This window comes from Argiope bruennichi, chromosome 6, assembly GCF_947563725.1.
Source record: "Argiope bruennichi chromosome 6, qqArgBrue1.1, whole genome shotgun sequence".
In the NCBI taxonomy this organism is placed as follows: Eukaryota; Metazoa; Arthropoda; class Arachnida; order Araneae; family Araneidae; genus Argiope; species Argiope bruennichi.
Genome location: NC_079156.1, coordinates 43,834,656 through 43,978,834, shown reverse-complemented (window position 1 = coordinate 43,978,834; position 144,179 = coordinate 43,834,656). Strand labels below are relative to the sequence as shown.

The 144,179-nt window shown below is 30.1% G+C and overlaps 1 protein-coding gene and 1 non-coding gene across 2 annotated transcripts; one reads left to right on the top strand and one right to left on the bottom strand.

Annotated features, from left to right (window-relative positions):
• Positions 1-38,764: 38,764 nt before the first annotated feature.
• On the bottom strand, positions 38,765-38,837 carry Trnak-uuu (transfer RNA lysine (anticodon UUU)). The gene has a single exon. It is a non-coding gene; the product is annotated as a tRNA-Lys (tRNA).
• A 31,743-nt stretch (positions 38,838-70,580) lies between these two features.
• LOC129972675 (patanin-like phospholipase domain-containing protein atgl-1) lies at positions 70,581-133,368 on the top strand. Its single transcript, XM_056086895.1, has 9 exons — positions 70,581-70,931; positions 109,579-109,811; positions 112,562-112,627; positions 114,446-114,595; positions 117,382-117,499; positions 122,098-122,196; positions 125,389-125,524; positions 127,119-127,226; positions 131,739-133,368. Exons 1-9 carry the CDS (start codon positions 70,724-70,726, stop codon positions 132,103-132,105), a joined length of 1,485 nt encoding a protein of 494 aa, XP_055942870.1. The 5' UTR covers positions 70,581-70,723; the 3' UTR covers positions 132,106-133,368.
• The last annotated feature ends 10,811 nt before the right edge of the window (positions 133,369-144,179 follow it).

The following is a 144,179-nucleotide window of genomic DNA, read 5'->3' as shown; positions in this document are numbered from 1 at the left end:
TTGATATCTCCAGACATTTTTCCCTGCAAAGATAACTGGTTTCATATTTTTCTCCATTCCCAAGGTCCAATAGATCTTTAGAAATACATTTCAATTTATTTTCTGCCTATCTTAATAGCAAATGACTTATAAATATATAAAAAAAGATTATGCAACTTGGGAAGGTTTACTGCTGAAAATGCTATACCAATACTCCCCCTTGGAAAACTTTCCAAATATATATCTTAATCTTCTTCGTTATACATAATTGATCACCTGTCACAACATTACCCACAAGAAGACTCCATGGGACAAAAAAAAATCCTAGAATTCGCTTTTTATTTGTATATTTTTTTGTTAAAAAATTAGCAAATTTCTGAAAACTGCGCTCTTTCTCTTTTTTTTTAAGAGGTTGGAACGAACACGAACGCATGGTTAACCGTTTTAAGGCATTAATATTACCGCGTTTCCCAATTAGCCAGTTGCTTTGATGAGGAGGCCCAGGATTTGCTGATTACCGCCTACGTCATCGTGCAGGGGCTGTGATGCGAGGGCGTAACGCGCGAATCGTGCGCTTTCCCTCCAAAAATCGATCGCAATTATGGTACCGCTGCTAAATAATTAGCCTTTTTCTTTCGGCCGCTGCATTAACATTTCGCTGTTCCTTTCTTCTTTTCCGCAATTATGTTAATTGCGTATGGCATCGCTCGATAACACCCACCTCCACCAAGCGGAGAAGTTGACAACTAAAGCGGGCGGAGGGGGAAATGTGCTGATGCGAAGTTGAAGGGGGAAAAAAAAGTTCTTTTTTTATACTATCTCCCTCTCACTTCAGTTCTTTTTTTATGGTGAACATTTTTTACGTTGCTTCCGACTTTCCTTTCTATTTGGTATTTTTAACGTATTTTTTCCCTCTCTTTCCTTTTGTGCACGAGGATACAGAAGTGGAAATTATAATCTGCTACAACTGAAAGCAACTGTGAATAGGGAATTTAAAAAAAAATCTTTTTTTTTTCTTCTATATATTTGCATCGGTTGGGCTGTTTAGTAGCAATGCAGGCTTTACTTTTTTTCGCAATTGGGCCAATTGTTTTGAAACAAATGAAATCCACCTCTGCGCGAAATAATTACTGACCGATCGCAAAGATCCAATGACAGGTCGGCTTAACGATTTTATATTTATTTTTTGTTTCCACCTTCTTTGCTTGCTTTACTTTTCATGGTATTGTACATTGATATCAGAAGCTTCGTTTTAAACAATCGCCTTTTTCTTCAGCGAAAAATTTTCGGTCGGTCTTTTTTTTTTTTCTCTCTCTCTCTCTCTCTTAATCTTAACTTATAAAAAAAGTCCATTTAGCACTTAACAAATTTGCTCATTGGTATTAATTAAAGCACTTTTCCCATGCATTGTAAATTCTTGAGAGCTTAGTTAAAAAATTTCTAAAGAGCTCGAATTACATCATTTTTTTACTGGAACCTTAGGTGATTGTTATGTTTAATGAGGCTTTATTATCAACAAATTGATCATTATTTAGTATGTAAAGATGTTAAACATATTCCATTCTAACTAATGAAGCTAGAGATTGCTGTTTTCTGCGTAGAAGATTTTTCTAATAAATTACATGAATTTTTAATGATTAATGTGTAAATGTTTCCTAGTGATCTTTCATATTTTAGAAAATAAGATTATTTGACAAATTTCAAAATTTAGAATATGGCCTTGGGAATTAAGCAATTTGATTTTAGAATAAAAAATAATGTTTATTCAAAAGCTTTTAAATAAACATTAAAAGCTTTTAACAATTGCTGCTGTAATTTTTATACATAATTTTTATAAATACAATAATCGTGAGCGTATTGTTTAAGATAAGATTATAAGAATATATATATATATATATATATATATATATTGCATACAACTATATAAAACATCATGCAAGTCACAAAAATACCACAGAAAATAAAACTATGTCTGCATTTAGTAAATGCTGTAAGAGTTAAGTCTATAGAGATGTAAAATTTTTTAACTTTGAATATTGGGTGTTAAAAAATTTATACTGTCTTGAATGAGTATTTGAACATATTGGTATTTGTTTTTAATTGGTAATATTTTTACATGAGATACTGATTCTGGTGCCAAAAGTAAAAAAGAATATGAGGTTTTATGTATTTTTTTGGATACGAACGAATTCAAAAAATTTCTCGTCTCAAAAACATATTTTGTAAAAGAAAAAAAAACTGCAAATATCCGGATTTAAATTATTTTTTATAATAAGAAAGAATGTGCTCTTTATTTTGATGCAAAAAGATGTAATTGAAATATTACAAAAAAACTGCATTATCATGAAATATTACAAAAATATATTTTTTCGGCTTTTAGTGCTTTCTTTCAATTCTATTTTAATTTAATTAGATGAATCGTGCCGTCTAAAGTAACAGGATGGATCTGTCTTCGGTTTTGATCCTCTTTATTTAAAATTTTGTCAGATTGATGAAAACGGCATCTGGATATCCTTTCTCAAACTTCCACTAAGCCACTAAAGAAAATTACTTGACTCCAATAAATTTATCGTGATATGAAACCTTGTAAATGAATTGATTTCTGATGGAATCTGATAATGAATCCGTATTTATTGAATCTCGACGCCAGAATGTTGCCACCTGATTTGTCTTAATTTTGTTTTAAACAAAGAAGGAACGTCAAAGTTAACTAAATAGAAATATCAAATTGTCACGTTAAGTTAAAAAAAAAACAAATTTCTAATAATTACTGTTTATGCAAAAATTTTCAATTAATTAAATTCTTAATGTTTTAGTTAAAAATGTAACATTGTTTCGAATTTCGAAATTTTAATAATGTTATTGGATTTAAATAGTTCGTACCATAGTGAAATTTCCTTACCTAAATCATTAACATACATGGGCGTAATTTAACATATTGGAAAAAAATTAATATTTTTTCCTTAATTCTCTCACCCCGCAATTTTTCTGAACTGTTCAGTATAGTTTGTCTTCAAATCAACTGAAATAGAAACTATTATTCTATGAGCAGAATTGAGAAATGTTTCTGCATTTATTTATGAGCTAACAAGAAAAATTTCAAAAATATTGCTTATTTATTTTTCGCTGAATTAACAATTATAGCTTTGGAAGATGCTATTGTTTTGGTAACTATATGATGCTTATAATGAAAATCAATAAAAAGATTTAAAATTAGCAAGTTTCAATTTCATATAAAACAATAAAAGCAAGCACAGCATTAAAAAATCTGTACTCTATTTATTCTAAAATTAATATAAGCCTAAAATTAAATTGTTTAACGTGTCTCACATGGAATACCAAATTTTATTTAACTCAAATTTCGATTAGATATACCTAAGATGTTTTTCAAATAAAATTTACTTCCAGAGCCATTTCATCAAAAATACGATAGAAAGGAAACTCTAGTTTCATTTCATTTCTTAGTCTGAAATCATCCTACTGATATAAAAGTGTAAACTCAAGCAAAAAAAAAAAAAAAAAAAATACATAGAATGCATTTATTTCCTTAAGTAGTCTTGGAACTCATAAAACAATTAGAATAATATAATATCATTATTTTGTAAAATAAAAAAAATTTAAAGTATAAATGCTGAATTTCCAAATATAAATGAAGTCTCCATTATAGCTTTTACAGTAGAAAATTTTAAACGATTGAAGAAAAAATCCATTTAAATCCATTGCAGTTAAATGCTATTATATAATGAATGATATTCTTACATGACATTGTTCTTTAATAAATTTTCAAAGATACGTTATTGAATACTGTGATTTAAATGAGTTATAAAAAATCACAGAATCATTTAAAGAATTTTAAAAGCCAAGTGAATTAAAGACAGATATTTCCATTTAGTTAGATTTTTTAAATTGCAATTTTTTTCTAATAATGTTTTATTAAAATATTTTCGGAATTAAGATTGGTTTAAAAAAGGAAATTCATTTACATAATCGGATAAAATTAGCTTGTTAATTGATTATGTTAGACCAATTTATTAATTATTTAGATTAGTTAATAATTAATCAACAAATCACCACATCGCTTTCATTTGAAATAAAATTCTAAATTTCTTTTTCATCAAAAAAATTTGGCGAAAATTGGCAACAACTTTCTTTTTGACGTTTAGATATTGACACATTATTAGGTTAAAATAATTATTAGAATAATAATTAATTGATAATTAATTTTTTCAAAGCTATAATATACACTTTTAATTATTTTTTGTAGTTCCTGCAATTATTATGAGATAACAGTTCTTAAAAGATGTAATAAAATATTATAATCGGTTAAAAAAGGATGAATTTGTGTTAATTGTAAGACCTTTGAAGGAGTTTATAATTATTTTATATGAATGTTATGAATAGATAAAGATGTTTTTCTAATGTAAAGCATTTAGTATCACTATTTTTGAACCGAAATTGAAAAGCGAGCAAAATATCACAAAATTGGAAAAGATTTGAAATCAGACCTATTGTTAATAATTATTTCAAATATTTTGAAACGATTCTAGTTGTAACAAGTTGGATATTGTGGTGAATTTAAATAATGAGGATTATGAAAGTTGATTACTATTGAATTACCATGCAGTTTTAAGGAAAAAAAATTGTGCCAAATGTTTGTTACAATACTTATCCGAAATTAGTTGAGCATGCAATTATTATTTTTTATATTTAATAAGAATTTCATCAGAACTATATATCCTTAATTTTACAGGATATGTTTCGTTTGTGTGCATAGAATCTTCTTCAATTAATATAATTTTTTATAACCTAAAAAGCACTTGAAAATAATTTGTTAAAAACATTTTCTTATTCTTGGTGCCATTAACACGTATTTAAACTATATAATAAATGTCTTCTTCGTTTAATCATAATTAGGGTATAAATAGCATTGTGATTTAAGATGTAAAAGTTATTTTCATGTAAAAATATATAAAGAATAACTATTAAGCTAAATATTTTTAAAGTATTGCACATAGAGGTATAGATAGATAGATACATCCTATTACCATTCTATACTTGGCTTTGTTATGAAAACTAAATGAAAATAGACAGATCACTATGTTTAAAGCTTTAAAAAACGAGATTAAGAATTCGCAAACAATAATTATTACACGACATTTTATTTTTAAAGATTAATAAATATTCAGACAGCTATTTCTAGGAAAGTGCAAGTGCAATTTCCTTAAGGTGATTTTTCATTTAAAAGAATTTATAAGATTCATAATTTTTTTTATTAATTGGATATGATTATCAGCAATAAGAATCAAATTTGTTAAGAATATTAATATGGCCCATTAGAGACTTGATTGCAATTAATTCAAATATAGGAATTGCATTTATAATTTCCGCAATAATATAAATTCTTTGGAAATAAAACATTATTTATTATTTATTTCTGGAAAACATCAAAAGTATTAGATTCTCTAGCATATTCAAATATCTCGAAATAGTAGAATTTACCTCTTGAACAATTTTCAGGATCTAAATACAAAAGAATTATACTCAGCTATAAATGAGCAACAGATAATTTAAAGGATATCAACTTCAAATCAACCACAATCTGAAAAATCTGAAGAGTGAAAAAACTGAAATAAATTATTAAACACACAGAGTATATGTATCTGATACTTGTAAGCTTCATCTTAAATAAAAGTTATTATGACAATGTATTATATATTCTTTGGTAATAAAACATTATTTATTAATCATTTCTAGAAAACATCAAAAGTATTAGATTCTCTAGCAAATTCAAGTATCTCGAAATAGTAGAATTTACCTCTTGAACACTTTTCAGGATATAAATACAAAAGAGTTATACTCAGTTATAAATGAGCAATAGATAATTTAAAGGATATCAACTTCAAATCAACCGCAATCTGAAAAATCTGAAAGGGGAAAACACTGAAATAAAATATTAAACACACAGAGTATATGTATCTGATATTTGTAAGCTTCATCTTAAATAAAAGTTATCATGGCAATGCATTGTATATATAATATTTTTCATAACACCTCTTAAAGATCAGGCCAATTTCAACTAAACTTAGCACACTTATTCTTTAGAACGAGAAAGAATGCTGCGAACTTTACAAACTGGAAAAGTTAATTATATATTGAATTAACTAGAAACCGAAATTTTGCCATGTTTTTCTTTCAGTTATTTCTGAGAAAATTATTTTATATCATCTTAAAATTCTCTCTAAAGTGTATCTGTATCAAATTTAGTAACCCTAGATCAAATGATGTTCCATATAAAGCAGCAATGTATAATTTTAATTAAATTATTGATGTTTTTTAATTCATTTTAATCCATAAAAATTCAAAATTTAATTCTTTGAAATTTTTTCCTTTCCATTCCTTAAACTCTCATATGTATTATTATATAATATTTGTCGAAAAATAAAAAGAACGCAACGAAGATTACAATACTCAAATCAAATTCTTGGCCTACTATTTTAATTAATTCTGCAGAATTCTGATATCTTAATATAAATTAATTCTTGATAAAAAGTATGTTAATCTGTTAAACTGATGCAAAATTTTAACTTTCAATGGAAAGTACTACATTTTATTCGAAACAAATATCATGAGTCATTTCATTCACGAATTCACGAAAGTGATCTTGAAGTAGACTTAATATATTACTAAAAGTGCTGATACATTCAAATGTCTCTCCCACAAAAGAAGAAACAAAAAAAGTAAAACCATAAAACACGACATCCAATCAGGAAAAGTCATTCTCAATAGCTCACTTCGAATTAAATTTCGCGACAGCAAAGCACTTTTCCACCCTCAAAGAAAAGAAAAAAAAAATCATCTAAAAGCCCTGAATAGTTGTTATCACTCGCGCTTACAGTGGTACAACAGCAAATCAGACTAGGACATCTTCAGTAATTCGTCGGAATTTAAATGAAACTCAAGCAATGAAAAAGTTTTTTAAATAAAAGACACAGAAAAGTAGGGGTAAGGGGGTGGACGCTGGAACTTAGATCTCCCCCTTTTCCAACTCAATTGGAAGTCACGTTACAAGATGATCAGGGAATTGATTTTAAGTCGACATCAAAGAGGCGGCGTTTCCTCCATGGGGTGGAAGAGGGGGAGGTTGGGCAGAATGAACAAAATTCTAAAGGTGTTTTCTCAAGTGCTTGGGGTAAAAGCATGGGGGAGGTGGGGGTTCCTTCTTAAATACACAAGGAGCGCAAGATCCATCCCAGCAATGGAATCATTTGTTCAAACCACTTTTGGGCTTTTAATGTGTTTTCCTGTTCGAATGTGATTACGTAGATAGTCTTTTAAAATGAGTACCTACCGTTCTGCTGATTCGACTTAAATATTTATATGTTTGGACATGTCGATGATGAGATAAAAGATTCATAAAATGTATGAATATCTTAATATGCTGATATAGGAAGAACTTATTTGTCTGCGAGCGGTTTTGGATGCTTAAAGTTCGTGGATCGCGTTTTTGATTGATCAAGTCTCTCGGAGATAAGAACATTTGTAGGTTGATATGTTTTGGATTATTTTATTCCGTTTGAAAATAAGAATTCTTCTTAGTATGTTGGTATGGAAAAGAAAGATGATGTGGAGAGAGTTTAGAAGTAGATTTGTTTCGAATTAGATTGCATATCGTTGAGATTGTCTGAGATTGATATTTTTTTCTTTTGTTTTGCTTTATAAAAACGGGAGTTCAAAATACTTGAAGATTAATTCCAATTAAAAAGAAAAGCATTATTTGAATTTATTTTATTTAATTGAATTGTAAACGAACACAGATATATGTTTTTATTCAATTTTCGGTGTATTTCCTATAAATGAAAAATATCTTAAAAGATAGGAAATAATACTCATATGATACTTCAAAGAATTTCTTTTTAATTTTATTAATGTTGATTTTTTAATGGTATTTTCCATTAATTTATTTGAAAATAAGATCCAATATTCTGAAAATCGAATCTGTGTGAATTTTTAAATGGACAGAAATCTGGTATTGATATAGTAATTAATACCTGAGGAGAATGTGTACGTCTCTGTACATCTGTATTTTGACGCTCTGCAGGCCATACTTATGAACCAGAACTGCTAAATTTGGTATAAATATCCTTTACAGTATTTTAATGAGCACCTCATCGGGAATAAATAAATTTAAAGCTTAAATAATTAAACTTTTAAATAAAGTTTAAATATTTAAAAAGGAAACTATTTTGGCTTTTTTCCATAATATATTCTTAAAATATTATGAAACATAAATAAATTAACTACCAATTTTTAATTGCATAATTTGAATCAGAATATTTGATTGTTGCAATGAAATCGATATGCAAACCGTTTTCATTATTTCGTCAAATATTTAATATAAATATTTCTTTTTCTGCTTTTTCAAAGTAGACGTCTACTATTTTTAAAAAAACGCGTCATATTATTAAAAACTTCTATAAAACATAATAGTACCTAAAGCTTTATAAGCCTTCTTGAAAAATACATGAGAAAATAGCTTTATTTCTCATCATTCCAGAAAAAACTATTTAATTTTTTCATTGTTACGTTTTTAAAAGTTAAAATTAAATCAATTTTAAAGGTTCATTTATTGTAATAAAATGAAACCAAATTAAGATTTGTCTTTAACTAATATTATTTGATAACCTACTTGAATCTTTATTTATTGTAGATTTTATTTTAAATTCATTTTCCTTTAAAAAACTTTTTTTTATTCTAAAGTAAAAATAATTTATTTATCTAAAAGAAAATTAGTTTAACCCTTATCGTGGCAAGATTGCTTTTTTTGAAGAAAAGCAAAAAAAATGTATATAGGTAGCTTCTTTACGCTATAAAAAAACATCAAAAAATAAATAAATAAATCGTATAATAAAAATCGTTTAATAAAACTAAGTTAAAAATTATTTTATAGTGGTAGTATATTTTTATAAAGTTGTATGTATGGTATACTATACAAAATGAACATAAGGGTTAACTGGAATCTCCCACCAAAAAATAACTTTTATGTATAATGATTAATCACTTTCGCAAATGGTCTGATTCATGACAATTTATTTCGCACTCATCACTTAGATTACCATAAACGTCGATAAAAGATATAATTCTAAGCCATATGGTACAAAATGTTCGTTGGTTAGAATAATTAAAAAAAAATTGATCAAAACCGAACAATCGTATTCGCTTAAAATATTTGTCTTACTTTACAACAGATAAAAGTGTTCAATAATTATTTATTTAAATAATTATTTATAAACTAGAACTAGAAGAAAACTTTTAGAACTAAATAATTTTAAACAAAAACTACTCTACATAATGATGTATAATTAAATAAATTGGATTTTTTCATATGAATGTTTTATATTATTCAAAATTATCTTTAAACTAGTTATTAGTAAGCTGATAATTAATTAAATAAATAATTTATACAAAACATAATCCATGGTTGTAAGAAAATTTATTTTAATAAAGACTATTTCCATTTTTTAAATAATTTTTAATTAAAAATACGAGCTTTTGGTTATTTATTGAAATTACTTTACTTTGTTCTTTATAGCCAGGTCTAAATATAATTGAAAAAAAATCAAAATAATCGAGTAATATATATTTTATATTTCTCAACCAAATAAAATACTATTTATGAAAAGCAACAAATAAAATAAATATTCACACCGCTATTTAAAATTTTACTTAATCTCTAAAGTCAAGTGATTTATAAAATATAAATTACTTTTTAAAATGTAACATATTGTAGAAGACGAGATCAATTATTTGAAAGAATCTAATAAACCCCTAAATCAAAAGATAAAAAATATTCTTAAAAGGTAAATTCGAATTAAAACAGCAGTATCTGTTTCTGCCATCGAAATTAGTTCTATTCAATGAGATGAGTTTAAAATTTTTCTATTGCTGAATTAAATATAAACTACGCATTTGGACAATAATATTTGAATCTCGATTACCCATTGCCACTACTCAAATAATTACTTCTCTTACTCACTCTCTTTCGATTACAAGGACAATTTAAAAAGAATATTAATTTGAAGTCATTTAAAAGTTTAAAAAATTAATTTTGATAATATAATAGATATTTAACATAGTTTATGCCATTAATATGATATTTAACATAAAAATAACAAAATATTCAACAGTATTAAAATTAATAAATTTTTGTAATAATTTGAATATTTATGCTAAAAAATTACCAAAAAATATTTTAATATCTCCTTTTTTTTGTATTGTATGAATATTGTGTTCCATTTTTATAAAAATGGACAGCGAATGAATTTTTTTTTTTTTAGTTGTCAGTTAGAAATAATTGCATAAAATGTTTGAATGGAATTCCCAATCCGAATATGAAAATAATAAATGCGTTACATTTTTTAAAGATTGTGTTCTATTTAATTTTAGAATATGATTAAAGGAAGCTGCAGCTTGTTATTTGAAGTTTGAATACTGGATTAAAGAAAAAAGGTAATTATTCATTTTTACAAAAGTAAGCATCATTTATATCGTACTTTGTTCACATGTGTGTTTTTGTATTGTTTCATCTTCCTAAAAAATATTGTTAGCACTATAAATCATTTTTGTGATAAACATATATCATAAATATGCACCAATTCATGCAATAATTACTATGTGCATGTTCATTCTTTTCTGACTTATTTTATGAGAATTACTTCTTTATACTTTATCATAAATAATTACAAAACTCGTATATCAGAAGAATAATTCAATGAAAAACGAATTGTTATAAAAAAGTACCATATCTAATTTTTATCCAATGGTTCTGACATTTTTACAATTTTCATTATACTTGTTGAATCCAGGGTTTTTGCTTCCTTTCAAGAATCGCTAAATAAAATATTGAGTATTCTTGCAAATTATTCTATTATTTTTCATTAGATAAGAATAATCCAAACACATTTTTAAAATAGAACTATTGAATCGAATACTCGGAACATCAAATAAATTTTTTAGAAGCAGAATAGTGGAATGTTCAAGCTTTTTGATAACTACAAATTTTCTCAAATCATGGAATTAGTTTATACCAACAACTATCGGAAACAGCTGAGGGCGAAAAAAGATGCAAAACGCAAAATAAATAATGTTAAGCTATAAAAAATAAATAAGTATTAGTAAAACTAAGAGACTTATAGAATATCTCACGGTATTCCTATGAGGGAGATTAGACCTTTCAGGCTATCAAGGTTGCCACTAATCTATTATAATTTTTTTCGTTTAAAATTTGAAGTTTTATGAACAGACATTAATATGTGCTTTTTCTTTATCTAATGATTATGTATAAAATCGAGACATGGTCTCTTATCTGTCTTATATGCTAAAATAAATAATCGTTTCATTCTTAAACTTCAAATATCTTCATTTATACGAATTATTTATACTTCAAAATAAAATAAATCCCTAAGGAAAATTCCTTAAAATAAATTAAAGGAACTAACTCTTCCTTTGCGAATTTCCGAAATAGAACGCCTCAAGGAAATTAAGACTAAATAAAGTAAATATTACATTTTTATAGTTATGATATTTCTTTGTAGTATCTATCAGAGAACAAAAGTGAAAATTGATTTTTTTAGATTTTATAATGACAAAAAAAATTGTAAATCATATTAAAAAATTTCCGAAATGGTAATGTAATAATTAAGCTACATAATAAATTTAATGTAAATGTTGTTTAACATATAACAGGCTGTCGTACGTTGTATTGTGGTATCATAAACTTTTTCCTATAGCATAAACTCTTAAACCAAATCAGCATGTCACTGGAATATCAAAATGGCTCGATTGCTGAAAAATGTCACCAGATGCAAATGAGTTTTATACTGTATATTATATCACATTTGATACTTTAGGATAGAGATACAGAAAAACTGCATGTTGATTTTCCGAATAAAATACAAAAAGCACTGCAAGTGTCTTTTTTTTTTTTTTTTTTTTAGAAAGTTACACATTGTATTTCTTCTTTTTTTTATTGATTGTATTGAAAGATTTGTATTTTTTTCAAAAATCTTTTAACTTCGAATTTTGATAAGCAACAAAATTTTGCACTCTCATGGGATTCTGTTTGTACTTCTATCTGCATATGTTACTACGGTGCTTTTTTGATATAAAAGGCAAAGACTTAAAATGATGACATTTGGAACTAATTCTATCATGAATATAATATACCTGTGCATCGTATTTTGGACAACAGCAAAAAAGGAGAAATACTTTTCCTATACAAATTCTAAAATTTATGCACTCTATTAGAAAACATATTCGAATTTCTTCGTTATCCATAAAACTACACAGAAAAAAAAAGCATTATATATGAATGTGCTTATGCATTTTACAAAATATGCTACCATTTATTTCAAAGAAATTATCAAACATTTTTAGCAATGGCATTTATTTATCTGCTGAAGAAAAATAGCATCTATGTTTTAATTTTTATGCTTATTATCATTCACAATCTCAAATCATCCTAAAATGGTCAACATCTAGATTTATGTGAATTCTATTATGGCTATTGCTAAAAATAAATTTTTAAAAATTGAGTAAAGTTAAAAATTGAATAAAAAAAAGTATTAATTCAAATACACCACTGTATAGGTGGTGCTTTTGTAATTTTATTACATATATAAACTTCAACTTATCACACACAAAAAGGGATTTCTTCGCTGTGTTAGTTCTTTCTTTTGCATGCGTTCCACTCATTTCAGGGAAACGAACAAAAATTTGACAAATTTTCATACTACTATTATTAAAACTCGCTGTTGTAAGTGGAAGTCAGGTTAAAATTGCTTGTCAATTAAGTTGCATTGTTGAAGAGATAATATTTTTGAATTTTAAATAACTTTGCAATTTCCATCAAAGAATAATAATATCTGTATAATAGAAAACTCATAGACATTTAGTCCAGAACTTGTAAAAGTAAGAGTTAATTAAAAATCCTTAAACGCGATTCATATTCGAAAGGATTCAACTCTTATCTCTACTAATAGTGAAGATGAAAAATGTGTGATTGCTGGAGTTCTACATTCTAGATTGTTCGATTTAGAACTAGAGTGAGAATGTGCACTTAAGAGCTTTTACTTTTGAAATTTTCGCTAGAATTTTAATTTGTGAAAAATTGTGATGTTTTCCTATGATAAATTCTGAAAATATCACTGCTCAAAAATGATTTTATGTCATCTTAAAATTTAAACAATTATCTTTTTAATGGTATAATTTTTTGTGATATAATCCTTCTATTTAAAAAAAAATATTTTAAAAGTATTTTGTAGCAATATGTTTCTTTGTTGAAGTGAAACTCAAAACGTTTCCATCTTTCAACTAATATTTCATTTTGGTTTCTTTTCAATTGATGATGATCAAGATATGAAGGCTATATTTATTTTTCCACTTAGTGAAGTTTTCAGTTAAAGGCATGCTTTTAAAAATGTCTTTTATTTTGTTGTATTTGCATTTAATTATGCAAATGACAAAAATTTGTTTTTCAATTGGATGCATTTTTAAACATTGTTATTCTTTCCTGACATGAAATTGTACATGAACATATTGATAAAAAAAAATTGAGGAAACATAACAGCGTATAGCTTCTAAAATAATTCTGCAAAATTTACAATTCAAAAATATTTTAACCATTAAAACTTTCAGAAAATATTTAACTGAAATTTTAGCAAAATTTACAGTTTAAAAATATTTTGCTGAGGAAGCAATTAGAACTTTTAGAAAATATTTTACTGAAACTTTTAGCAAAATTTGCAGTTCAAAAATATTTTGTTGAGGAAGCCATTAAATCTTTCAGAAAAGATTTAACTGAAATTTTAAGCAACAATTATAGATGAAAACTGTAATGGTTAAATGAAACTTTTAGCAAAATTTACAGTTCAAAAATGTTTTGTTGAGGAAGCCATTAAAACTTTCATAAAATATTTAAATGAAATTTTAACAACCATTAATCCCTAGTTGCTAAATGTGGTTAATTACCAAATAGAAAATCTGTAAGTGTTTAGATAGGGATTTTACATGATACATCGATCATATAGAAATTATAAACCTTTCCTTTATATCTTTTTTATAATTTTATAATACACTGTATTAAATATTGTTAGATTAAGCAACATTTTTATAAAATCCACGTTCAGAAGTTATTCTAATATTTCTTTCTTCATCCGTTAAACTGTAATCTGAAGCAATCTTTTGTCGTCACAGTATGTCTATCACATGATATGAAAAAAAGGGAAAAGAAAGACAGAGAGCGAAAAAAAAATACGTAGTGAGGGAAAAACGCTTCCTCTTCCGGTTCTTTACTTCTTTTTTTTCTTTGAAGAACCTTGAGTGCTATCCTGTTTAACTTTTATCAGCGTATTTAACAGTATATTATACGGAAAAAAAATGTGCATTTTCTACAAATATACGGAGTATTTCAAGAAAAAATTGACTGCCCGAGAATAAAAGTGAATATAAAATTTCATATGTTATTTGTAAGCTAGCCTCCTTTGGTGACCAGTTTGTTGGCATAGATTATTGACTTTTTAAACTGTTAATTATTAATATAGGACGCATTTCTTTAAAAAAACATTTCACCTTATAATTTGATACGATTAAAATACATAAATTCAATTAAAACAATTTACTGCAATTTACGAAGTTATATATCACAAAATAAAAGCGGAAATCAAAATCCTGCTATAAATTTAATCATTGGCAAAAGCACAAGCTTGAATGTTTTGATGGGAAGTTTGAATTCCATCATAGCATTTAAAAATATTGTTTCAAATAGTGTATCAAATTGAATAAAAAATATTACTAAAATTAAAAATTGAACGAAAATGACTTTAATGTCACTAAAACGGTATTTTTTGTATCATAAGACAATACAAAAAACTTTTTTATAAGATGATTTTTTTGGAAGAAATGAGTATCAATTTCCATAGGCAAAACATAACGACTAGACTTAAAATTAATATACGGCGCCAATATTGAAACAATTTGGGGTGATTTCTCGCCAAATATAATCGAGAAAATTTTTCATTGTCTTAATTATCGTCCACCTTTATCAAACTTCCCCCATTTCTTATAACCTTTGTCCTCTCTTTTAAAAATATTGTATATACTGGTAACATCAGTTTTTGTAGGAAAATAAATTATTATTTGAAACAATGAAACTAGATTTACAGGAAACTTAAATTTGCATTCATCGTCATTTGAACTTTTTTGTAGGTTTTTAATTTTTATCGTAGTATAACATAACCATAAAGTGGCTAAAAAGATATTTAATATTGATTTGCCTTATAGTGAAAGCAATTGTTTACATATTAACAAAGTCTTAGGAAATATTTTGTTTCTGTAATATAGAGGGTGTCCATTCTAACTCAGAAGCTAATTTTTTAACCATTAGAGACAGCTTTATATTTTTAACTGAAAAAAGATTCTGAATGTTATAAATATTTATATTTTATGTTGTTTGGGCCGATAAATGTTTTTTCTGAAAAATAATGATTTCTAAATTTTTATACTGTCCTCCGGTGCTATTCGTTATATTTAGTATAATATTCCCGAAATATATTTTTAAGAATAGAAAAAAAATGATTGCCAATTTTGTGATCAAAATTGGCCAAGTTAGGAAGCTTTATTTCATTATTTTAGATAAATCAATTTCATTATTATAGATTTTGAGAAATCTTCATATATGGATTTTCTGATCTTCCTCATGAAGCAGTTTGAAATGGTATAAAATTTTTCAAATGGTATCTCCTGTTTGTTTGTTCCTTCTGTAAATTTTAACAGAACACACATCTTACCTTAACATTCCAAGTAATCTAAGTGTCGTAGTAGCTAAGAAAATTAAAATAGGCATTGCAAAGAGCCCATTATTGTTCCCATTAAGAAAATGCTCATGCGTATATGCTTCATAAAAAATGACTATCTGTCATTAGATTGGAGGAACTCGAACACACATCATTATTTTTAATAACGGAAAAACAAGAACCAACTACCATACCGGAAATGTTTTATCTTGATATATGAGAAGCCTCCAGTGGATCTATATTCATTAAGAAAGAGATCTGAACTTAATTCCGATATAAAATAGGACAGAAACCAAAATTCGATGAAATGCATAGCAGCCTAGATAATTTCTTTTTAAAACTCGTCAAGATGACTATGAAAATATCTTTTCCTGATGTAATATGTAACTTCTCTTGATTCAATAGGGTGTGGAGATGATGGTCACAGATCTTAAACTTTTATTTTTTATCTTTTTTTCATTTCGCTTGCTTTTTACTCGAAGAACTTCCTCGCATCAGATTTTTCTGACAGTTGATATCACCTGCCATGTTATGTGTCAGTAGCCAAAAGCTATAAAGATAATAATTCATTGCACAAAAAAATGGCCCTGAATACAATAACGAAAAGATATTCCTAGGGAGAGGGGACGTACAACATCTTAAAAATCCTTATTCGTCAAAGTCACTTTAAAGATTTCCTCTTTGGCAATTAGAGACCGATTACTACAATTAGAAAAATCGACCTTTGAAGTGCCAAGAACGTTTGATTGAATGAAACAAAACCCATTTCAACGAATCCTGTTACTGGTCACGATTCCACACACGTAGGGCTATAGAAGAAATGCGAAAATATATTTATTAGAGGTGAATTAATTTTCTCTATTTAATTATAGATATCGTCTCATACATCAATTATGGTGGTTTGTTCTAATCTGCTAATTATTCTTTTGGAAAGTTTATTACACTGTAACCGCTTTGCTAATGATTGTCAGGGACGCTGTGAAAATAATTACTGGTACAAGAATGTCAAAGTAAGCTTTATTGAGATTGCAAATAATGTGACATGACTTATGTAGGTCTTTGATGACCGGAAACGAAGAGAAATTTATTCAAAATTAAAGGTGATTCGAATCTTTATTTCAAAACATAGTAGCATGATAATGTTTTAAACTTGATTAACTCATGTTTAATTTATATTTAAAATTTACTCTTAATTTTATATTAGCGATAAGTAACATACAAAAATTTTATTTAATATTATGAGAAACGCACCTAAGTAAAATTTCAATAACTAAAGCAATGAAAAGTTGTAAAATATACTTAAAAATACTTTTTAAAGTTTATTAAAAATAGAGAAGTAAAATTTCGAAAATAAAGTAAGAGTCGTTGAAAAACTTCTTTTTTTTAATAAATAAATGAATAAATTAAAAGTGTTTTTATAATAATATGATCCTAACTTATTGAGGAAAAATTTTAATTTTGATTGATTTTTAATTAAAAAAAAGTATCTAAGATTTTGGAAATTCCTGTCATGATCAATGATGACTTCCCAAGAAATAACTAATACCAAATCATATTTTTCGAGATTAAATTATTAGCCCTGCAAAATGTTTTGAATGATTTTTGCATTATACATGTCACATGTCATAATTGGGATGACAGACAGTGGCCGGTTTATGTATTTTTTGATCCTAGACAATTTACATTATGATATCCTTCTTTTAATAACTCTAAAATATATTTAAACTGTATTTACTTTTAGTTTTATTTACTTTTACTGTGAAATATACTTAAAAATACTATTTAAAATTTATTAAAATTATAGAAGAAAAATTTCGATAATTAAGTAAGCATCATTGAAAAGCTTGTTTTTTGAATAAATAAATAGATAAATTAAAAGTGTTTTTATATTAATATGGTCCTAACTTATTGACGAATAAATTTAAATTTTAATAGTTTTTAATTAAAAAAATATCCAAAATTTTGGAAATTCCTGTCATGATCAACAATGTCTTCCCAAAAAGTAATTACGTACAAAATATCAAATTATTCTAGATTAAGCTATCAATCCCACAAAACGTTTCGAATGATTTTTGCATGATATATGTCGCAATTTATAATTGGTATTTTGTGATCTTAGACAATTCGCATTATGAGACCTTTCTTTTAAAGTAAGTGACTAACTACGTTAAAAAATCGATTTTTTTTTTTTTGCGAAATAAGGATCTTTTTAAAAATTTAATATATTTAATAAATTGCTTTATAAAACCGCTCGAATATTTTAAGGGGGGGGGAGTAACATTTGATTTTTATATTTGCATACGTAAGTTTTATGCAATTTTATATAACTTTAGATACTGTTTTTTTAAATTCTAAACTTGGATAGAATTTTCTTACCGAAAACCTAGTAATTTAAAATCTAATGCATGTTTTTTTGTTCAAATTTCGTATGATAATTTCTCTATATATTGTGCAATTCTGAACTAGAAAATAAGAAATCTGTTCATTTAGAAATATTTTTTTGGTTGTTTTAATGCTTCAAAATGTGAAAAAAAAAATTGAAAATTCCGTGTTATTTATCAGTTGAACCCTAATATTCAATGAATGAATAGAAATACAGCTTACGAATATTCGAATTCTTTGTTATCTATAAAATTACACACAAAAAAAAGCATTATATGTGAATGTACTTAATGAATGCATTTGCCAAAATATAAGTGCTACCATTTATTGCAAAGAAATTATCAAACATTTTAAACAATTGCATTTATTTATCTGCTAAAGAAAAATAGCATCTATGTTTTAATTTTTATGCTTATTATCATTCACAATCTCAAATCGTCCTAAAATGGTAGACATCTAGATTCATGTGAATGTTGTTATGGTTATTGTAAAAAATAATTTTTTAAAAATTGGGGACATATGTAAAATTAATGATTTTCAAAATACCACAAAAAATCTGTAGGGGTCAAATATTCGCAAAATATTCGAAATATTCGAATACTTTGTTATCTATAAAATTACACACAAAAAAAGCATTATATGTGAATGTACTTAATGAATGCATTTGCCAAAATATAAGTGCTACCATTTATTGCAAAGAAATTATCAAACATTTTAAACAATTGCATTTATTTATCTGCTAAAGAAAAATAGCATCTATGTTTTAATTTTTATGCTTATTATCATTCACAATCTCAAATCGTCCTAAAATGGTAGACATCTAGATTCATGTGAATGTTGTTATGGTTATTGTAAAAAATATTTTTTTAAAAATTGGGGACATATGTAAAAAAGTATTAATTCAAACTGACACCACTGTATAGGTGGTGAATCTGTAGAATCTGAAAAAATCTGTAGGGGTCAAGGTCCACTTATAAATGGAGGCCCTCTATGCGATAGTCAACTTTGACTGTTTTATAATCAGTCCTGATATTGTGACATCAAAATGCCATTAAAAACTTTAGTTTAGTGCTTGAGTAATCTACATTAAATTGCTCTTTATCTTTAGAGGAAATGTAATTTAATTTCCTATTTCCTGCCTAAACTGCTCAGAGAAGTAAAATCATTCTTCTTCTACAATAGAAGAATAAAAGAAAGTCACGCAATTAAATATTTGATAGAAGAACAAAAATGGTTTAAATTTCTTTGCGACAAAGTTAAAGATCTTGAAAAAAATATTTTTAGCAATATTAACAAAACTCAGGAAAAACATTGTATTATTATTAATATCATTAAGAAAAACATTTTTTTCAAAATGACCTAAATATATAATTCGTACAACAATATTTTCGGAGTTATCATAAAAAAATGCCACAATACTATTTCATTTTTAATTAATCAATTTGTTTAGTAAAAAATCGAAACATTTCTACGTTTTAATGTAGATTTTTGTCAAATTTGATAGCTCTAGATGAAACTCTCAGTTCTATAGAGACATACATATTTCATTTTATTATTAATAACTTCAGTAACTTCATTTATATTTTTAAAAATACGGTCATTAATAATTAATTTAAATATTCTTTATGAATAGTATTACCATAGCTATTAAAGTAATACTATTTATAAAGAATATTTACGTCAATGAGAAAACATAGGGAAGATTTTTTTTTGGGGGGGGGGGGGTAATAGGCCTGTTAGGTAGAAACTACCTGATGTGTTAAAGTATCTTATTTTTTCTTATTTTTCTTATTCATTCTTTTTTTTTTTTTGTCTTATTTTTTCAACCAAAAATTTGTTAAATTATTTAAAAATAAAAAAAAAACTGTATCTGTACTTAATTATAATTAATAAACAATAAAATATAATTTCTTTCAAAATTTCCAAGCATATATGTTGATTTTATAAACCCGAAAGCACTTGAACTTCCATCTTATTTCACTCTCCTCTACTAACCGCTGTTGCAATTTAATAAGAAAAAAAAAAAGGTTAATTCGTTTATAATTGGAGCTGTAACTGTTTTATTTAGTGACACGACGAATCCGAAAAACGTGACGAAAAATCCATATCCAAGGAAAAAAAGCAGGGAACATTTAGTCACGTTGTTGAGGTAACAGAAAAAAATCCTGTAAATGGGTTGCGTAAGCATGATTAGTCATTAAAAGAAACGTTGTGCGATCATTAAATTTTTTATTTATAATGAACATTAAGACAGTTATACGAGTAATGCGTGATCCTAGGATTAGGTTTATGATTTCGAATTATCCTTTTATTTCGAGTTAAATAACAAGCGGGTGATGACTAAATTAATTTTATAGTCCATTACGTTCACTGCGAACAAAAATTTACTGTAAATGAAACTGAACAAAGTTTCATTCTGTTCGTGTATGTGAAGAATTAAAGTTAGTATTCTTTCCTGCTTTCATTCACAGGCAGAAAATTGAATTTAATGCAATAAGAAACCGGAAGAGATGGATTAGTTATTTTGTAGAAAATGATGACAAATGTCTCAGAATTGTACAGGTATTATATAAAAATATTGAAGGAAAACATTACATTCCAAGCATTTTTTTTTAACTTAAGTATTATTTAAAATATTTTAAACTATTATAACTGAACATTCGAATAAAATAATATCGAAAAGAAAAAAAAATATTTTAATCTAAATCTTTTAATAAAATTTCATTTTTTTTCCTAATTTATTTTTTAAAAATTTCTTTCTACCTTTTCAAATATGAATATTTTTTTCTTCATTTTTAAAAATTTCTTTTTACCTTTCAAATATGAATATTTTTTTCTTCAAATTGCGTTCTTAGGGTCACTAAAAAACAAGTTATGTAAGGCTGTACATGGATTTGAAGAAATATTAAATTTTAAAATTATTATAACATTTTTATTGTTCTTTATAGGGAAAAAAATTAGAAAATTTAGAACTATCTTATCTTATATATATATATATTTACAAATAACTAAATTGCTTACTGCATGCACATTTTTGTCATATATTTAATATTAACCCTTTCTAGGGCCGTGGGAAGTATGCTTCCCACCAAATTTATCAATCTTTGTATAAAATTATGTAGTTTGGCATAAGTTCTGACAAATATTTTTAGAAAGACAGAAACTTAGATGCTTCAGTTCTTTATCTTACACAAAAATGATGTGTCCTGATTTGTTACTTAATTATTAATTAACCAAATGAATTAATTCATCAAATTAAATTTTTCTAATAAGCTAAATGAATCCCTTTTCTTATTCTAATTTCAAGCCTAAAAATATTTTAACTTAATATGACTAGAAAAAAATGGCCCTTTAAAAGGTTAAACAAATAAAAATAAATTGGAAGCCCTTTCTTAAATCGAAAAAAAGTCTCAGCATTTTTAAAACATGATATTGATGATTTTTAAAACATAATTTATTAACATGGAGAAAAGGCCTTTTGAAATTCTCGTGAGTTATTTCATTTGTCAATATAAACAGAAATCTAAATAATTTCTTAATTATTAAAGATCGAAGTTAAAATTTCAAAACAATGAGTAGAAAAATAAAAGCAATGAAATAAATTAATAAAATGATAATCGTCATTTTGATCAATTTTTCAATATTTTGTTCAATAAAATAATCTAATAAACAAAATACCAATATAGATAAATATTAACACTCACAAAATTTTAATATTGGCATCAATGATAAAAAATTAAATCCGTCATAAATACATGAAACATAATTGCTAATGTTTGACGTTAATCGCACTATTGTGCAAAATCTTTTCAAGTTCAAATTAATAAATTTCTAATTCCGATTTCAGACTAGCCTTTAATCAATAGCCTTTTAAGGGGGAAATTAAATCTATTAGGCATTTTTGTGAATTTTTCGCTTAGAGTTATAAAGTTTTTTTATGGATACTTAATAAAATATTAATGAATAAAATTTCTTTTTTTTTTAATTTGAAACGAAATATTATTTTTTAAAAATTAAAAAAAAATGTATAATTTTTTTTAAATTTCAAAATATTCCAAGAAACCAAATTTTTAATTCTTTCTGTTCTTTTTTTTTTTCTTATTGCCCAATATAAATTGATTTTGAAGAACAAAACTTATGATTTTGTAATTCCGTTTAAATGCTAATTTTTTAGAAATATTTTTATTTACACTGAATTTTCATAAGAATTTTATGTTTTTCAGAACCAAAATTTATTTTTTACTATCTAAAAAAGCCTTGAAAATGCATATTTTATTCTCTTTTAATTTTTAATGGAAATCTTTATTATCAATTTCATTTAATTTCTTCAAAAATTAAGAGACTTGGAACGTTTTAAAGATATTTAAATCTAATTAAAATATCATTTTGAGAAAAGTCATTAAGATGTTTTTTTTTTTTTTGCCTTTGAAATATTCATTTTACTGAACAATATACCTTATAACACTATTTTAGTAGATTATAAACATATATTTTTGTGAGAAAACGATAAAAATAAAATTTCATGTTTCTGTCGATTTTTGCTTATTTCAAAGTCCACTGTCTCCTTAAACTCTACATTGCACCCTGAGTAAACTGAAGTATTTATTAAAATAAAATCTTGGAAATCCGTTCATAATTCGAAATTACCTCTGAATATTGAAACTTTCATCCTTTTGTTGTTAAAGTTAATGAAAAATCATCACTATTTGTCAACTGATTCTCAAATTCCCACCAGCCTTTTCAACTCGGTTTATATTTTTTTTGCATTTTATTATCTCTGAAATAATTATCTTTCATCGTTTTATAATTTACTTAGCTGATATATTGCGTTGCCAAGAATCAAAATACTTTCATATCTAATATTTTTGTGGTAAAATCTACTTTTGTATAAAATACTATAATGCACAAAATACTATTGCCGTCTGAGACGTTTTTATTTTTATGAAAATCGAAAAAAAAAAAAAAAAAGAATTCAACAGAAACTTTGTTAAAAACCACCAACAGCTTTCTTGATACCGATAAATTATTATTGGTTATTCCTTATATAAATTGTTAATCACCTGTTTTTAAACTTTTCTTTTAATGTTTTTTCAGAATACTACTCATGTGATTTTGGTTATAATTCTTCGTTTGTATTCTCGTTCTTCAGCTAAAAAATATTGTTATAAATATTATTATCTTATTATAAATATTATCTTTTTATAAAAAATAAAGAAACATAGCCAAAAATATTTGAAACTTAAATATCAAAAAATAAAGGTAGAGTGTTCAATAATTATTAAAAAATAAAGGTAAAGTAGTTGCTAATCCCACCGTTGCTAAGCAACGGCATATCAAAAGCCTTATTTCAAAGTCGTTTATATTTATTAAATTATTAGTGAAAATGGAAAGAAAACTGTAAGCATAAATTTTTTTAAACTTACATTTTTTAAACATGTTTTCCAGGAATAATGCAAAGAATTTGCAGGGATTTTGAACCAATTATAATAATCACAAACGACAATAATAATAATTTTTAAAAAAGTAATAATTCTGAGTGAACTTTAAAGTTATTGAAAAAAGTAATTATTAAAGTAATTATTTTTTTTTATTTTACAGTATGAATTACCATTTATACTAATACAAAAAAAAATAATAAAACGATTCGAAAATTAACCACCTGTTCTTAATACAAATAATTATTGGCTAAGCAGATTTCAAGACAACAAATGATATATTTACCTAATTCTGAAAAGAATCTGAAAAAGATTTATATTTAAAAATATACTATTAAAGTGAAGAAAAATACCAACTTTTGCAATGCTTTGGTTTAAAAATTAGGTAACAATTTTAAAATACTATAAATAGCAGAATGTGTTCATTTTTTTTGCAATTTTATGAAAATAAAAGAAATGCATATTAGAAAGTACAGAACGGTTTCAAAATTATATTATGTCAAAATTTAAAACGTAACGAAATTTTGTTGAAGGCACTATTAAGACCATTACATAAAATATTTGATTCAAAATTTTAGCGACCATTTGTCTTGGTGAAGCAGCTTTTCGCCAAAGACTGTCAGCATGATATGAAAGATAATTCTTCTGGAATGATATGCTTTAAAGTTACCGCGGGGGAAAAAAGCAATACGTCTGTTAATTTTTTTAATTGTTTATATATTTAATTAACTTTGGCATTTTGTAAAATTGGCAAAATTCTCTTCCTTGCCTTTAACAATAAAGCAATACAGAGATTGGCCCCATTATTTGGGTGAAAATGTGGAACATACATGCGTAAACACATTGATTCTTATTTACATGGATATAAATTAATAAGTGAAATTATTTATATGTTAGAAAATATTTTATGCCTTTACCCAGTTTCATTCTGGTTTAAAAACTTCATTTCGAATTTCACCCATTATTTGGGTGAAAATGTGGAACATACATGCGTAAACACATTGATTCTTATTTACATGGATATAAATTAATAAGTGAAATTATTTATATGTTAGAAAATATTTTATGCCTTTACCCAGTTTCATTCTGGTTTAAAAACTTCATTTCGAATTTTTCAATGGCGTAATAAGAGTTTAAAATTTTTTCTTTGGCATTATAATAATTGAACTAAAAATAAAAATGCATTTTTCTATTCAAAATGTTTTACAAAAAATATAAAAAGCATAGACAAGCATCTGTAGTGTATGCATATTAATGGGGGCCGTGGTTGCCTGCTGGTAAGGTCTCGGCTTCGGAACCGGAGGGTTTCAGGTTCGAGACCCGATTCCACCGAAGGACCGTCGTGTAAGGGGGTCAGTTGCACGTTAAATCCGTCCTGACTAAACGTCCTCCCGCTGGAGTGGTGTGGTGTGGAGAGGGGGGTGCCAGCTCAGGTGTTGTCCTCTTCATCTGACCGCGGTTCAAAATGACGAGGTCCGTCCCAAAATAGCCCTAGTGTTGCTTCAAACGGGACGTTAATATAACTAAAGCATATTAATGACAGACATATGCCATTGTGTATGCAGTACAATATTTAATTAAATAATTAGATTATACGAGAAGTTGCATTGTTGTATAAATGCTACATCAAGTAAATTGATTTCAATATTCAATTTTTAGAGATTGAATTTCTTTAATTTAGATAATTGACAACAAGTTTTAGATGTCTTATAAAAATAGAGTTTTTTTTTATTGACTGTTGCTTGACTACCTTTTTTTATTGACTATTGTTTGACTATTTTTCATTTACTATTGCTTGACTATTTTTTATTGACTGTTGCTTGACTATTTTTATTGACTATTGTCTGGCTGTTTTTTATTGACTATTGATATCAAAAAATTTGTTCCATTTTATTTCATTAAAAGTAATTCCGAGGGTTTTCACAAGTGAAATGTGAAAATTAAATAATTTTTGAAACTCTTTTGAAGGGAAAAAAAAGCGAAATAAAAGAGAATGCAAGTTAGATTATGGATATTTTAAAAAGACTTTGTAAAAAGCCTTAATTTTCTATTTTAGAATACGTGTTTGATATATACTCATATTTTCATTTTGTTCAAAACTTAAGAAATAAACAACTCCTAAATTCCGTCCCAAATTATGTATATAACACTCGTTCTGTCTCAAAAAATTTACAGATATTTTTTTAAAAAAATGTTTTAAAAGCGACATTCTAGGATGCCATTTCTGGAAATAAAGGTTTAACACTTTTTTCTTAGAGTAAACCTCATAATATTGGCCCAAAATATTTATTAATTAATTATTAACTGCTTAAAATTTTAAAAATATCGTAAAAATATGAACGACAAAAAAATCATTCGAACTGAAGAAGGATGAAAATTCCTTTTGATTTGTTGCTCGGGTTATTACATTTTCTAAGTTCATAAAATTTTGTTAAATCAACTTTGATTTCATGGAATATTTTTTTGAATATTTCTTGCCATTCTACTGTACTATTATCCTTTTAACTTTTTACTTCTAAAGCTATTATTTGGACATTTAATTACCCACTAAAACCTTAGATTTCAAAAATAAGCTAAAATTTTCTTTTTATATTCCTCGGCATACCACTATATTATTTCTTTTTAATTTTATACTTTTAAAGCTATTATTTGAACATTTAAATGCCAATTGAAGCCTTAAAAGTTCAAAATAATCTAAAAATATATTTTTAAATTTCTCGCTATACCACTATATTATTATCCTTTGAATTTTAAAGTTATTACCTGAACATTTAATTATTCACTGACGCCTTAAAATTCAAAAATAATCTAATTTTTTTTATATATTCCTCGGCATACCACTATATTATTTCTTTTTAATTTTATACTTTTAAAGCTATTATTTGAACATTTAAATGCCAATTGAAGCCTTAAAAGTTCAAAAGAATCTAAAAATATATTTTTATATTTCTCGCTATACCACTATATTATTATCCTTTTAATTTTAAAGTTATTATCTGAACATTTAATTATCCACTGACGCCTAAAAATTCAAAAATAATCTAATTTTTTTTATATATTCCACGGCATACCACTATATTATTTCTTTTTAATTTTATACTTTTAAAGCTATTATTTGAACATTTAAATGCTAATTGAAGCCTTAAAAGTTCAAAATAATCTAAAAATATATTTTTATATTTCTCGCTATACCACTATACTATTATCCTTTTAATTTTAAAGTTATTATCTGAACATTTAATTATCCACTGACGCCTTAAAATTCAAAAATAATCTAATTTTTTTTTATATATTCCACGGCATACCACTATATTATTTCTTTTTAATTTTATACTTTTAAAGCTATTATTTGAACATTTAAATGCTAATTGAAGCCTTAAAAGTTCAAAATAATCTAAAAATATATTTTTATATTTCTCGCTATACCACTATACTATTATCCTTTTAATTTTAAAGTTATTATCTGAACATTTAATTATCCACTGATGCCTTAAAATTCAAAAATAATCTAATTTTTTTATATATTCCTCGGCATACCACTATATTATTTCTTTTTAATTTTATGCTTTTAAAGCTATTATTTGAACATTTAAATGCTAATTGAAGCCTTAAAAGTTCAAAATAATCTAAAAATATATTTTTATATTTCTCGCTATACCACTATACTATTATCCTTTTAATTTTATACTTCTATAGCTATTATTTGAACAGTTAATTAGCGACTGGAGAGGTTAAAGCTCAAAAATAAACCAAACTGGCTCTCATCAAAAACTCTCAATTCCATGTATTAACTAGTTAAGAATTGTTGCTGAGAGTATATCTTGATGATTAGAATTTCTTATCACGACCAAAACAAAATTGCTCTTTAATCATCAAATAAAATTTTTTCAATTACCTTTCATCATTTATTATTAATTAAATAACTATTAAATGCTGTTACTCGCTACATAGCGTTAGATGACTTGCCTTTTTTTTTTTTCCTTTTTGCATCATTTTTGTGCTGTTACTAAAAGATATTTTTTTCTTTTCACAAACCGCAAATGATTACAAAGACACATATAGAAAAAGAAGAGGTGAGGAGAGTGACGGAAGAAAAAAAAACTCAAATGAAGAATAGAAGAAAATTGTCCTGTCCTAAAGGCGACATAATGATTGGTTGCCTTATGCAATTGTGGTCACACACTCGCATACACACACAAAAAAAAAATCTTATCTAGATGGTTTCTTTTTTTAAAAAAAGTCCATCAGTTTTCCACTAAAAAAATCGCGAATACTGCTACTAATTTTATTACTAAATTACTGTTTGGTAAATGCAAATTGATGCTTTGCCGTAAGCAAAATAAAAGAGGCAGTATCCGACCTCCCTGTCCAATTCTGAAAGAATTTTGTTAGTGTGAACTTTAGAGAAAATCAAACATTTTTTTTAGAAGCACGTCTTTTTTTTTTGTATTAATTTTTTTTAAACGTAAATCTAAAGACAAAAGTGAGAGAGAAGAAATTAAGCACCACTCCATTTATTCATGATTTTTGAGTGTTGCCATTACTAAAGTGAGAGAGAAGAACTTGAGCACCACTATTGATTCATGAATTTTGAGTGTTGCCATTACAAAAGTAAGAAAGAAGAAATTAAGCACCACTGTATTAATTCATGAATTTTGAGTGTTGCCATTACAAAAGTAAGAAAGAAGAAATTAAGCACCACTGTATTAATTCATGAATTTTGAGTGTTGCCATTACAAAAGCGAGAGAGAAGAAATTAAGCACCACTCTATTAATTCATGAATTTTGAGTGTTGCCATTACAAAAGTAAGAAAGAAGAAATTAAGCACCACTCTATTAATTCATGAATTTTGAGTGTTGCCATTACAAAAGTAAGAAAGAAGAAATTAAGCACCACTGTATTAATTCATGAATTTTGAGTGTTGCCATTACTAAAGTGAGAGAGAAGAACTTAAGCACCACTATTGATTCATGAATTTTGAGTGTTGCCATTACAAAAGTAAGAAAGAAGAAATTAAGCACCAATCTATTAATTCATGAATTTTGAGTGTTGCCATTACAAAAGTAAGAAAGAAGAAATTAAGCACCACTGTATTAATTCATGAATTTTGAGTGTTGCCATTACAAAAGCGAGAGAGAAGAAATTAAGCACCACTCTATTAATTCATGAATTTTGAGTGTTGCCATTACAAAAGTAAGAAAGAAGAAATTAAGCACCACTCTATTAATTCATGAATTTTGAGTGTTGCCATTACAAAAGTAAGAAAGAAGAAATTAAGCACCACTCTATTAATTCATGAATTTTGAGTGTTGCCATTACAAAAGTAAGAAAGAAGAAATTAAGCACCACTCTATTAATTCATGAATTTTGAGTGTTGCCATTACTAAAGTGAGAGAGAAGAACTTAAGCACCACTATTGATTCATGAATTTTGAGTGTTGCCATTACAAAAGTAAGAAAGAAGAAATTAAGCACCACTGTATTAATTCATGAATTTTGAGTGTTGCCATTACAAAAGCGAGAGAGAAGAAATTAAGCACCACTCTATTAATTCATGAATTTTGAGTGTTGCCATTACAAAAGTAAGAAAGAAGAAATTAAGCACCACTCTATTAATTCATGAATTTTGAGTGTTGCCATTACAAAAGCGAGAGAGAAGAAATTAAGCACCACTCTATTAATTCATGAATTTTGAGTGTTGCCATTACAAAAGTAAGAAAGAAGAAATTAAGCACCACTCTATTAATTCATGAATTTTGAGTGTTGCCATTACAAAAGCGAGAGAGAAGAAATTAAGCACCACTATTAATTCATGAATTTTGAATATTGCCATTACTAAAGTGAGAGAGAAGAATTTAAGCACCACTCTATTAATTCATGAATTTTGAGTGTTGCCATTACAAAAGTAAGAAAGAAGAAATTAAGCACCACTCTATTAATTCATGAATTTTGAGTGTTGCCATTACAAAAGTGAGAGAGAAGAAATTAAGTACCATTCTATTAATTCATGAATTTTGAGTGTTGCCATCACGGAATATACCCAATCTTGTCCTCAAAAATATTATGAAAATAAGATAGGGGCTCTAATGCGATTGTTGCGAATAAGATGTATACTTAAAATATTATTAAATCAATTTACAGCATGTATATGGCAGCATGAGTTTTGATGAAAAACATAAATAAATTATATGTCCCTTTTATTTTGTTTGTATGGTTGAGGGTAGCATATCTTAATCTGCAATATTGGATTAAAAGTTGCTACTTCAAAAACATGATATTTAAATTGATATTTACCGCTGTTCATTTATTTATTAACTAAAGCCCAGTATTGCCGGCTGGCAACACTCGGTTAACAATAAACCATATTTTAAATAAAATATGATTTTTAAAGCATTTTTTTCATGATTTAAGCAACATGTGATGAAAACATTTCAAAATATTTTTTCAAAAAAGCATTTAAAGATTAAAATTCTCTCTTAAATTCATGTTTTGAAATATATGTACTCGATTTTCCATTCCGTTTCATTAAAATAACTCAAAGAAAAGTAGGTCAGAATATTCATGTCTGCATAGAAGGAAAGAATTTCTTTTATGTATGTACTTTGTCTCATATATATGCATGTGCATAAAATTAAGACATAAGTGCCACTAATACTGAATTGAATCTTTAAAAAAAATATTTTACCTAGGCACTGCATTGTTTACAAAACCGACCATCGGCGGAAGATGAAAATGGACAGGAGTTTGATTTAGCAAGACAGCAATGCTGAAAGCGAGTCTAATTTGCAAATTCAATATTTTTAAATGTTTTATTATGAAATTCAAGTCAGGTAAGTAGTATTTGATCATTTTAAAAAAGAAAAGAAATCAAACCGAATTTAATCATTAATTAGAAAAGAATTCGTATTTAATAAAGTAAAAGTTAAATAACTGATTAGGATGAGGTTCTATTTTTCTATATTTCACCAGAGTTGTAATTTTTGATTTGATTTTTTTTTTGTCTAAATAAAAAAAAAACACAATTACTATGTCTTCTGTAATTAAATTTAATTTAAATAATCAGAATGAATTAATTTAAATAAATCGGAATAATGAGAATCCACCGTACCGAGCAGTTCACAGTGGTCACATAGCACTTTCAGGGCTTCAGGGTTAAATGGTCACGGGTTCGAGACTCGATTCCACTGAAAATTCACTATCTATACGAATCTTGGGCATATTAAATCCGTCGAGGATCATATATCTTTCAACAAATGAGAAATTGAAGAGAATGGTGGTATCCCAGTTGTCTTTATCGTCATCTGACTGCAGCTCAAAATTGTGACATCCATTTCCTGATAGCTCCCGATACCTTCAAGATGGAATGTTAATTTAACTAAATTAAGATAATCCATAATAAGGAATAGAAGTCGGTAATGAATGCAACTAGGAACTTTCCAATATGTAACTATAGTCCTGTATAAGCAAATCGCATGCAGCTACAAAAAAGCTATGAAAATATCGACATCTGATACTAAAAATTTCATTGACTAAATTGACTTTCATTTTGGCTAAAGATTTATGCTTTTCCCCTCTGCTTTTCTGCAATCATTACGAATTATCTATAAAGATTGTACACATTTAGGGTTTCTCCACATCGTTAAGTGTAATTTACTCAAATTTACATCATCTTTTTTTTGCTCCACCCATACCTATTTTTTGAACCAATAATGAAGCAGAATGCCAGATATTCGGAATAGAAGGAGGAAGGGAGGGGATATTTACATTTTATTCTTTTTTTTTTTTTTTTTTTTTTTGGATGATGCATACTTATTAAAGTATACTATTATGCCATCCCTTCAAGTAATAATATAAAAGATTTCGTGAGAAAAATCTTCAATTGCAAATTTAATTTGTAAATTTTACCCCTCTTAAACAGCAATACATACTTTTTATTATATCGCATTATTTATTATTTAGCATTTCGTCAGAATATGAAATTTAAACGAATGAAATTTTTTTATGAAACAAAAAATTAAATTTGAGAATTTTAACACTTTAAAGCAGTAATTAGTACTTTTTGTTCATAAAGCTACTAAACTTAAGAATACAGTTGCTTAATTGTTGCGTTGACACATGTATAGTCAAAAGTCTTTTTAAATTATACCATTTGCAATATTTTTCTTCTAATATAAGCTAAGCGTGATTCATATAGGGAAAAAATACAAAAGAAAATAATGCTTGCAAAGCTAACACCATGAAATGATTGGATAGAAATGGTTTCTCATTATCTGTTTGCAAAAACTAGAACTTGTTTTTAAAGATAACAGAGTTGAAACGTTATAAATCAATGGCCACTGTTACTACTTCTCAGTAATATTCGATAGATTTTAGATATTAACTAATTATTTTATAAATAAGCAAATAAAAAAGCCTGGCGTTAGAGTTAACCCTTTAAAACGTTGTGATTGAAAGCATCAATGAAAATTTAAATACTATTTCTAATTTATCTTTTCAAAATAAATAATAATATGCAAATTCATTAATTAGATTTAGAGAAGCTTTAAAAATTATAACCCTGTTTAAAAAGGCATTATTAAATTCAGACGACGATAATTGTTTGTATTACTGTACTAACATTTTCATAATTTATGAGATATAAAATTATTACAACGTGTCGCTATTATTTCAATTTTTCAAAATGGTAATTTCTTTAAATCTAGTAGTACTAACAATGAAAAGCCTTCTAAAAACACTTCTTCGCGATGGAAACCAGCTAGAAACGTGTTCGAATATTCTATAATAAAGATATTATCCCTCTTTCTCCAGACATAAAATTTTGGTATTAAGGCCATGAACGCCTAGAGTAATCAAATTTTTATTTTCAGAGTTCCACACATAAGAGTTTAGTACATCGTAGTGTAGTAAAGAAGCCCAGATATGTATTGTAGAGGGATATTTTCTAACCGATTGAAGCCAAATTTTCACACAGAAGTACAATTTTAGTAACAAGGTCGCATACCAAATTTCATTTCTTAAGTCGCTGTATATTTGGGTTGCATTTGTATGTATATCAAGGTACAAACTGGCAGATGGTCAACTTTTTGACAGGTTTGGTTCAAAATTTGGTAAAGCTCTCCATTTTAGATGCTGAATATCTGTACCAAATTTTACCTGTCTAGTTAATTTACTTTTTTATACATAAAGTACAGAGAAAACATCGTAATCGTCAAAAAATTCGAAAGAACGAACAGAAAATGTGATGAATCTTCACATCTCAGGCCTTCCTGAGTTGAAAAAAAAAAAAAGATTTTGGTATTATGCCCATCCCTTTGTCTGTCTGTCAGTCTGTGAACATGATAACTAAAAAACGATTTAAGCTAGACAGCTGACATTTGACATGTAGAACTTTGTAGATTTGTAGACCAACTTTGCAGATTTCTTTCAAATTTTGACCGAAATCTATTCTTAAAAAGTTTGTCCATGTGGCTGTTCGAGTACAAGGGTTTAGTTTAGTTATATTAACGTCTCGGTTTTAAAACAACATCAGGGCTATTTTGGGGCGAACTTCGTAATTTGAACCACGTTCAAATGACAAAGACGATATCTGAGTTGAGACATCCCTCTCCAAACTTTCACACCAAAACAGAGCGAGTATGCTTGGCCCTGACGAATTTAACATGCACCAGACCCGCTTACATGACGGTTCTTCGGTGGAATCGGGTCTCGAATCTGAAACCCTCCGGTTCCGAAGCCGAGACCTTACCACCAAGCCACCGCGGCCCTCTTTATTTTGTAGTTACATTGTTAGATATATATTCGAACAACAGGGCAGACAAATTTCCACTAAATACAAAACGCAAATAGTTAGTTTCATAAAATTTGGTGCTCAAATTTAGCATTTAAATTACCGAATTTTGAGTCATATTCGTCAGATGGTTAACCGTCTGTTGGCCTGTATTTTCAATGAATGAATTAAATCAATGATTTCAATGAATTAAATCAATGAAGTCCGGCATATTATCATATGGCTCTAATTATAGTTTTTTTAATCAAAATTTGGTGACAATTGGCGATAAAGTTAATGTCCAAAATACATATTTTCGCTTTAGATTCAATAAAATTGCTAGATATACGTATATATATTTTGTAAATATAATTCATTAATAACATGAGATATATCCGGGACTTTAATCAAGAGCAGGAGGGGATAAGATCCTTATTAACCTTTTCACCGTCTTGTCCTGTTCGCGAAAATTTCTGTTTTTCTTCTGTTTTCCGCTGCATTAGACCAAACAAAAATAAAAACTCGAACAAGTAAACATTTACAAAGCGTTTTAAACGTTTAAAAGTTTTAAAATGTAGAAGAACATTTGAAGCGCGTTGCGTACGCCCTGCAGAAGTTTCACTTAAACGCACTAGACGCGTTACGGACGACGTAGAGGTTAAAGAGTAGGTCAGAATGCTTTGGAAAGATAACTATCACTAGTTATGTTTTAGAGTTATCATTTCACCTTACAAGGGCAGTCAAAAGACATTTGAATTTTTCATGAATGGATTTCGTTCAAAATTTGTTAGAAATGTACAAATTTGGTGTAAAAATCATATATCATGTCATATTTCAAAATATTCATATATTCGTCTTGCTGAACGCATTTTCGTGTTATTTTGTTCACAGACAGATATAATTCCAAAAATGCGTTTTTCTAATTCATGGATTTTTTTTTTTTTTTTAAATTTATGGAGATCTGTAATGTGAAATACATTAAAATCTCAGGTTCAAATTTTTGACAATACTTTCTTCTTGTATGCTTATTATGAGAGAAAATAAAAACGCCTCTATCTATATACACTGCCTCTGCCTCATAATAGTAGTTTGAATGCATAACAATAGCGATTGAATATTTAAACGGTAATTATTGACGAATACAGCTATAAGTTATGTTGTAGCGAGAAGCTGTGAAGCCAACAATCAAAATCAATTCCATAGCATCTATTATTTGTTTTGACGCATCTTTAATTTAGTTTAGTTATATTAACGTCCCGTTTTTAAAGCAACACGAGGGCCATTTTGGGACGGGCCTCGTCGTTTTGAACCGCGGTCAGATGACGAGGACGACACCTGAACTGGCACCCCCTCTCCACACCACACCACGCCAGCCGGTGGACTTTTGGTCATGACGGATTTAACGTGCAACAGACCCCCCTTACACGACTTGTCGCATCTTTAAATTTTTCTCATAACTTATTTATTAAGAATTAATGGCTATTTTTCTATTTTCATCTGCTAATCGAAATCAGGTCTCAACCTACAGAATCAATCTATTAGAAATATTATATATACTATCAATCTATTATAAATGATGAAAAAAGAAAGTTTACAAGCAAATATCGTGATGATCCAATTTTAGATAGCACTAAAAATAAAACAGAATGGTGCAATTAGGTTAGCTGCAAAATTATAATAAAAATAAATTAAGTACAACAGGGTGATTGATTATATCCAGAATTTATAAACATACTCATTAAAATAATTATCAAGAAGAATCTTATTCAAATATCGATTATCTGCAAAAAAAATTAAAAACAATGGGGATATAAATATAAAGAATATGCAGAAAAACTTGAAATAGACACATTCATTCCTTTTAGCAGAAGAAACTACATAAGATCAGCAGCTTACGCTATTGATGTATCCAAACATCATTCCGAATTTTGAAAAAAGCAAAATCCATAAAACATGAATCCAGTCATAAATGATTCATAAAAATCCATAAATCAAAATCCAAAATTCATAAATGCAAGCATCATGGCATCATTTCTTATAGAAAAGTATAAGAAAGAAAGGATTCGCAAATTATTGAAAAATCCAGAAAAATATCTGAACACTCAAAGGGTTAATATTTGTTTCCTTTAACCTAGTTTTTTTATAATAAAAGTTACATTCTATATTTACTTTATTTTGCTAGTTAGTTATTATTATGGGACATAAAATTTATCATCTGCCATTATTATTATAAGACAAAGATAGTAAATAAGTTTAGAAATAAATTTTGGAGTAAATGAAAAAAACACAGTGATGTCATTCTTATTCGTATTAAGAAGGAAACAAAGATTAATCTTTTTCCCAGCTTAACAAATCAAAATTTTTCTGAGAGATTCATTCATTTCCATATACGAAAAACATCATTTTCCTGAAATGCTCATTAGTTCTTTAAAATAACTAAATCAAACTTTTTTTTTCTAGATTTTTATTTGCTTTTCCCCCTCCAATTTGGAATATTAATCAAACGCAAATAAAAATTAATACAATTTCTTTGCTGAGATAATAAACAATACACAACAAATAGCTAGAAAAATCTTTGCATAGACAAAATTTTCCAATAAGTCTTATTTTGTTTGAAAAAAAAATTACATTTTATTACATGCACATAGTATTTAAATAAAAATTCGTGGTTAAATTAATAAATATTAACTTCAGGGTCCTATGGCGCCGAAACTTGTGACAACTTGTAGCTATGTAAAATGATTAACTATAAATAAAAGTAGTTAAATTTTGTAATTGCATCACTAACTCCGTTGAATAATTGTAATGAATTTAATTGCAAGTCATATACCGTCGGTTTATACTTACATTCGTTATATATATATATATATATATATATATATATATATATATATAATATAATATGCATGTGTGTGCATGCGTGTATGAGTACGTGTATGTGTTACTAAACACACATATGCATAAAAAGAAATTGTCCCAAATTGGGTTTGGCCGAGTCCCCAAAAGTGAAGGTTAAAAAAATAGAGAAGAAACTATTAATGCAAAGCTACTGTAAGTCCTTTATGACATGATTTTTTTAAACTTCAAATAATCTAACTCTTATAGCAATGAAGCAGTAACTCCTATAGCGAAGTATTTTTTTATCAGTCAGAGTTCCAGGAGCAAAAAAAAAAATCCTAAAATATTTTATAATACTATTTTAAATTTTAGAGCATGATCGATTTTTAAAGAAAATGCTAAGAATAAAATTTGAGCTAAATAATTTGTCTCAATTAACTACTTGAATTCATTTTTTTAGGGCCATTAAGTTCGCTAGTGTTAATTTATATCTTTTTTTCGAAAATTAATTACCAAAAATTGAAGACTTTCTTTTAAAAATATTCCGTTATAAAAATTAAACTTTAGTTAAAAATATTTTTAGAATAATATTATTTCGTTCCTAGAAAACTGACAAATTAAAAAAAAATACTTATAGGGATTTTTTGGTATTAATGTTTTTTTCAACAAAATCGAATTTTTCTAAAAAGAATCGATCTGAAAATTTCATTAGCTTTCCTTTTCTACATAATACGTACTTAAGTGAAATTTCAAAAATTTCGCTAAAAGTTAAAAATACTCTTCCAAATTTGCTCTTTTTAAAAACTTAACTCCTAACGTAATTAAGCTTCATAACGTTCGACAATTTGTTTGAAAGACTGATAGTACACTGCCATCTAGTGGTTACTTCTGAACCTATTCAAATTTTCTTTTCTTTTTTTTTTTTTTTTTTACCTCACATTTTTAAAAACTTGATTCATGATTACAATATGTTAGAAAATTATAAAAATATATGTATCTACATAAAAATTAAGTGGAAGCAGGTTAAAACAGAAAAACAAAATTATTATATTAAAAGTTTAATTCTAACATTTTCTATTAGCTGGTAGTCGATGAAATTTTTTCTACATAGCAAAAAAACAAAGTACTACAAACTACTACAAAAAAAAAATTGCAAAAAATTTTAAAACTTATAAAATATTTTTTTAATTTGGTAGTGATTTTAATTAATAAATCAGGTAATTTTTTTAATTAATAGAGTTGTATGCAACATTGAACATTTAATTTAATTATACCTTTTAGTTAAAATATTAAACTGTAGATGGCAGCATGGATGAAACTATTCTTCACCTCTTCAAAAGAGCATTTGAAAACATAATAACTTAATAGAAAAAGAATGATGCAATGTTATGCTTTGCAGCATAAGATGTTACAATGTTAAACTTTATACCATAACAAGATACAACGTTAAACTTTTCAATATGATACAATGTTGTAGCTTATAAAAAAAAGTCTAAAAATGAGTAATTTTATGTTTTATTTAACGCGAATTAAAGTTATTTGGTGGCATAAATAAAATCATGTTTGATTATTTTACATCTGTAGAGATTTTATATAATTTGTCAATGCATTCATTTGCGTAATTTAACATCTGTAACAAAAATATTAAATAAAGATAATCGAGAAGATCACTGATGTCTGGGAAAATGAATAATTATTAAATATATTATCATATAACGTTTGCTGAAGAACAATGAATAATAACACAAAACTTTTAAACTAAAAGCTTTATTAATTAGCAAATCTTTAGTTCCATTTTTAATTAAATCAAAAATCCATCTCTCTATTTTCCATCGGAGAAAAAAGGAATAAAATCTATTATTAGTTCAGTTTTCATGTTATTCAGAAAACAACATTTAAAAAATAAAATTACCATTTATTTAAATTGTCATTATAATATTATTTATGAATTATTATTAACAATATATTTATTCTTTTCAAATACATGATTTGTTTTGTTCTGTACCATTACTTAGCAATGGGATGAAAAAAAAAGGGGGGATTCGCATTTGTAGATATTACAAATGTGAATTTCTTTCAAAAATTTAATTTTGGTGCTACGGGCATCTTAAATTAAAAATTTGATACTATTATATTTTTAATGACGTTTTCTATATAAAGAATATTTATTACAGAATGCAGATACCATTAAGACTTTGTTCGTTTTAATCAAATTAAAATTATAAATATCCTCATTAAAATGTAGGCTAATGCGAATTATTTTATTTTAAAGAAAATTAAATAGTCTAAAGAAGATAAAATTAAATAAAGACCACCTAAAAATGATGCCATCGTTTGTTTGTTTTTTTGTCTAATTTTTCTTAGAAAGTTGATCCACAACTTTTTACTTTTAATTACTTGAATATTAAATTTTAACAAAACGAGTTTTAAAGATATCACGTAATTAACTATGTTTTGCGAAAACACCATAACACATAAAGAAGGTGCTGGAAGGGAGATGAAAGAAAAAAAGAAACCGCCCGAACAGGGACTCGAACCCTGGACCGTTAGGTTAAAAGCCTAACGCTCTACCGACTGAGCTATCCGGGCTCTGTTGACGGTAAAACAGATACAGTATAAATTCAAATTTTCATTTCGGTTGCAAAGAAATAATTTATTGGTTATGATGATTTTCATAAATATATATACGTGTAAATTCGTAAATATTATAATAAAGTGTTTTCTTATTTCTGTAATATAAAATACATGAGACGATTTCAGTAAACTTATTTTCTTTCGAAGAATTTATATACAATACTGTACGAAATTGAAACTGGCGTATAGTAGAATATATGTATATCAAAGCATTTGGAATTTATCTCTCATATTTTGTTCTACTCATTTTTTTAAATAAGTAATTTAAATCAATATATAAATTGGTAATTTTAATCTTAATGCTTTATACTATAGTAGCAAAGTCAATAAAATGTAAAAGATTTTAAACAAATAATTAAAAAATAATTTTAAATACATTCACATTATATTAGCTTTTAGAATTTAATTTGATTGTATTAGTAGAATGGATTACATAAAATCGAATTTATAAAATGAAACACAGCTAACAAAAACTGGACTTCAGCATACATGCTGCCATCTATGGGAGTACTTTTCCAAATGTCGAGTATATTCGGTATTGTTGCTTAACTATCTGTAAGCAGAGTGGCGCAGTGGAAGCGTGCTGGGCCCATAACCCAGAGGTCCGTGGATCGAAACCACGCTCTGCTAGTTCTTTTTTTTTTTCTTTAATATTGAGACATATTTTAATTGAAATGTAAATAACACAATAATTACTGAGAACCTGTTGATAGTGTATGATTTTATTTAAAAAAAACATTTTTTTTTTTTTGCCTATATGAATTTAGATTAAAATAATCATTAAAATATCGTTTATTTGAATTTTTAAAAAGATAATAGAGATATCTGATTTTAAGGATCGCGAAATTTTGCTACTTTTCAAACCTGACAGCATTTTTTTTTACTAATAACGAAAATTTGATACCTTGAATATTTGAAATATTTTCTTAAACAGTATGACCATATGGAGATAATGTATACATGTATTTAAATTTATGTTCTGTTTCTTTCTATTTATTTATTTAAATTTTTTATATTTCTTAAAGTAGAAGTATTAAAACTTATAATGAGTAACTACCATTCATACCATTGTATAACAAGATATTATCGTAATTTTTAAAGTAAATGCTCGACTAGTAATGTTTTTCCTAAATATAATTTAAAAGCAAAAAATTCTTAAATTAAACGATTAAGGATAATGATTAAAATAATCAAATTTACAAATGTTCATTTTGCTGCTTTTGCCACATTTATTGGGCAGAATCTTGTCGCAGAAAAAAAAAAATTGCCTTCATTTAACCAAGCATATTAATAAGCTCATTATTTTTTCACTTTATTATTTATTATGATTATAAAATTATTATACATTTATTACCGAATTAATAATAAGAAAAAGAAATTCCTATAATTTTATATTTTAGAAATATTATACAATATATGCTTTATAATAAAAATAATTTAAAATTCTGAGAACTTAATAATCGATTATTCATTTGAAATTCTAAACTATGAACAATTTATTCTCAAAACAAAAGATTCATTTGATAAAAAATTATTTGATTTTTAAATTATTGGTAAGTAACTGAAATTAAACTAAACGAATAACTGAATTTATGAGGCAATTTTTTTTTTAAGTTATCATTTACATTTCAAAAAATTATTGATAATCTAAAATTTGTTACTCAAAAATGAACTCGTCATGTACAAATGCAGAATGGCATAAAACAGTTTTCCCTGTTTTGTGGCATCTTCATCCAAAACTATAGAAACTATATGAAACCAAAATTTTGTTTACAGATTATCCACTTCATATGGAGAAATAAATTTAAAAGGAAAAAACCTGCCAAATAAAAATTAGCAAAAAAGTTAAATAATAACAAAAGAATACTGAATCGCTTAAATTTTCATCTGATTTAAATCAATTCGTTCAAATTCGATATTGATATCAATTTTATCGATATTCATATTTCTTGATCGATATTGATATCAATTTTAAGATGAACACACATATACAAAAATGGATTACATAAAATTTTATTGATGTTCGAGTGATGAAAGAATGCTTTTACAGAAACGAATCGCAAGAAATATAATATTTATAAAAAAAGTATTCTTAAAAAAAAATAATGATTAAGGATTTTATTTTCTTTAGCTTTTCATGGAATTCGTGGAATTATGAAATTCGTTATCACTTTGTTCTTTAACTGCAGACGACTTCGAATAAGAATAATTATATGTTCCATTTTAAATATATTCTACTTAAATAATATTGCGATTGTACTATTATTTCTACAAAACCCTAAAGCATAATTAGAGGGCATTGGGTTGCCATTATTTCCTGTATATCTATTTATTTTTTAAACCATTTGTGGAATCAGTTTTCACATGATTTATTTTCATACCTTTTTATTAAATTGCAAATCAAATATTTAAAAAGGAAACTAATTCTTTTTTAAGGATATCTTGTTAAACCACGGCAATCATGTACTTGTTGTTGTTGTTGTTTTTAAAGCAGGATATGATAATCGTCTTTTTAACATTGCCATTTCATGCACTTTAACAGCTAACATGCGATGTGCTAATCACAAAATCTTGCTTCACTGACTCTGTGTCCCAGTGAGGATTTCCCAAAGGAACCTGCGATGCGAATAATTTATGCTCATCATATCAGAAAACCAAAGCAGTGAAATGAAATACCTCATTATTATCCACTTTTTCAAAACATAAAGACATTTATAAAACGTATAATTAAAAATGCAAACTCATTGACTCACTGAGTGAACGAGTTGAATATGATAGAAGTATGCAGTTGCCACATATAGTAAATAGTTTTGTTGAAACGATCAGAAAGAATAACCATTAAAAAGGCAGTGGAATTCGGCTAATGCGAAATTGAGCAGACGGTAGTAAGATTTCTATTTATACAAAAAATACGAAAAATAAAAGTTGTATCGAAAACTGAGTGCAAACGATTTCTTAAAAACTAATAATAAGGAAAAGATTTATTTTTAATATTTAATATTCTTAATAAATAAGGCAAAACTAATCAATAAAGCAGATGCAGCATGATATAAATAGTTTAATAGAATCTGCTAGAAAATAAAATCATTTAAATTCAAGGAAACTTGGATAAATTGAGGCTGATAAGACGATAATAAAAATTGGATTTAGTAAGCAAAAAAATCGAATAAAAAGTCTGCGTCAAAAAATGAATATAACAAAAGAAAACGACTTTTTAAAACTAAAAAAAGGCAAAATAAACCTTATTTTTGATGTTTAACTCTTTTAATAAATAGCTTATAATTAATAAAAAAAAGCAGTTCCTACACATTGCAAATAATTTATTAGGAATAAATAGCAAATGCAACCACTTAAATGCTGTGGAACATGACTAATTTGAAATTGATGAGATGAAAATGAAAATTCGAATTAAATAATTGTATTGAAAAATAAATATAGAAAGAAAAAAAAACTTTGGAAAACTAAGACTTTTTTAAACTTTTGTTAAATTATGCATACTCATTAGACAAAGAGTAAATTTTAAAAATAATCTGATGATAATAGGAAAAAGTGAATTTATTTATTATTTTTAATTAAAAATAATTTCTAAAAATGATTAAATGGTTTTAGTAATAAAGATGTTAATTATGTACAGTAAAACTTCTTTCCTTGTTTTATTGTACCTTCTTATTATACAGGGTGTTTCAGTGAACCGTTTCAGAACTCCTAAGATGGGTAGGGTACATCCTGACGAACCAAAATCATATACCCATGGGCAGTCAGAAATGCTTTCCTGACGCGGTAGATGACGTTTTGCGAAAAGTCCGAGCTTTCGTGCAGGGAATCTTCATTTTGCACAAGAACGCCAAGTTAGTAGGATGGATGATTACACGATTGCAGAATTACACGTCGTGCAGCGCAGAATCGATTTTCGGTCAATGTATGGGCCGTATTGTGGGAGATCACCTCATCGGACTTTAGCTGTTACCGGGTCGTCTAACCAGACCTACGTACTTGCTCTTTCTGCAGAGCCCATTTTGCCACAACTTTTGAGAGTTGAACAGATTTCTGTATCGACGCAACAGACAATGTGGTTCCAACACGATGGAGCCCCTGCCCATTATAGCGGAGATGTTCGTAACTACCGGGATGTTACATTTGGTCAACGGTGGATCGGACGTGGGGGTCCCGAGCGTTGGCCTGCTCGTTCCCCCGACTTATCATGTCTTGATTTTTATTTCTGGGGTGATATGAAATCACTAATTTATGACACCCCTGTTGACACTGCTGAGGAGCTCGTTGCAAGAATCGCAGTAGCTGCCGAAGAGATTCGAGATATGCCTGGAGTATTCCAGAATGTTCGGATGTCCATGCGTCGGAGATGTGAGGCGTGCATTGTAGCCCGTGGAAGAAAGTTCGAACATTTACTTTAATCCATGTACCTTTTGCTTCTTTTCATGTATTATTAAAACGATTTCTCATTTATGGTCTCTTTTCTTTATGGTGCTTCTGTGTACAACACCGCTTCAGGAAAGCATTTCCGACCCCACATTGCTATATGATTTCGAGTTGTCAGGATGTACCCTATCCCTCTTAGCAGTTCTGAAACGGTTCACTGAAACACCCTGTATTGTATAAAACTTTCCCTTGTTTTTCATGCTTACAAGAATTACACAGCTACAATTGAAAAATAAATTTAAACCAACTAATTTACTGCATTATATCCATAGATAAGAATGAGGTTGTGTTTTTAAAAGTGAAAACAATTTCTACTAATAATAAAGATGGATGGGTGTGCTTGCGTGTTTGCATGCGTGCATGCTTGTGTATATGTGTTTTGGCGCTATACAGGTCAAATTATTTGACCTAAAACTTCCAATTTTAGCACGGATATACTTTGGAAGGTTAGAATATTCAGCTAAAAGCGAGTTTTTAAAATTTTAATTAGAATTTTAACTGATTAAAAATAGAATGAAATTTTGGTGTTTTTCTATAATAACATTCAAAAATATTAAAGTACAAAAATTATCTTTGCATCATCTTAAAATTTAGAAACAAATTATCTTTTCAATTATACTAGTTTTTTTTTTTTTGTCGGGTATTTTCCTTTCTATTTTTAATCATTTTTTTTCAAAAAGTATTTTAAGTTATTTTACAACAATATATTTTGATCCTACTTAGATTCTGAACATATTTTTAAGCATTGCGGCACTTTTCTGTATCCCTTTTAAATGTATAAAATTATAGACAGAAAATTAAGGAAATGCACAGCACAATTAACAGAATAATGTAAGGCGTCTAAAACAGGATGAATTAAATGTCTATCAAAATTTGAGCTTAGAAATATTTTGTTGAGAACGCCATTAAGATGAAGTTGCAGAAAATATTTAATTGAAGTTTTTAGCAACCATTAATTCCAACAAATCAGTTGGCTGCCAAATGCTAATCTTTAAGAAAAAATCTTTAATCTTTAAGAAAAAATAGCCCATATGTTTTATCATAAATAGATAACCGTAAGCAGATACTGAACTTCTGCTAGTTTTTACTCTTCCGTAAACACTGGCGCTAATGTTTCTTTGACATGTAGAAAAGATTATTCTGCCTCTGTCAAATGAGGTGTCGGTTAAAGAATCTGGTACCGGTAGATAGTGCTGAAAATTTCTCCAAAATGTCGCCAAATTTCTCAAAAAAGGGTATAAAAATTGGCATTAGATCTGCTCTTCACAAATACAAAGGATAATTATCGTAATATTTTTCTTTTCGCAACTCAATATCTTATTTCGAGGGATAAAATTAAGTAAAAAATACATTCCATCTTTAAGTACTTCAATAGTAACATAAACAAATCCCATCTTTTTCATTTAAAAAAAATATGACAATAGGGTGGAGAGCTTCCCATCATTGAGAGGCGAAAAGACTTTTGAGGGAATCTTCATAGAATCAAAGTTAAAGCCTAAAGAAAAAAAAAAAATCTACAATTTAATAATAAGCGTGAAAAAACTAATGAAAATTTATAAAATATTACATTTGCTGTCTTAAATAATTTTGAAAAAATTATACAAAGAAAAAAATCATGATTGAAAATGTAATCTTTAATTACCTACTTATCGATTATTCGAAACGCTTACAGTTCTAATCAATTTTGGTAATTGAGTGTCTACCGTAAGTAAATAAGTATATGGATATTATTTTTACGTAAAATGCACTCCCAGGATTAATTGCGAGAAAAGGTTTACGTAAAATGCACTCTCAGGATTAATTGCGATAAAAAGTTTACGTAAAATGCACTCTCAGGATTTATTTTGGGCCGTGGTGGCCTGGTGGTAAGGTCACAGCTTGTGAGCCGTAGGGCTTCAGGTTCGAGACTCCATTCCACCGAAAAACCGCCGTGTAAGGGGGTCTGTTGCGCGATAAATCCGTCAGGTCCAAACGTCCTCCTGTTGGTGTGGTGTGGTGTGGAGAGGGGGTGCCAGCTCAGGTGTCGTCCTCGTCATCTGACCGCGGTTCAAAATGACGAGGTCCATCACAAAATAGCCTTAGTGTTGCTTTAAAACGGGACGTTAATATAACTGAACTAAACTAAATCCAGGATTAATTGTAACGAAAAGTTTACGTAAAATGCACTCTCTTGATTGATTACGAGAAAAAAACCAGCGTTAGAAAAACCAGCGGGAGGAGTCTCCACGAAACTTTCTAATATATTGTTACGAAATTTCCGGGGATCGTTTGGATAGTGGGAGTTATATGGTGTGAAGACCGCTCACTCACCAGGCGGCAGTAGAAAATAAAACAACAACGTTTATTTACACGAAGACACACAGGACAACACGAACACGACAACTATATACAGCACAGAAGACGATTATCTTCAGCCGAGACGTGCAGCATACAAAACAGCAGCATACAACAGACTCTACTGCAGACAGTAGAACACAGCTTAGCTCAGCACTAGCTTCACTCCGTCGCTGCTCCGCTTATCTCTTTAAGGCCAGTTCTTTACCGTCGTTTCCGACTACTCTCCGACTCCACTGGTCCACGACTCGACTCCGGCAGCTACAGGCTGCTCCTTTTATTGGTCTCAGGAGGCGGGGCTAGACGCTTCTCAACCAATCAGGAACGTTCGAGGCGTATCTCCGTTCCTACTCGATGGATCGGGAAAATTCTCGATGTTTCGGGTATAATCTATTTTGGCGCCAAAGTCGCCAAATTCGTCGCCAAGTCGCCAAATGGTCGCCAAGTTTGTCGCCAAGCTCTGGGTCCTCCTATGGAACCAGCTATGCTGGGAAGCCGCATCACAGGTTCGTAACAATATTATCTAATAAAAGTCTTATCACGCTTTCTTTTTATAAAAGCGTGGACTTAGGATAAAGTCGCGAATATCTTACATGGTATTGGCGAATAATAGTTATGAAATATATTTTTTTGGAGTAAATGTAGCATTTTTACTGAAACTGTTTATGTATTTTGAACGCCTTTTAGCCGGCCAATTGATTCTTTGGCACGAAACCGCAGTTATAGTCACAAAGTAACATACTGAATTTGATCAATTTATGTCACTTGGTTAACATGCATGCAGACTGACAGACGGTCAACCATTTGACAGATATAATTCAAACTTTGAAAAGAGTCTATAGTTTACCTGGTAAACCTGTGTAGCAAATTTTATATACCTAACTCTTTGCTTCTTATAGTAATCGAAATTACTTGTACTCAAACAGACTTCCTCTGAGTGGATTTCATTCAAAATTTGATTCTAATTCCATAAACCAAATTTCAACTATCTAACTCAAAGCGTTTTTGAGTTATCGTATTCACAGAGACAGATAGACAGGCATAATGCCAAAATGTGTTTTTTGAACTCATAAATGTTTGAAACTTAGAAATTCGTCATAATCTCGAGTTTGAACTTTTTGACGATTACAATGCTTCCATAAACAAGAAGGTAAAATTTGCTTTAGATTGTTCAAAACTACTTTCAAAATTTAATTAAATGGTAACGAAATTCATACAATGAATAAATTGATAAGCAGTTTTTATATTTTTTTTAGTGAACCTAAAGTAAAAACTTATTTAATTTTAATTATTTTTTAAAATCTAGAAATAAATTTTTTATCAGATTCATTAGTAAGTGTCTCTAATTGAATGGAAACAAAATTTAATTAAATAATTAGTTAATTACATGTATCTATTAACCGACAATTAATTTGTAGAAATATCAAAATAAAGTACTGTCATCGGGAACACATAACTTTACCAAATTTCAAAATTCTAACACATGAGAAGATGCATGAATAAATGACTGGAAAACACCATGGTTATACACATAAAAATGGTGATATATATATATAAATGTGAGTTACTGCAGTCCAATGGGGCTTATCCTTGAGCTGATTAAAATACTATTTCATTGTACATTTCGTACAGGAAAAAAAACAAATATTTCATTGGAATTTCCAAGGTACTTCAATAAAACACGGAATAAAAATCCTAATTTGAAAAAACCTCTTCAAATCCAGCTATTGATGAATGATATAAAATACGAAAACAGTAACATAATCCCACGAGCGCTAAGGTAAAAAAAATTTTAAATTGAAAACCATAGTTGAGCAATATTCACAATAGGGAAAGTAGAACAATGCCTAATAAAAATGACATTTTATTTTCATGTCACGTCTCTTATTATTATAATGATTTTTTCATATTGATTTATACTTAAGGAATGCTGTAAAACAGTCGGGGCTTGAAACAAGGAGGATGAATTTCGTCATATCCAACCTATTGCAAAATTCATCACTATATAGTTCTTTCACAAAACAGAGTTACGTAATTTTGGCTGAGTGCTCTTTTTCTGTGGATTTTTACATTTTAGGTGCATAAAAACAAAGACGGAAAATCTTTGTTATTTCCTGAATACCTTTTCCAGGAATAGTTTTAGATTTATTATAACAGGGTTTTTAAAAATGTAAGTCACATCTCAAAGCAGGATGTTTTGATTACTTTTTTAAGAATTATGAAGTTTGGGCCGCTCATGCTTCTTTTAAAATTCTCATTTATATTTCTAAACGGAAGTATATGTGTACGGTGTTTGAAAGAATATATATAATATATTTCACACTTATAGCAATTAGGTAGTCAGAAATTTTAGGAAATTTCGCAGTCAGTAATTCATAAATTTTGGGAAATTTCGCAATCAGGTAATCATAATTTTTCGGAAATTTCGCAATCAGGTAATCATAATTTTTCGGAAATTTCGCAATCAGGTAATCATAATTTTGGGGAAATTCGCAATCAGGTAATCATAATTTTTGGGAAATTTCGCAATCACATAGTCATAATGTTAACCTAAAGCATCTTTAAATCTACATTTTAAAAGTTAATATATATTTTATATTATTTTAATATTTTATATTATTCTGAATTATTGCTCGTACATATTTGCTATTTCTGACAACCATCATAACAAATTAACAAAAAAAAAAAAATTAATGTACCACCAAATACAGCGAAATTTATTTAAAGAAAGTTGATTTGTACATCTAAGATAATTTATTAAATTTTGAGAATTTTTTAAAACATAGTCAGTTTTTCGAAAAAGTTTAAGAATTGAAACTAAAATTCCCGACCTTCTCAGATTTTATCTTCATATTTTTTTTCAAATATTTTGAGTTAAAAACAGGGACATTTCACCCTAATTAAAACCAGAATGATAGAATTACCCTTTCTTTATTTATAAGAATTAATGCTTCAAGAATTAAGCCACGAGCAACGCCGTATATATATTACTAAATGCTCAGAAACGAACATATTTCATTATACTTTTTGTTTATTCTAATATAAAGCTGAATTTCATAATTTCATTTTCTGTTGTTGTTATTTCTAATGGCACTTGTCATAGACAAGCTCGCTGACGAAGCCAGCGATTTTAAGCCGAGAGAGCGTCTCTTGTTTTTCAGTAGCGCCACCTAGGACCAAGAGTACGTCTTAGCTACTCACGCGTCACAATCCTTTGTACGGGGCTGATTTCATGCATTTCTTATAATGCTTCATAATTTCACTTTATGCATGCTTTTATGCATTTCATTCACTCATCCACTGATCGTAATTTAGACCTGAATCAGCGAACCATCACCTCTGAACCAGTACCCTCAGTGGTATTACTCTTGACATGGAGAACTTTGTGACCATGACAGATTTATTCGTGCGCCAACCACCACACACACGGAGAGTCTTCAGCCGGTGAGGTTCGAACTCACCACTGAATCGATGCGAATCCAATGTCCTTTACAAAAAGCGATGAACATTTGGCAAGAAATATATTTTTATAAAAGGGGAGGGGCGAATATTAGATTTTACGTGTGTGATTAAAGACAGTTGCGGATTTGAGATCTAATTTTTCTAAAAAGTCTTTGCATGTGGTTTTGGCTCATGCTACATCTTCTATAAAGGCAATGGCGTAGCAAAATAAGTAGCACCCAAAGCATAAAATGATTTTCTGCCCTACCATCTTTGTCATTCAGGGATTAGCAAATATAAATGGAATCCGAAGCATAATATCAGTTTTTCACTCCTTTGTCTAGTTAAGATTTTAAAAGTGACGGAAACGCATCAGTGTTTTGTATCTGCAGCATCCTCGCTGAAAAGACATCTCCAACCCCTTTGCCCCTCTATTTCTACACCACTGTAAAATAGGCCAAATACTTTTACATTTATATGATATGGAAGATGTCAAATTATGAATTCATTTCAAAATAGGTTTCGGATAGTAAAAAAAAAAAAAGTTAATCGAGCTAAATTAAGCTAAAATTAGCAAGAAGAAAATATGCCTTGGTTAACAAAATAGTTTGCCTGAAATCATACATAAAAATAGAAATTATATGCAAAATTCCAAAGGTTTTGTGGCAACACACAGATCTTATGAATAGCAATTTGAAATCGGAAGAAAATAATAATTTTATATCTACTTTCTACAAAATATTCTCTGCTGAGTATGTAATTGACTAAACTAGATTCGAATTTTAGAGACTAGAATTTTTATTTATCAGCGAATTAAGTCTGAAATGTTGGTCAATATTTCATTTACACAATTTTATCAACAACAACGGTCTCGTGTTAATACAGTTGCGTCATGCATTTGGAAAATTAGCACGAATGAAGATATTTTTTTTCTTCATGTTCCTTAAACGTCAGTTGTTGGGGTCTAAACTTGCTATGTTTTGAACAGGAGTCATTTCATCCTCAAGTGATGCACATCATAAATACGATAACCTTCAAAAGGGCCAAGTACCTCAAGGGACCTTCAAGCACTGGAAGTTTCGTCGTCCCCATTTCCCCATCACAAGCTGCCAAAGCTAAATATATTAAGTATAATCAATAAATAGTGACAGAGGTTATTTCATACAGTTTATTTAATTAAACTCAAAATTTAATCTGTAATCGGTAAGACATTTACTCCATTGTTACACTAATCGCATTATGCTGTGCTTGTAAAAATCTTTTGACTTCTGTTTGAACCAGTTGTGCATCCAATTTTAACTTCATTTTTCGTTTGAAACTTGTTCACGCGTGCCAATTTGAGAGGAGTGTCATGGAGTGCTTGAACTCAAGATTCTTAATCTCCGGACATAACATATGAATAGAATAATGGCATGACAATGACATTATTTAGTAAGTGGTCATGCAAAAGAAATAGAGAATTTACTTGTAATATAACAATTAATTGATAAATGAAGAGAAAAAAATATATAAATAAAAAAATAAAAAGAAGAATTTACATGAATGGATTTCGACAAATTCGGTCCAGAATCAAGTCGGTGGTAAAGCTAAAGTGATGTCTTGGACATGTAGGAAATGGCGAAGTCGCTTAGTGTTCTTTGGAAGTGATGGGTCATAACTTCACATTCTTTCAATGCGATATTATCGCTTTTGTCGATTTTTTTCAAAGAAGGGTGTTGAGAGTTTCTTATGGAAGACTTGCAAGGTTGCGACATGCAGATCTTTTTATATATTTTTATTCCTAACAAACCACAACATGTTGCTGATTTACCAAACCGCGCGTTTTTTGAACTCATCGTAGATGCGGAAGCCAAATGGAAATACATCTAGACTATTGTTGTGAATGGATAAGAACGTTTCGTTTGAACTTCTGCAGAAGTTTATTTCTATTTAATATATATTTAAGTTATACTGGATTTTTTTATACTGGAATAGTAAAATATTAAATTGTTAAACACTTTCAAGAAATTTGGTCTCGGTATATTGCAAAGGAGGAAAAAAAAATTGGTTAAACAAAATATTTAAAAAAAAAACAATGATAAAATGTTCAACACAATCTAACTTCGACTAAAAATGCTTTTTTTAGAACTACAAAGCAACGCAATACAAAATGTAAAAGAAATTATTAAATAGGGTTTTAGTTTAGTTTAGTTTAGTTAAATTAACGTCCCGTTTGAAGCAACACAAGGGCTATTTTGGGACGGACCTCGTCATTTTGAACCGTGGTCAGATGACGAGGACGACACCCCCCTCTCCACACCACACCAGCGGGAGGACGTTTGGTCATGACGGTTTTAACGTGCAACAGACCCCCTTACACGAATGTTCTTCGGTAGAATAGGGTCTCGAACCTGAAACCCTCCGGCTCCGAGCTGAGACCTTACCACCAGGCCACCGCGGCCCTTATTAAATAGGAATGTATATTAGAATAATATTCAAAGTTTAACGATCTTTGATATTAATTTAAATAAGCTCGAAAACACGACCTTTGTTAATTGAATAAAAATGAATTTTAAATTACTCTGCAAAACCTGGAAGCTTTCGGGCCTCCTGAAGTCAGAGGCACCCAGGCAGTTTCCTACTTAGCTTTCTTTATAATCCGGCTCTGACCGTTTCATATATTTAATTGCGAATCTTGATATAAGGAAAAAGTGAGACGTCACAGACATGAGCAATTACAGCTTATGTGTGATGTAACGTGAATTAATACAATTTAAGGTATTAAATCGTCGAAATTGATCAGAAAAATAAGTATTATTTTTTTCATAAATAGGGAAAGTTGGCGATAAAATATGCGCGCTGCGTATATTTAAGAACGCATTTTGATACAGGAAGAAGAAAAAGTTATGTCGCAGTATTTTGGATTATATGAGCAATTTTAGTCTAAATTGCTCATATTCAAGAGCTAATAATAGATATTGCTATCATCCAAGCTCATTTTCATATCATTAGTGACCACACTAATGATATGAGCCCAATTGCTCATATCATTAGAGTGGCGTCGCATGAATTAATGCAATTCAGGATATTAAGTCAGCAAAACTGATAACCTCCACTGGTTTTATGTCGACTATAAGAGAATAAAAACATGCAGGAAATATTCGCAAAACAGTGTCACAATATAACATCACAAAACAAAAATATAGCGTATGCCTATCAACAATCTGAAAAAATAAGAAATACACTCTCAAAATAAAAAATAAAATTTCTAACTTAAGTGTAGCAACTAAAACTGAGCTTAAATTAATATAGAATACAAAAAAAAAAAAAAAAAAAAAAAAAAAAATATTTTTAAATAAGAAATTTATATTAAAATTGCATAAGGAATGATTAAAAAAGAATATAATATAATACAAGTATGAATAAAATATATGTAAATTAGTATGAAAAAAAAGTTGTATAAGATCACATTTTTCTGAATTGAAAAGTTAAAGTCTCTGAAGTTAAAAATCTTCTAACTCAAAGTATTATTGAGTATAATATATATATATATATATATATATATATATATATATATATATATACTAACTCAAAGTATTATTGAGTATAATATATATATATATACTAATTATTAATTAGTATATATATATATATATCCTAATATATCCTCAAAGTATTAATTTCCTTCTAACTCAAAGTATTATTGAGTTATCTTTGTCGAAGTCACAGACAGACGGATGGACATTTTTCAAAAATGTGTTTTCGAACACATTGAGATCTCAAACGTGGAGATTCGTCCAATTTTCCAGTTCGAATCTTTTGACGATTACTGTATTTTCTCTATACTACGTGTACGAGAAAGTGAAAAAAAAATGGATTAAATGTTTCGATTTTTAAAATTTAATAAAAATTCATATAGCTTTTCAAAAAAAATCCTTTTTTTATTGAAATATTTTGTAAAACTAATAAAATTCTTAACAAAAGCTTTATTCTGTAAGCGAATAATCGTCCCATATATGTGCAAAGAAATAATTCCATTGGTGTGTCTATTTTATCTTTCAACAAGAATGAATTGCAAGATTTTCCTTAAGAAAGGTTTATAGTTTTCAGATTATTGATTTATTTTTAAAAAATTTCTATTATGTCTGAAAACAAAAAATACAAATTAGAACAAAGAGAGCTTTGTGCAAAGGATAAAATTCTGTTTAAAACGTGATGCGTAAAGATGAGCGTTCCCAAATTCATTTGAGATTGCTTATCACGAACCCAATATGGAGGTCCCTGACTGATAAGAAAGGTTGCATTTCTGTAGATATATCACAGTAGAAAATAAATAAAAGTATAGAGAAACGTGACTCATTTAGAGCTGATGAGAACGCAATGAAATTTGGCTTATCAAAAATTGAAACTGAAAATAAACTGGATTTAGAAATGAATGCAAAGAAGGGAAAAAAAATGTTAAAAAGGGCAAAAATGTTTATGCTTAGTATTTAATTGTTTTAATCAATGATACGTAATAAATATACAAACAGTAAATAAATTTAATAGATAGAGTGATAATGTTATTGCCAATATGATTAATCGATTGTTATTAATAATAATCGTCTGACCGCCTTAACCGATAGTTAAGGTAGTGATTGATTACCAGTAATTTATTAATAAAAATTAATCATATTATTCTCGTAGAAAAAACAATTATAATTTCTAAATCATTTAAGGATTTTAAAAACAATACTTTTAATAATATTTAAAGTAAATAAGCAATTTTATTAAATTACAATACAAATCTAAAAAGTTCAGATATTTTTTTTTAAGTCGACGAAGTCTTTTAATTATTTTTTTTATTGAATACATTATGCTGTAAAATGGAATTAATTTTATGGATGCAACTTATTTAGCCAAGAAAAACAATTCAGAAATAAAATTTTTGGTTTAATTACGAATTACCCAAATAAATTCGAATTATAAACCATGTTTTAACATTATATTGACACAAACTTCAGAATCAAATGAGAATTTTACTATTTTTGGTTTTAATATCGAATTAGCCCTATATTGATAAAAAAAATTCTAGAGACTAGAAGAAAATCCACAAAAATCAGCAAATACGAATACGAAAATATCTGTTATGTTTACTTTCAATGAAATCACTTATGTTTAATTTAATGTCCATGATTTTCCCCCCAAAAAATGCTTTTAAGCATCACATTGTGACAGACATTAGAGCAAAAGGTATTTCAAACAGCCTTACACCTGTTTTGTTCATTCTGTGTAGGAACTAAAAAATTCAAACAGAATCATATGATTTCATAGCACTATCAAAATTGCAATTGCCTGGTTCTTCTGTTCTAACTTATACCATACCCAAACTTCATTTTTTTAAAAATTCGTTATATAAACTACAAACAGATTCCTTCTTCCTTAGCTTTCAACGGTTGAAGAAAATCATGCATATAAATAAATATTTGATAAAACGACGAAAATGCTTTTAATTTCAATATGTAATAACAATATAATGCGTTACTAAAAATTAAGCAAAAAAATAAAATAAAATAAAATAAAAAATATTTTTAAGAAATTGTAAAATTTAGGAGAAAAATCTACACGATAATTAAATTGGTATAGATAAAAAGATATATTTTTTTAAATTTTAAGTTGGTGCATAAAAAATAAGCAACGTGCAATAATATTTTTTTAAAAAAACGGCTAAAATCTCGTTTAATTTGTAATTAATTTAAAAAACAATCGTTCCAATGTATTTGTGCCAAATTTTATTCTGTATTCTGTATATCTGCGCCAAATTTTATAGCTCTTCGCCAAATAATGCTGACCAGCACGCACTCACATACATATACATTCACCTTTATTATTAGTACAGGTTTCCAAGAGGAATGTGGAGGAGATTCTTTGCTTCATTTACAACAATATTGTGAAACTTTGCCCATTCGAACGTTTTGAAGCGATTAGTATGGAAGAAATATAGAAACAAAGAAAATAAATTTTGTGATGATAAATTTTTTATTGCTGCCATACATAAGGATTTTATTTGCTCAGCTAACAATTTATGTGGAAATAACACGATTCAAGCAGAATTGTAAGTTCCATAGTATTGAAGAAAAAGTTGCTGTATTTGAAGTAAAAAAAAAGTCCATACACATACATTCCTTATTTGCTCGACGCATATTAAAGTGATATTATATATTATTGATGTCAAATGCTGTTATTTTGGTAACAATCAGTCGAAAAAGACAAGATAATGCATCTCATGCTAAACTTTCAAATTTCAATATCATCACCTTATTCTATTTTCCACTGAGGAAAGCAGAGTCTTGAGACTGTTTCTGAGACTTTAATTAAATTAAAATTAAAATTAAAAAGACTTTAGGCTGGGAAATGAAATGGTATCATACAAGAGGTGTTCAAATGAAAAGGTACTAAACGTCGTAACAACGTTAACATATTTGCCTATGATGTTATGGGAGAACGTAGCGAGACATCAAGGGATGCGATTGGAGTCTCCGGCGTAGATCGGAGAACATGGGGGTGTCCGCATGTGCAGGAGAGAGAGCAGAGACTCTTATAAAGAGCGCCGTCCAAGTGACGTACTTGTTGAATTTCTTGAGCACAGAAGAACCATTAACTCCGATATGTACTGTGAGACACTCCGAAGACTCCGAAGGTCCACCAAAAATAAAAGACGGGGCTAATCACGGAGGGTGTGGTTCTGCTCCATGATAACACGCGCATCCACACGTCTCCAGGGTCACACACGCGGAACTGGCCAAGTTTAAGTGGGAGCAGCTCGACCATCCGCTCTACAGCGCGGACATGTCGACATGCGATTTACAATATGTTCGGTCCCCTGAAAAAACATCTGAAAAGGAAGCGCTTTAACTCAAACTCAAGGATGCTGTGAAGGACTGGGTCTCATCACGGCCACAGGAATTCTGGGAACAAGGAATCCTTCGGCTCGTTAATCAATGGGTTCGTTGTGCTCAGGCCTATGGTGTATACTTAGAATAAAGTATTCATTTATGCCCACAGTGTCGTTTCATGCTTTTTCATTCAACTAATATAATTAATGACTATATGATGCCATGGATTTCATTCTTTTGAAAAGGTGACTCAAAAGTAATCATCCGAACAATATAATTAATTACTCTGTGATACCATGGACTTGACTATTTTGGGAAGATGACCAGAATTATCGCCCAACCGATATAATTAATGACTCTATGATACCAGGGACTTGACTCTTTTGGGAAGGTTCATTTATAAAATGAACAGATCAAGTGTAAGGCGATTAAAATAATACGGCTGTAATCCTATCACGATTTGATGCTTAAAAATGTTATTTCGAGTATTCAAAGTTTTATATAAACCATCTCCACTTTAATATTATCATAAAAGACGGCGAGCTTAAGGACGCTGTGTATGACTGGGTCTCGTCACGGCCTTAGGAATTCTGGGAACAAGGAATCCTTTGGCTCTTTAATCAATGGGATCATTGTGCTCAAGGCTATGATGTATACTTTGAATAAATTCATTTATACCCACAGTGTCGTTTTATACCTTTTCATTTGAACACCTTTGCATTATTATTATAATGTAATACCATTAAGTTAATCAAAGTCTTTTTTTAAAACGCATTTTCTTGTCCTTGTCATCTAACATTCAGAATTAAACTTGTAATCAAACTCGAAATTTTCGCTCAATTGTTATAGAATAAAATTAGTAAAATCAGATTAAAAAATTCACTTTTATTAGTTTATTAAAAAGTGTAATTGTTTCTATTTGAATTATTTTATAGTTTGTAGTCATAAATTTATAAGTTATTGAAATAAATGTTAAAGAATCGTGATATCAGTTTTTCACAAATATTCTCCTAGATGGCGCCAATAATAAGGGATCAAAATTTAATTAAATTTAAAGATTAATTTTTAAGTTCGCAAAATATTAAAATTGTATGTTAGAGAATGCATTAGCTAATTAATTCCAAAATTCTAACATGTCAGGCGATAAAAAATTGTTACAAAAATGGAACAAGCCAATTTAAATAAAAGCATATAATAATACAAAAAAAAAAAAAAAATTAGAAATTTTTTTTTTAATTGAAAATTGCGGTCTCACTTTCAAAGATTCTGGATTAAATATCAAAATATATATACTGTAACTTTTTCCACGAAGAAAATTCAATTTAATTCAATGTAGAAAACAAGAGGTTTTTCTTTTCGTTTTTCCCCGAAAATTTGCCTGTATCCTCCCAAAAATATTATAAATGTTCAGTTTCGAAAGAACGATGCTGTTTCTGGTGTTCATGACCTTTCTGCGACTTCCCACTGCGCCTGTTTGGTTATTTACCTCATTTTTTCGTTTATTATTTTTTTAAAACCCTGCAAGGCACCAGCATCAGACATTGCATCTAAGACTTGATGAAATACGTGTCTTTCAATCCTGTGGAGTAGTTTTTCGAAACATCCCGTTTTTCATTTTCGAAATAAGGATACATGCTGCGAGAAGTTTTTCAAGAGATCTTGAAAAATCAAAGAGTTCTCGTAAATATATATATTCAAAATAATTGAAAGTGTTCTACTTATCATTCTTTTGAATGCTTCAACAATACGATATGTTTAGTTTTTGCGTTTAGCTTCGTGGAATGGTTAAGAGCAAGTAGTATGCATATCGGAATTTTACATTAGTTCATTCATAGATTAGAATGAACTTTAAATGGGTCTATATGCAATGATGTTTTCAAAGGTCCCGTACTCCAAAGCCAATTTCTCGAACTAAATATATTTACAGATTTTAATTTAATCTCTGTATCAATAGCTTTTAAATACAAAATATTATGAAAAACTGAAAGAACAAAAGATTTTACAGAGGGTTCACCCACAAAAGAATTTAGTTTTAATATCTGGTGAAGAAAAAAAAATTTAATTTAAAATCGTATTTTTTAAAATTAGTAAACATTTTTTACAGAGCATAAATAATTCAATACAAAATTTGCAAAAGCTATTGACAACTTTTTTACACAGCATAAATAATTCAATACAAAATTTGCAAAAGCTATTGACAACTTTTTTACACAGTATAAATAATTCAATACAAAATTTGCAAAAGCTATTGACAACTTTTTTATACAGCATAAATAATTCAATACAAAATTTGCAAAAGCTATTGACTTGTGATTCACTAAAAAAAAACAACAATAGCAAGACTGAATTGGGTCACACTATTCTGCAAGCTAACAATAATAATAACAATATAATGCATGGCTATAATGTCCTGAAATCAAAATGATACTTCATGTTAATTTGAAAACTGTCAACGACATGGCTTTTGTAAATGAACTACAAGAGCAAAATTAAATTATCCTGAAAATTATACCAAAAAAAAAATCGAGGCCTTTAGGTCTTTAAAGTTTACGGCCCTATGCAATTACTTTTTTTTTTTTGTCTATTTGGTAATTCGACCTTGCTCCTTGAATCCATATTTGATATATATAGCTGGTGAGGTGCGAACATTCGGAGAGGGGGGAGGGAGTCAGCTCAGGCGTCGTCCTCGTTATCTTTCCGCGCTTCAAAGTTACAAGATAAGTTCCAAATTAGCCTTAGTTTTGCTTTGAAATGGGACACTAATATAACTAAATTAAATTTAAAAAACCAAATTTGGTATATATCAACATTTTCAGCAGAAAAACAAAATATCATTTTTCTTGCTTATTGCAATTTTGATTTATTCGGCTTATATATTCATAAATAGGTAATTCGATAGGCAGTAAATTTTTTTTTATTTACTTAATCCAAGATTTTAAATAAACTTACAATTTTCGTGCTAAAATCACATATCGAGGTTAGTCATCTATTGAATTTTTAACTGTTTAGTCAATTTTCTGTTCATCATGGCTATCATGCACTTTGATCTATGCTATCTTGATATTAATATATGCCAAGAAAGTTAGGAATTTTTTTCTGGCTGTTTGATTCATAATTTTAGAGTTAGATGTTGCTAGGATATTAGCTCTATTGTCTACTTGAATTAGTATTGTTCTGTTGGAGGGTTGAATTGTTAACAGTTCCTTGAGAACTTGGAGTTCCTCTTGAAAAGTAGTATTGTTCTCATTGGTTTTACTGACCACTGATGCGTCCAGTTGCGCAAAATACTGCTCCTACCCTTCTGTCCGATTTGGACCACAATGGAAATAATTAGGTCAATGCCATTTTTAGTGTTGTTTTAAATTTACTCAGGGAACTTGACTAGTTTTGTTAAATACAGAAGGACGGACAGACCTGTTGTCTTCTTTTTCAGGTTTTGGGGATGGATATTTGAGATGTTTGAAGGAAAAAGTATAAAGAACCTAAGATAATAAAGAGATAATTTTATGAAGAATTGTCAGTCTTGCTTCAAATTGAAAGTAGGAATATAATAGTGATGCACACACAGACGTACAAATATAATTTCAAAAATTCTTTGTTTGGTGTTAGAAGGGGATTTGGAGAAATTTAAAATGTGGGAATTGATCCAAATGTGGAGTTTAAATTTTTTGACGATAAAAGTATATTATAATTGTATACTTCGTATTAAACCATTATCTGTTTTATTTTCTTTACTATCTAATAAGATGACACCTTCTATTTTGGGAATATTTTCTTATTTTGATTCAAATGAAAATCCATTAAATACTTGACTTATCTATGTATTCGAAGTAATTTTAATATTGAATTATAATCGTTATGAATGGTTTATTTTTTGTTTACAACTATCAAAATTCGATAAATCAATGCACGTATGGCACTCGGGCAAAACAGTTAAGCGGTTAAATATACTTATTTATAATATAATTTTTATTTATAATTTTGTTTTTGTTTATATTTATTTATATTATTTCATTATATTATTTATACGAATATTATTTTTAATCCGTAAAGATTTGAAAAATTTTGACAACACTTTTCATTTTTTTAAAAACTAGCTTTTTTTCTTTAAGAAAATTTAACCAAAATGTCGCCAAAATATGTCAGAAACTTTGATTTAAAATGTTTAGCATTGTAAATTATATCATGTAAATAAGTCATTTTAATGTTATAACGGTTATGAATGGTTTATTTTTTGTTTACAACTATCAAAATTAGATAAATCGATGCACGTATGGCACTCTGGCAAAACAGTTAAGCGGTTAAGATAAAATAAAAATAAAATGTTTTTCTTTTAAAAATACTATTAATCTCAGCAGACAACCAGCGGTAGAGATTTCCCAAAAATTTTCTCGCATATTCTCTTTTAAACTTGTCATGACAGAGGGCACCTTACATAGCACTGGTGTACAATAGTTACAAAATATTAACTTCTGATATGAATTCAGCATTTTTATTGAATCTATCTTGTGATACTTATCAAGTTTTTTAGCGATTAATCCCTGGATGGCTTTAATATTATCTGAAAGTTGAAAATTTGACAATTGTCTACACTATAGATGTTAAATCTGTGTACCAAATCTTACTTATCCAGATCTCTTCGTTTTGAAGTTATCCTGTTAACTTATATTCGAACAGGCGGACAGGTAGACTTCCTCTAAACGGATTTGACTCAACATTTTATAGAAACTTACAAATTTGTTATAAAGACTGTATACCAAGTTTCAACCGTCTAGTTAAAAAGCGTTTTTTAGTTATCTTTGTTACAGACAGACAGACGGACATTTTCATAAAATGTGTTTTTCAAACTCAGAGAGGTATAAAACGTGGAGATTCGTCAAAATCTCGAGTTCGAATTTTTTGACGGTTACCACACTTGCTCTGTATTTCGCACACGAGAAAGTAAAAGGTATTAACAAGTTGACAGTCTGAAAGTTTCTTTCTCTCTTCTTTTTAATATAACTTTATAGGTCAGATAAAAAATCAGATATATATTAAAGAACTGGCAATTTTATAAGTAACTATTTAGATACAACGTTTGGAAATTAATACAGATATTTTGATCATATCATACAGATATTTTGACATATCAATAACGCTGTTATTGATATGCTATGACATATAATAGAATAATATAACCCAAATCTATATTGTTAAAGGATGCACATTAAGCTATGGAAATTGTAATATACAACAAAAAACAAACGATTTTCATTCCGCGAACTAAGAAGTTGAGAGGTTAAAGTAGTCCCATCACATTGGCTAATTGGACCTAACATTTTTGCGGTATAATTCGGTGTCATTTCATTCTATCTGTCTTGCTGCGTTTTTAAATCACTGTCTTCACATTTTCAAAAACATATAAAAATTCGAAAAAATTAAAAAAAAACATAATAATAACAAAACAATTTTAAAAAAAAACATAAAAATTTGGAAAATTTTTAAAAATATATAATTAAAAAATTTGGGAAAAAGCATATTAAAACTCGGGGTTAATTCTTTCGGCTCTCAGATTAATGCAAGATTTTACTCACTCACAAGTTACATTATTATTTTCATATTAGCATTTTAAAACAATGGAACTACTGAATGAAAGTATTTGAAAACAAAATTGTCTCGTTTTCCTTTTCCACAATTAAACAATAAATAGTTTTTCCTCAAGAGTCTAAATCTTTCTTAAGTTTTGCATACCAAGCATTTAAGAAGCAATGATTCTAAGCCGTTATTAAATTAAAAAAGAATAAAAAATACTTGAAATCGAATTTTAATCATTAAAAACCGAATCGTTTATCTGAAGAAGAAAAATGCATCTGAAATAAATCCTTAAAATTGTGTATATTTCTTGATAAATAATCCTTTAAAGTATTTAATTTAATTGTTTGGAATTCATTTTTTATTTTATGAAATAAATTCACTTGTCAATGCGTGATCAATCGGATTATCATCGGAATATCTTCGAAAATCAGCCAGTATTATTCAATTGTTTATCTTTATTACATCATAGATTTTTTTTTAAATCTGTCTTTGTTGTTCTCTGATGTACCATTTCCGCTATTTTGTAATAATTTCAGTGACTTGTCTCATGCGATTTTTTTTATCGTTGCTTATTTGTTGTTAGATAAAAAACGAGGTCGTTGGCAACTTCAAAAGCAAACATGAAAGAAAAAAATGTTGACATGTTAAAGTAAGAGGCATATGTTTAAATGACCTTAATTGAACTTGATCTTCAAAATTTTAAAATTTGATTTTTTTTTATCAAAGCTTTAAACTTCATTTTTAGTTACACTTTATCAGATATGCGCATAATCTTTCAACTCCAGATTTAAAAATTTAAAAAAAAATGTCTCTTTTATAATAATATTAAAGTGGAGATGGTTTATATAAAGCTTTGAATACTCGAAATAATATTTTTAAGCATCAAATCGTGACAGAATTACAGCCGTATTATTTTAATTGCCTTACACTTGATCTATTCATTTTTTAAATGAACCTTCCCAAAAGAGTCAAGTCCCTGGTATCATAGAGTCATTAATTATATCGGTTGAGCGATAAATTTGGTCGCCTTCCCAAAAGAGTCAAGTCCATGGCATCACAGAGTAAATAATTATATTGTTTGGATGATTATTTTTGAGTCACCTTTTCAAAAGAATGAAATCCATGGCATCATATAGTCATTAATTATATTAGTTGAATGAAAAATCATGAAACGACACTGTGGGCATAAATAAAGACTTTGTTTGTTTGTTTCTTATGGCACTTGCCACTGACAAGCCCGCTGTTACGAAGACAGCGATTTAAGCCTGTGGGGAACGTCTCTAAATTTTTTATAGCAGCACCAACTAGGGCCAAGAGTACGACTTTGCTACTCAAGCATCACTCATTCGCTTGCACAACCCCTTTTTACAGGAGGGCACATTCACACATCTCACAGATAGAACAACAGAAGAACAACCATGCCCAAACCGGGACGCGAACCCGGGACGCCCAGATCACGGGGAAGACGCGCTACCCCTATGCCAGGACGCAGGCATAAAGACTTTATTCAAAGTATACACCATAGACCTGAGCACAACGATCCCATTGATTAACAAGGATTCCTTGTTCCCAGAATTAATTGTGGCCGTGACGAGACCCAGTCCTTCACAGCGTCCTTGAGTTCACCGTCCGAGTTGAAGCGCTTCCCTTTCAGATGTTTTTTCAGGGGACCTAACACTCGAAAATTGCAGGGCGACAAGTCCGGGCTGTAGGGCGGATGGTCTAGCTGCTCCCACTTGAACTTGGCCAGTTCCGTGTCTGTGATCCTGGAAACGTGTGGACGCGCGTTATCATGGAACAGATCCACACCCTCTGTGAGTAACCCCAGTCTTTTGTTCTTGATGGACCTGCGTAGTTTTCGGAGTGCCCCACGATACACATCGGAGTTAATGGCTCTTCTGTGCTCGAGAAATTCGAGAAATGGCTCTTCTGTGCTCGAGAACAAGTAGTGGAACCTTGGACGGTGAACTCAAGGACGCTGTGAAGGACTGGGTCTCGTCACAGCCACAGGAATTCTGGGAACACGGAATCCTTCGGCTCGTTAATCAATGGGTTCGTTGTGCTCAGGCCTATTGTCTATACTTTGAATAAAGTCTTCATTTATACCCACAGTGTCGTTTTGTACCTTTTCATTTGAACACCCCTTGTATATTACCAAGTTATAGTAAGTGGAATTTGCTTTGATCCGATAATTGATATTCAATTCCGACTTTTAATTTCCAAATTTGGATTTATACTAAAAGTTTTCGATAATGAGAATACGAATTTTGAAGTTCTAAATAATAAAGGAAATGGAATAATCATGCTTTACTTATTGTGAAAGTTTAATGATAATTTAGAGATATCCACACTAAAGTCTAAATTCAAAGTGTAAAATATTTTCAAAAATAGGAATAAATAACAAAATTTGTAGTCTGTCCAGTTTAGCTTTAAACGGTACAAATGCCTATTTAATGAACTGATCTCATTGTTTAAGGAAGAATTTCGATCCTGTTTATATTTCAAGCAAGGTTTGCTAAGAAACAAATTTTGAATGCACTCATTCTTTATTGAAACAAAAATAGTACTGTTTGACAACGGATTGTAAAACCTCCGCGCTTTTGTGCATGCGTTAGGATGGGTTCAATTTATCAAAATAGGGGTGAGGAAAGGAGGCGATGTTTACATTTAACAATGAAGCAAACTCCGATTACTAGTACCTGCGGTTTTATGAGACATAAACATTACAGATAATTAGTAATACAGAAGGAAAAAGGTACTAATTCCCAGTAAAATATTTCAGCGGAATTTTTATTTAATGTAAGGGGCAAAAACATTAAATTATGAAGACTAATTAAAAAATTTCTGTTCTTAAAATCTGGTAATTATTTTTTTACAAAATAATAATGATCTTTTTTTATATAAAAATGCTTCTTTTTTTATGTTATTGAATTTTGTCGGCAATATTTTAAAATTAACAACAATGCATAATCGAGAGTTTATTATATTTAAAACATTTCATTTTCATTTAAGAAATTGCTATAAATATAGAACATCTTATAAATATTATAAATATTATTTTTAAAATGTATGATATTTTATATATTTTACGTATACATACTCGTGAAAAAAAAAATTGAACTAAAAAATATCTAATGGTGGAAATTCAAGGTCAAAGGTGAATACCGGAAATGCGCTCATCGCTCTCGTCTCACCCCTTAATGAGATGGAATCGTCGAAATGTGGTCGTCTCAGAATCCGTTGTTAAACAGTAATTGTTAACGGATTACTGATTGAAATCGATTTCCGTTCGTTAGCGATAACCAGAAATACTTTCGCCGCCATATTAGTTAATCACTTCATATAAATGACGATAATCCACACTACTTCCTGCAGCTTTACTGATAGCAGATCGAGAGCTTAGATGTACTTATCCTATGTAATATCCCAAGAGATCATTCGCAATGTCTCTTAGCGGAGAAATGAAAAACATGGAGACTTTATCCCAAAAACTATTCCAAATATGAGAGGGAAAAAAAATCAGTTAGAATATTTTTCATTACTGGCTTCTTAATGAGAATAAAGTAAAGTTAATGTACATGAAAAGTCTAAGTCGAAAAAAGTTCAGATTTTATTTCACTTTGTTATTTTATCAAAAGTAAACGATACAAATACGTATATATCTTTATTTATAATAAATATGAGTGTACATCTGTGTGTGTAATAGAGCTGTACAGATCAGACAATTTGATCCAGAGTTTCCAAATTCGGCTCAGATATACTTTGGAGGTGAGAATGTGCATTTCTAAGCGATTTTTTAAAAATTTCAATTAATTAAAAATTATCCAGAATTTTGGCGTTTCTCTGCGATTACTTCTGAAAATATTATAGCACTAAAATAAATTTTGTACCGTTTTAAAATTTTAAAAAAATTGCACTTTTAATTATTATGCGAATACCAGTTTAATTATTATGCGAATTTCTGCTGAATTTTGACAATTTTTCAAAAATATCATTTCTTAATCTTTGCCAATAGATTACATTGTTGCCCTGAAATTTTCAACTGTTTTATTGTTTTAACAACTTGTTCGAGTGATTTTTTTCCATTTCTAAAAATGAAAGATTTTTGTTTAATATCTGTGTAGTTTACAAGACGGAAGTATGAAGTTACATTACTGCCAGATTTATAAGACAGATGAGCCAACTATTTACATTTTTAATTGCGCTATGATTACGTGAGGTCTGCTCTTCATTAGAAGCATTCATGCACACAAAGAACGGAATATGTGTAAGGCAATTAACCTTTAACCGGCTGTTCCGACCCGCTGGAAGGCATACAGAAAAATCTGAATGACTGGACCTCCACAACAGCAACACTGGTGGGAACTGTGGTTGAGTCCTAAAGGCCCTCACCGGCTACGGCACAACCCTTCCATTGGGATGTACGTCCTGATGGGAGGCAGTCGCCCCCCATCTTTTTCTATATCCAGCAGAATGGCGAGAACCAACCACCATACCGGAAGCGTCTCATCCTCAATTATGAGGTGTCCCCCAGTGGGAGGTATAAGACAACTAAAGTAATACAACTTTAATATCTGTCATTTTTATGATATCGTGATTGTGAGGTTATATTTAAACGAGTTATCTGAAATCAATATAAGCAATATTACCGGCGAACCAGCTGATCGCCTCAGGCGACTAGTAACCAGATAAACACTAATATCAGTTGGTATTCATTGGTAATTTGATTTCGAAATCTTTTCTGTGATGGTCAACTTCATCCAGATCATGTCTTAATACCAGATTTGGATCATCTGCATCTTAACCAAATAATGGTTTCCGTTGTTGTCTATCAGAAGTGAACGACATGATATGATTAAAAACTTTTAAGTCCAAGTACCAAATTTCATCCGTCCAGATCAATGCGTTTTGGAATTATCGTGCTCACAGACAGACATAATGGCAAAGATATGTTTTTCCAACTCATGTAGATCTAACACGGTGGAGATAGGTCAAAATCTCGAGTTCGAATCTTTTCACGATTACAGCACTTTCTCTGTATACGAGGAAGTAATATTGTAATATTGATTTAAATTTTAGGAAAAGCAGAGATGGGTTAAGTCTTTTTGGAATCTACAGGCAGGTAAGTTTCAAGTTTTAACCCTCCTTCTTCCAAACTTTCAGAACTAGATATTTTTTAATGATTTTTAAAAATTTAATCTTGAAGTAAGAGGTTTTTAATAAAAATGATATGAGAAGCCAAAGTTAGAATGCGTTACTAGTTAAGTTAAAAATCATAGGTTATTAATAATTAATTGATTTCACTATCTCATATGCAAAGAATTAATCAAAAATTAATAATAATTAAAAAATAATGAGGTATATTTAAAATTTTTTAATTCAATCTCTCAGAGAAAATCTGTCTTAAGTGGTGGCTTGCAAGTTAATCAACTGCGAAAAAACACTAATCTACGAATGAATTGGAAAAAATAACTAAATAAATAAGAACTTCTTAAGAATTATATTCTGAAATGAAAACGGTAATTAATAATAATTTGTTTGTACAGGGTTCTCGTAAATCCAATGCAATCACAACGTTAAATTACCCTGAAAATAAAGACAGAAAAAAATTCGAAACCTCGAGCCTCTTAAAGCTCTGGGGGCTCTAAGCAATTTTCTACTTTACTCTTTGTTGTTGTTGTTGTTGTCGATCCAGTTCAGTTAACTCTTTGAGGCGCACAACCCTTTAAATTTTTAACTCAAACAAAAAAAAATTGTAGATAACCTATTTTAGCCTATAAGGTTTAACCTATAAGTAACACAGGTTAAATTTTGTGAAGATTGTACTTATCATTCTTATTTTTGGGCTGTAATCAAAATATTTAATGACTGTCTTAAAATAGATATTTTTAAAAACATGAATGATGCTTAAATTTATAATTTTCAAGGAGTCATATCTGTAAAAAATTCATATTCACTTTGAAAAAGAGTACACATTTCCTATCGATATATTTTTGAGGTGGATTCATCAGGCTCACAAATTCTCACTATAATTTTTGCTGTATGTTTTTCTTGACGTTGATTTTAGCTTCATTCGGCTTATAAAAATGAGTAATCCTGGAAAGAATCCTGCTATTTTCACACGTTCTTTATACTTTTCTGATTTTTTGTTAAAGGCAGCGGCATTTCATTACATTCTTGAAATTATTACGATATTGATATTTATTATACACAGATGATGGCTTTAGTTTTAATGTTTCGAAAATTTTAATAATGTTATTAATATTTAAGGTCATGTCAAAACAACGGAGGAAAAAAAAAAAAAAAAAATAAGCTGACGCACCGAACACCAAATCAAGAAGTAAAATTTCTAAGATGTTTCTCTTGTTCTTAAAGGGGCTTAATCAGTTTTACTATGGGGAAAAGGTAATTATTCCATGAGAAATAACCCTCAACATCAATCCCCTCTTATCAAAACAAGAAATAGGCATTTTCTATAATTCCTCTAAATGCTCACCAAGTTTTCCTGCCAAAGGTAATTAAGTTCCAGTAAACCTACAAAGTGAGCGCAAATAGTACTATAAGAAAAAAAGAATCACAGTTATATAGCTAATAAGTGAGCGCAAATGCGAGTGAACTCAAGTTGCGCCACTATCCCGTTCCATCACCTGGAACGCTGCGCCGCTAGAGCTCTGAAAAGTGCGACTAAGTAAACATTGCTGTAAACTAAGTAAACATTGCGAAAATGTGTAAAATCAATAGAATTTGAATTTAAAAAAAACTACATTATATCCCTGTTCCAGATGAAGTACGATCCAAGGTGCATCACAAGGAGGTAGGCTTAGACTCGCTATTGGAGGCCAATTTTTAAAATATTTTTAGTGTCTCGGGAAAAAATTAATCCATTTTTGCGCCATTTTCAATGCATTCAATTTACAAAAAAATCTACAGTTATATTTAAAATAGAAAAATAAACTATAATATGTATAATTAAAAATATGTACACTGTTATGTAAAACGAACATTAGCGAAACTCAAAATAAAATGCAATTCTAAGTAATTTTAAAAAAGTTTTATTTCTTTTTTCTTGTCTGTAGTCTCACTGCAGACTACAGACAAGAAAAAAGAAATAAAACCTCCGAAACTTCAAGCCCATAGAAAGGGTTGGTCATTTCCAAGAATTCTGATCCTCCCAAACACTAATCCTTGAATTTAGCTCATTTTCTTCGAAAAGGGAGAACTAGAAATGAAGACACAGGTGTCCTCCCTTTTGCTGACACAGCGTCCCGCCGAGTAACATGATCGATGCAGTGTTCCAGCTGATGGAATTCCTAATTTTATCCAACGGTTATACGTATGCTTTCTTTATAAAAAAAATTTAAAATGTATGGAATAAATAATTTAAGATACAGCCAATAAAATCACATTAAAATTATTTTTACTAGAAAAAAATTAACAAAATTCCTTGAAAAAAAAATATACTTTTACATAGCGTGCTGTAGCTCAAAATTATGGATTAGCTTAATTTAAATTGTCATCTATTATTAGAATAGGAGATTAAAAGGAATTAAACATAATTTTTTTCAATTTATTGTTTAACGATTTTTGAAGCGACCGAAGCTAGGTGTTCCATATAGTGAAACACTGCACCGCATAGGGTTAAAAAGAAATTTGTTGAAAACAGCAATTATACTGTACCAATTTTTTCATTTTAGCGATAATTATTAATCTTGGTAGCTTACTAATTTTCTTTAAATTCTAAGACTAATTTCCTTCCTGTTAGTATTTCCTCATTTCTAGTACCTGCTAATGAGCATATTCGAAATTCTATTTTAATTCTTGAGGAGTTCAAAACAATAGTTAAAAACAGACTTTTAATACTGTACTAAACAAGCAGAAATTTTCATTTCAATTATTTCCTTTCTTTTAATCTTTAATTTGGGTTTCATTATTAAAATCATTATGGAATCTTGAAATTTTTCTACTACTCTCTAATTTTTTTCTTTTTTTTTTTTTCTCTAATTGACTACTAGGTGGTACCTTATTGTATATATCGATTAATGGTAAATAAATGAATAAAATAAAATAAGCAAATATATATATTTTTAAACGAATTTACGAAAATTATGCAAGTTGCTTTCGATTTACGATGGAATTCAAATCAAACTGACAGGTAGCAAGACAAGGCTGTTGCAAAATGGATTTACATATTGAAATCAAATAAAACAAGTTTTCTTAAGATTCACAACTAGATGGCGCCCAACCTTTGAAATCAAAATTTAATTAAATTAATCAATTAAAGGTAAATAAATAAATAAAATAATATAGAGAAATATGTTAATTTTTCAAATGCATTTGCTAAAATTATACAGGACTCCTCGATTTACCACTGAGCTCAGTTTCGAGGAGTCTTATATCGGATGTATTTTTAATCCTTCTTTCAATGTACAGAAAGTAATTTTTTAAATGCATTTACGAAATGCGCAAAATCTCTTGGGCTGTAAAACTGACTAGAAGGTGCACTTTATTGCTAGTAAAATTGTGGGAAAACATGTGCAGGCATGTGTGAACGTGTCTAATGACTAATGTCTACATTACTAATCTGAATCAGGTGGCTTTTCAATTTTTGAAACATGGTCACAGTTATCTTTGTACGTGAGTATGAACTATGAAAGACCCCCTATGAAAAACGTCATAAAAAGAGATGTTCTAAGAACTCTGACATAAAGTACAATAGGATGAAATCAATTTAAACCTTAGATGTTGGGTTTTATTGATACAAAAGCCATTTTTCAGCTCCAGACGAATGGTTTAAACCTTAGTCATCTGCCTTTCAAAAAGCATTTTAAACCCCTTCTCTGGAGGGCAAAAAAGGGGGTGTCTTATCTTTCGTTCTACAATCCCTCTTTTCTACCCTTCATCCCTTACCTTCCCTCCCCAACCAGGTGGAATGTACGATAACGGAACAGCTGCTGATGAATGAAACCGCTCCTTCAACTACCGCTCATGCGCGATAGCATCCCCACGTGACGTCAAAGAACATGACAACAAACCTTTTCATTTCCGCACTAACCTCATTTCCAATCCACAGAACATTTGGCAACCGTAGTAAAGGATCAGAAAGCAGTCAGTGAACCGATCGGCGCGTTGGCAGTCGAGCGCGTGTGCTGCTTCTACAGCAAAAATTTTTAGCGGACAATTTGAAATTTCTCAAAAATAAACATGGGCCGTGCTAGGAGAAATGACTCTTTGCCCATCGACTCTAGTCAGATGAATTTGTCTCTGAATGGTTGTGGATATTTAGGCATATACCACGTGGGAGTTTGCAGCTGTATTAGGAAATATTACCCCCAGTCCCTAAGGAATAAAATTTCTGGTGGGTCCGTTGGAGCTTTGGTGGCATGTGCTTTTATGTGTGATGTTCCGTTAGGTAAGTGTTTAAAATAATTCTATGAATGTGTTTTTTTATATATATAAATAGAAGAGTATTTTTATAGATAAAAAAATGTTTATTTGTACGAATTGTGAACTGTTGTGTCAGAATATTGTTAACTTAACCCTAAAATTCCAGACTGTTGATTTAAAAACCGCTCCTGTGAATTGTAAAACATGAGATATTAATCTCCATAGTTATTCATATTACAATGAGTCTCTTGTTTATAATTTCATGATCAAATTTCATTTTGTTTATAATTTAATTATTTTTAGTGTTCGGATCTGAAATATGAAACAACACAACAAGGATTCTTTTGTTTACTTAACTATACCCAGTAATGTTAAATTTTTAAGCATTAAACTGATTTACTCTTGACATGCATCGAAATATCATTTTTAAACTAATTAAAAATAAAAATGTAACTATTTACCATCATTAAGTTCAAAATTAAATAATTATTATGACAAATTACATATAATTATTTAATTCTTCATAGTTTTAAGATTCAAAAATAAAGTAATTAAATAATTCAACGATCACGCAGTAGATCCATTCTGGATCGTAGTTGGATTAAAAAGAATACCGGATTCTAACATGTTATCTAAGATGCTAAAGAGATAATAAAGAAAATTGGAATAGTTGAAATATTAATTTTCGGAGAGATTTTATTAATTTTAGGAAAGATTAATTTCTTTTACGAGGAAGGAAATTTTTTGGCTTTCCTCAAGTCTCTGAGCTCTGTTATATGCTTTAAATGATGCTGACAGTTTTTAAAGAATCTATGGTACATATTATTTGAGAATGTGTAATTACTGAGATATTATTAATTTATATGAATTTGAACTTATGCTCTGAGCTCTGTTATATGCTTTAAATGATGCTGACAGTTTTTAAAGAATCTATGGTACATATTATTTGAGAATGTGTAATTACTGAGATATTATTAATTTATATGAATTTGAACTTATGCTCTGAGCTCTGTTATATGCTTTAAATGATGCTGACAGTTTTTAAAGAATCTATGGTACATATTATTTGAGAATGTGTAATTACTGAGATATTATTAATTTATATGAATTTGAACTTTTAATTAAACCCAATTATTTACATGATCCTACAAAAATTTAAAGCACTTGCCTATAGTTTTATATTTTAAATATGCTTTAATTGAAAAATTATTTGCATTTTTGTTCTTACAGTATGTATTTTTATTACTTGAACTGTAAATAATAGATTCCTGACTGTAATATTTTTTTGATCTGCTGCAATCCAATTAGACGACATAATTTAGAATGTATTGCCATTTTGATTTATTTAATAAGCCATGAAACTGTTGAAAAATTTATAGATATCCCGTCATTATTTATTATAATTTTTGTATCTTATTCTAACGTTTATAAATTTAATTTTTGCTTTTAAATGTGAAAATATAAAAATTCGATGCAACAGTCTGATGCAATGTTTAAAATATGAAATAGAAATGACATCCAATTCTTACTTCTGCTAAATATAAATAATACTCACTCATATAGCATAAAAACAATCAATCCAAAAAATTAAATCAAAAACCATAATTGTCCCAAATTATTTATTATTGTTCCCAATGATAATATGAGGTATACATGAGGTTTAATATTAGGTTGAGCAATAGTTCATGACTGCGTTTCAAATTTGTTTAAAAAATTTCTCTGATCGCTTGGCAAAGTTCGTTTAATTATGCATTTTTTCCTTTACTCAGAAGAGCGAAAAACAACGGCGAACTATTTTTAGAGAAAGCATTGCATCTTCTCCTTTTACTGCATTATAAAAGCACTATTTTTTAAAAACTAATCTGCGATAATAAATGCTTTTATTATATAAGATCTGACGTAATAAAGTCTAGCAAGGCTATTGCATCTCGTAGTCCGAAACAACAACAATAAAAATAACATACACAACAGAAATATCACGCGTAATTTTTTTGGCCTGGCGATTATATACTAAACCTAAATGACATAAAAAATCATCAGTTTGTGTCCAGTTTTAACGTTCCATTTTAATAGTCTATAAATATACAACAGTCAATAAAGTTTAAAATACACAAAAATACACTCTTATAAAGAATTATATTCTTTTTCAAATATTATAAAATATCGTGTCAGCGTTTTACTTTTGTGTGCATCCTAAAATAAAAAAATGAAAACTCATAAATTATTTGTATTGTTGCAAGAAATTGCGTTTTTTAACTGGGATTCTTGAAATAGTAATATTCTCTGCGTAAAATGAGAAACGGAATTTTTCAAAAGATATTTATAATTTTTTAATTACATATTTAAAAAGAAAGAAAATAGCAATTAGTAACGTTTTATTAAAAATCGTAGCTGGTTTGGCTAGTTTGGAGCATTAGATTTCTTTGAAATAATGTTTGCTTACAAAATGTCACCAATTCCTTCAATGAAAATTAAAAAGACATTCCAATATTTTTGAGACAGAAAAAAGCAAACAGAATGTATCAATTTTTCAAGAAAATATTTTCAACGATTTCCTTGGGTTTCAATTATCGACTAGATTTTTAAAGATAATGAGGGATAATGTTCTAGAAAGTGCGTTATGGCTCATTTCCTCTTTAACTAATTTTGATCACTGGTGCGGAGCTAGATCTGGGTCTTGGAACAGAGAAGAAAATAAATAAATCGAACACGACTTTCGAAAGATACATTGTGAATTCTTTAAAAAGTGTTGTTTTACTAACATTTAAAAAGAATGGCAGATTGCTACAACCGTTTGTTATTTCAGCTGTTAGGCAATAACGGTTTTCCTGCTACTCAGACTAAACAGGTGCTTAGGGGTCCTATGGGGGAGAAGAGAAGAGGTCGCAAGCAGATAAATGAAATAAAAAATTGTTGCCAAATAAATAAGTTTGTGAAATTTACAAATTCATTATATGAGAAAATATTAGGGTAATATTAACGTTTTTTTAAGTAAGATTGGCCAGGCTCCTATATGTTTCACTGCATTTATTTAATTATCAAAAAAATTATCAAACTAAATATCTGCCTCAATAATAGTGTATACAAATACGTATTGTGGATAGTCTGATGTATTAATAGAAAAATAAAAAAATAAATAAATAAATGAATATTTATAAAGCTAATAAAATTTTATATATACAGTAGACTCCAGATTATCCGCGGGCGGGTTATCCGCAGAGCGGATTATCCGCGCCTGCCGCACTAAGTTTTTTTTTTTTTTCTTCCAAACAAAGAAAAAAATGCTGCCAAAGCAAGAAGCAAACACAAATGACTGATTTCTTCAAAAAGGTGTAGTTTTACAGTTATGCTTTTGTAATTACATAATACATTACAGTATTAAAACAGTACATATGTATTAATTTTTCTGTGTATCCTTGACGCCTCTCGTAAGTACAAAGCACTTTTCTGTTTTCATTAACAAAATGTATTTTAGGTTCGTTTTGAGTGATATACTAAAATATTAAGTGTTAGTTAAACATTTCCTGCTGTTTATTTTACGTTTTATTGTACATAAAACGATTTTTCAAAGTTGGAATGACTGTTTTCTCTTTTGCTATACCCGATTTTAGCTTTTTTCGGATTATCCGCGATTTTTGTTATCCGCGGCGGCCGCGCCACCCAATTCCGCGGATAATCGGGAGTGTACTGTACATATATATATATGTAATATAAAGCTTAAAACACTTCATTAACTAGTTAAAAATGTGCTAAAATGTGTATATAAGTTGACCACTTTATAGAAAGAGGGAGTCTAATGATGTACACTGCCTAGAGTCGCAAAATACTTTAATCCGTTACCGCTATGAGGACTACTGCGATAAACAAACCAACATGTTTAACCCTTATCGTGGCAAGATTGCTTTTTTGAAGGGAAAAAAAAATGTATATAGGTATTTTATTTTATATTTTATATTTTATAAATATTTTTATTTTATAGTGGTAGTATATTTTTATAAAGTTGTATGTATGGTATACTATACAAAATGAACATAAGGGTAGCTTTATATATCATATAACTTGATTAGCTTCGGCCATTTTATTAGCAGTATTAATTTAGTCATATAAATCGATTTTGATGAGTTATATCTTGTACGTTTGTTGTGATTGGCTCTTGACATGATTACCCCCTGCCCAAAAGTCTGACGTAGTGTTTTTAGAATTTCTTTCGAAGTTGGAGAATGATGGGGAGGTTGCAACTATTGATGATGTAACTAATAGTCATGAGCTTTCATATAAAATAAAAATTAGTAAAATCAGAAAATAATTTATAATTATGAGATTTTTTTTTTCCAATCATCTTAACCCCTTAACTGTTATTTTCTTTACTATCTAATAAGATGACACCTTCTATTTTGGGAATATTTTCTTATTTTGATTGAAATGGAAATCCATTGAATACTTGACTTATCTATGTATTGAAGTAATTTAATTTTTGAATTATAATCGTTATGAATGATTTATTTTTTTGATTTATTTTACCAAAATTCAATAAATCGATGCACGTATGGCACTCGGACAAAGCAGTTAAGCGGTTAATATATAGATGAATATGTATGCACATGCGTGCATGTTGTGCATGCATGTGTGAGGGCGCTTTACAAGTTAGATTATTACCATATTAGGCAGTATTTTCGAACTCGAGAATATGCATCTCAGAGCGACTTTTTTTTAAAATTTTAACTAAGAAGAGAAATTTTAGCTTTTCCCACATAAATTTCGAAAATAATACAGCACAAAAATTATTTTTTCATGATCTTAAAATTATATATATATATATATATTTTCAATAATATTAATTTAATATTCGTACAAATATTTTCTAAATTTTCACAATTAAAAAGAATTTTTTTGCGATATTAATTGTTTATTTAACAAACGATTTTAATTGTTTCTTCCAATATCGAATCGTATGATTTTCTTCCATTGTTGAAAACTAAAGAAAAATAACTGTTTGTTAATCGTGTACTTTACGAGTAAAAAAAATGACGTTTTATTGTAACTCGAAAGTTAGAAGAGAGATGAACCGATCATTTACGTTTTTAATAGTGCTATGATGTCACGGGATTGGTCTCCGTTAGAAAGGTTCATATACACATTGAGCATAAATAAAATAACAAGACTTTCGTGTGTGATGGTATCACAGGCAAACAGTTTTATCCAAAGGATTTCACTGAAATTAAAGAAAACAATATCCTAATCAAACCAGAAAGTCGTCAAGGGCGAGTAGTTTTAAATTTATACATAATGAGATTTCATCTCGGGAATGTTTTATATTGTCTATTAGCATTCATTTATAAATATAAAATTTTTAAAAAATTTGGGAAGGATATAAACGCAATATACTTTGCTGATATTTTGGCTTCAATCAGTACTTTTACTATCGAAATTAAGTAATTGGTATTTCGGTTCATTTCGAAAAGCGAAAACCAGTCAATTGTTAAATACCACTTAACGCTTGAAAAACCAGTGGGAGAGTTCTCCTTTCGACTTTTACGCACATTTAAATAATATGACGCGTTTTGTGGTTAGCCATATGTTGAGAAACATGAATCAGTCATGCGTTTTGGAAAAGAACCATTGCAGTTTGACCGAATTATATTGATTTAAAACTTTGGTGTGAATTAGTGTAATCTATTTCGGTTTATGAGTTAGTGCGTTTACATGCACTTGAATGGGCATATTAATACATTTGATTTACAATGGGCATATTAATACATTTGATTTACAATGGGCATATTAATACATTTGATTTACAATGGGCATATTAATACATTTGATTTACAATGGGCATATTAATACATTTGATTTACAATGGAATATTAATACATTTGATTTACAATTATAGTTGTGGTAATGAAACTATATTCCAAATTTATCCGTAGAACTCATTTCGTTTTTAAATTAGTGTGCGTATGGTATGGACGAACATATGGGCTTAAAATCGAAGCATTTCATCCAAAATTTGATATAAAACCAATATGTTTAGTGGGTGACTAAATTTCATTTGTATAGATCGCTCCATTTTTACTTTATACGAATTATACAAAAAAGAAATATTATATTTGTCGAAAAATTCGAACTCCACATTTCAGAGCCCTTTGAGTCCAAAAAAAAAAAAAAAAAACCCAACTTATTTTTAAAATATATCTGTCTATGAAGCGTGATAAATTAAAAACTCTTTGAGTTGGTCTGAATGACTTGGTAAATGGACTTACCATCGAACTTGTAGGTTTCTGTCAAATTTTGGGGGCCGCGGTGACCTGGTGGTAAGGTCTCGGCTCGTGAGCTGTTAGGTTTCAGGTTCGAGACCCGATTCCACCGAAGAACCGTCGTGTAAGGGTATCTGTTGCACGTTAAATCCATGAGGCCAAACCTTCTCCCACTGGTGTGGTGTGGTTTGAAGAGGGGGTGCCAGCTCAGGTGTCGTCCTCGTCATCTGATCGCGGTTCAAAATGACGAGGTCCGTCCCTAAATAGCCCTAGTGTTGCTTTACAACGGGGCGTTAGTATAACTAAACTAATCTGTAAAATTCTGAATGCAATCCATTGAGAGAAAGCCTGTCTCTCCGGTTGTCCATATAAACGTTAACAAGGTATAAAACGAAGAGAGCTAAATGATAAAATTTGAAACCAAATCCAACAAGGGACCATCTGTCGGTGTGTGCATGTGCTATTACATAAACGTGCTAACTCAAATTGTAATGACTTAAATAAATGGAATTTGGTTTGCGATCTTGTGATTAAACAGTAGTTCTGTCTCGGAATTTAGTTTCAATATGCCATGGGGGGGGGAGAGACATATTTGATTTTATGGTACCTGTGTCGGTAATGAATCACCAAAGATAGCCTGTCAGAGTACATTTGACAAAGTACATATTCGTGTTTTAGTGCTCTTGTATTAGCAGCATTCCAGCTATAATTGACAAATTAGCTCTTTCGTAACTATTGTTCGCCAATGGTATGCAGTTAATAATGCATAAGTACATTTATTAAAGAGTATGCGAGAAAGTTAAAGGGAGACCACTACCGCTGATTAAATTATCACGTGAACATGACATGGACGAACGTCTAGACTTCCTATTGAAGGATTTAATCTAAAAATTGATATAAAGCAATACATTGGTAAAAAAACATGGGCTTGTATAACTTTTTTTGAATTAGTGTGCACACAGACAATGTTGAACAAAATGAACATTATTCCACATTTGACAACATTATTCCAAATTTGACGACATTATTCCATTTGACAACATTATTCCAATTTTCGGGCTTAAAGAGATTTAGAATGTGGAGTCATCAAAATCTGCAAATCGGGGACACATCTTTTGATGATTCTTTTCTTCTTTTTGGAAGTATTTTCGCTTTCAATCTTTCTTATAGGAGATTATAAAAATTAATTTTTTGCTACTACCTTTACTGTTTTTAAAGCTCTGTTGATTGTGCTCTCGTTTTAAGAGGATTAGTTTTTTTTTTTTTAATTTTCAGAAGTTTTTATTTCCTTTGATCAACAGAACAATAAAAAAAATGAAAGAGCCTTATTTGCTTGGTCTTTTTCTGAGGGTTTTCTGAATTAAAAAGTCCCTCTCAAAAGCATCTTTATAATTTCAATTGATAAGAACTGATTATTTTCATAAGCTTAAAGAGTTTAACCATGTTTAATATTACAATTTAAAAAAACCAGTGGGCGTGGTCTTTCCAAAACTTTCTCTCTGTTTGTTGTGGTTTAATGGCGCAAGAACCATATTTGGTTAAATTGCGTCAAGAAAACGGTAAAATAAGAGCAGATTATAAAAAATAAAATCTGTAATATCAACATAAAACTGGTTAAAGCACAGTACTGTAAAAATTAAATTTGTGATAGTACAATATGAACATGGGTGTTAACATATGATAATGAAAACTTAAGAAGCAATGAGACCATGAAAAACACAAACAAACAGTGCAAAATGCTAGTATAAAAACGAATCGCTCGTAAAAAGTTTAAAATGTTTGGGTGGAATTTTTCTCCCACTAAGTCCTTTAAAGTTGTTGAAGATGCAGAAAAATGGTAAACACGTTCATGGTTAAAAACAGGGCATTCAATTAAAATATGTTTAATGCTCGCATACTCTAATAAATTTGTCATGCCAGAGAACGTCTTACATGGCACTGACGTACAAAAATTACAAAATATTAACCTTTGACGTGAATTCAGCATTTTTCTGAATATGTCGTGTGAACCTTGTCGACTTTTTTGTCGATTAATCCCTAGCATATGGGCAATAGTATACAAAAGTCAAATTTGTGATCTAGACGCGTTTTTCTCAACCTATAGAAACACAAATTTGACACAAAACTGCACTTGTAATTACAAAATTCCATACCAAACGATATATTTGAGTCATTGCGCATTTGAGTTATCGTATTTACATGTTTCTGAAAGTACAGACCTACAGACAATCAACCCTTTGTTGGATTTGACAGGTGTCTATACTATAGATGTTAAATCTGTATATGGAATTTATCCATCAATCTTTCTCTGTTTTGTCGTTATTGTATTAATTTATATTCGAATGGCCGGTTGGATAAACTTCCTGCGAATGGATTTAACTAAAAATTTAATATAAATGCACAAATTTTATGTAATGGCCGTATACGAAATTTCATCCGTCTAGCTCAAAGAGTTTGAGTTATGTAGCAGACAGATAGATATACATAGTGCCAAAAATTTCTTTTTCGAACTCTAGGTGGTCTAAAACATGGAGCTACGTCAAAAGCTCCAGTTCGAATTTTTTGACGATTACTATACTATTTTCTCTGTACTATGTATACAAGGAAGTAAAAAAGAGAAGGAATGATAGAAAACAAATATTGATGAATTTATGACAGACAAATTGGCATCAACACATAACTGTTGTTAAGAATAACTATATTTATTTTCGAAGTATACACTGGCAAAACTATGTGCAATAGATTTTTGCAGGATAAAATTTTTCCTCCCCTACCACTACCACAAAGAAAATGCCACTTTAATATTTTGAAACTCCGAAATAAAGAAGAAAGAAATTCCTCAAACCGGAATAATTGGATGTCCGAAGTACCACAACATTGCTTCCTTTTCTATTTACTTCGAAATTTCCTGTTGCACACCACGTGTGTGACCAATATTCGAATAGCCGATAGCTACAGAGTTAAAGGAAGGAAAAGAATTTCTTCCCTTTATTCTGCAACAAGGGGCGAGACAAAGGTTGTTCGTGCCAGCTTATAACCTATAATAGCCTCCTGTGGGGACTCCAAAGGGGACTGTGAGACCTTGCCCTCTTTTCACAAGTGAAAGTTGTAATATTTTCTCTTTCGTGTCAACATAGGATATGGTGACTGGTAGATTTTTCCTCGTAGGGGGCTATGTAAGATTGTCCTATCAGGTGGGAGGAGTCTAGATTGTTTCAGGTATGAGATTCCACAGAAAGATAAAGTCAGTTGCAAGATATGTGGTTTTCCTCGTGTATTTTTTACCATGATTTTGCATAGGGTATATTTCTATTATTTTGCATTTAATTCGAATTTTGACGTCCCAGATGTCTTTTATAAACAAGACCTTGTCTTTCTTCAAGTGAATGTTGCTATAATTTCCCATTCGTGTCAACATAGGATAACTGTGGATTCTTACTTGTAGGGGGCAATGTAAGATTGTCCTATCAGGTGGGAGGAGTCTAGATTGCTTCAGATATGGGATTTCATAGAAAGATAAAGCCAATTGTGACATATGTGATTTTCTTTGTGTGTATCTTGTGTCTGTGATTTTTGACTGGCAATATTTCTACTATTTTGCACTTAATTCGAACTTAGACATCCCAGATTTCTTTTATAATTTGTAAAAATTGAAGCATATACGATTCCAGTATATTTCGTAAACAAATATCACAAATTTATCTCAAATTTATTTACCTTATTATAATACAAGCGCTGAAAATCGTACTGTTCTAGGTTTAATGTGAAGTAATAGTTGGTTTATTTTTTATTTTGAGCTTTTGTCAGAGTGATAGTAACACGTTGATAAGAACCAATGTTTCTCCCATGTACGTCTAACGTGCTCTTGCAGGTTAAATTTTATTTTTATTTTGCACGGAATAAAATGGTGAAAAATAGGTTAAAATATTTTTTTTTAAATTATTAAGAAAAGAAATTAAATTTATAGGTTAAGACATTAGCATCATAAAAAATATTTATTTTTTTGAATTTTAACTTGATGTAAAGATTATTTTTGTGCGATAAAATTTTCGAAGTTATCGCGGAAAAACGCCGAAATTTCGCTTAATTTTTAATTAAAATTCTAATTCAAAATTCAAAAATTCGCTCGGAGGGGCACATTCCCGAGCGCCAATCTATACGTATGCCAAATTCGATAGCTGTGGGTCGAAGGTCTTGGCTGTAGAACGCTAACGCACATACATTCGTCTTTATTATATGGATAGATCGGTACAAAATTTTTACAAGTAATTCAAATATGTTGCTAAGGTCGTCTTATCTAATGGACTAATTCAATTGTGTGACGTGAGCGTTTAGAAATTCAAATAATCAACAACGCCCAAAAATTCATGATTGATTTTTCAAAAGTTTCTTGCATAATAATAACCACATTTTATTGTTTGTTTTTAATAATTAACAACATTTTTAATTTAAAAATATTGTTTAATTTAAAATTATTGTTTATTTTTAATAACTAACATATTTTTAATTTAAAAATATTGACAAAGTTTGTAATAACTAGACACCCATCAATTTCGGAATGTTACATAAATGCCAGTTCAAGAATGTTTATACATTGCCAAGATAATCTTTGGTATTTATTATGTAATTACTCATGTGTATAATTAAGGGGGTCACGGAGGCTTGGTGATAAAGTCTCGGCTTCAGAACCTAGACTTGCTTTCACCGAAGAACCGTCGTGCAAGCGGGCCTGGGTAGGTTAAATGCGGCATTGATAAACGTCCTTATGCTGGTATGGTGCGGAAGTTGGGAGAGAGGGACGCCAGCCCAGGCGCCGTCCTCGTTATCTGATTGCAGTTCAAAATTACGAGGTCCATCCCAAATAGCCCTAGTGTTGCTTTAAAATGGAACGTGAATATAACTAAAAAATATGATTAGGGACGAAGAAAGCAGGATATATTGTTTTGAAGATACTTTCATTTGCAAAATTTTTAGGCGGTAATCAATTAAACAGAATCTTTTTTTTTTTTTTGTCTTCAATTATGTTTTTTAGGCTGATATTCTTCTTGTTGAATCATAAATTGTTAGATTATTGGAACATTAAATTACTTTAGCCCAGGGTACTTAGATTAGTTAATGATTGTCCTGTTGGTCGCTTATTTTATATAAAGTTACCAGATAAAGCTAACATTTTGAAAAATCTCCATTGTTTGTTTAACTCGAATATATAACTGAAAATTCTTTATAAGATTCTTTCAGGGTTTCGTAAAATGTCGATCGCCATCCATCACAAGGATGATTAGGAAAATATTGTGAAACAGTAATTAAAATCTATATCTGTTAAAAGAAATCGTAAAACAATTGAAATAATTTAAAATAGTTAAATTAACTTTATCTGATAATTGCATTCTTAAAACTGTTAAAATATATCATAGCGAATCAAGAGATGCATGGATTGTTAATTATTGAAAGAATCAATAACAATGAAATTTGTTATGTGATCTTGTGATTACAATTACATTTCTTTGTCAAATTTTGTTTCAGTAAACTGGAAAAAAAAGCATCCAAAATTATAATTGAAATTAAGCCGAAGATTGTATTACTAATAAGGTTCGTTAACTATTAATAGGTTTCGTTAACTATTGTTCACCGATAACATGCGATTAATGATACGCAAATACATTTTTCAGAAAATATACGAACAAGTTTTGGAGCGACCTATTCCCGCTGGTTTATATTTCCAATTGATATATTTTACGTATTATGCGCGCCTAGTTTCGTTATGTAGATTCTTTAGAGTTTCCAATCTATCTATATATATATATATATAAATAGTTACATAACTATACCGAATCATAACTCAAGTGAAAATCACTCTTCAAAACAAAAGATAAAATTTGTGAGAGAAATGTAGGTCGTCTGATTTTTTTATGGTTCACTTGTTGCAGAGAAAGCGTGACAATTTCTCAGCTTTTTGTTTTCATAATGCTCTGAATTACTACTTACCCAATCCCTTTGCATCAGAAAAAATTGCATTCCGTCAAAAACGAAACCGTCTGCCGATTTCGCTTTATAACGGTCATTTGACTGGAATAGATGTTAAATCTGGAACACGTCCTTTCTTCTATCCGACACGGTGATCCGATTTTAACCTCATCAAGCTCTGTAAATCAGTTTCACATTTTTGAAGCCGCCCACAAATGGGCCCCTTCGTGTTCTGGAGGTTTCATTTGCAATAGAGATCTAGACAAATAACCGGTTTTAAACAGATATCATCGAATTCCCTTTCTGTTTGTGTGTCTGTAGATTTCTGACCTCAGTAGGTCATTTTTCTTTATTTGCATATTATTATGCAAATGATAATTGATCTATTTCGTGATCTAATCATCAGCTGAAGCCGCAATGTTTAAACTGGACGTTAGACTGACGCTAGCAAATTTTCTTTTCATTTTTTTATTAACTTGCCGGAGAAAAAAAAAAAAATATCTGAGAACCAAATCTATGAAGATGTTCTAATCTCTAGTGTTAACGATCGTTTGATGTATTATTGTTTGGACTGGGCATCGGTAAATTTTCTTTTTACTTTTTCTATACCAAATAAAGAGAAGATATTGTCAAAAAAATTCGAACTCGAGAGATATTCTCGAATCTCCGTGTTTTAGATCTCCTTGAGTTCGAAAAACAAAATTTTGACACTGTGTCTGTCTATCACAAAGATAACTCAAACTCTTTGAGCTAGACGGATGAAATTTGGTTTATGGTCATTACGCCAAATTTGTAGACTTCTAGCTAGTTTTGAGCAAAATTATTTCAAAGGAAATCTGCCTGTCTTATTGCTCGAATATAAGTTAACACTTAACTACAAAATGAAGAGAGCTAGATAGATAAAAGTCGGTACACAAATTTAACATGTATAGTATAAACATCTACCAAATCCAACAAAGGGTTGATGTTGGTAGTACATCAACCCTTTGTTGAAATTGCAAATCTTTGATATACAGAAACATCTTTGTATATCAAAGGTGCTTCTGCGAAATACACGATAACTCAAAAATGCAATGATTAAATATATCAAAATGTAGTTTTGTAGCTGCAATAGTAGGTCAAATTTTAGTTTCAATCGGCTGGGAAAAAGGCTGTTAAAAATATTTGATTTTCGGTTGCTATTATTCGCATGCTAATTTTTAAATAGATGCTTATATTTTATTATTCTCTTAATTCCTTAAAATACAACGCAATTACTTTATTATTTACTAGCCGCCTTTGGCGACCAGCTGGTTCGCCAATCTTAATGTTCGTTTAAATTTTAATAATTAAATATTTTACGCAATTTCTACGTTAATAGATTCTTCATCAAAATATTTTAAAACTTCAAATTTTGATAGCCATATAATTCACTCATAATATTTTAAAGGCCTTCAGTCATAACGTAATATGTATCTCTCTAATTTTCTGTTAGCACCCGTAGAATTTATGCTTTAAATTAAAGTGGAAAGAATTAATCTACAATTAATATAATAATATTTTTTACTGAAACAAAGCATTTTTTTAATAATATGATTAATGATAACAGAGTCACTGAGTGTTTAAACTTTATGGGCATTAACGAATATCTTTCTTAATTTATGTAATATCTCAAGAATTTGTCAACAAAATTTTCCCAGATTCATCATGAACAGATCGATTAATTAACAATGTTTAATTTTAAATGCATCAAACACTAAGAAAATAAAATGAATCGTTTAAAATAATCGGTCGAAAACAGGTTTAAAAAAACTACTTAAAAAACGATGTACTTTAAAACTATAAGCATATACAAAAAATATATAACTAACATAAATACAATTTAATTACAAAAGCATGCAACTAACCTAAAAATAATTTAAATCAAGAATCATCCATTGATAATATTGTCAACAATCAGAACACAATGCGCATGCGTGAATTTTCAACGCCAGTTACGGTAACGCAAATGCGTGAATTTTTCTACGCCAGTTGGGGTAACGCTATGCAGATTACATTTTTAATTTCCTTTATTCTGTGTTATTTTAATTCAAAAGTACTTCAGAATGAATCTGAAAGATCGATTCATTAACAATGTTTAATTTTAAATGCATCACACATTAATAAAATAAACAGAATTGTTTGAAATAATCGGGCGAAAAATATTAAACCTAGCCTCAGTACTGTTGGGAAAAAAATCCCCTGAAGCTTTACTCATTTGGCGGTGGGGAAAATGAAAGATTTTTTGGCGGGAAAGTTAGTTTTTAATTAATAATTAAAATTCTAATTAAAAATTCAAAAAAGGGACCCCAGATGCACATTCCCGACCTCTTAGGTATACATGTACCAAATGTGGTAGCTGCAGGTCAAATAGCCTGGCCTGTAGAGCGCCAACACACACACACACACACACACACACACACACACACACACACACACACACACACACACACACACAACAAAATTTAATAGATTCTATCTCAGTCAGGTGTGGATTTAACCCTTTTGCGACTCTAAGCAATGCAAATTATGATAGCTCTTTTAGTCCCTCTTTTTAGTCAATTTAATTTCACAACTATACACATTTATAATTAAATCACCATAATTATTATTTATTTTAGATTAAACTTCTATTACAATAACTCTTCAAAACCTGACTTTTCTTTATTTGAAGATAATTCATGACTGAATCGCCTTCACTTTTGTACAAAACATTATTTAACCGCATTCATGGTGTGTTTATGAATACTGTAACAAATAGCAGAATTGAACATTTCAAGAACTTTAGTTCTGAATTCCAATATTTTCAATTCTTTCTGAGCTTAAAGTTCATATAGAACTGAACTTTAAATAGACAGGGACCTCAGCCTTATTTTACAAAATATTAAAACAATCTTTGTTTGTCACAATTCAAGGAATTCGTATTTTTTACAAATTTGGTTATATAAATAGCCAACTTGGATAAAAACGATTTTTTTACAATCGACCTACCTGCGATCCCTCATTAGCCAAGCAACTTTAAGCAGTTGCCAATATTGTTTGGATAAAAAAATATGCGAGAGTATCTACGGATTCGAACCTCACCCGTAAAACCTCGGATTCGAATCTCAGTTATTATCCACCAACATTCCAACTGTAACTGGCCGCGGTGGCCTGGTGGTAAGGTCTCGGCTTGTGAGCCGTAGGGTTTCAGGTTCGAGACCCGATTCCACCGAAGAACCGTCGTGTAAGGGGGTCTGTTGCACGATAAATCCGTCAAGCCAAATGTCCTCTCGCTGGTGTGGTGTGGAGAGGTGGGTGCCAGCTCAGGTGTCCCCCTCGTCATCTGACCGCGGTTCAAGATGACGAGGTCCGTCCCAAAATAGCCCTAGTGTTGCTTTACAACGGGACGTTAATATAACTAAACTAAACTAAATCCAACTAACTTTTTCATACCCATATATTAGCTGCAATTGTATATCTTATTTGTAATTGTAATTTACATCTGTGCATATTTAAAAACCAATATTGGCAGTAACCTTCAATATGTATTTTCTCATGTCGATAATATTTTAAAACCATGAGTGTGGCGCTAAGTCAAATATGACTTTTGTGTCATAAAACACAAACTCAAATTCCTCATGTCGACATGGAATAAAGGTCTTTGTTTTAACCCTTTCTAGGGCCTTGGAAAGTATGCTTCCCACCAAATTTATCAATCTTTATATGAAATTATGTAGGTTGGCGTAAGTTCTGACTATTTTTTTTAGAAAGACAGAAACTTAGATGCTTTAGTTATTTATCTCACACAAAATGATGTGTCTTGATTTGTTGCTTAATTATTAATGAACCAAATTAATGAATCAAATTAAATTTATCTAATAAGCTAAATGAATCCCTTTTCTTATTCTAATTTCAAGCCTCAAAATATTTTAACATAATATGACTAGAAAAAAAAAAGGCCCTTTAAAGGGTTAAAGTGGTTCACTTTATTCATTATCTCATCCACAACACATGTATTTGAAGCTTAAAGTATGCATGCAATTCAATGTCCTCTTGGTGGCGCCAGTGAAATACTAAAAGTTAATTTACAAATAATTTGAGAATTGAATTTATATAAATGTCATAATCTCGCAGTGCTCAGAGCAGTCGTTTTCTCATTATTTAGACCAGGGTGGGAATCAGAAAATTTTCTTTTATGAACATATTATCCAACCTCATTAATTTACTGACAAAATTTGTGAATCCATGAAGATATTGCAATCTGTTGTTGTTTATAATGGCACTTGCCATGGACAAACTCTCTGACGAAGTCAGCGATTTTAAGCCAAGGGAGCGTCTCTTGTTTTAGTAGCGCCAACTAGGGCCAAGAGTACGTCTTAGCTACTCACACATCACATTTGCTTGCACAACCCCTTTTTACAGGGGGGCACATTCACACATCTCACAGATAGGACAGATGAAGAACAACCATGCCGGAACCGGGACTCGAACCCAGGACGCCCAGGTCACGGGGAAGACGCGCTACCCCTATGCCAGGACGTCGGCAGATATTGCAATCTTTTAACAGTTGTTTGTTTGTTTGTTTCTTATGGCACTTGCCACTGACAAGCCCGCTGTTACGAAGACAGCGATTTAAGCCTGAGGGGGACGTCTCTTATTTTTTATAGCAGCGCCAACTAGGGCCAAGAGTACGACTTTGCCACTCACGCATCACTCATTCGCTTGCACAACCCCTTTTTACAGGAGGGCACATTCACACATCTCACAGATAGAACAACAGAAGAACAACCATGCCCAAACCGGGACTCGAACCCGGGACGCCCAGATCACGGGGAAGACGCGCTACCCCTATGCCAGGACGCCGGCTTTAACAGTTAATGTATGCATATATGTTTTGTTGTAGTGTGAGTATATTGGTATAGTTCGTCAACAGATTCTGAGACGACCACATTTCGACAACTCCATCTCATTAAGGGGTGAGAAGCGGAACGATGAGTGCATTTCCGGTATTCCCTTTGACTTTGGATTTCCCCTATTAGATACTAGTAAATGTAAACATCTCCTCCTTTCATCTTTCCTTTCACCCCTACTTTGTCGAATTAAATCCACCCTAACGCATGCGCAAATGCTCGGAGGGTTTTACAATCCGTTGCTGAAATATATTCAGATGTTATAAGAATTTTGCTTTTGATAAAACTAGGTTATGGAAATTCGAAAATATTTTAGTATGATTGAAAGACTAACATAAAAACTTAACTTCATCGTAAGCTTCATTTTTTAAATACTTGTCCAGTTATGTTTATTATTTTGATTAAGTCAATTTAAATTTGAAATAATCAGCCATTTTCAAGCTTACTTTGCAGTACATTTTCAAAATTTCTTCCGAGGATATCATTCTAAGCTTAAACTATACTAATTACATAAAGTTACCCATTTATAAAGCGACTATATGTTACTCTGCCAGTTTTTTTTTTTTCACCATATAAAGCAGAATTTTGTAAAATTAAATGAAAGCTGAAACAATAAAAAATATCGAAAGAGAAATGTCATTTCCCATACAATCGATCTCTCTCCTACAATCCCATACAAGCGATTTCCGCTGAACAAATTTAGTCTAAAATGTGATGATGATTTGCAGTTCTGGCATGACTACCGCATAAAATGATATTCATTTAGATGTCTTTGTTTTTGAGACATCGTGTTCACAGACAGACAGACATATGGAGGTTTTTTTTTGGGGGGGGGAGGTTAAAAAATTTGCAGATTCATTAAAATTACGAAATCCAATTTTTTTTCTTCAACAATTTTAATGTTTTCTCTTTGATCCATTTACGAGAAAGTAAAATCCATAAAATTTGGATTAGCTCTTAGTTTACGAGTTAAAAACAATTCTTTTGACTTAAAGATTATAGCATGCGAGCTATTATCCTAACATGCAGGAATTTTCAAGCTATGATAAGCTTCTTATTGAACTTATCGATTAGAGCATCTTTATTTTCTATTAGAATAATTAATCTAATAATACTTCTTCTACTAGCTAGTGTTCCAGGCAAAAATATATTCAAATTAGGTAATCTTCCGACAGCTGGAGGCGATTTTACAATTACAAGGTTTGATTTCCTACTTCCGATAGCGCTCTGATCTACAAACTGGGATGGTTACCGTTAATAACAAGAAATAACAATTCTTGAATTTGCTTTATTGCCGGAAGGCATATCTCTTAGAGCACGGGTTTTTCATACTTGCGTATTTTGCTCAGAAGATATTTTCGTACTTCATAAATTCGAACTTTAATAGGTGAATTTTAAAGAATCCTCCATTCCAATGAACTGAAAAATACTAAATATAAAATTAGTCTCCCAGTCTTAACCATTGGTCTGTTTCAGTCATTTTTTAAACATTTCTATGTAAGTTAGTAACCCCTAGAAACGCCAGCAGTGATCGTCTATCTGATCTCATTACAACTCCTATTTGATAAATCTGGAAAGCACTACTTCACTATAAGATTTCTGTAAGTTTCCTAGCTTGAACCATTGTACCAATTTCGCCAATTTTTATTTTATTTCAAAGCTTGTGATATTTAGATACCTCCTTAACAGCTGCCGTCTTCCATTTTTTCGGGTTTTGCTTATTGTGAATCTTTAATTTAAACTAGCATTTTCATTTTGTTATAAAACGATTTCATTTTTGAAAATTACTTATTATTACCAAACTGATGCTACGAATATGGGGAACGAATAGCTGGTAGAGGCTAAAGTATTATGAGAATGACCGGAATTTTGAAGCTTTATTTATTTATAAAGCACACGCGGGCTGCAGTTGACACAGGTCTGTATATATGTATACTTCACACATTCCTCATATGTGAAATATACAAAGAAAAGATATTGTGATCGCCGAAAAATTCCAACTCGAAATTGTAAAAAAAAAGAAATCCGAGTTTCAGATCACCCCGAATGCAGAAAGCACATTTTTAGAATTATGTCTGTTGTCTTTCTGTAAACACGATAATTTGAACATTCTTTGAGTTTGACGGATGAAATTTGGCATGTGATCTTTGCACCAAATTTATAGATCTCTATTAAAGGAAGTGTATCTGTTTATCCGAGAACTAGTGAGCAGGATAGATATAAAACTCGAAGAGTTATATACACTAAATTTGATATACAATTTTAGCATCAAATGTATACTTTTATATCAAATTTTAAACCAGATTCATCAAATAGCTGACCGTCAATATATTTTCATATATGTACGATACGATAATTCAAAATACGATAATATACGAACGATAATTCAAAATAATATGATAATTCAAAAGCGCAGCAACATAAATATATGAAATATGATTTTGCTACTAAAGTTGTAGTTCTCTTTTTGTTAAATTTTAGTTTTAATTTATCGGCTGCCGGCGGCCTGGCATAGGGGTAGCACATCTTCTTCGTGATCTGGGCGTCCCAGGTTCGAATCCCGGTTCGGGCATGTCTGTTCTTCATCTGTGTTCTATCTGTGAGGTGTTTGAATGTGCCCCCCTGTAAAAAAGGGTTGTGCAAGCGAATGTGTGAGTTTTATTTTCATATGAGCTAGAACTCATATGAAAATCTGCCCTCTGGTGCGCAGGGTCTTTATCCTCAGAAGCTACTGCACCCCCTTTCCGTGGTAACGCGGACACGACATCATCATCATTTATCGACGAAAAAAGCATCCAAAAAGACATTCTGGAATTTTTTCACTGTAACCCTCAAGAAAAATGCTCTTATGGAGAATTCTGAAAATAAAAATCTGAGCACTTAAGGGCTTACTCAAGATCCACAATTTTTATATTGGGAGATGCCGGATAATATATTAATTTGGGAGTGAGGGTGAAAACTTCAGGGAAACCATCCCCACTGGCGTCATTATTAAGTTAATTTTAATTAATTTATCCAATAATTAATTCAAAAATACTAAATGAACCCAATCCCTTTTATAAACATTCCAAGTTTCGAAATTTACTGGAGTGTAGCAATAATATACTCATTTTTAAATCAATCTTCATATGCTCTTGACCGTGACTAAATTTGGAAACAACTATCAGAATTTTTATTACTCAGTGGTTTTCATTTACATTTTTGACATGGATGAAGTAATAATTGCTACCTTGAATTTTTCCAACCTTCAAAATTATTTTATCTTGAATAAAGCGAATAGTTGTGTAAATAAATAAATAAAAATATAAATGGAGGAAGAGCGAGAGAGAAATGTGGAGCACATGACCTTGAAGAAAAAGTTCGGGTTATGACAGGACAGTTCGTTGTTCGACATTCAAACTCGGACAGACGATGAAAATAACGAATATGAATTTGTAATTCGGAGAAATGACCTTCATTTGAAAGTTTTACTTTGATAACATTGCAACAAATTAAAATGCATGACGATAATCTCGTTTCATCTTTATTGTTGACTTGCTTCAGTTGGAGGCGTTGGAAAATGAATTTCTTTACTCTAGCTTTAACCTCTTAATTGTCTTTGTTTCTTTTTTGTTTATCTAACTAGCTGATTCCGGCACTGCTCGAAATTAAATCCTTTCATGTGTAATATTTATATTTTTAACATAGAAACTATTTCTGTATAAAATGTATATATTGAAAAACCTATATATTGAAATAAAAAATAAGTTTAAAAAATAGTGGTAGAGTAGTCCTAAATCTTAATATTATCCAGCAGAGAAATATCTATATAACTACATATTTAAAATAATCTGTGTTATACTTTTAATGCATACTTTAATTATTAACTTTTTGCACTTGGAAAAGTAATTCGATGCATAATTATTTTCGTTATACATGTACTTGTTTATTACACCAGAAAATAAATGCATACAATTGTTTTAAGTTGAATTTCTCTGAAAACAAATGAATCTACGTGTTTTTACCGTTCTATAGATATTTTTAACAATTAAAATTTAAAGAAAATAAATAAAACGTCAAGATCATACACCGTGTTGAATGGTGCTTGAGAGAAGACATTGATTGCAAAGGGTTTATTATTAATGCACAGTTTAATTATTAATAATCAATGTATACTTTAATTATTAAAATCGGACAGTTATGAAATTGGTGTTGCTGAAAAGGTACATTTTTTAATTATAAAACTGGGAAATTTTTTTGGAATAATTCCCTCTGAAGTTTTTGTAGAAAAAAGTCAAAGCATTGGTTAATTTGGAATATTTTATCGCTCAATTATGCAATAATAAATAATTGTTCTGTTATTAAAAAATTCTTGTTAGTTTCTAAATTGACGTTACTGAACGATTGTTTTACATTTCAATTTTTAATTTGCAAGTCAAATCAAGGTCCTTGATATTATTGTATTAACTCCTAAATTTAAATTGTGATTTTATATTCCATCATAATAAATATAAAATAAATAAATAAAAAAGATAAATAGATAAAATCTTAGAAGCAGTTGATATATTTAATGATAACCTAGTTTTAAAGGCCATTAATTCATTTTCTGGATTATGAAATTGAATCAAAATAGGTTTAAGCGCCACTGATTTATTTTATATATGATGAAACTAAGTCCAGATAGTTTGTAAACGCGTTGGTTTATTTTTTGGATAATGAAACTAAATCAAAATGGTTTTAAACGCCTTTGATTTATATTTTGGGTAATGAAACTGAATCGAAATAGTTTAAACGCCGCTGATTTATTTTTTGGATAATGAAACTCAGATACAATTGTTTTAAATGCCACTGATTTATTACTTGGATAATGAAATAATGAAATTTGTTCAGTTGCGTCGAATTCTTTTTATAACCTAAAAACTCGTATAAGCGCATATCACACTTATTATAATGCGGTTGCTTGTACCTTTCTCCGTACAGTTGAGTTGTATTCTAGCCTGATTATTATTTTTTTTTACTCCCATTTCTCTGTACATTTCCATGAAAGTAATTATGTCTGCACCATGTGTACAGTAAAAGGGAATGAGGGTGAAAGTTCACTGGAATCTAGTTTCTGTACGTCCTCAATTTTTTCCCGTATCGTTACCCAAAAACTAAAAGATTTTTAATTGAAAAATGAGAACATGACTAAAGGTATGAAGACCCTCTACGAATCAACGACTTTCCAACGAGAAATCGTATTATTATCCTGAAAAATTGTAAACAAAATAGAAAGTTAAGAAGATCCGGAAGTATTTGGTAGAGGCAAAAAAAGATATCTGCCCTTAGATGTAAAAACCAGCATCCGAAAGTAGGCCGCTAGTCTGCTACATCTGGCAATGGGGTCGAACAGTTACAACATTGTCACGTGACTTAGAGGAACAATGCCTGTCATCGGGTGCAGCTGACCAGATAATAAGTTAAGAATTATTAGCGACAGTGGAATTTTCGTGCAGCCATTCAATTTGAAACGGGATCAATAGTTAAAAATGATATTTAAAATGTTTTAGTTTCTATTGATTGTCAACTAATCATTTCTTTTTTTTTTTTTACTTTGAAGGCGGGACGAAGGACTGTCATTTGGAGTTGTTAAATAAATCATTTTTGTTAAAATATGAATAGTTTGTGTTTGCGCACTTTTCTCCATACCGCCTGATCACGTGACTCAATGTAATTACGTGACGCTATGTGTTGATGTATGTTTCTCTGTTCTGTGTTGTGTTGTAATAAATGTGTGTGACTAACATGGCTTGGATTTTTTTGAGGAGTAATATAGTAGAGATAATTACAAAATGGACGTGGTGTGAGGAGTAAATAATATGGTCCATCGATGTGTTGTGTAAGGAGTAAATAATATGGTCCATCGATGTGTTGTGTGAGGAGTAAATAATATGGTCCATCGATGTGTTGTGTGAGGAGTAAATAATATGGTCCATCGATGTGTTGTGTGAGGAGTAAATAATATGGTCCATCGATGTGTTGTGTGAGGAGTAAATAATATGGTCCATCGATGTGTTGTGTGAGGAGTAAATAATATGGTCCATCGATGTGTTGTGTGAGGAGTAAATAATATGGTCCATCGATGTGTTGTGTGAGGAGTAAATAATATGGTCCATGGATGTGTTGTGTGAGGAGTTACAGTTTGCTTTTATTGATATCAGAAAGTGAATATATAGGCTTCATCTGTATAAAAGGAATTAATCACTTTTTTTCTTCAGTTTCGTTTACATAGAGAAAAGATTACAATCGTTAATAAATTCGATTTTGAAATTTTCATGGATTTTTCAGGTCTACGTCATACCCTTCCTAGTCAAAATATATGCCTTCGTCTTTCTGTCAAATAGTCTGTTGTATGAGAACTTCGTAAATAAAAATGAAGGGAAGTTAAAAAAATATTTGGTTTATCTTTTCATCCAATTTTCATTTCGATTAATCTTTTATTCCTCATTTGTTCCACTTTGCTATAAATAATCAAAACAATCTTCTCATCTAAAAAGTTATTTTAACCCTTTCCAGGGCCGTGGGAAGTATGCTTCCCACCAAATTTATCAATCTTTGTATGAAATTTTGTAGGTTGTCATAAGTTCTGAGAATTTTTTTTAGAAAGACAGAAATTTAGATGCTTCAGTTCTTTATCTCAATCAAAATGATGCCTCTTGATTTGTTACTTAATAATTAATTAACCAAATGAATTAATGAATCAAATTAAATTTATCGAATAAGCTAAATGAATTCCTATTCTTATTCTAATTTCAAGCCTAAAAATATTTTAACATAATATGACTAGAAAAAAATAGCCCTTTAAAGGGTTAAAATACACATTGCAATTCACATCAAATGAAAATGCTATGTGTATTTTTAATTATTATAATTTTACAGAGTTAATATTTGATAGAGTAACTGTATACAATAAAAACGAGTTGAATTTCTGTTTAACAAATGCAATCTATTAAAAAAACTATGTAACAAAATTTTTTTTTAAATTTTCAAATCTCAGAAAAAAGTTCCATAACAATTACATTATCAGTACAAAGACAATTTTTTAATTTTTAAAATTGTATAGGAAATTGTAGCGGTTACATAACTCTACTACCTTCTCTTTTGATACAATAGACGGCGCTACTTTATCAACATCAACGTAAATTTTTCATGAGCCTTTTTGGGGACCATTATAAGATTGTATTCTAAGTGAATGTCTTGTATTTTCGTGTTCGTGTTTATTTTTTCTTGTGAAATGTGGAACTTAGAAAATAATTAAATAACTCTTCCTGAAACTCATCTATTATTTTCATCTACTTCATAATGAAGTAATAAAGAGTCTCGTTCCTGTACAAATCCTTTTGTACAATGATATTTTCGAGATTTATCTCGAGATACTCGCGAAATTTTGCTTAATTTGTACTTAATTAAAATTTCAATAAGAAATGGATCCCATGTGCGCATTCATATTCTCCAAAATAAAAATGTACCAAATTTGGTAGCGTGTGTTTTAACTGCCTGTCCTGTAAAGACCAGCATGTACTCATACACATTCATCTTTATTATTAGAAGGGATTAAGCAACATATTAAGCGTTACACTAGTTTCGTTACAAACTTTAATATAATGATTTAAAGAAAATTCGTTCTTTTGTAGAATAAAGGATGTCTGAAATGAACAATACTTGTAAATTATGGCAAAACTGGTTGAATTAAAGATAGCTAAGTTTAAATTCCTAGAAGAAATTGTAGGATGGAACGGAAATGATAAAAACTTTTTCCACTTCCTTCCTTCACAGTGAAAAGTAAACTAGTTTTCTTTTTTATACGAAGATCATTGCAACAAAACATCTTCCTGTTAGAAAAGATAATAAATGTGGAAGAAAAAAAAAAAAAAGTGGACAATTAAAAAATCTAGATAAATAAAAGGGGAAAAAAATATTCAAATGCGTCGTTTATGAGGTCGTGACATTTATAGGACTTGTATGAAAATCTTTACTGGACTTTGTCACTTGTTTCAATTATCATAATATTGGGACAAGGTTTGCAAGATTTTGAAAGAAACGTTAATCCTTGGCAATCCGAAAAGTAATAAAATGTATAATTATACATATGTGAGTGTAAGGATTTTTTTAGTGCTCAAAAGTAATGTTAAAGGATTTTTTTAGTGCTCAAAAGTAATGTTAAAGGATTTTTTTTAGTGCTCAAAAGTAATATTAAAGGATTTTTTTAGTGCTCAAAAGTAATGTTAAATTAAATTTTTTTTTTTTTTTAGAGCTCAAAAGTAATGTTGAAGGATTTTTTTTGGTGCTCAAAAATAATGTTGAAGGATTTTTTTTGGTGCTCAAAAGTAATGTTGAAGGATTTTTTTTGGTGCTCAAAAGTAATGTTGAAGGATTTTTTTTTGGTGCTCAAAAGTAATGTTAAAGGATTTTTTTAGTGCTCAAAAGTAATATTAAAGGTTTTTTTTTAAGTGCCCAATTAGAATTTAGGATTTTCTAGTGCTCGAAAAAAGCCCAAAAATAAAGTTGAAAGTCTGTTATGATCCCCAAAAATCGCTGTAAGAGTTTTAGCTATTATACGACTTTTATAATAATCATTATCTAATAAGAAAGTGAAAAAGTTGCTTCCTTCATAATGTTGATTCGATATAAGAGTACAAAAATTAATCCATTAAATTTTTGTTCTAAAAATGTAATTGTATTATAAAGATCAATTTTGATTGTATTGTGCTTTTAAACCTTAGTATGTAAAATCTCATTCAAGTGATGGTAAATTCACGAAGACTTCGTTGAAGTTTTTGGTGCATGCTTTCATACTTCTCAACGTTTCATGATCGCTTTCTTTAATCCTATTGAGTAGAGAAGTCTTCAGTCCTTCCACTATTTGACTCCTTCACATACAATGACAAGTCTGACTCGCCGATCGAATTATTGAATTTTTAATTTTAAATCTACAATTAAGTGAAAGTATTAAGTAATTTCAAATGCAAAAATCATTTTAAAATGTTTCAATATCTCAAATGCCCTTATATTACAAGAATCAAAATAGAATGTCATCTAATTAATAAGTTAATTAAATTCGCAGGTCAAGGAGTTAAGACCTTCATGCACGTGCGATTTCAAGTATTCTAAATTTTTTAACTCTACTCTAGTATTGTAAATCTTAGTAAGTAGTTTACCTGTAGGTAAAATTGTACCAATGTCTTCACTGCATTCAACATTTTTTTAAAAAAGTAAATAAACTACAACCATTAAAATAAACTTTCATAAAAATTAATTGTATGAAGGCGTTTGCTGTTCGTGGGACTATGAGATATTACCTGATTGACTGCGCCTCGAAAAAATGAAAAAGAAAACTGAGTCTTATGAAAAATAATAAAATCAGAGGCGGTGGCCAAATTTTACCCATAGCAAGCCAGACAAGTACGATGTGGGGGGGGGGGCAAGCACAATTTTTCTCAGTTAGCCACAAAATAACTTATAGTAATTTTTGCATTTAATTAAACCCAATTAATTATTAATAAGCTGGGTAAAATTCTTCACCCTCTTAATTTTTAAAAAAAATTCAATACTGACTCTGAATTTTCTCTCAGTATTAAAAATTTGCAACGACATTTCTTTCTTTTATGGAGCATCAAAAATTTGTGAACAGACATTTGAAATTTGATTATATTTCATTTTAGATTTTGGTATATAGATTGAGACACAGGTTGTAGTAATAAATCGCCTAAATTTATTGAAGCATGATTATGAAAATATTTAATTGGACTTTGATAAGGAATATGCTTTTAACTATTTTGAATTGGGTATGAATTGAACAAAATTCATAATCGTCTGTGTCATTTTTTTAATATAAAATATTTCAATTATAATAAGAGTGAATCGAACAAGGCTACAGTAATTCATAAATGCCTAGTTTTAATAAATGATAACATATGCAAAATAGTCCATCTCTTTCATGTCTAATTCATCATAGATTTATCACACCGACTTGATTCTGGACCGAATTTGCCGAATAATGTCCATGTTAAATCTATCGCCATTATTCATTTTTTTCTGATTTATTAATAATAAATTACCTGCTAAGTAAATCCATTATTTTTCTGGCTTGAAAAATAAAGTACAATCACTTACTAAATGCTCCTATTGGTATACCATTACTCTATTCACCTGTTATGTCTGGAGGTTAAGAACTTTGAGTTCAAAAACTCCCCTCGAATCCACAAAATAATATTTAATAAAATAAAATAACTAAAAATAAGATTTCATGAAAGCTTTTCTTGATTAGCTAATATTTTTGAAAGAGAATAATACATAATTATATAAAAATAATTAATACATAAGACAATATCGACGCAAGAGAAAATACCAAAAACCATATGCTTATTTTTATAAACCATTTTCCAATTCAGAAAAGAAGGGATTTTTTTTTTTTTGAATGCGATATATTGAAAAATATTAAAGCTTCCACTGTCTTCAAGCGATAAACTTTTGATAAAATAATTTTATATTGATTTTTCTTTTTCTTTACTCCCACTTCTAAGAACAAAACTATCGGATTTTGTTGTACTAATTCGGAAGGCTTCCCCCCTTAATGTAATTAATATTAATGCATTCTCGATACAAAAAACGCACGCTTTGTATCGATTGCGCCTGAATGATATGGACAAGTTAAATGAACGAATATAAACTTTTATAAAAGGGGCTACATAATATGAATGCAGGAACTGAACTCAAACGGTTTTATAAAAGAAACGTTTAAGAATTCCATAATAAGTAATAAAATAATAATCGGTATTTCCTCGTAAAATCGATTTTTTTTTTTTTTGAATGTAGCCACCTAGCTAAAAGAATTTTTAAATAAGGATTATAACAATGAGCTGGAATTTGTATTTCGAGTCTGAGGTGAATACTCTCGCGTGAACGAACAAAAATTTACTATTGTTCAAACACGAACTATCGAGAATGCGGAAAAGATACGGTATTTTTGTCTTTTAAGAAAGCCGGAGAAAATATTTTTTAAATATGTATGAATGTATGCATAAATATACAGATTTATTCTTTTATACAATGTTTAGTAAGATGTGAAAAATGCATACATGAATAAGAAACTACTTGAATATTAGATTCCTCACGCATTTATTTATATGCGTTTTATACAATAACAAGTAGATCTTGAATTTGAATTCCCCTTTATTTATAGCACGAGATCTTATCATTAAGCACTTTTTTCCTGGAATTTATTGCAAGCTAATATTCTCAATACAATAATATAAAGCAATTTACTTATTCCAGTGATTTATAGCGAATTCACACAATTTGACTTTAACAAAGCAATTCATCTTAACATGCATATTGCAAAAGAATGTCGTCAATCATTGACAAAGATTGTATTAAATTTAATTTGATCATTAATTGGATTTTAGTCAGGGAATTATCATAATGAAATAAGCATAACAGATTAGAAATATTTTCAAATTCATTGCTGAGTCAACAATAATTGGTTGAAAAACATGAGTTCTTTTCTGAATTATTCAATGATTTCTGAATTGGGAAAACAACCTCAACACTCTATTTATGTGTAATATAAATACTTCAATTTTCCTAATAATTCCACCGACAGGTAATCGAACTTCATATGTCATGTTATCTTGGCCCAAAGATGAAGAACAGTCGGCAAAAATGTGAAATCTTATTCACTTGCCTTCTTATCGAAAATATTAAAAATTTTAAACTGAAGGTACGACATTTGAATCAGATGCCTGAAAATTTGCGAACTTAACGTCACTGATATCCATCGTATTTAGATTTTAAACAAATGATAAAAAAAAATGTCGGTAAAATACGACATCTTATTGATTTGTTACCTTGTCGACCACTCTGACCTTAAACTGTTATTTGAATAGTTTGATTGTTCACAGTATATTAACTGTAGAAGAGTTTTTAACCCTTTGCAGTTAAATGTTTTCTCTCAACCACCATTCAAGATGGTACATCATGTACATTTTTATTTATTTAATTTTAATTGTTAAAACATATCTAAATGATGTAGATTCATTTTTCAGGGAAATTCAACTTAAAGACATTGCATGTATTTATTTTTTGATGTAATAAACAGGTCCATGTATTGAATAATTATGCATCGAATTATCTTACCAACTGCAAAGGGTTAAATTATGATATTCGTTACTGCTCAGCACCACATAACAGAGCTGGAATGGTAAAGAACTTCGCCGAGATGCTGTCAATTTGTTGCTTTCTGGACACAATCTTGTTGAATTCAAGCATTCCTGTTTTTGATTCCTGGCCTTTGAGGCTTTCTTGTTTGAAATATTTCTCAACTTTCTTTCGTAGAGAATTGAAATCGTGGTTCTGTAATACCAGTTAAGTCCAAAATTCTCGCCAGTGCCACTATTGCATTACACTATTGTTTTTGATTAATGTAGCAGCCTCTAATGGAATCCACAAAATAAACTTTTGAGAAGTATAATACGATTGTGGATTTGGATATCATCATAATGTCCGATTATGAGTTGATGCAATCTTCATCTGTTCAGAGCAAATGAATTTAACTGCAACCAACAATTCTGATGTCGTTGTCGTATCATGAACCTATCACTTGTTTGATGTTTACAACGTTAATTATCATTATTTTTAATCATTTTTCAATTTTCTTTTCTCTTCAATTAGTGATCTCTATTTTACCCACAGCTAGCGACCTCAAAAACGTAGAGAGATAGCGTCAGTAACTCACCATTGCCGCTATCAGCCATCGTAGCCTGAGATCTCGTCTTCACCATACACTGTTGGCCACTATCCCACTTCTGACACCAAATGTTACGAAATTTCCCGGGGTTTGTTTGGATAGTGGGAGTTATATGGTGTGGAGAACGCTCAATCAGCAGGCGGCAGTAGAAAATAAAACAACGACGTTTATTTACACGAAGTCACACAGGACAGCACAAGCACGACAACTATATGCAGCACAGAAGACGATTAACTTCAGCCGAGACGTGCAGCATACAACAAGACTCTCTGCTGCAGACAGTAGCGCACAGCTTAGTTCAGCACTAGCTTGACTCCGTCGCTGCTCTGCTAATCTCTGGAAGGCCAGTTCTTTACCGTCGTTTCCGACTACGGCGATTCTGGCAGCTACATGCTGCTCCTTTTATAGGTCTCAGGAGGCGGGGCTAGAAGCCTCTCAACCAATCAGGAACGTTCGAGGCGTAACTTGGTTCCTACTGGACGGATCGGGAAAATTCTCGATGTTTCGGGTATAATCTATTTTGGCGCCAAACTCGCCAAATTCGTCGCCAAGTCGCCAAGCTCTGGGACATTTTATGGAACCAGCTATGCTGGGAAGCCGCATCACAGATTCGTAACAGTATTTTTGCTCCCTTCATTTAATTATTTCTTTGCTAAAATATTAAATATAGCTGTTCAGAGTGCGATTCTGATGGGATTCTCTGTGGAGATACCGTGGATGGTTTGTCGTATATTTCTTTCTTCCTCCCCCCCCCCCCCCCCCCTCATCTTCAACTAGTTAGTTAACTTAGTGTTATAGGCACTGAGGCTTTATGTTACTTACCTATTACTTTTAACAAATCTATCACAAACAAGTTCACACCGGTATGAGGGATAACAAATGATGTATCTTATGAACATCAAACTGCAAACATCATTCGCAAGTCTCCTAGTCTCGTTCTCTCATTCTAACACCGATCATTTTCTTTTGATTATACAGATAATTCACTCATACCCAAGCAGTTCCGAAATAGACAGATTTGTATACTTACATTAATTCTTGTCGTATTTAATTTTTATTCGTTGATACACATTCTAGGAGCTACAGTGAAAAGTCTTAAGTATATAATTTATATTATAATTGTTAAAAAATGCGACATCGAAATTTTGACGAATGCCAACTTTTTTGGTAGAAATCCATATTTTGGGAGATGTATGTGAACACAATAAATGAACGATGGAACGAGATAGACGAATACAATTTCGATTTGGTCTATTCAACAAAATAGTAGATAGATGTATTTTGAACTAATTAGGTCAAAGGGCAGAAGTATTGCTCAAAATGCAATTCGATTCGCTTCGTTTCCTTAAACAATGAAAATAAGCACGCAACGCGCTGTATTGCGTAAATATTCTAGAAAGTAAATGGGAACTTTTTTATTTTTTGGCTTGTTTTTAACTTACTTGGCTAATTTTTTTCAAGTCATTGGTGATATTTTTTGTAATACCATCATCAGCAACAGAAAATGCTTAAAAAAAATTCTATTATATTTTTGGCTAACAGATGATTCAATGGAAGATCTTTTTATTTTTTCATAATTTCAAGAATAATGCATGGTCGCCAAAACCTAATTTTTTCGCCAAATAAAGTATTTTTTCACAATTTTCATTGTAACCCAAAAAGGCATTTTTTACCATTCCTTGTAGCTTCGATCAACACCAACCACTTATGGGGCCGCGGTGGCCTGGTGGTAAGGTCTTGGCTTCGGAACCTGAGTGTTTCAGGTTCCAGACCCGATTCCACCGAAGAACTGTCGTGTAAGGGGGTCTGTTGCACGTTAAATCCGTCCTGACCAAACGTCCTCCCGCTGGCGTGGTGTGGTGTGGAGAGGGGGGTGCCAGCTCAGGTGTCGTCCTCGTCATCTGACCGCGGGTCAAAATGACGAGGTCCGTCCCAAAATAGCCCTAGTGTTGCTTCAAACGGGACGTTAATATAACTAAACTAAACCAACCACTTATATTTTTTTGGAATATATATTTTATGCAGAAGATTTCTACAGATTCATTTCTTCAACAATAGATAGATCTGTAAATAGGTAGCTGACGATTCGAGGGATGGGTCACGGAGATCTTGAGCGCGAAGTTTCTAACCTCCGGACAGAACAGATAATGAGATTATTGACATGGCATTGAAATTACTTAGGAAGTGCTCAATATTAATTCAAAGTTGCCTGTTCAATGTTAATTTCTTGAAAATATTTTTTGAATACCTGCAAAATCACGTCTATTTGAATTACAATTTTTTGTTTCGCAGGAAAAAAAAGTGGCATGTACATGTGGCATTAAACATATTACCATACGAATATGGCGAAACTTCACCAAATCAATCAAAGGGCCTTTGAGAATTTTTAAGTGGAATTTTTTAATTTTTCAAACTTTAATCACGGTTTTTCTTTCCCGTTCAGTTAAAAAGTAATAATCGATTTTCATTAATTTATCGATTTTAAATTCTTTTAGTATGCTCTGTTTGAAATATAATCATTAACGATTATTTTTATCATGGAATAATATTAGAATTATTAATAAGAGCCGTATTTTAAAGTTAATGTTAAATGATAGTGAAAAAATATTATCTTACTTGCGAATATTAATTGAAAACAGTCAAATTTAGAAATCAATGAAATTAGGGGGAAAAAAAGTATCGCATATCTAGATATAGCGAATTTCGAAAACTTTATAAAAACAGCGAGAGTAGTCTCCCGAAACTTTCCCGCATATTCACTAAAAAAGTGTTATCTCTCGCTTCTTACAATAAAATTGTACGCCTTTATAAAAAAGTGCTCAAATTTTTATTTTCTGTGTCGTGAGTGCTCAGATTTTTATTTTCTGTGTCGTGAGTGCTCAGATTTTTATTTTCAGCTTTCTGCGCTTGAGAGTTTCATATTTCGTGGCACAGTAAAGAAAGCCGAATAGGAATTTTGAATGCCTTTTTTTTTTTTTCAACAAACTGAAACGAAAATTTGGTACAGTACTATCATTTTATTTGTCTATAATTTCAGAAACTTGTAAACTCATAATTGAAAAACACAATGACTTAAATATATCAAATTTGCTGCTTGATTTTGTAACTACAAATATAGCTCTGTGTCAAATTTTTGTTTCATTCGGTTGGGAAAAACGTGTCTAAAACACAAATTCGATTTTCGGACACTGTTAACCGCATACCAAGATTATCTCGCCAAATATTAATATTTCGTAACTATTGTACGCCAATATTGTGCAAAGCGTTCTCTGAGATAACACCTTTTTAGTAAGTGTGCGAGAAAGTGTGTGGGAAATCACTCCCGCTGGTTTGTGTTAAAATTTTGATCATATTTTAAATTCTTAAATTAGCATTTTAATCATGTTATGTAAAAATTTAAGATTATTTTTCTTTCTTTAACTTTTGAATTTAAAATGGTGTAAATTAAAATTTCTTTACTCGCAAGTTTAAAACTATACATAAAGTTATTAAACTAAAATGCATTTTTTTAAAAGGTAGATAACATTTTCTTTATCAGAATTAATTCCCGTCTTAAAAGTAGTTGTGCAGTTGTTCGATTTTATCAGTTAATAATAAAATTTTGTAATCGTGGCCGTCTTTATAAACACTTCATATTTTTTCTAGAAACTGTCTGCTGTTGTCTGCAAAACTGTCTGCTGTGTTTCAAAATCAAGGTTTTTGAAAATAGAATTTCACAATACATAGTTTATACATAATCTATTTTTAAAATAAACAATTCAAGGGCACTTGTGCCTCTAACATGAAATATAGTGGTATGATAATATTTAACCCTACAAAACCTGACCGCCCAATATCGCCCTGTCAGTCATCAGGCCCTTGTCGAACGGGGCGATATTGGAAGGGCAGGGTCATAGGGTTAAGGCTTGATTTGTCTATCTTTATTTTATTTGCATAATTTGCTCTTATTTATGCAACAGCGATAATACATGCACATACAAAAAATGTATTTAATAATCGTCAGGACAAGCGAAAGTTTAAAACTACTAACTAAAACAATGAGAAGAATTGTAAAATATGCTAAAAGATCTTTAAAAATTTATTAAAATTAGAAAAAAAGTGCACAAAAATATAATTTGTATTATTGTTGTTTTTTTTTTAAATTTTATAGGAGTGTAAAAATAGTTTTTGTGCAGTAATATTCTTAAATTATTGAGCAAAAGTTTTAAAATGTTAGTTTTTAATTAAAAAATCTTATAAAAATGTCGAAAAGCCCTTTCTTAGTTAGTTATCTAAAAAGTAATTATGTTTACATTTAATGGTAAGCATTTCAAATTTTGTCATAACCAGAGGCCGTATGGGAAAAAACCTAATGAGGCCTCACAATGTAATCACATCACATCTAAAAATATGTGAGGCTAGCATCCAAGTTTTTCATATTGAAAAAAATTCTAGAAAACTCACTGACAAGTCACAGATCAATTACCAAGAGTCAGCCAGATCATTTTTTTTAACCGAAATCTTCACCAATACTGCTGTTAAGTATTGAAGTTGTCATAATTAATTATAATTGTTATTTATTTTTATTATTCATAGCTTATTCTTTGAATGGCAAAATTGTATTACTTTTTACTGTATGGCAACATTGTTTGAATTCTAAAAAAAATGTGTTCTTCTTTTTAATGTAAAAATATAAAGTGTCGTTAGTAGAAGGTTGAAATCGGAAGATTATATTGTGATTATTTTGATTTATTTAATCTAGCTCAAAACAACGAATTAGTTTATAGAATGGTGGTGTCATCAAGTATTTATTAGCATTACGTAACAACTGTCATTTTATTTATTTATTTACGTTTCTTTACATTTACACTTATCAGATGAAATATAAATCAATTAAATTAGAAATTAAACAAAAAACGGATCAAGCCAGTTCCATAGATAACTCTGGGATAATATTCATAATTGAGTCGAACCCTGAAAACGTACATTGTAGTCTGTAATTTCTGTAGGCATTTCAAGGAGATTCGTTTTTCCTACTCTTCACTCTTTCTCCTTCTCCGTTGCCATGGTTTCGACAAAGCTTGTTTTTTTCCCATGCTAGTACGTTACAGGAATATCTTACCTTCGGAATACCTTAACAGCTTTGTAAAAAAAAAGTGACACTGTTATCTGCCTCAGCGTTGCGAGGCAGACAACTAGTAACGAGATAGAAAATGTGACCTTGAACCGCCTACAGAAAATACACAGACTATATTGGTTGAATACCTATCTGTCTGGCTATTGGAATACAAGTGAATAATACTATAATTACTAAAAGAGAGCTAGATGGATAAAATTTGGTATCTAGATTTATCTAAAGTGAAGATCAATATCAAATTTGGAACCAGGTCTATCAAGGTGTTGGCCGTCTTTTGATAAGTATTTTCTCATGCACGTAAATGCGATAACTCTAAAACACAATGAGTTAAATAAATGAAATTTTGTATATGATTTTGTGACTGCAATTGTAGTACTATATCAAAATTTAGTTTCAATTAGAAAGGAAAAAATGGCGTTGGGAATACATTTTTGGTATCTGTGTCAGCGATTAATCGCCAAAAATAGGACGTTACATTCATTAACCAGTTGGAGTGGTCTAGCCAAATCTTTCTCGCATACTCTCTAACAAACTTGTCATGCAAAAGAACGCCTTGCATGGCGTTGGCATACAATAGTTATAAAATATTAACTTTTGGTATGAGTGCATTTTTACTGAATCTGCCGTGCCATTCTTGGCGAGTTATTTAACCATCAATCTCCGGCATGCGTTAATAATATTCAAAAATCGAATTTGTGTTTTAGATATGTTTTTCTCAACCGATCGAAGCAAAAATGTGACATAAAACTGCACTTGTAGTTACAAGCTTTCATACCAAATTTGATCACTTGTAGTTACAAGCTTTCATACCAAATTTTATCACTTGTAGTTACAAATTTTCATGCCAAATTTGATCACTTGTAGTTACAAATTTTCATGCCAAATTTGATCACTTGTAGTTACAAATTTTCATATCAATTTGATCACTTGTAGTTACAAATTTTCATACCAAATTTGATATATTTAAGTTATTTCGTATTTGAATTATCGTGTTTACTTATTTCTGAAAATACAGACGGACAAATGGCCACCGTAGTTAGATTTGGCTTAAACTTTGTCAGGTGTCTGCACTATAGATGTTAAATCTGTGCACCGAATCGAATCTTATTTATCTAGCTCTCTTCGTTTTGTAGTTATCATATTAATTTATATACGTACAGCCGAACAGACGGACTTCCTTCTAAACGGATTTTGCTCAAAATTTGACAGGAATCTGCAAATTTGATAAGACTGTATACCAAATTTCAACCGTCTAGCACAAATCTTTTTAAAGTTATCTTTATCACAGATAGACATATAGGCGGATATTTTTCGAAATTAGGGAGTTGTAAAACGTAGAGTAGTCAAAATCGCGAGTTCCAATTTTTTGACAATTACTATACATTCTCAGCGTTATATTCACGCCTAAGATCGATATTTCAAAATGATTGTTCGCCAATGGCTTGCATTTAATACAAAATTGCCGGATTTCATTATTGTACTACGAAGCATACAACTCTCATGTGTGAAGATAAAAAAAATATGTGCACATGTGACGTTTACTGTCTAGTCTATATCCACAATTTTATACAATAGCCTATATCCACAGTTATGGAGGGGGAGGGAGAATAACACCTTTATTAGAACATTTCGGAGAGAGCACTCCCACTGCTTTTACACAGCTGAAATTTTTTCTGTCTCGTTCATCTTATTTGCCCTGTATATTTGTACTCACAAACGTGGCAATCACCTTCCGCGTTCCTTTTTTTTTTTTTTAAAAATTTATCATAACGGTCGTTATCTCCATGGGTTTAGTAACCTTTAAAGTAGGCCTTTCTATAACCAACTTTGATGACACTCTGGAAGGGAAGTAAATAAACGCACGTTATGTAACAAAATGCTATTCTTTTTTATGTGTGTGTGTGTGTAATTCTTTATCTTTTTAGGAAGTGTTGATATATTTTATCCGCTAATAAATTTCGGATGCAATACTTCCGTAAACTGAGCTTATCTTTCAGAAATCATGACGGGATATTAAATAAAAAGATTGTGACAGAATCCCTATCAAACGAATATGGATAAAATTTCAAAAGCATACTTTTATTAACTTAATAAGAAACTGAAATTGTTTGGAATTTGTTTCTACTTGTTACCCTTTTATTTATAATTTTTTATTATAGAATGGTATCTACATTATAGAACCTCTAAATACTTTTTTTTTATTCTGGAATTCATTGTCAGTAACATTCCTATTACGACACAAAAATTATTTAATTAATTGATAATTTACTTCTGAAAAAAGTTAGTGTATTCATATAGAGAATACGCAAGGATATATAAAAATTCTATAACACATCTGACGAAAATCAATTATAAATTTACATTTTTGCAAATATTATGTATGTAGAGATAAATAAAATTGTTTAAAAATGGCACATCGTTTGTTAAAGACTTTTTTTTGTCCCTCTGTTTTCAAAAATATAGCCATTTTTCTTTGGTCCATATAATTGCGATGCAAAATGTACAATTGGAGCTTCTTTATATCGCCGTTTTTTATCTTCCCTGTAATTAATTTCAATGATTAAAGTTATTATTTATTTTCAATATCATTTGATAAAATTATAAGTAAAAGACTCTATCATTTTATAACAATTTTTAAAAAAACTTATCAGTTTTTTTTTTTTTTGATTTGTTGAATCCTTAATGTTTAGTCAAATGTCTGATAATTGCTTTGCTATAGAAGAAGTCAGATAATAATAGGTCGTTTGGAACATTTTGCTATATATCAAAACAGAAGAGGCTGCATGCATTTTAATAATCAGTTAAAAACTTGAAAGAGAAAGATAAGCAATTTTTTTTCCATTTATATTCTCATTTTAAACAAATTGCGATCTATTTTTAAACCTTACGATTCTTTTCCATAAAAAAATTTAGGTGGTTATGGCTATCACTTGAGTGAAAAACGTAGCACATTTTTTAAAACAAAATTTACCGAGTACGTCTATTTAACCCTTTAAAGGGCCATTTTTTTTCTATTCATATTATGTTAAAATATTTTAAAGCTTGAAATTAGAATAAGAAAAGGGATTCATTTAGCTTATTAGATAAATTTAATTTGATTAATTAATGAATTTGGTTAATTAATAATTAAATAACAAATCAAGATACATCATTTTGTCTGAGATAAAGAACTGAAGCATCTCAGTTTCTGACTTACTAAAAAAATTTGTCAGAACTGATGCCAACCTACATAATTTCATACAAAGATTGATAAATTTGGTGGGAAGCATGTTTCCCACGGCCCTAGAAAGGGTTAAAACAGAGAACGTTTATTTAAAACAAAGTTTATGGAGAACGTTTATTTAAAACAAAGTTTATGGAGAACGTTTATTTAAAACAAAGTTTATGGAGAACGTTTATTTAAAACAAAGTTTATGGAGAACGTTTATTTTAAGCAAAGTTTATTGATCACGTCTATTTGAAACAAAGCTTATTGAGCATGTTTGAAACAAAGCTTATTGAGCATGTTTGAAACAAATCTTATTGAGCACGTTTATTTGAAACAAATCTTATTGAGCGCGTTTATTTGAAACAAACCTTATTGTGTAAGTCAATTAAAAATGAAACTTGCTTATTGATTACGTCTATTTAAAATAAATATACTAAACTGTCTTTTTTTTCCCCTCAAGATATTTGTGCCAAAGCTGTATTCGATGTTTCAATGAAAGTCAGAAACGGAGTCCTCGGCCCCATGTCACCAGATCTGAATATCATGAAAGTTCTGTACGATAAAATGGACTGGATGCTACCTCAAGACGCTCACCTCCACTGTGACGGAAGGCTGTACGTATCTGTAACACGTTACGACAACGGCAAGAATGTTCTGCTCAACAGGTTCAAGACAAGAGAAGAGTTACTTCAGGTACTTTCATTTAATTCTACTCTCCTATTTTTGCATTCATATCCAAAAATTTTTAAAGGTTCAAATAAATAGCTGATGGAAATCATGACTTGTCTTATGAAAAAGAATGCATTTCCAAAGATAAGCATAATTAATATATATAATCGTCCACCATCATCTGTAACGCTAACGCTGGGTGGGGTTAAATATATCTCCACTCTTTTGGTCTACGCAGTTAACTGAATGAATTTAGGATTCATATAACAGCCGATTAATCTTCAAAGAAACTATATAAATAAAGTCCGCTCAAGATTGTCAAAAAAGAAATTTATTAGTTTGCCTTTATTTGATACTTCTTGTTCCATTTGTTTTCATTTGATACTTCTGGCTTCTAATTTTTAATTAAATTGTTATACATTTACAAGAATGTTTTTTCAATTAGTTAAAAATTTTTGCAAAACTTACTGAGGAAAATATTTTTTTTAAATTTATTTAACGCTTATATTTTAAGTCTGATTAAATATGTTAACCTAAATAGCGCGACTATTGTATTTAACAATCACAAATTGATGGGCTAAAATTAACATCATATTCCCTTTTAAAATCATATAATACAGGGTGTTCCAGAATTATCTTTACAACTTCAAAAATTCATAACTTCGAAAATAAACAAGATATTTATATTCTGTCTTTTGCATGTATTACTGCAACTAATAAAGTTTTTTTTTAGTACACTTCAACATGCGCATCATTGGTGGCCCTAAGCACTTCCAGTCTGTAATCAATTTCAAGCCAGGTACGCTGTAACATGTCGCCTGTGATTGTACTAAAAGCTTGTGTAATGCGGCGTTTCAAGTCATCAATGTCATTAACCGGTGTCCGGTAAACAATGTCCTTTAATCTCTTTGGAATTTTGTCCTGAAGTTCCGTTGAACCTGTGTATCTGATTTCGTCTCTATGAACCATGACACGCATTGAGCTTTCTGTTGTGGTGTCCACATCTTCACTTATAACTGTTCAGCCTATTGAAAAAAAAAAAAAAAAAAACTTTATTAGTTGCAGTAATACATGCAAAAGACAGAATATAAATATCTTGTTTATTTTCGAAGTTATGAATTTTTGAAGTTGTAAAGATAATTCTGGAATACCCTGTACAAATAAAATCTAGTGTTAAAAATGTACTTAAATACGTGCAGGTAATGAGCCTTTATGCGCGTATTACAAGCAAAGAAAAAAAAATTTTTTTGCATCTAAATAGTAACGAAAGTAATGGATTTTTATGCTCACATTAAAAGCAAAAGGAAAAAAATACTGTCTATCGAAATAATTACGAAAATCCTGAACCTTTATGCACATATTACAAGCATGTCTTTTCAATTGTTGAATATGCTGTCAATTAAATCAATCTTCTAGAGACCATCAAGTTCCTTGACAAAAAAAAAAAAAAAAAAAAAAAAAAAGGCAAATGATATCTATGATTTTCGCCCTTTTTCTTTCATGGAACCCATCGAATGAAAATTGCTTGTTAGAAAATTACTTGTTACTTCAGGGGATATTTTGAATTATTTCTTACTCGTATGCGATGTATATAAAGAAAAAGTACTGTAATCACCACAAAAATCGAACTCGAAATTTTGACGAATCGCTACGTTTCTTACCTATCTTATTCAAATGCCTCGCGGATACGGTAAATACAAAACTCAAAGATCCGGATAAATAAATTTTACACAGTTATGGCATTTATAAAACAGATTTGTATGAAATTTTGAAACAAATTCACTGTTTGTCGTTCTGTGCAATCGCATGCATGTAAATACGGTTACTCATAAATGCAATGAATTAAGGAAATGAAATTTGGTATACTATCTTGTGATACAATTGAAGTTTTGTGTAAAATTTGTTTTCTAAAATAATTGGCTTCTAAAAAGTCCTCTTGGATTCCTTCATATACCGAGAAGCATATAACTTTCCTGTGCGGAGGGAGATTCTTAAAATAAAAATCTGAGCACTCACGATGTTTACGGCTTTATCCATGGACCATAGTTTTATGAGTAGGGAAGAGAGGGATATAATATCTTTATTAGAAAGTATGTTATGTTAGAAAATTCCATGTAACTCACTCAAACTGTTGTTTTATGCTTTAATTTTTTACTCCAATTTCTCATTACACGTTGGGTATTTTTTTCCTCCTATACAGTCCATCATATACTAAACTACACAGTGTATTGTGAATTACGCATTTATCAGCATTTGATGCAACATATTCATCACAAGAATATTGCTTTTCTTTCAATTCATGGAATATTTCTTTATGATAGTGTGCTCTCACTCTAAGGGGGTTGAGGATCAGAAGCTCCCGGTATGATGGTTGGTTCTCGCCACCCATGGTAGCGGTTGGCTGCCACCCATCGATGATGGGACGTACTTCCCAAAGGAAGGGTTGTACCTTGGCCGGTGATGGCTCTTAGGACTCAACCACCGTTCCCAACAGTGTTGCTGTTGCGGCGGTCCGATCATTCAGATTTTTCCGTGTGCCTTCTTGCCGGCGGCGGTTATGATAGTGAATTTTAAATTCCCTATGTTTTCGAAAAATCAAAATTTTGCTTCATAAGGAAGTTTCAACATTTTAAAATTCATCTCGATTTCCAACTGAGCGTATACGGACACAGCTTTTAAAAACAAATCTTCTTAATATAATTATCATTATAGCTTTTAAATATCTGGTGTTTTTACGCATATCTTTAAATTAACTCAAAATAATTTTTTTTCAGGCTTTGATGTGTAGTTGCTTTATTCCTATTTATTGTGGTTACGAACCTCCAGAATTCTACGGAGTGGTAAGTTATGAAATTTTTTTTATTCTTAGTTAATTGTTCTCAAATAACTGTGTTTAACCCTTTAAAGGGCCATTTTTTTTCTATTCATATTATGTTAAAATATTTTTAGGCTTGAAATTAGAATAAGAAAAGGGATTCATTTAGCTTATTAGATAAATTTAATTTGATTAATTAATTAATTTGGTTACTTAATAATTAAGTAACAAATCAAGACATATCATTTTGTCTGAAATAAAGAACTGAAGCATCTAAGTTTCTGTCTTTCTAAAAAAAATGTGTCAGAACTGATGCCAACCTACATAATTTCATATAAAGATGGATAAATTTGGTGGAAAGCATACTTCCCGCGGCCCTAGAAAGGGTTAAAAATATTTTATAATTTCCAATACAATATTTACTTCAGTATTTATCTTATTTAATTATCAACCATACTTTAAATACCATACTTTCTATAAAGAAAAATGGTCAAAAATTTTGAATTTAAAAATGAAGATTGTTATTCGAAACCGATGTGTGAAATGAAAAGAACGTGTGAAAAGTCAATAACTCTTAGTCTAAAGTCGAATAAAGATTCTACTTACCATTAAATATCTGTATTTTAGTTATTCAATCATGCAGAAATCGGATTTCTTTATATTTAGGCTCCCAGCATAATATCTAAACTTGTAGATTACGTAGAAACGAGAAAAAAAAATTATCAAGGTCAGCCTTTCCTAAATTACCAACACGTGTATATCATTAGCAGGTTGCTAACTTTATTACCCGTATTAAATTATGTCTAATGACTAGTTACACTTGTACAAATAATCAGCAAAATTAGATATGCACATATCAAGTTCAGGTCATAACTCTCTTATTATAATGAGTTTTCAGCTACTAAGCAGTTAATAAAAACGTCAAAAGATTTCAAGGATTAAGCTATCATTAATCGCTTTGTTTATGGAAATTTGAAATCATGTGGGTTCCATTATCCTTATCCGTCCTCCCTCAAGACTAACTTCATGCTTCTTCAAGGAGAACTATGATGAGATAGAGAAATACCCTCTTCTTATGATTTCCTTGGCCAATAAAAACATATATTTTTCATAGTTACTAAAATAAATCATTAGTACGGAAACTAGCATTAAAATAAAAATGTTTTAAAATTTGAAATGAGATCAATCCTTTATTAAAAGAGATCACTACTTTTTACTTAACCATTTAATTGTTTTTAACGAGTATACTCGTCATGGAAAAAGTACAACATTTTGCGTTATGACGCGTTTATTCGTCAGGAGTAATAAGTAGAGACAATTTGCGGTTTGAATTACAATTTTAGTAGAAAATTCAAACATATTCGTAAATTTCAAGATGTTTAAAATATTTTGAGGCCAAGTTGAAATCAAAGGAATAAATAAAAGATTATTATGCGTTGTACCATGCTGTGCTCAATACCATTCTTTAACAGCCAATTAAAATAATAAATTAATTTTAATTTTTTATGTTTCTTTTCGTTCATATGCAAAAAAATGTATGTTAGTTAAAGTAAATAAATAAATGAAATTACTGAAATAAAAAAAAAGAGTCATTTCATTACAACATAATTTCATATTACACTTACTTTGTGTTTAACGAGTATTCTCGTCATCGCTAAATTTTTACGACACAATTTAGATACGCATTTTCCGAAGAGGTCGAAGCAGTTAACTGGTTAAACGTTATTTCCGAACTTTATTAATAGTGAATTGGTAAAGTGAAACGTAATATAATTTAATTACGAAAATGTAGTAGCTGAATTATTTTTTACTAGCTTTTTTTTTTCTTCTTTTTTTTCTTTAGGCATATGTTGATGCTGCCCTTAGCAACAATTCCCCTTGGATCAATCAGTACACAGTGTCCGTTGCTCCATTTTCTGGGAATTCCGACATATGTCCAGAAAATGATGGACTGTTTCTGAAGTCTTTGACCTTAAGCAATACTAGTATTGGAGTAAGTTGGCTGCTTTTTTTCTTATTTGAATCTTTCATTCTACTTTCTTTTACTTCTTTACATAGTCTGTGTATTTTCTGTAGGCTGTTCAAGGTCGCATTTTCTACCTCGTTATTGGTTGTCTGGTACCAGTAACGTGGTAGAAAAAGTGACCTTGAACCGCCTACAGAAAATACACAGACATGGGGGTGATTTCTCTAATTTCTCGCATATTCTTTAAACATCCTAGAGAATACCTTGCATAGCATTGGCGTGTAATAGTTACGAAATATTAACCTTTGATGTGAATTTCGCATTTTTACTAAAACTATCGTGTTAACCTGGTTATCGCTATAACTTGGCTAATTTTTTGGCGATTTCATCGACGACATGCAATTAATAGTAGCATACGAAAATCCAATATATGCTTTAGATACGTTTTTTTCCATCCGAATGAAACAAAAAATTTAACACAAAACTGCACTTGTAATCACAAAATCCCATACCGAATTTTATATATTTACGATATTCCGTTTTGGGGTTATCGCGTTTTCATGCTTCTGCAAGCACAGACCAACAGAACGTCCGACACCTTGGTGAAATTGGCTCAAAATTTTATAGATATCTGCATTGTAGATATTAAATCCGTGTACCGAATTTTATATATCTAGCTATTTTAATTTTGCAGTTAGCGGGTTAAATTATATTCGAACATCTGTACAGAGAGAGAGACTTCCTCTGAACGGATTCTGCAGAAATTTAGTTTAAAGATTGTATCCGTCTGGCTCAAAGTGTTTTTAATTATCTTTGCTACAGTTGGACGTACATTTCTCAAAAATGTGCTTTTCGAACTCAAGAAGATCTAAAACGTAAGGATTTATCTAAATCTCGTTTGCATTTTTTTTTTTTTTTTGACGATTACTATGCTTTTTTTATACTATGTATACGAGGAAGTAATAATACAGGATGGACATAAAATAGCTTTAATTATCGATTTTTGTTCTATTATCTTCATATAATTCGTTTACAATAATGTTAAGCGAACATAAAATAGCTTCCTTTGTTGAGGAGCATCTGCAGTTAAGTGTATGGAATGGAATAAAATAAAATTTCACATGCGTATTGTGGAAGACATAGATTGCTGAATTACGAAAATTTTTTATATAGTTATCCTCAGGATAGATTATAGTGCTGTCGGAATGACTAGAACTGATTAATCAAATAACAAGTGGTATGGTGTTTCTTCAAAAAAAAATGTAACAACTCTGCTTAAGCCGAATTTAATGGGTTGATACCCGATTTTGCTGTATCAAATTTAGGTTGATAATGATACCTCATACAGCCAAAACCCGATTCTTTTCTATCCGGAATGACCAACCAACTTATCCAACCTGGCATTTTGTGGATATCATTTTTAGCATTTGCATTGTAAATGATAGGCAATATGAATATGATTTCAAGTAGGAATTTATTTCGCTTGCTTCTTTGGAAAGTGTATTTGTTGACGATGTGCCAGTGACCTTGGTTTTGGCAGTGATTGGCTGAAGGATGGGAAGACAAAAGGAAATATTAGTAGGATGGGAAGACAAAAGGAAATATTAGTAGGATGGGAAGACAAAAGGAAATATTAGTAGGATGGGAAGACAAAAGGAAATATTTGTAGGATGGGAAGACAAAAGGAAATATTAGTAGGATGGGGAAGACAAAAGGAAAGTTTTGTAGGATGGGGAAGACAAAAGGAAATATTTGTTGGATGGGGAAGACAAAAGGAAATATTTGTTGGATGGGGAAGACAAAAGGAAAGTTTTGTATGATGGGGAAGACAAAAGGAAAGTTTTGTATGATGGGGAAGACAAAAGGAAAGTTTTGTAGGATGGGGAAGACAAAAGGAAAGTTTTGTAGGATGGGGAAGACAAAAGGAAAGTTTTGTAGGATGGGGAAGACAAAAGGAAAGTTTTGTAGGATGGGGAAGACAAAAGGAAAGTTTTGTAGGATGGGGAAGACAAAAGGAAAGTTTTGTAGGATGGAAATAGAAAAAGATAAGCATAGTATAAGATTAAGCGAGGATTGTTGAGTAGATGTACACTGTTATATGAAGTAAAGAACAGTAACAGATAGGTTAAAATATACTTAAAAAACACATGTATAGCTTGACAGAGGCCTGACGCCTAACTGAGCTATATCTGTTGGTTCTGTTCAGTTCAAAAACATACCGAATATTGATACTCTCAATCTGTATCAGTTTTGTGTACCTGATACTTTTGTGTAGATAGTCCAAAATATGATACAGATTCATCTAAAACTATAGTCTGGGTATTTTCTGTAGGCGGTTCAATGTCACATTTTCTACCTCGTCACTGATTGTCTGCCTCGCAACACTAAAGCAGATAACTGTCACTTTTTTTTTTACACAGCTGTTAAGGTATTTAGAAGGTAATGTATACCCGAAACGTATTGAAGTTGGAAAAAAACAAGCTTTTTCGAAACCATGGCAATGGAGGAGGAGACAAAGTAAAGAGTTGGGAAAACGAGTGTCCTTGAACCGCCTACAGAAATTACGCAGACTATAGTATTCACATGAATAAGGGTACTGTCATAACTTAGAAATAAAATTGATGAGCAATAGTTAATGTTATATTTGCTTTCAGTTCATGAAATCGACACAAAATTGGTCTCAAAAAAACTCCGCCACTAAAGTACGTGTTGGCTTGGGTTATATGTATATAAGTTCCATGTGAATTCGATTTATTGTACTGTTGGATTTTCAAAGTGGGTTGAGTGAAACGCGATTATTTTTTGTTTTTCAGCTGACGGCCAGTAACATGTTCATGCTGCTTCGAGTCCTCTTCCCTGCCTCGCCTGATATCCAGAAAGATATCTGCGAAAGAGGCTACAACGATGCGCTTCGCTTCCTACGAGACAACGGTAGGCACTGATTGCTTTTCATTTCCAATTTTTAATCTGTATGCATCAGAGCGTATAGGCTCTCATTTTTATCATTATTATTGATCTTTATTGAATCTTGAAAAAAAACGTCACTTTTTTTCCAGTTTTCCTAAGATTCATTAGAGTCAAACAATGTTTGATTTGTATTTTATTTTATTTGTGAATATTGCATTTTGTAATAAAAATTCTGTTATTCAGCACTAGTCATCTGAGGCGACCAATTGGCTAGCCATGAATATTGGTTAAATTGTTAAATTTGTTTTCAGATAAATCCTTTAGATATAACTTCATACCCATGATTCTGCCAAATTGTTGGACATTAAAGCCGTATTATTTTTAAATAGTCTATCGTGTATATGAATCTTTTAATGAAGACAGTCTCATATCATCGCAGCATTATTGTAAGTGCTATTATTTAGTTCAACTGTCTTTTAAATTTTGCGATATTATAATTTCATTTCTTATTTGTCTTGTAACCACACAAATATGAAATAAATACTTTAGCTTTCTTTAATGTAAAAAATTCACACGCTTAAATATTTGATGAAACAATGAAAACGGTTTGAATTTCAGTGTAATAATGTAACTTATTGTTGGAAATTGGAAAAAATTAAAAAAAAAAAAAATTGGCAAAATTTGAAAAGTTTACGCAATTCTTAAATGGGTATCATTAAAAAGATAATTTTTACAATTTTAAAGCGATGCATTTTTTTTGTGTGTGTGTATGTGTGTGATTATGTTTTGGGAAGTTACCGCTGAAAAAAGCTAAATTTTGTATTAATTAAAATTATAATTAAGATTTAAAAAAAGATGCTCCGAGGTATACATTTCCACCCTCCAATATATAATATGTAAAACACACGTATTTTTGAGTAGTTTCGCCGCCGAAGAGAGAGAGAAGACACTTTGAATCTTTAAGCTTCGCTTTTATTCCATCCCGGGAGGCACTTCTCCTGAAGTTTAATTTATCTAAAGTTTGAATTTATAATTTTTTTTTTTGAATTTGAAGTTTGAATTTTAAATTTAATTTATCTGAAGTATCTGAAGTCTGAACTATTTTATCTTTTGTTTTGACAATTTTTTCCAATATTAGACAATAAAATTTATTCTCTAACTGCTGCTAGCACAGAATATCAGTAAACTTCTCTAGAACATTAGAAGACTGAAATTATTGGAAAAATTTCGGTCGCATTTATATTTTCTCACAATGCACATTTCAAATGTCAAAGGTAATAATTTAGTAGTTGTTAAATACGAGTGTAAAATGAATGCTTTGATTTCAGAGTTTTATTCTGTAACGAGTAATTGATATTTTTAAAAAGTAAATATGTTCTACAAGAAGTAACATTCACATCTGAAATTTATTTTCACATTTTTTTCCCCTTCTTTGGACTACTTAATACATCAATCTGAAAGCAGTTCTTGCCAAACATTATGTAGCATATCTCTATCGCTGATGGTAGCAAACGCATTTAAAATCGAACATATTTTTCACAATTTATTCAAACAGATATAATTTGGAGAGATTTTGGAAATTTAATTAAAACATTAAATACGTAAATAAGAGTTATTATTGGCTAGCAAGTTCCTCAACAAATTTGTGAGTATAATTATTAATTTGCAGGTTGCATTCTAAACATGAACATATTTCTTTGAAATATTATAAATAAATACAGTTATAATAAATAAATACAGGAAATATTTGTTACATTAGGTAACTTAGTATATCACAATACTTTATTGCGTCATTTTCAAATCAGGTTGGAATTATCAAATAGGCAAACAATATTTTTCCGAAGTTAGATTTTAATTTTTATTTTGTATAGTTTTTGTTGCTCATTTAAAATGCCTTAAAGTGGGTCGAGTTTGAAATAATAGCAAAGCTAAAAATAAATATTAAAAAGGTCTGACCTTTTTGTTTGTCTATCATAAGTTGAAGGAACTTTACACTAGAATTCCTTTTAATTTAGAAACTGAATAAGGTCAAGTTTTCCAGCAGAGATCAAAAATGAGTTCAAGGACTTGGAAGAAAGTTGTTTATCTACATCTTACTTAGTATTAAATTGGTAACATTAATCGTAGAAAGTAACAAAAATTAATTATTTATTCGTTTTCAAGTCACTTTAAAAAAACTTGGAAAACAAGAGTTTGTGTATGGGGGGGGGTCTCACGCTTTTCTAATTATTATACATGGATAAAGTAAAAAGTTAACATTTTATTATATACAATCATACCTTGCATAAAGAGCAAAATGAAATGTGAAAAAGACACCCTCTTGACGAGCGATGTTTCGCAGAACGAGTGGCGAGGAGACATCGTAACGTCACATGTTAGATCGGTTTGTATAAGTGTTGTTGAGCTCTTGTTTGAACAGATATCTACCTGGTGGAAGTTCTGCCCTGATAGCACTGTGAAACGCGGATCCGAGGGTTTTATCAAGTTTTAATTGATGAGATTTTGTGTCTGTCCAAGATTATAGGGCTAGAGAGGGATAGCAATGACAAACTGGTGAAAGAAATAGTCAGAACTAAAGTAAAATTTATGAAATTGCATTCGTTGTCATAACAAAAAAGGTGCTCTGTAGATTTGGTCATGAGATTAAGAAATAATAGACTCAATAGAGCAGCAACCTTGCAATGAAATACGAAAGAAAAATGAAAAAAATTATTGCACCGTAAGTTGAGATGCATCATCCTGATAAGGCAATAGCTATGCGCTCTACAAATACATTAAGGATAATGTTGCTTTTTTCCCCCGCCAGATTTTGAAGCGTAGCCAGACAAATGCCTTTAGGCGAATTTGAAACCTGTATTATAAATAATAAACTACATTTTTATGAATTTAAGTATTTTCTTCGGAATGAAATGCATTTTCGTATTTTATATGTATTCCTATGAAAATAATTGTTTCGTTTAAAGTGTAATATCTCGATGTTACATTTGATTCTTACAAGTATTTAGAACAAGAACCGGCAATGAATTATCTCGTTGAACGAGGTTCCATTTAAAATTTTTTTTTTATTAAAATTGACATGCTTCATGTATGTAAGAATGGGATTTTTTCGATTAGGCTTTCGATTTTTCACTGACTTTCTGGATTATTAAACTTTTGTACATTTATTGTTCTGTATGATATATGCAATTTTTTTCAGAATTTAATTATTATTTAGACGATTAATTAAATTAAATTTTTATTTTATAAACGTGACGCCACCTTGTCAGTTGCAGATTTTAAGAACATGAGGACACAGGTGCTTCGGGACTTTAGGATTAAATGTGCTAGCCATTGCTGTTAGTGAATTTTAGCAAGAAAATTGAATTCTTATTTATATTAATTATAAATTAAAGAATAAAGAGAAAATATTTAAAAAAAAGAAAGCTCTACTTTTTAACGCAATAAAAAAATTTTACAAACTGTTATTAATTTATTTAATTTTGACGTTTCCTTGAAGATTTACTTGCAGTTCGTTAGTTCTTTTATTTTTGTATACGGAATATATCCTGCCACATTTTTACTCTCGTAAAAAAAATCACTGAGAATTTAAATGAATTAGTGCATTGTCTAGGTATCCAAATTAGACAAATTATTTAAATAACTATGTCTATCTTTTAAAATATTATGATAACTCGAAAAATAACAATGAATGTAAGTTATATGTAGTCGATGTATTAAATCTAGAGATTTTTAATAAATTTTAAGCCAATCTGTAAATAAGAAAATCACCTTCTCTTATTTAAAGATTGATCTAAAATTTGTAAAAACGAGAAGGGGTAAAAAAAATTCAGACTTTTCTATTTAATAACCTATTACAGGTTATTAAATAGAAAAGTCTTAATATTCTATTAATACCAGGCAGTTAAAATATGGCAGAGCCAGTATGTTTATAAAAGATTAACACATAATGAAAATGATTGATCATTCATTTTATTCCGCACTTTCCTTTGTGTCTTTCAACTTATTTTCGAAATAAATCTTATTTTGTGGATCTCTTTTATGCTTTTATTCTGTTTTTCATATTGTAACCAAAGTGCTCTTAATCACAAACTAGAAAAATTTGGAATTAATGACACCATACTGGACGCTTATCATTATTTTTTACAGATTTAGAAACAAAGATTGCTTTGATCATATTCCAAAATATTAATATCGTTTTCACAATGCTTACTCACATAGTTTTTGATTAATCGGACCTAATTTCTAAATTATTGAAACCTAATGACCTAATTTCTAAATTATTGAAACCTAATGACCTAATTTCTAAATTATTGAAACCTAGTTTCATCGAGTTTTCCCCCATACTTTACTTGTAAAAATACATGTATTTTATTCCTAAATTATTGAAATTTGGTCATAGAAAGTATACCAGTAATGGAAATTTACAGAGTTTAAGGTATATAAAATTTCAAAATATTCTTTGAGTTATATCTATGTTATTTTTTATTTATTGTCTGTAGAGATGTATTTCTCATTCCAAACAATATCCTGTTTGCACCACAACAAGCTATGCTAATTGTTGCATTGTGAAACATTTCTCTTAGAGATGGAATCTATATTAATAAGATTTTTTTTAATTACAGATTTGCTGCCCTGTTCCAACTGCATTGCAACGAACATAAATTTGGGACATATCAATTGTCAACTACCAGAAGATGAGGTGCCGCCTGAGCTATTTCTTGGTACGTTGCAGTATTTTAAAAATTTCTGCGTCCAAAAAGAAAAAAAAAAAAAAAATTAGCATTAATAAAAGGAAAAGACTAAAGGTTGAAGAAGTTAATACTTTATTTTTATTTTTATTTTTTATCTTTTTTTTAGTTTTACAATTTTTTTAATTATTTTTTCACATAAAACGAAAAAAAAAATTGAATTCGAAACGAAGCCCTCTTAACACATTTTTGATCGATAATTTGACACAAAAGTAATCTCGTGCCATAGGCTGTGCTTTGAGAATGAAAATGCGTTATGAAAATACGAGCTAATTTGTGAGCATTCAACAACGTTTGGACGTGAAAATACGAGTTAGCTTGTGAGAGTTTAATGAAATGTTAAAGAGTAATGAAAATTTCTGAATGTAATTATTGTTGCTTCTACGTAAAATACTTCACTTCTAAACTTATATAGTAAATTGCACATGAGGAATATTACAACAAATTCAACATTAGTACACTAAAAATCGTATTCAGAAGCTTAAAACCCCCCTTTGCACTCTGAAAAGTAATGCGATGCGTAATTATTCATCTAATAAAAAGACTTGTTTATTGCTCCGAAAAATAAATATATAATATATATGTGTATGTAATGATATCTTTTACTTTAATTTAAATCCTAAATAATTTCCTATCTTTTTTTATCTTAAATTAGTTCATGCTATTTTATTCTAAAATTTTCTTATTTTCTGATGCAAATCTCACTTTTTTATTTAATTACTGTCAACACTCTCTCTAAATATTCCCTTTTCTTTGTCTCCCACGCCACGAGTGAAAAGAAAGAATTCCTGGAGCCTATGCAGGTGTTTCAACTTGATTCCCTTTCTTAAAATGACACGTGTATCTAATAAATCCCTAATGAAATCTCGTATAAAAAAAACCACTAAAGGGGAAAATTCTTATACTTTCTTTCTTGTCTCCTGGTGCGAACTACTCATCCCGTCTTTGTCTCTGTTATGCCTCTTATGGTAAAATAAGAATTAAAGTTAATTAAAAAAATCTCTTCCTTATGACCACATAACTGACAAAACTATACAGGATATATATATATATATATAATTGTTTTAAGTTGAGTTTCCCCTGAAAAATTAATCTACATCTACCACTCTGTAGGTATTTTTAATAATCAAAATCAAATAAATAAATAAAAGGTCTAAATGATGCACAATCTTGGTTGGTGTCTGAGAGGAGACATCCTAGTGAAAGGAGCCAATACGTTCACACCGACATTGCAGTTCATATTTCTCTCCTGTGGGTGGCTACTTTAAGTCCTTTGCTTTATCGGGTAAAACTGCTTGGAAAAGTGCTCATGTGCAAGCCATCGGTATTACACATCGCTTGATAAGATGCATCAATGCGAATTCATGATGAAATATTAGTACGAGTCACCTGTGGTACAGGCCGGTGTGAGCGTATTAAGTATCTAAGTATACTGAAGTCACGATATCTTCTACATAATAGGATCATGGATTCGAGACTCGATCTAATGTCTTCCAAATTAACTGGTTTGTGTTGGGCGACACAGTTGTCGAATACAAATTCAAATGCTGGATCCAACATTTGAGTCTCACGTCGGAGGTAGACTCAAATATTGGATCCAGCATTTGATCAACAATTATTCTTCAATTTCATAGAAATATTTCTGCTTCGAGGAGTGAAGTATGTTTGATCCAATAAAGCTTGATTCAGTATTTGGCGATTTGAATGGACCAGTGCATGGCGGAAGAAGAAATTGGAGTTGTTGCTAGTGTTATTATTTAGTTCCAATTCGTTAAAGAGACGTATTACCGGCCTCTTTTACCGTATTAACAACAGCAATGTGATTTGTGCTGTGTAGCCGTACATCCACACAAGCAAATCGAATGCTACGAATGTTGGTGGCTTCCTTTGACTTGGATGTAAAATATAGACAACCACTAAAAACTCTTCTAATTAGAATGCTTGATATTTCACATTAGAAGATCATAAGTTAGTCTGATCACACGATGCTACAAACTGTTTAGCGTCCAATGCTGAAAGTTACTAGCAGCATCATATAGCACCGATTTTACTTTAGCCTTCTAGTACAAATTTGTTGGTATGGTTTGAATGTTTGGAGAATTGTCTCCATCAAACCATCGTATAAAAAAGTGACGCCTGTCTCTTACAATATCGAAACGAAATGACACGGGCATAAATCTCATTAAACTAAAATAAGCGTACATCCGTTCGTCTTTTGCTTTCTATTTTTAATGTGCGAATATCTAAATCTGTTTCTTCATAAAAACATAATTCTGAATCAGGAAATCCTTTCTCTATTACCTTCGTGAAACTTCAAATAGGTTCTTTAACCCGTTTACTGCGTTCGACGTGCACATGTGTCTATCCAAATCTTCATTATGATGCTATCGACGTGTATACATGTCGTGGGAATAAAAAATTATCATTTGATATAAAAACTCAATTTCAGTAAGATGTAATATAAATGTCATCTAGTGGGATTTTTTTAATAATACCAATAAGTTTTACGTAAATTTTAAATAATAGTTTTTAATAATACCAATAAGTTTGCTTTCTTGGCAGTTGTTTGCCAATCATTTTGGGATTTTTTTATTAATTTTCAATTGTAATACCTTTTTTTTTTTCAAAAGTGAATTTTAAATTTTTTATCCAGTAAAGAAGAAATTTATTCGCTTTTTTATGATTTTTTCTCAAAATTTACTTTGCATCCAATTGTTTTGCTTTCGACGTGTATCCAAGTCAATCGCTTGTTTTGATTATGCACTGCAGAAAGGATTTTTAAAATCAAATTCCGCAGTTAAGTGGTTAATCTATTAAATTTCATTTACTTTTTGCCAATAAATGGTATAGACATTCAGTATCCCTACTGCATAGGATTTGAATTCGATTCTACCCTAGAGAGAGGTCAAATAAGGTGCAAATATCATCAAAAATTGCACACAATATATATATATATATATATAAAATATAGTGTGCAAATTCTACAACAAGGATGCTAGATAAATAAGTAAAAAATATATCTTGTAGAGTGTTATGTTAATTTAAGCTTGATAGTATTGAAAAAATTAAATTCTCTCAGCCAATTAAAAAGTGAATATTTCAAAGATTTTTCTAAAATAATGAACTTTAAATGATTAATTAAAGCTATATATATTTTGCTTGCAGAAATTGAAAAGGCAATTTTGGATTACAAAAAGAACCTCGGCTACAAGATCATGCAGTATCGCTCTATGAAGATGCTCTATTATTTGAATTGGCCTAATATAATGACGGCAAAAGTTGGTTATGTCCTGATATCTTCGTAAGTAATTTTTTTAAAAAAATTTCAAAGTTTTAATTAATCAAGTGTACTGTTCAATCTCTAACAAACATCATCATTCCACTTAAAAACTTTGTTATGAAGGAGATTCGTTTAAACAGAAGTTTATAATCTATGTGTTTAAAATACTTAGAAAAACCAAAGAACCGTTCCGAAACCTTCAGCCACTAGTTTGATTTCGCTAATCATTGCATCATATAAGAGCTCGTGACCTCTAAACACGTCATTTGTGGTTACCTATTCTCCACCGCTCCATTTTCCGAGAGAAATTTCAAAACTTCTCTATGGCGGAAAATTTTGAAAACTCTCCACCCACAACCACTGTACCGATTTCGAAAATTTTTATTTTATATAAATGCTTTTGATCTTTAGGTACATGATCAATCATTAAAGGCCTCAGAGTTTCGAGAAGTATTCCAAATTGAAATTCTGACAGAGCTCTCCAAGCCTTAACAACTGGACCGATTTCGCTTGTTTGTGGACATAGTTAATCATTTAAATGCGTTATACTTATTATTCAAACTTAAAAAGAACTTTTTTGTTGTTGTTGTTGTTGTGATAAAATAAAGTTGTGGGTGTGGGTGATTTTTATATTTCTAATAAGATTTATATGCGTGTAGGTTAGCGTTTAATTTAAAAAATCAACAGAAGTGATCTTCTCCAAAACTTCCTCAGATAAACTTGTCATGCCAGAGAATGGCATTGGCGTACAATAGTTAAAAAATATTTTTTGGCGAAAATTTAGCATTTTTACTGAATCTATCTTGTGATCCTTGGCGAGAGTTTTGGCTATTAATCCCTAGCATGCGTTATTAGTATTCAAAAATCGAATTTGTGCTTTAGGCGCATATTTCCTAACCGACTGAACCCAAATTTTTGACACAGAGCTACAATTGTAGGCACAAAATCGGTACAACCGGAGTTTAACCCCCTACTTGGCGCAATTTTCAAAAATCGCCAACAACAGTCTCGTGCCGTGTTTTTCGGAGTGCGCGGTGAGCGGAAAAACACGGCATAAGACCGCCGTTTTTGAGAAGACAAGAGAAAACGGTGGTTGCCAGCTTTGGCGCATTATTGCAACTTGGCGAAGAAGGGGGTTAAACTACGTTCACCCCACAAAGTCACAAAATCACATAATAAATTTGACTTATTTAAGTTATTGCGCCAATGAGTAATCGCATTTCTCTGTTACTAAAGTGTAGACCGACGGACGGTCAACCTCTTTTTGTATCTGGCTCAAAATGTGAAAGGTTTACTCTATGGATGTTAAATTTCTATACCGAATTTTGTTCATGTAGCCGAATTCTGTCCAAATTCCGTCTCTAAGATCTTTCTCCACTGAGAATATTCAATGAGGCGTTGTTTTTGAGATTTTTCTTGAGATATGCGGGTAATGGAAGGAAGATGACCATTGATAGCATATCTATAGCTCTTAAGCTTTCATTTCGAAACAATATTTGCAAAATCGGATCCCTGGTTTGAGCTGGCAGACTGGTTCTGCAGTTTTGACGATTATTTAAAATATATAGATGTAAACTATTTTTAATGTTTTTTTAATATATTGATTTGCAAACAGAATCTTGCAAGCAGTGCAGGGCAGAGCAAATTTCTCGGTAGATGGCATCTGGAATGTCTTCTTGAAGCTCCTTAGAAGAGGATATTACGGCTGTCGCGATCTTCAAAGGTATGTGGAGTTTAGTTGCTAAAATTGGACATAAAAGAAAAATCGAATCATTTTTTATGGATTTATGATGAATCATCACCAACGTCATATTCATTTTTTAATTATTGTATTTACCTGTACGTTCTATTAGAACTCTATGGAAACGCATTATTTTTTAATTTTATGATAATTACAATATGTTGCATTGTGTTCATTAAATTCTGGCTCAATAGTTAATTTCTATATCTTTAGTTGTATTGGATGTTTTTGGCGCAAGAGTCATGTTTGGCCATGCTGCGCCAAGCATATGGTCTAAAATCATACTAGATAAAAAAAAAATGCATTAATTAAAATGTAAAATCATTCGGTTTCGGTAAGAGAAGGCGATAGTTGATTAAATTACAATGAATATATAAAATTCAGGAATTTAAAATAACCAATGATGATTTATTATTGGAAATAACAAAATTGAAAAAGTAGTAATCTATATCTTTAGAGAAAAGCGTATGTTTCCGTTCTATACCTTTAGAGAAAAGCGTATGTTTCCGTTCTATACCTTTAGAGAAAAGCGTATGTTTCCGTTCTATACCTTTAGAGAAAAGCGTATGTTTCCGTTCTATACCTTTAGAGAAAAGCGTATGTTTCCGTTCTATACCTTTAGAGAAAAGCGTATGTTTCCGTTCTATACCTTTAGAGAAAAGCGTATGTTTCCGTTCTATACCTTTAGAGAAAAGCGTATGTTTCCGTTCTATACCTTTAGAGAAAAGCGTATGTTTCCGTTCTATACCTTTAGAGAAAAGCGTATGTTTCCGTTCTATACCTTTAGAGAAAAGCGTATGTTTCCGTTCTATACCTTTAGAGAAAAGCGTATGTTTCCGTTCTATACCTTTAGAGAAAAGCGTATGTTTCCGTTCTATACCTTTAGAGAAAAGCGTATGTTTCCGTTCTATACCTTTAGAGAAAAGCGTATGTTTCCGTTCTATACCTTTAGAGAAAAGCGTATGTTTCCGTTCTATACCTTTAGAGAAAAGCGTATGTTTCCGTTCTATACCTTTAGAGAAAAGCGTATGTTTCCGTTCTATACCTTTAGAGAAAAGCGTATGTTTCCGTTCTATACCTTTAGAGAAAAGCGTATGTTTCCGTTCTATACCTTTAGAGAAAAGCGTATGTTTCCGTTCTATACCTTTAGAGAAAAGCGTATGTTTCCGTTCTATACCTTTAGAGAAAAGCGTATGTTTCCGTTCTATACCTTTAGAGAAAAGCGTATGTTTCCGTTCTATACCTTTAGAGAAAAGCGTATGTTTCCGTTCTATACCTTTAGAGAAAAGCGTATGTTTCCGTTCTATACCTTTAGAGAAAAGCGTATGTTTCCGTTCTATACCTTTAGAGAAAAGCGTATGTTTCCGTTCTATACCTTTAGAGAAAAGCGTATGTTTCCGTTCTATACCTTTAGAGAAAAGCGTATGTTTCCGTTCTATACCTTTAGAGAAAAGCGTATGTTTCCGTTCTATACCTTTAGAGAAAAGCGTATGTTTCCGTTCTATACCTTTAGAGAAAAGCATATGTTTCCGTTCTATACCTTTAGAGAAAAGCATATGTTTCCGTTCTATACCTTTAGAGAAAAGCATATGTTTCCGTTCTATACCTTTAGAGAAAAGCATATGTTTCCGTTCTATACCTTTAGAGAAAAGCATATGTTTCCATTCTATACCTTTAGAGAAAAGCATATGTTTCCATTTGGAAAAATTAAAGGTCGTAGATAATTACATCTTAAATTTTTGAAATTGATAAATAAATTACTGTAAAAAATTACGAAGTCTAAATTTTTTTAAATACCATCTTCGCCCAATTAAGGATTATAAACAGAAAAGGCTTCGCTCTTCTGCAATTAAATTGACCGACATAAGGCTTTGAGAAATCATTGTTCTTAGATGGTTTTAGATTTCATTCGCTTACTCGTGAAAGATCCGCCAGTCAAAAGATACCTCGAGGGAGCAATTACCGTTGATTTGGTTTAAAATAAAGAAATTCAAAGCCTCACAGGCGCCTCAATCTCAGGAGACACCCGAGCACAAGTCAAACCTGATTGGTTCGTTCGATCACATGATTTCAAACTATACGTCATGGTAAATCTTCTGTTGGCTATTTATCTTTTCTTTTGGCAATTAGATGCGTATTTTGGAGAAATTAATTTGGGAATAGATATCAGTAGTGTAGTATTTTGTTTTGTAATTCAGTTGATTAAAATTTTACACTAGTTTTATAATAAAGCTGATATAGAAGAAATCAGGGTCTGCTACACGTTTTTAAGTGTGCTCTTATTTCTATATTTGAAAAGAAAATATTATGAACTGTTATTACATAGGTTTATTAGGTTTATAAATGTTGTCTTTCAATAAAAATGAAATGCACAGATCTACAAAACTCTCACTGGATCTATTTTAACATATGTGTTCGGAACTTAAGGCAATAACTTCACAGGGAGAAACTCTTATTTCTATATTTGAAAAAAAATATATATATATTATGAACTGTTTTTTTTAATGCGTTTAAAATAATTGCGTTTTTTATAAAATTCAGCGCCTCATAACGCACATTTGAATTCCATGTTTATTGCTTATCCTTGCAATACGGAACAATGCTTACCGCTTCGCAGATAAAAATTGGTTACTGTAAAATTGGCGGGAAACGAATTTGGCGGTTTTCAATTCACTGATCTGACAAACCAATCAGGTTTGACTTGTGCTCGGGTGTCTTCTGAGATTGAGGTGTCTGTCAAAGCCTCAAAACTCGGTCAGTTTAGGTCATAGTGAAATGAAACTTCAAATGCCGAGATTATTATATTAAATATGAATGATAAGACCAGAGGATTGTATAAAAAATTACTCTTCATAATTTTTTTCAGCAGTTCACTTATGGAAAATAACAAATATTTTTTTTTACGACATTCAAAGCATTTTTCAAATTAGAAATATATTTAACGGTTTAAAAATTCATTAGTGGGTGATAATCAGAAGTGTGTGTATACGCGCCCTTGAAGAAGTATTTTTTTGAAATTTGAGCAATAATAAGACAGAGAAATTTAGAGGAAAATTATTTGTGAGGGTAAGCATAAATATACCAAGTTGGACGAGAGTTCTATAGACTGTCATTTGGTAGAGTGTGTGATTATCCATCATTGCAAAAGCATTAGATTGTGAAGGAACATAAACAAATTGCCCAGAAGTTCTTGAGAGATCTACCATTCTTGATGTAGTGCAAGTTCAAACTCATGAAATGCGTGAGATGTTGAAAAGTTTGCCAAATGTTTTGTCTTCGCCTTACCAGACCCAAAGTTGACAACGATAGGGCATAGAACAGAATCAGCATTCTCAGCAATTCTTGTGGGGAATACTATGCCATTTCCAGTTCAAGAAATATTTTTGGGGGCACTTAATAGTTTGCGAGATCTCTCGCCTTTCCCTTGCCAGATCCAAAACTGGCAAAGCATAGAACATAAACATAGAATATGATGTGCAGTTCTGTGTTCCTTTGCCATTTTTGCTCCAAGACAAGTACCAGCTCAAGAAGTGTTGTTGGAGGCACCGGTCGGTTTATCAGATATCTTCTGTTGCCTGACCAGACTCAAAACCGACAGCAACGGGACATAGAATTGAATGTGGGATTCTTTATCATTTTTACTCCAGGGCAACTTTCAGTTCAAGAAATGTTGGAGGCACTGGAAAGACTGCGAGACACTTTTCTACACATGATAGAATCTGTAGCGATTGTTTTAATTCTCTCGGAGAAAGTGCGCCAAAGTGTGACGTGTGTGTCATCTCTTTTAATCGTCCAATGGCATTGAGGTGCAACATGACTCAGCATTCTCATCCCTTAGAGAGCGCGGAAGAATATAATCAGAGTAGCTTCCAGGGACAAGGCGCATGATGTCGTTGTATGTGGAATAAAGTTATATTTTTGATAGTAAAATGTAGAGTGATTGCTTCCAAACCCTTACATGGAGTCAGATTATGATAATTAATATTATGGATTATTCAATCCTCTTTAAATCCAACTATGACAACGAAAAGGTATAAAGCAGGATCAAAATGGTCATCAGTTTTTATGCGGTCATTTGCCATTTTTGCTCCAGGACAACTTCTAGCCCAAGAAACGCTATGAAAAGCATTGGACGGTTTGTCAGATTTTTTCTCTTTGCACAATCGAGAGACATTGTCGGCTGCTTTTCTGTTGTTCTTATTCAATCAAAAAAAAAATCAAAAGTTTTTTTTATAGATTTGTATTCATTGTGGAATATCATTTAACTTTTATGAGCTGTGTATTTTTGACTTTTAATGGATTTTTTTTATTGATTCAATGCATGAGTATAATTATTTTTGTACTGTAGTTCGAATTGGACCCATATTTGGATTTATACCAAAAGGCCGAGGGTAGAACATTCCCAATTAATAATATTTGATAATGACATTTAGATAGATATTTAGTATTTTTAATATAGTAGTTATAAAATGTCGTGACTTTTATTTATTTCAGTAACGCAAACTCTGGAAGCCTGGAAACCATTAACTACACATCTCGTGTGACTTCTAAATCCATTTCTGCAAATGACAGTGACTATAGTTCTGGTCCTCCAAGTGGTGATGAGACAATGAGTGGCTCGAATACACCAGAGGAATCTAGTGAAGATGAGTCAGATGAATCTAGTGAAGGTTGTCCAGAAGAATCTTCTTTAAATGGCCGTGAAGAAGACAATGAAAACAGTTCAAAGCAATCTGAAGACAGATTGGACAAAGGCTACGACTGTTACGGCATTGGAAATACAATATTTAATATGCATCAGAACTGTAATTCTGTTTTAATGGACTATAATTCTTTTCATAAGTTGACTGTACAAAATTAAATGTTGTAAATAATCCTAAATTTGTTTTTACATCACTAGTCTTTTATTGAGTTTGTTATATTTAAAATATTGATGTTGCAATTTTTTAAACGGACGAACGATTTGCTTTCTTTGTTAGATACTGTTTGCCATGAATTGTTTTGGAGCCATAAGTATAAATTATGAATTGCATTTTCCGAAAATTTTGTTTACTGGTCGTTACCCTTTTTCCAGTTGAGATCTCAAAATTGGTACAAAGTTTTTGGTTTGCCTTTAAAAGAGATTCTTTCTCTTTAAGTAGTTTAGAAGTCGTCGGTCGGCAAAATAATTCTTAACATTAGTACGAATGTTTAAAAAACACACATGACAATAAACTCTTTTTCATCTTGCAAGAGTTGGCGAGCAATATACAACTCAGGTAATCTATATTTTAGAACTTTTATTTCCTTTTCTCAGCCTCGGAATATTACCAATTATTGGTACAATCATGAGATTCTCTTTGAAAGCCTTTCTCAGTTTCAAAGTATAACCATTCATTGGTAATATTTTGGAATCCTTTCTCACTCTCAAAATATTACCATTCATGAGATCTATTGTCTCTGGAAGTTTTTCTCAGCCTCAGAATATTTCCAATTGTTGGGGCAATCATGAGGATTCTTCTTAAAGGCCTTTCTTAATCTCGAAATATAACCATTCTTTAGTAACATTTTGGAATTCTTTCTCAGTCTCAAAATGTTGCCATTCATGATATCTATTCTCCCTGGCAGCCTTTATCTGCCTCAAAATATTGCCACTGATTGAGGCAATCTTGAAACATAACCCGTCTTTAGAAGTAATATTCCCATAAGTGCAAAAATGAGTTTTCATACAAGCTCCGGGATAATTTTGTATTGTCTATAGTGTCAAGTTACTTTTGTTGTTGCCATTTTTATATTCATATCTGTACATTTTTGACTAAAGGTATCAAACCTGATGCCTGCCATTTTGTGCATCAACTTTAATATACTTACAGAAGTGGCCTGCATTTTACTATGATTATTGTGATTCTTTATAATGTGTTTTAAAAACCATTGTGAAAAATAGATGGTTTTTAAAAATTGTTATTTATGAGATATTGCTTATTGTTTAAGATTTATAAAAATTGATATTTCAGAAACATTTTATATAAAAATATTTATATAAAAAATTCTACATAAGCATATCTTGTGATGTTTATTCCGTTTTGTGTTTTCGTATGTTTTCTGAAATAAAGCATGGCTGTGCCACTTTATGATGTTGTTGATTGTTAATTTTATTTCCTATTAGTTTAAAAATAGTATATAAATTTTGCAATAATTTATCTAAGTCCAGTCTCTAAATTTTGATGTACAATAATACACTCCCGAGTATCCGGCCTAAAGTGTCGGAAGGGTAGGCTGGATAACAAGAACTCATTTCTTTGCTCACCAATACCAGAAGATAAAGTTTTTATACCAAAATTCGCTGTTTTAATACTATTTTCTCACTTTTTATTGAGTACTAAGCCCTCCATTTATTTCAAGCCACGCGAAATAAATGGAGAACGCGGCCAGGAGAATCATAGAAGCTGTTGTCGGTGAAGTGTCGAGTTGAAATAGAAAGCTCTGTATGATAGCTTATATATGTTTATATAACTCTTAACTGCGAAGTTATATTTTTTGCTGCTATTCCTCAATCTAGTCGTTGTATAGCGCGTGATTTCTTCTCCATAATCACTTTTTTTTTTTCGTTTTTCACCCATTTTGAAATCTTTACTATGGTACACTTAAAAAAACATTTAGCGCACCCTAAGAACAATTTACGAATACTGTAAGTACTGTGCAGTTATAATCAGGAACTGCCGCAATAAATGAGATCCGTTACAAACTTACGAAACAATGAACAACGAACAGGCGCTGCTCTTTTCCTGTCACAATTTGCATGTTGCACATGACATGGAGGAAGATCGTAGCAAATGCCGGCTTCCAGTGCCTTGGCAATGTTGCCAATGCAACACCGTGCCTTCATAATTCCTTATTCTAATTACGATAAAAGAAAACTAGGAGGGATAAGCGTGAACCGGTACTCAGGAGTGTACTGTATACAACAGTCCCGCTATTGAAATAGAGGTAACTAAACTCCAAATTAATACTATGCCTCACTTCGTATAAGCAAGATTCTTCTTAATTACTCATGGAACCCCTCATCCATTAATTCCCTCCATCCGTTTCCCACGTCGAGGGGATTAATTCACGAAGAAAATAATTATATTTCTCGATAACAATTAGAAGTATTCTTCAAAATTGTAAATATTATAAAATTAAAATAATGCAACAATCAAACCGGTATATCAGGTAAAAAAAAACTATTGAATTTTCATACGTAAAAAACGAAAAAACAACAACAAAAAAACCAGTGAGTTAGTAGGCAAAGGCACATTCCTTTTGACCTGAAATATAAGGAAAAGAAAGTTATCACCACCATTTCCTCTTCTAGTTCCGTAAAAATTGGAGTTACGCGGACGGAAAAGGTGGAAGAGAATGCATATAATGAGTCTAACATGTATGCCTTAAAGGGCTGTCTCAGAGTTAGGCACTTACGGGTTTGATAATCACTTTAAGACATAATTTTTAGTTCTTATATATTATCTTCAAAACATAATTTTCAGTATAGCTGCAATTCTAAGAAATTGCAACCATAGGTAACATTTTCAATGCAAAATTTATCCGTTATGATGAATCCACAATTCCCTTAATTCGAGTCTTTTTTACTTTCACTTTTACGAAGTACTGTAACCTCCCGAGTATCCGGTTCGTGACTATCCGGCCTAGTTTTCTTTCACCGTAATTAAACGAGAGAGGACAGGTGTTGCATTGGCAACATTGTTTATGTTTCCTGCATTTAAGTTAGACATCAGAGAATTTATGTTAAAATGTGGACAGTTTATATCTTTTAACTTACTTTTATTCTAATAAATTCTTGAAACATGCAGTGTAGTATATAAACTACCAGTACGGAGCCATCTTGGCTTTCCGGGTTCGAGTCCTGGTTCTGGCATGCTGGTTCTCTTTGTGTTCTTTCTCTCTGTGAGGTGCGTGAATGAGCCCCTCCCCCTCTGTAAAAAGGGGCTGTGCAAGCGAGTGTGTGTGTGCTATCTTCATTTGAGCTAGAAGTCAGATTTTTGCCCTCAGGTGCTCAGGGGTCTTTACCCTCAGAAGCTACTGCTCAAAATTTGGCTTAAAATAGTCACACGACAAAAAAAAAAAAAAAAAGTACGGAGCCTTCTAATTTAACTTGACTTGTTACCGGCAACTGCTTCTAAGATTTACCGGGCCGCTGCCGCATTCACATTATAGGTTACTTGAGATTAATTGAGGGTTTAGTACTCAATAAGAAGTGAGAAAATAACAGCGAGTTTTGGTATGACAACTTTGTCTTTTGGTATACGTAAAAAAAAAAAAAAAAATCATAGAACTCCTGCTTATCCGGCTTTTTTCCTATCCGGCCTACCCTGCTACCACATTGGCCCGGATACTCTGGAGTCTACTGTATGCGGAAAGTATTGGCAGTGGCAATGTTGTGATGTTTCGATGTTCCGCAGTGTGATAACGTGGTCACGAGCACCTCTATATCATAATTTGGAATAACTATTAATAATTAGTAAATTTAAGAGAAAGATTAAAATTAATTGGATAGTGTGGACGAAAGCATAAAGCTCTGTTATGAAATTTGACATTTTTGCTTATTTATTTTATATGATCAGATTAATAATAAAAATAATGATTATTTATGTGAGGATTATTATTATATGTATTTTTTATGTCGGAAATTTATTTGAATTACGTTGCTCGTGCCTTACTATTGAAGTCTGGTTTATTTAATTATTTTGCTTATTTATTAACCCTTTCTAGGGTCGTGGGAAGTATGCTTCCCACCAAATTTATCAATCTTTGTATGAAATTATGTAGGTTGGCATCAGTTCTGACAAATTTGTTTAGTAAGTCAGAAACTTAGATGCTTCAGTTCTTTATCTCAGACAAAATGATGCGTCTTGATTTGTTACTTCATTATTAATTAACCAAATTAATTAACGAATCAAATTAAATTTATCTAATAAGCTAAATGAATCCCTTTTCTTATTCTAATTTCAAGCTTTAAAATATTTTAACATAATATGACTAGAAAAAAAATGGCCCTTTAAAGGGTTAAAAAAATCGCGTGTAGTTCATCGTAGCTATCTAGGACCAAAAAAGGATTTTTTTAACAAAATTTAATCCACCAGATTGGCAACGATGCGATTGATCCTCGGTATAAAATTGGAGCTGGAGATTTTGACGAATCGCCAAATTTCAGACTTCACTGAGTTTGGAAAACCTATTTTTGGCAATATGTTTGACAAAGACAACTAAAAAAAAAAAAAACTTTGAGCTATCCGGCTAAAATTTGATTAAAGATCTGTAAACCAAATTCGTAGATTTCTATTAAGTTTTGACTATTCGAATACTAGTTAACGCGATAACTATAAAACGAAGAAAACTAGATGGATAAAATTCGGTACATAGATTTAACATTTTTAGTATAGATAGCTACCAAATTCTGAACCAAAAACAATTAGCGCTTGACTGTTTATACGTCTATATCTTCAGTAGCATGTAAGCTAGATAACTCAAAAACGTAAACGTATAGATTTTGTAGTGAATAGCTTATAAGCCAGTTAACAGCTACGCTACACGAGCAATTGCTTTTGTATTATGGGCATGTTACTAGGTTGCGAACCACAAGGTCCCAGGTTCTATCCTCGCTCATATCAAACCGTCACAATTTAAGTGTACCAAATGTAGTATGTGACTTTGCGAATAAAATTGTAGTTTGATGTCAAATTTTGGTTTCTTTCAGTTGGGAAAAACGTGTCCAAAACACAAATTTCATTTTCGAATATTATTAACCACATGTTAAGTATTTATCGTCAAAAAACTCGTCTAGGATCTCACGATAGATTCAATGAAAATACTAAATTCACGCCAAAGGTTAATATTTCGTTACTATTGTACGCCAAAGCCAGGCTAGGCGTTTTCTGCCTTACTAAAAGTTCACAATTTTTTTGCACGGGGTGGCGGTGGATAATACTTTTATTAAAAAATATGCGAAAAAGTTTTAAAGAGATTACCTGTGCTGGTTTTAACCTCTAGCTTACAGCCGGTACAACAGTTGTACCAGATTTTTTTTTTTTTTTACCTTTCCTTACGGCTCGTTACAAATGCTGTACCAGTAACGAGTTTGAATTTCGTTTCCCCACTTTAATTTTCCAGCTGAACCCTAATTGCCTTATAAAATCGCTTCCCTTTTGTGTTGCACCCCTTAAGGGTCAGGAGATTTCGTCCAGCAGTTGTTATTATCATTTGTTGGCGCTAGTGAGTCTTGTGAACCCTGCTTTGGCAGCATTTTGTTAAGTAACATTCCTAAGAGGTATGGAATGAGTTTGCATAATTTCATTTGTGGGAAATACTCGTTGTAAACTTTCGTCTTTCCGCCTGTTTCTTAAGTTTGTAACTTTATAAATTCCTTAATATTTTAACTTAATATAATTTTGTAACTTTATAATAATATATTGTTATAGTTGGACCCATCTATTTGTCTAAATATTTGAACCAAGAATTTACTTGAAAGAATTCACTAATCATTTGAACAAAAAGAATTTCTGAGGGTAATCGGCACCCTAGACAAATTGTTACTTCTTCGCTCCCATTCCTCACAAATGATGCAGAAAAACTAAATGGAACCTCGTTTTTTTTTTTTTTTTTTTTTTTTTTACTCTGTCATTACATTTTACATTGAAAAGTGACAAAGTAACAAAAAGTGTTTTCATGCTTACCTCTCCTCCTTTTACTGGAGCCTTGGGCATATATACTTCCTTTTTTTTTTTTTTTTTTTTTTTTACTCTGTCATTACATTTTACATTGAAAAGTGACAAAGTAACAAAAAGTGTTTTCATGCTTACCCCTCCTCCTTTTACTGGAGCCTTGGGCATATATACTTCCCAGTCACTAATGTATTAGTCTAACACAGTATTAAAACGACCTACAGTTTTTTCCAGTTTTAAATTTTAATACTTGAACTGGATATATTCCTGCTAAAAATACATTTTGGTTTTGATTTTTAAGTAAGCTGTCGGTTTTACCATTAATTTTCATAATTTTTAAAATCGATTGATTTAATAATTTATAATTAATCATTCATTAAAAGTTATAATTCTACTTTTAAAATATTGAAGGAGGTTGTTAAAATCCATCAAAAATAATAATTAGTAGTTCTTCTATATCAGAAGAGAAATATTAAAATCTTTATACCTTCATTTCAATACACTGAGACTAGGCACTTAAATTATTCCAAAAATATTTGTATCGAAATAAAATAAAGTAGCTGCATAAAAAAGTTATTAATTCTAGATTTAATTTTAAGCATTTCTGAAAGATAATTTAAATAAGCTGCTAGTAAAACTTGTATTTAATAACGAATGCTGATCATTTAGAATGCCAGAGATATTGTTTTAAATTTTTTTTAAAGTTTTTTGCTAACTACTTTTCAACGTAATATTATCGCAATGTAATCTTATGTATCGAATTCTAAGTAAACCACATCTAATCTTACTTTTTAAAAATTAATTGTCTAAAATCTGGTAATTACCTCCGTATTAGTAAATTTTTCTGCAGAAAAATAATTTTTCGTTATAATTCAGTTATTTATTGTCTGCAAAATTGAGCATAGTTTTCAAAAATACTACACTGCAATAAGTAATTGAAATTCTCAGCAAAAAAAAAAAAAAATCACTATAAATTGTAAGAATCGACAATAGAATAGGAAAACGTTACTAGTAATTATATTAAAAGCCGTTCGAACTATGTTAGGAATAAAAATTATATTCGATTTCTATGAGAGCAATATAATATTATAAAAACTTTTAAAGACGTTTTTAATTTACAAAACAGCAGACAATTGTTATCTGTGTGATGCACGAAGAGATGTGAATACTTTAAAAAAGAAAATATAAACAATTAGGATCTTTAATACATTATAAATAAATCGTTACATTTTATTAAAATTGATGAGTTAAAATTATAAAAATAAAATAAAATTCACAACGCTGTGTTCAAGTATTGCCAGCTAAATTCACAGCTTCAGTAATGCTTGAGAAATTGATTTAATTTTAAATATAATTGAAAAGTTGTAAAATTATTGTTTAATGTACTAAACTATTCAGCAGATATCGCATTTGCAATTTATTTAGTATCATAATATTTAATGCAATATTTTCTCTTACAGAATTGCTGGAATAATTTTCAGGAAAAAAAATAATAAATAAAACTGAGATTAAAAGCCTTCTCTAGGGTACGGAATAGGCGAAACAGCAAAAAAAAAAAAAAAAAAAAAAAAAAAAGCAACCCTCTTACTACGGAGGGGGACAGATAACCCACTAACTCTAGGGGGGTTGAAATCGAAGAGGCTATCTTCAACAAACGCCTTTAAAAGAAGGGGAAAGCATCTTCTAGTTTCTCTCACTGAATGCCCGCATTCAAAGTAACTTTTTCGAGTTTGGATTGCCGAAGCTTAAAGGTTAATCTTCAATTGCATGGAAATTATGAGGAAAGAAGAATTTCAACCCCTCATTATTTCCACCCACTTAGAGCCTGATGTCCCATCTTGAACTCGCACAAGAGCTTTACCCTATGTACAACATACAACTCGCCCGTTCAAGTCCTATCAAAATTACCCTAGCTTTCGCGTTTTAATTTTAAACGAGGAATTGTTTCTGACTTAAGAGATTATGGTCAGTGAAGATCTGCAGAAATATTCTGACAGTTATGTGAAGATTATCTTTGTAATAAATAATATAAAGAATCAAGCTAACATTTTTTGAAGCATTATAATTACTTAATAAAGCAGCCGGAGTAGTTTCCCAGAACTTTTTCGCATACTTTCTAATAAAGGTTGCATTGCATGGCAGGCATACTCTCTAAAATACGCCTTGAATGGCATTGACTGACAATAGTAACGAAATATTAACCTTTGGCGATAATTTCCCATTTTTGCTAAACTATCATGTTATGCTTGGCGAATTTTTTGGCGATTTCATCCCTGACATGCGATTAATAGTATACTAAAATCGAATTTGTGTTTTTCTCATCCGATTGAAACAAAAATTTGACACAAAACTGCATTTGTAGTCACAAAATCTCATATTAAATTTGATATATTTATGTCATTGCGTTTTTGGGTTATCGTTTTTGAGCTTGGTTCTTCTGAAAATGCAGACCAACAGAGTCCAACTTCTAATTGAATTTGTTTCAAAATTTGATAGATGTCTATACTGTAGATATTAAATTTGTGTACCGAATTTTATCTATCAAGCACCCTTTGTTTTGTAGTTATCGTGTTATATTCGAACAGGCTGACAGACAGACTTTTGCTTAGCGGATTTTGCACAAAATGTGATAGAAATCTACAAATCTGGTTTAAAAACCGTATACCAAATTTCATCCGTCCCGCTCAAAGCTTTTTTTGAGTTATCTTTGTTACAGACAGGCAGACATTTTCCTAAAATGTGTTTTTCGATCCAAGAAGGTTTAAAACGTGGAGATTCGTCAAAATCTCGAATTCGAATTTTTTGACGATTAAAATACTTTCTCTATGCCACGTACGCCAGAAAGTTAAAAAAAAAAAAAAAAAAGTGCCGAAATGTTTTTGGGAAAAACCGTTTAAATTGCGTATAGGGTAAATTTTTATAAATGCTAGTCGTCAAATTTTCTGTCAATAATACTCTACAAAAACATTTTTTGTTTCTTTTTTAGTTGTAAATACCATTTTTATTTAAGGCGTATACCGCCAATTCGTGAGGATATATTCCTCACAAAAAATGGAATACGTTATATAATTAAAGAAAAAAAGAAGCAATAAAACCGGTATATCTGATTTCATTAAAAAAAGAAGAAAAAACTTCAATAAATTTTCATTTTAAATTCCGAAAATCCCCTCAAAACTTCCTCTGAAATAATCAAACATTCGTTTGATATTTAATAAATCTACTTCAAGCAAGAAATTGTTAAGAAATTTAAGAAAATCTTTGAAATTATATAAGAATTTTTATAGAAGCAGAGCAAAAGAAATTTGATAATTCCAATCGGAATAAAATCTTCGGCAAGAATTTCTTACATAAAAATCTACATTCAATATTCTAATTATATTTAATGTGTAAATAAATGACTGAGGATTAAAATTCGAAAGTAATTTTTAAATTTAAATCCTTGATGTACATTAATTAGAAAAGTATGGATAAAACCAAGAAATCGTTTGATACAATTGAAGGACCACTTTTTAAAATGAATTCAATGAATGTGATTGTTTTTTAATGTTGCAAAATTTTATATTGGAAATGCTTTTAATCATCTACAAGTATTTATCAGGTTTTGCGAAATAAATAATTTTTAATTCTAATTCTAAATAAATATAATATTTGAACTGGAAAAAAAAATTACTAGCAGAGCGTGGTTTCGATCCACGGACCTCTGGGTTATGGGCCCAGCACGCTTCCACTGCGCCACTCTGCTACAGAAGCACGTTGCAAAATAATGCATACAACGATTGAAAAATTCTGTTCCACTTTTGTTTAACTTGAAGATATTTTAGTTTATTTGTTGCTTCATTTTTTTTTTACCGTTGATGAAAAACTTTTTGACATTTCTTTGAACATACGCAAGAAAATGTAAATATTCTTCACATATTTTAAAACCATGATGTGAATAGTGCTGCCATCTAGTGGGGCTAATGTCAGATTAAAATTGTGTTTTTTTAATAGTTGAGGAAATTTTACTTGCAATTTGCAGAGTATTATATAAAAATTACAGTGCTTTGCTGATTTCATTTATTTTGTATTCATTTGTTGTTAATTTTTCAACTGCAGCAGCTTTCCTGGAATTTGAAACAAAATCCTAAAATATTTAGGGCAACATCATTTTAAACGAACAGCTGAAAAATCAAATAAACATTCTAATTTAACAATTATATTATGATAAATTGAAACAATTTTCTATTCCATTAACGGAATTTTTTTAAATACCTCTTATAGAATGCGAACTTTTTGCTTATCAGAATAAACAGTATATTTTTTTATTTCACTTAAATTATCATTATAATTTTCTTAATTTTTGTAGTACACGATATAATAATAAAACTATCCTCTCGCCCAAAAGGTGATTTGGAAAATTAATATTTCTTTAAAATAAAAAATAAAATGTGTATTCATGATGATTAATAGCATATCCTTACCTTTACCAGGTGCAATCAAAATGACTCATTCTCTTTCTTTCTTCAAGCTTGAATGGCTTCTTCAAGCTATATATATATATATATATATATATATATATATATATATATATATATATATATATATATATATATATATATATATATATATATATATATATATATATAAGAATTCTAGAAATTTTTTGTTTTTAAAATTTAGAAAAAGAAAAATATAGGGAAATTCCAGCTCTTTTGGAAGACTACCTTTTTTGATAAACTATAATGCCTTAGCTATCAATACGTATGTGGAAGCTAATTCAAATTAAAATGAAAATTGGCTGATTTAATGTATCGAAATATTTGAATTAAGAAAAACCGACTCATAGAATGAGTATAGCTTGAAAAAAAGACATTCCAAACTAAAAATGTAATAAATAATATCACGTATTATTTTAATATAAATAGCAATTTTTAATAAAGTAATTGCAATTATGATTATAAATTTTTAAAATAGTTTCAATGAAGAAATGAATAAACATTTGGAATATAACAATATCACAGTAAAACTTCAAAATAGAGAATACATTTCACATCATATCTAATTACAACATCACCATTAAAAGCTAGAGCAATCAGCTTTCTTAAAGGATAGTTTTAGTGTACATCACATTAACTTGAGAGTTTTTAATCCAACCGGCAATGATAGAAGTAGTTCAGATACATACATCTATCATTACTATATAGATGTAGATAACAATATAGATGGCATATTAAATATTTTAATATACCACCTTGGGAACTATATTTATATAAAATGGCCTCCAGGACGAATACCAAAGCAGTGTTCCATTTCAATTTTTTAACCCTTTAAAAGACCATTTTTTTTTCTAGTCATGGTATATTAAAATATTTTTTGGATTGAGATTGGCTTAAGAAAAGAAATTCATTTAACTTATTAGATAAATTTAATTTGATTTATCAATTAATTTTATTAATTAATAGTTAAGTAATAAATCAAAAACACATCTTTCTATATGATATAAGAAATTGGAGCAACTAGGATTTTATCTTATTCAAAAATTTGTGAGAATTTATACCAACCTACATAACTTAATTCAAAAATTGATGAATTTGGAGATGAAAGTATTTCCTTGGTCCTTGAAGGGATTAACTACAATTCTTATGTTAGCACCCCTCTCCCAAATGCCTGGGTAAGAATTAAATCTTAAATAATTATACATAAAACATATCTGAACTAATACGGCTTAGCAGATGGTAAATCTTCTTGATTATTTGAATATGTTAATCAAGTTATTTATAAAAATTAAGTATACAGCAGTTATAAAAGCAATAATTAACAAAACCGTATTTAAATTTTATAAAAAGATTCGAAATTATATTTTGAAGAAATTATATTTCCAGTGACTAACAAATTGAAATATATATTATATGTGACAATTTTAAAGAGTAATCATCAGCACAAGGAGTCCTCAGCAAATTTTTCCCGGCATTGACGAGATTAAAGGAATGGGTGTTGTTTTTATATTTTTTTTAATACTTAACTTTTTTTACACATATATTTATTCAAATTTGTTGTTTAAATCTTCTTTTAGTGGTTTAAACAATTGATATATTAAATATTTTCTGAATAGGGATAGTACAATTTCATTCAAACCTTTCGAAACGATCTTAAAAAATGTAATAATTTATTTTAAAAATGCATTTTTTACATTGCAGCCATTAACCAACCATCTTTAGAATAAAGTTAGCTGTGAAATTTTTGCTTGTACTAGATTTCC

Excerpts from the sequence above, each read along its gene's own strand:
- LOC129972675 (XM_056086895.1), top strand. The coding sequence starts at position 70,724 with ATGGGCCGTGCTAGGAGAAATGACTCTTTGCCCATCGACTCTAGTCAG. Across the intron at positions 122,197-125,388 it reads GCCGCCTGAGCTATTTCTTG|AAATTGAAAAGGCAATTTTG; the intron begins GTACGTTGCAGT and ends TTTTGCTTGCAG. Across the intron at positions 127,227-131,738 it reads GGCTGTCGCGATCTTCAAAG|TAACGCAAACTCTGGAAGCC; the intron begins GTATGTGGAGTT and ends TATTTATTTCAG.